General features: G+C 57.7%; 7 protein-coding genes, 2 non-coding genes and 1 pseudogene across 32 annotated transcripts; 3 read left to right on the top strand and 7 right to left on the bottom strand.

The window, feature by feature from the left end:
* Positions 1-2,623: 2,623 nt before the first annotated feature.
* Positions 2,624-8,006, top strand: C6H19orf25 (chromosome 6 C19orf25 homolog). Its single transcript, XM_007994618.3, has 3 exons — positions 2,624-2,717; positions 2,979-3,110; positions 6,951-8,006. The coding sequence occupies exons 2-3, from the start codon at positions 2,981-2,983 to the stop codon at positions 7,175-7,177; spliced, it is 357 nt and encodes a 118-aa protein (XP_007992809.2). The 5' UTR covers positions 2,624-2,717; positions 2,979-2,980; the 3' UTR covers positions 7,178-8,006.
* Positions 8,007-8,810: 804 nt separating this feature from the next.
* Positions 8,811-35,303, bottom strand: APC2 (APC regulator of WNT signaling pathway 2). Of its 4 annotated transcripts, none has more exons than XM_037994524.2 (15): positions 35,183-35,303; positions 28,746-28,904; positions 28,552-28,642; positions 28,279-28,459; positions 26,019-26,127; positions 25,778-25,894; positions 25,052-25,129; positions 24,789-24,887; positions 23,973-24,363; positions 23,165-23,260; positions 21,523-21,662; positions 21,005-21,082; positions 20,710-20,826; positions 19,710-19,924; positions 8,811-16,814 (listed from the first exon to the last, which is right to left on the bottom strand). In XM_037994524.2, the coding sequence occupies exons 1-15, from the start codon at positions 35,234-35,236 to the stop codon at positions 11,762-11,764; spliced, it is 6,978 nt and encodes a 2,325-aa protein (XP_037850452.2). In that variant the 5' UTR covers positions 35,237-35,303; the 3' UTR covers positions 8,811-11,761. The 4 variants fall into 4 exon arrangements, with proteins under 4 accessions (XP_037850452.2, XP_037850456.2, XP_037850455.2 ...); XM_037994528.2 differs by lacking the exon at positions 35,183-35,303 and adding an exon at positions 31,491-34,812 and having other exon boundaries at positions 25,778-25,891; XM_037994527.2 differs by lacking the exon at positions 35,183-35,303 and adding an exon at positions 31,491-34,812.
* Positions 35,304-40,682: 5,379 nt separating this feature from the next.
* RPS15 (ribosomal protein S15) lies at positions 40,683-42,894 on the bottom strand. 2 transcript variants are annotated; one of them, XM_007994617.3, is made up of 4 exons: positions 42,766-42,894; positions 42,299-42,384; positions 40,948-41,182; positions 40,683-40,828 (listed from the first exon to the last, which is right to left on the bottom strand). In XM_007994617.3, exons 1-4 carry the CDS (start codon positions 42,766-42,768, stop codon positions 40,715-40,717), a joined length of 438 nt encoding a protein of 145 aa, XP_007992808.1. In that variant the 5' UTR covers positions 42,769-42,894; the 3' UTR covers positions 40,683-40,714. The 2 variants fall into 2 exon arrangements, with proteins under 2 accessions (XP_007992808.1, XP_007992807.1); XM_007994616.3 differs by having other exon boundaries at positions 42,614-42,799.
* Positions 42,895-45,795: 2,901 nt separating this feature from the next.
* DAZAP1 (DAZ associated protein 1) lies at positions 45,796-73,078 on the bottom strand. Of its 11 annotated transcripts, none has more exons than XM_007994611.3 (13): positions 72,853-73,077; positions 63,222-63,262; positions 62,269-62,435; positions 61,912-61,977; positions 59,855-59,965; positions 58,717-58,765; positions 55,171-55,253; positions 52,149-52,302; positions 51,134-51,163; positions 50,816-50,956; positions 48,791-48,967; positions 47,654-47,742; positions 45,796-46,735 (listed from the first exon to the last, which is right to left on the bottom strand). In XM_007994611.3, exons 1-12 carry the CDS (start codon positions 72,879-72,881, stop codon positions 47,654-47,656), a joined length of 1,137 nt encoding a protein of 378 aa, XP_007992802.1. In that variant the 5' UTR covers positions 72,882-73,077; the 3' UTR covers positions 45,796-46,735. The 11 variants fall into 11 exon arrangements, with proteins under 11 accessions (XP_007992802.1, XP_007992799.1, XP_007992801.1 ...); XM_073017176.1 differs by lacking the exon at positions 45,796-46,735 and adding an exon at positions 46,745-47,208; XM_007994608.3 differs by lacking the exon at positions 47,654-47,742 and having other exon boundaries at positions 59,855-59,962.
* A 7,625-nt stretch (positions 73,079-80,703) lies between these two features.
* GAMT (guanidinoacetate N-methyltransferase) lies at positions 80,704-85,315 on the top strand. 2 transcript variants are annotated; one of them, XM_007994604.3, is made up of 6 exons: positions 80,708-80,981; positions 82,541-82,686; positions 82,889-82,952; positions 83,282-83,349; positions 83,451-83,561; positions 84,975-85,315. In XM_007994604.3, the coding sequence occupies exons 1-6, from the start codon at positions 80,801-80,803 to the stop codon at positions 85,113-85,115; spliced, it is 711 nt and encodes a 236-aa protein (XP_007992795.1). In that variant the 5' UTR covers positions 80,708-80,800; the 3' UTR covers positions 85,116-85,315. The 2 variants fall into 2 exon arrangements, with proteins under 2 accessions (XP_072873279.1, XP_007992795.1); XM_073017178.1 differs by lacking the exon at positions 84,975-85,315 and having other exon boundaries at positions 80,704-80,981; positions 83,451-83,955.
* A 1,520-nt stretch (positions 85,316-86,835) lies between these two features.
* NDUFS7 (NADH:ubiquinone oxidoreductase core subunit S7) lies at positions 86,836-97,782 on the bottom strand. 2 transcript variants are annotated; one of them, XM_007994601.3, is made up of 8 exons: positions 97,694-97,782; positions 94,098-94,134; positions 93,373-93,441; positions 93,030-93,135; positions 91,332-91,511; positions 91,217-91,263; positions 88,984-89,072; positions 86,836-87,019 (listed from the first exon to the last, which is right to left on the bottom strand). In XM_007994601.3, the coding sequence occupies exons 1-8, from the start codon at positions 97,707-97,709 to the stop codon at positions 86,922-86,924; spliced, it is 642 nt and encodes a 213-aa protein (XP_007992792.1). In that variant the 5' UTR covers positions 97,710-97,782; the 3' UTR covers positions 86,836-86,921. The 2 variants fall into 2 exon arrangements, with proteins under 2 accessions (XP_007992792.1, XP_007992791.1); XM_007994600.3 differs by having other exon boundaries at positions 93,373-93,444; positions 97,694-97,781.
* Positions 97,783-97,994: 212 nt separating this feature from the next.
* On the bottom strand, positions 97,995-98,068 carry TRNAN-GUU (transfer RNA asparagine (anticodon GUU)). The gene has a single exon. It is a non-coding gene; the product is annotated as a tRNA-Asn (tRNA).
* Positions 98,069-98,198: 130 nt separating this feature from the next.
* Positions 98,199-98,271, top strand: TRNAF-GAA (transfer RNA phenylalanine (anticodon GAA)). The gene has a single exon. It is a non-coding gene; the product is annotated as a tRNA-Phe (tRNA).
* Positions 98,272-103,123: 4,852 nt separating this feature from the next.
* LOC119622418 (uncharacterized) lies at positions 103,124-104,302 on the bottom strand (annotated as a pseudogene).
* A 255-nt stretch (positions 104,303-104,557) lies between these two features.
* PWWP3A (PWWP domain containing 3A, DNA repair factor) lies at positions 104,558-126,367 on the bottom strand. 8 transcript variants are annotated; one of them, XM_037994332.2, is made up of 15 exons: positions 126,156-126,329; positions 124,777-124,902; positions 124,136-124,221; positions 122,859-122,929; positions 122,623-122,735; positions 120,306-121,196; positions 119,085-119,186; positions 116,873-116,943; positions 115,069-115,145; positions 114,242-114,302; positions 112,325-112,400; positions 112,016-112,066; positions 110,275-110,711; positions 107,961-108,049; positions 104,558-104,985 (listed from the first exon to the last, which is right to left on the bottom strand). In XM_037994332.2, exons 5-15 carry the CDS (start codon positions 122,630-122,632, stop codon positions 104,928-104,930), a joined length of 1,923 nt encoding a protein of 640 aa, XP_037850260.2. In that variant the 5' UTR covers positions 122,633-122,735; positions 122,859-122,929; positions 124,136-124,221; positions 124,777-124,902; positions 126,156-126,329; the 3' UTR covers positions 104,558-104,927. The 8 variants fall into 7 exon arrangements, 6 of the variants coding, with proteins under 6 accessions (XP_037850260.2, XP_007992786.3, XP_007992785.3 ...); XM_007994595.3 differs by lacking the exon at positions 122,623-122,735 and having other exon boundaries at positions 126,280-126,367; XM_007994594.3 differs by lacking the exon at positions 122,623-122,735.
* Positions 126,368-135,090: the final 8,723 nt, after the last annotated feature.

Consider the following 135,090-nt stretch of genomic DNA (forward strand, 5'->3'; position numbering starts at 1 on the left):
CTCTTTCTCGTTCCCTCCCTCCCTTCCTTCCTTTCTTCTCAACAATTTGTTTGACATCAAAGTAGTTAAGCCCTGTCTGTGGGAGCCACTGCTATTCTGAGAACATTTTTATTTTATTTTTTATTTTCAGATGGAGTTTCGCTCTTGTTGCCCAAGCTGGAGTACAATGGCATGATCTCGGCCCACCGCAACCTCTGCCTCCCGGTTCAAGCGGTTCTCCTGCCTCAGCCTCCTGAGTAGCTGGGATTACAGGCATGTGCCACCATGCCGGGCTAATTTTGCATTTTTAGTAGAGACGGCGTTTCTCTATGTTGGTCAGGCTGGTCTCAAACTCCCAAACTTAGGTGATCCGCCTACCTTGGCTTCCCAAAGTACTGAGATTACAGGTGTAAGCCACCGTGCCCAGTCTTTTATTTTAATTTATCTTAAATTATATAGATGAGGTCTCACTTTGTTGCCCAGGCTGGTCTCAAATTTCTGAGCTTAATCAATCCCCCTCCCCCTACCTGCCTCAGTGTGACCCCATTTCTATGAAATGTCCAGGACAGGCCAATCCACAGAGATGGGAATGGGATGCGTGGGTGCTAGGGGCTGGGAAGAGAGGAGATGAGGAGCGATGGCTGATGGAGGCTCAGAAATTAGGGGTGATGGTTACACAACTCTACACAGAAAACCACTAGGTACGGTGGCTCACACCTGTGATCCCAGCACTTTGGGAGGCTGAGGCAGGCGGATCACGAGGTCAAGAGATCGAGACCATCCTAGCCAACACGGTGAAACCCCGTTTCTACTAAAAACACAAAAATTAGCCAGGCGTGGTGATGCACCCCTGTAGTCCCAGCTACACGGGAGGCTGAGGCAGGAGAATCGCTTGAACCTGGGAGGCAGAGGTTGCAGTGAGCTGAGATCACACCACTGCACTCCAGCCTGGCGACAGAGCAAGACTCTGTCAAAAACAACAAAACAAAACAAAACAAACCCCTAAACCATTGAGCTTACACTTTATTTTTTCTTATTTGTTTATTTTTTGAGACGGAGTCTTGCTCTGTCGCCCCTGCTGGAGTGCAGTGGCCTGATCTTGGCTGCAAGGTCCGCTTTCCCAGTTCACGCCAATCTCCCGCCTCAGCCCACCGAGTAGCTGGGACTACAGGTGACCACCACCACACCCGGCTAATTTTTCTTTTTTTTTTTTGTATTATTAGTAGAGACAGAGTTTCACCTTGTTAGCCAGGATGGTTGCGATCTCCTGACCTCGTGATCCTCCTGCCTCAGCCTCCCAAAGTGCTGGGATTACAGATATGAGCCACCGCGCCCAGCCTAATTTTTGTATTTTTAGTAGAGACGGAGTTTCACCATGTTGGCCAGGCTGGTCTCAAACTGGCCTCCAGTGATCTGCCCGCCTCAGCCTCCCAAAGTGCTGGGATTCCAGGCGTGAGCCACCGTGCCCAGGCTGAATTTACAGTTTAAACAGGCGAATTTGGCCGGGTGTGGTGGCTCAAGCCTGGAATCCCAGCACTTTGGGAGACTGAGGCAGGCGGATTGCCTGAGCTCAGGAGTTTGACACCAGCCTGGGCAACACAGTGAAACCCCGTCTCTACTAAAATACAAGAAAAAATATTAGCCGGGCATGGTGGTGGGCGCCTGTAGTCCCAGCTACTCGGGAGGCTGAGGCAGGAGAATTGCTTGAACTCGGGAGGCGGAGGTTGCAGTGAGCTGAGATCGCGCCACTGCGCTCAAGCCTGGGCGACACAGCAAGACTCTATCTTTAAAAAAACAAAACAAGGGCCGGGCGCGGTGGCTCAAGCCTGTAATCCCAGCACTTTGGGAGGCCGAAACGGGTGGATCACGAGGTCAGGAGATCGAGACCATCCTGGCTAACACGGTGAAACCCCGTCTCTACTAAAAAATACAAAAAACTAGCCGGGCGAGGTGGCGGGCGCCTGTAGTCCCAGCTACTCGGGAGGCTGAGGCAGGAGAATGGCGTGAACCCGGGAGGCGGAGCTTGCAGTGAGCCGAGATCCGGTCACTACACTCCAGCCCGGGCAACAGAGCAAGACTCCGTCTCAAAAAACAAACAAACAAACAAACAAACAAACAAAAACAAAAAAACGAAATAAACAGGCGAATTTATGGTATGTAAATTGCATCTCAATAAAGCTCTTGAGACAGGAAAAGGGCGCTCTGCTTTCTGCCTTCCCAGGCATCAGTGGAGGGGAAAAGGTGACCTCCAGCACCGCCCCCGAGGCGGGAGGACCCGCTTTGGCTGGAAGTGGAGGCGCCGTGGCGGCCCCGCTGCGTCCTGGCAACCTAGATGAGATTCCTGCAGCCAACATCACCGAGTGCTGGTGCACCACCAGGCCCCATTAGGTGGCCAGAGACTTTGTGCTCCCGAAAGCCACGTGGGTGGCATGTCCCCTGGGTGGCGTGTCCCGCTTTTCAGAAAGACGAGCCTCGGATGCTTTTCTACCCAGCCAGTGGAGCCTGGACTCGAACTCGCTCTCGTCCTAGTGCGTCCAGGGTCGGGTTCGACTGAGAGGCTGAGATCCGATTCTCAAGGGCACGGTCCCTTTAAGAAGGGGCGGAGCCCCGCGATAAGCGGCGGGCCGGCGCGAGAGGAGGCCGGAAGCGCGTGTGACGTGTCGGGGACGGGGCGGTGCTCCGACCGGAAGCGGAGGTGGCTGCATCGCCGACACTCGGGGCTCGGGTTCCGAGCCAAGGTAGGTGGGGAGAGGCTGGCGATTGGGGTTACCGCGGGGAAACTGAGGCAGAGGTTGAGCCAGACCCTGAAGCCTTGGCCACCGTGTTGTTGGGCGGAGGGAGAGTCAGGGCCTGGGGCGAGCCCAGAGGGGCGGGACAGGGCGGGCTTCCTCAGGAGCGGGGCCGCGACGGGTGCATACGAGTTCGCTGGGCGGGAGGAGCGGCCCGGGCAAAGGCGGAGAGGTGGACACCCGGGTCAGCGCTCCCTTCCCCGCCTGCAGAGATGGGCTCCAAGACCAAGAAGCGCGTGCTGCTGCCCACCCGCCCAGCGCCCCCCACAGTGGAGCAGATCCTGGAGGATGTGCGAGGGGCGCCGGCAGAGGACCCAGTGTTCACCACCCTGGCCCCGGAAGGTAGGGGGAGACCTGTCCCGGGGAAAGGCGGACCTGAGACCCCGACAGCAAGGGGGACGGGCGAGGAGCACATCCCTAACTCCTGATCCCACGCCCTGGGAATCCTAGTAACGTGGGCACGGTCCGTATCCTTTCCGAGCCGCCTTCTCCTCCTCTGTAGAGTGGGACCGATTTTCAGAGGGTTCTTCAGGCAGGGGAGGAGGCCGGGCTCTGTGGTTCAGGCCTGTAAGCCCAGCACTTTCGGAGGATCGCTTGAGCCCAGGAGTTCGAGACCAGCCTGGCCAATATGGTGAAACCCCGTCTCTGCTAAAAATGCAAAAAAAGAAAAAAAATGTTAGCTGGGCATAGTGGCAGGCGCCTGTAATCACAGGTACTCGGGAGGCTGAGGCAGGAGAATCGCTTGAACCCGGGAGGCAGAGTTTGCAGTGAGCTGAGATGGCACCACTGCACTCCAGCCCAGGTGACAGTGGGAGACTCCGTCTCAAAAAAAAAAAAAAAAAAAAAAAAAAATTACAGAGTGTAGTGGTGGATACTTGTAGCCTCAGCTTCTTGGAGGCTAAAGTGGGAGGATCCAGCCTGGGCAACACAGCCAGACTCTGTCTCAAAAATAAATAAGTGGCCGGCACGGTGGCTCACGCCTGTAATCCCAGCACTTTGGGAGGCCGAGGCGGGTGGATCACTTGAGGTCAGAGGTTTGACACCAGCCTGGCCAACATGGTGGAACCTACTCTCTACTAAAAATACAAAAATTAGCCGGGTGTGGTGGTGTGGGCCTGTAATCCCAGCCACTCAGGAGTGTGAGGCAGGAGAATCACTTGAACCTGGGAAGCGGAGGTTGCAGTGAGCTGAGATCATACCACTGCACTTCAGCCTGGACCACAGTGAGACTCCGTCTCAAAACTAATAATAATAAATAAATATAAATAAATAAATAAAGTAAAACAGAGGTGGTAAGCTAGGGCCCGCCAAACCCTGCCCTTGGCTGTTTTTATAAGGCCTGGGAGCTATGAATGGACTTCACATTTTTAAGTGGGGGTGGGTGAAAAAGAACGTATCTGACACCTGAAAGAGGTATGAAATTCAGATTTCAGTGTTGATAAGTAAAGGTTTACGGCACACAGCCAAATGATTCACATATGGTTAGTCGCTGCTCTCACACCAGAAGGGCAGAGTTGAGTAGTGGGAGCTGAGCCTCTAGCTTTTGGCAGGAAAGCTTGTCCACTCCTGATTTACGAGGTGGAAGCTAGTCAGAGACCAAGGGGTTCGACAGTGCAGTTGGGCGAATTTTGTGTTCTCACGATGAGGCTCATTCATTCATTCAACAAGTCTTTTTTTTTTTTTTTTTTTTTTGAGACAGAGTCTCGCTCTGTCGCCCAGGCTGGAGTGCAGTGGCCGGATCTCAGCTCACTGCAAGCCCCGCCTCCCGGGTTTATGCCACTCTCCTGCCTCAGCCTCCCGAGTAGCTGGGACTACAGGCGCCCGCCACCTTGCCCGGCTAGTTTTTTTTGTTTTTAATTTTTTGTAGAGACGGGGTTTCACCATGTTAGCCAGGACAGTCTCGATCTCCTGACCTCGTGATCCGCCCGTCTCAGCCTCCCAAAGTGCTGGGATTACAGACTTGAGCCACTGCACCCAGCCAACAAGTCTTTTCTTGAGCACTTCCTTTGTGCCGAGCTCTGGGCTCAGAGCACTGTTAATGCACAAGTGAACAAAAGAAACAAGAATGCCTGCCCCAGGCTGTTCTAGACAGGCACGTGTAGAGGGGTGGTGCTGGCACTGACATTAAATGAAAATGAATCAGCCAGGTGCGGTGGCTCACACCTATAATCCCAGCACTTTGGGTGGCTGAGGTGGGTGGATCATTTGAGGTCAGGAGTTCAAGGCCACCCTGGCCAACATGATGAAACCCCATCTCTACTAAAAATACAAAAAAATTACCCAGGCGTGATAGCACATGCCTGTAATCCCTGCTACTCGGGAGGCTGAGGTAGGAGAATTCGCTTGAACCCGGGAGGCGGAGGTTGCAGTGAGCTGAGATTGTGCCGCTGTACTCTAGCCTGTGCGGCAGAGCAAGACTCAGTCTCAAAAAAAAAGAAAAGAAAATGAGTCATGTGGAATGACAGAAACTGAATTTCTATGGGAACATTTAGAAAAAGTAATATTAGAAAATTCTGGGGCCAGGTGCAGTGGCACATGCCTGTAATCCCAGCACTTTGGGAGGCTGAGGCAAGAGGATGACGAGGCCAGGAGTTCAAGACCAGCCTGGGCAACATAGTGAAACCCATCTCTACCAAAAATATACAAATTAACTGGGTGTGGTGGCGTGCACCTGTGGTCTTAGCTACTCAGGAGGCTGAGGCAGGAGGATTGCTTCTGTCCAGGAGTTGGAGGCTCCAGCCTGAGTGACAGCGAGACCCTGTCTCTGAAAAAGAAAAAAGGAAAGAAAAATCGAGTGGCTTTTTCCATTTAGGCATATTTTAAGTGCCCAGGAGCCTCTCATGGCTGGTGACTGGTGTGGCCCAGCATCGGTGGAAGGTGTGCGCATCATCTGGAAGGTTCTGTTGGCCGGTACCAGTCAAGGCGCCTGAGTTGTGTTTATTCCCAGCATGCAGTTGGGTCATCTGAGGGCGCTGGGGCTATGGTTTCAGCATCATGGGCTCAGGTCCATGGCCGTTGAGTGTGGGGAAATTCAGGCACGCTGTGCTGGGGCGGGGGGCTCATAGAAGGTAGAGGGGCCTCCTGTGCTGGCCTGCCTTCATCCAGGCACTGCCCGGCCTTTCCCACCCTGTTGCTAAAGCAGGAGGTGACCGGTGATTTGATCAGCCCAGGCTTGTGTGGCACGTGCAGCCTTCGTCATTGCGAGACCACACTGCCGAGGGGCAGGCCAGAGCCGAGGAGACCCTGACGCTTCTCTGAGTGACCTTGAAGTCTGTGCTGCACTGGGCTTGCATACTTTGGGGCCCAGGGAGGCTTACATGGTTTCCGCCGTATGCGGGAGTCACCAGGACGTGAGTGCCCACCTCTCACCTTTGCCACCCCGCCTCACTAAGTGTGGGCTCCATGAGGTTGCACGGCCCCTGGAGAGGTCTTCGGTGGCGGACTTGTTGCGTCTCTGGCTTCCAGTGAGAGCAGGAATGAGAGCCAGGCCGGCTCAGTGGAGCCCATCCAGGTGGGTGCCACAGCTTTTGCAGGAATGGAAGCCCCACCCCCAGGAGGGTCACTGCTGGCCAGGCTCAGCTCTTTCTGTGACCCGATCCCTCTGGTCACACGCTTTGCTAAGGTGGGTAGCCTAGAGCTGGAAGCCCCTCCTGCCAGCCGGTCACTATGCCTCTCCCAGCTGATGGGCCAGGAAGCCTCCATTATTTGATATGTATGTATTTATTTATTTAATGAGACAGGATCTAATGAGATCCTGTCACCCAGGCTGGAGTGCCATGGCACAATCATAGCTTACTGTGGCCTCGGCCTCCCAGGCTCAAGCAATCCTCCCACCTCTGCCTCCAGAGAAGTAGGGACCACAGGTGCATGCTACCATGCCCAGCTAATTTTTGTATTTTTATTTTTTGGGAGAGATGGGGATCTCACTATGTTGTCCAGGCTGGTCTCTAACTCCTAGGCTCAAGTGTTCCTCTCGCCTCGGCCTCCCAAAGTGTTGGGATTACAGGTGTGAGCCACCACACCTGGCTGCTTTCGTCATCTTAAAAAGACCCCGGCCGGCAGCTCACACTGGGACTGCAGGGAACCCTGCCCTTTGGGGGCAGTAGTGAGGTGTGCCCAGGAGGCTGCCCTCCGGGGGGTTCCCTGGTCAACAGGCAGTGATGCTGCTGTATTCTATCCCAGACCCCCCAGTTCCCTTCAGGATGATGGAGGATGCAGAGGCCCCAGGAGAGCAGCTCTACCAGCAGAGCCGGGCCTACGTGGCTGCCAACCAGCGGCTGCAGCAAGCAGGTGACGCGCTGAGGCAGAGGTGTGAGCTCCTGCGGCGAGCTGGCGAGGACCTGGAGCGGGAGGTGGCCCAGATAAAGCAGGCAGCACTACCGGCGGCGGAGGCTGCCTCCTCAAGCTGACCTCTCAGGGTCCGCAGGCCTGGGCAGCGCACGAGGTGGCCTGCGCCCGGGCTTTCCCTAGGGGTCCCTCGGCACCAGACGCATTCACGGGGTCCCAGCCTGCGTGGGTGTCTGACACAGGCACCCCTCCTGGTGCTGGGGCTGCGGTTCATCTGTCGTCCCATTCATGCCACGTTGGTGGGACCCACCCAGCTGGCTCTGTCCTTGGTGACCTGAGGGCCCGCTGGGGTGTGGAAAAGGATAAGGACCTTACGGCTCTGCTGCGATTCTGTCCTCGGCTCACGGTGGCCATGCTCTGTGGTGGGGCCCCTGGAAGCAGGCGCCACCTCCTTCCTCCTGGGGGCAGGCACTCGCCTGCCCACTTCTGAGTCCAGGTGTCGGGATTGAGGTGTTAACTGTGATTCCATCCAGCGAGTGCCCACCCGATGTCAGAGCAGCCTGGGGGCCAGCACGAGCCCCTGACCCCACTTCATTCCGGGCTCTGGGCTCCTCCCACAAGCCACGTTGATCTTCACAACGACCCTGGGCTGCTGGGGTCACTCAAGCAGCCCTGAGACCCTGCCAGGCTGGGCCCAGCTCCACGGCACAGGTGTCTCCCAGCCACTGCCCTTGCTGGAGGACTGCTGTGAGTCACCGGCCTGGATCCCAGGATGTCCTGGGCCTCACAGCCACCCTCTGGCCGGAGCAGGTCCTGGGTCTGGTTCCCTGCGGTTCTGGCCCCGAGGGAAGGGGCATTAGGGTGGCGGAGGGACTTGCGAAGGGCTTTTCATCCTAGATACCAACTCGAGTGGAAACCTGGGCCCCGAACATAAACCCCTTCGTGTGTGTCTGGCGGTCTGATTGGTGCCTCTGTGAGTGGCCCCTTCCCGGGGCTCTGGAAGCTGGGGAGGGATGAGCACTGGCGACCCTGGGAACCCTGCTCAGTCCTGCCCAGCGCCGCGTGCAGGGATCGTCTGCCTGACTCAGAGACCTGGGGCTGCCTCACCCTCTCTCCAGACCCACAGCCAGCTTTGTTTCTGGAATGTGGAAGATGTTTCTTATTCCCTGAAGAAAGGGGGCCTGCCACACACAGCCTGGGAGGCGCCTCATCCGGAAACAGGGACTTGGCTAGCCGGCCTGGGCCCTGGGGGACTTCTCACTGGTCACTCTTCTGAGGCTGCTCACCTGGCCGAGGGGTGTCCTGGCAGGATCTCAGGGTGGAAGGTGGGGAGGGGCAGCTCCTGCCATCCCTTGCCGCCCTGCACTTGTCTGCTGCTTGCAATCAAAGCTTTCCTCTCCCTGCGCTGGGCCAGGGCTGTGCTCCCTGAAGTGACTTTGACGTGGTGCTGTCCCAGCTCCTAGTTGCTCATGGATGCCTCCTGCCCCACACTGGGGCCTGCCATAATAACTGGCCCAGGTACCAACACCCAGGTTGGACCCCCTGGAGCCCGCCCTCCCTCGGGACCAGGGGGAGACTCCTGGCCTCACCCAGTGCCCCCGTGCCCATCTGGGTGGGGTGCCCCCAGTGTCTGCTTTCTGGCTGTGCTTCCAGGGGTCTAACCTGGGCGGTCTCCTCAGCAAATCTGCCGCAGCACATAGACGGCGATTAACCCGCCCCGCCCGCAGCCCATTTGAGGAACGGGTGATGGCGGCAGGCAATTCAACAGCTCAGTTTATTAAATGTGCGCGGGAGTCGGACAGCTGATGGTGTCCTTACGCTGGACAGATGGCTTTACATTTAGGGGAGGACAGGCTGTTACTATTTACACATTCGTTTAACACTCAGAGACCCGGTACAGAAACGTGGGGTGGCAGCTAGGGGAATCCGAGACAGACCAGGCGTGCATCGTCGAGGCTGGACTGGGGCAACAGATGGGGCGGGGTGAGGTAATGCTGTCAGAGCTCGGGACGACCACGCCGGTGGGCACGGCAGCCCGAGTTCAGCACCCACGTGTGGTGGTGTTGGGGGCCAGTGGCGGTCACCGTCCATCAGCCTCAGGACACTGCCACCCTCCCTGCGTCCTCAGACCCTCAGTTCCTTAGGACTCTGGCCCTGGAGTGTCGGGGCAGACGACCCCTTGTCACCCTGGTGCAGAGAGGCCGGTGGCCAGGCAGGGGCCGCGGTGGGCATACCTTGAGTCAATTGTCCAGAGGCCACCAACTGCCTGTCCTCTCCTGGAGACAGCTGGACTGGGCAGTGAGGTGTGGCTGTGGCCCCCGCGGCAGGGGATGGAGAAGGCGAAAGTGAGCTCAGGACTCGGGGTGGCGGGCGGGGCCGGTGGCCAGATTGCACTCGCTGCTGCTGGGCAAGGCGGCACGGGCAGAGGCCGGCCAGACCCAAGTTCTGTGAGCAGCACCAGGTGTCTCCCCATCATCGCTGCCACCGTGCTCCCCCCAGAGGTAGCTCTGGGAGTTCCCCACGGCCCACATGGGGAAACAGAGGCAGGGAGCCGGGAGAGCACCGCCCAGAGCCTTACCGTGTGTGGAAGGCAGTGCTGCACCTCCTTGCACAACCCTGGCCCTGTCACCAGCGACCTAGTGGCTGTCTGCGCCCTACCCCTTGACGATGAGAGGTGCAGCTGGCCAGGGCAAGCATGAGGGTGAGCACGTGTTTGGCATCCCCAAGTCCAGAAGCCCGGAAGAGACCACCAGGCTCCCCCTCAGGCCATGGATGGGGACAGCAAGTGTGAGATCCCCGCTGGGTCCTGAAAGGGGGCTCCTGGCAGGCAGGAGGTCGCCCCACTCAGCCTGCATACTCCCCGCGCTCTGCTCAGCCACCCATGACCCCCACTTCCCCCCAAAACAGCCTGACAGCCTCGCCTGGCTGCGAGGTCCTAGGAGGGAGCATTGGGCACCTCCAGCACGAGACGCCCTCCCCGGAGTTCCTCATCCTGCAGGGCGCGGGCCCAGAGCATGGGGTGCAACATGACATGCATTCAGAGAAGCAGCAGCGTTAACTGGGGGTGGGGGCTGGGGTCAGCTTCTCTCACAGTGACCCTGAGTTGAGGACAGCTCCTTCTGCCAGAAAGGCTGGCCTTGCACATGCTGGGGACAGGACGGGAGGGATGGTGGTATCCGTGATGGGGCTGGGGTTTCCTTCTGAGCTCCACCCACCCAACCCTCAAACCCCGCTTCCCTCCTCCCCGAGAAGGCACCTTGGGCAGTGAGTGTGCCCCCTCGGCCTGGGCAGATTCGTGTGTGAAGGCAGCACCTGCCCGAGCTGGGATTCTGCAGAAAAGAGGTCGTCGGCTCTCTCTGCAGGATGAGGCGTTGCCCCAGTCCCAGAGCCCTGGCCCCTGCGAGTCCCACCCCACGCAGGAGACCCAGCTCCCATCCTCCCCGGCCAGGGGATGAGGCAGCCAAGCCCCCCAGGCCCCTCTGTCAGCTTTCACCTCATCTGGCACTAAGTACTCCCCAGCCCTGTGTTCGCCTCCCGGACCTCCGGCCTTGTCCCAGAGCCCCGAGTGGAAGGCAAGGCTGGGTCCCTGCCGTCCCCGCCCCAGCTGTGCTGTCTCTGGAGTCCTAGGGTCTAGCACTTTATGCATCATGAACCAGAAGGGAATTGAAAAGGGACAAGATCAGCAGCAGTGCAGTCCTGGGCACTGACCACGCCCACATGTGATGGTCTCCCTAACGTGCAGGCTCCGCTGGGGAGAGACCAGCGCGGCCTCCAGGTCCCAGGGCCTCGGGCTCACGGCCGGGACTCCCCTCAGTCTTCTTTCCATTGACCTCGCCTGCCGCGGCTGGGCCGGGCCGATCCTGACTCCACCGACCCTTGGGGTCGCCCCAGCTGGTAGCCAGCATCTCTGGGCTGGGGTCCAAATGTCAGCCGACCCGGCGTCTGCACCAGGGTCCCATCGTGCGCAGCCCGCTGCCTTCCAGTCTTCCGCCAAGGGGTGCAGCAGGCAGGGGGATCCGTTGGCCCCTGCCCCTCCCACCCCCACCCTTTTGGGCTCCGCCGGGCGCTTGGGCTCCGGGTTCCCTGAACACCGTCGGGGCGGGGCTTCCTGCCGGGGATCGGCCACACCCCCACCTCGCACTCCCACAGCTGGGGCTGAGAATGAAAACAAACCCTGCAAAGCCCTCATTAGCGAATTACCCGCGGCTGCCGTGATTACAGGTTTCGCCCCTCCGCGCTGCGGAGGCCCCCAGCTGGCAGGCCCGCCGTGGCGCCGCCCTCCGCGAGCCTCGCCCCACCTGCGGCGGGCGCCGTCACCTCCCCAGCGCTGCCCCTGCGAAGCAGCGGACCCAGACCCGGACCCGAAGGCTGCCGCCTCCCTCGCCCGGGGTCAGGCAACGGCTCCCGACAGGGGAAGGGCCGCGCGCTCAGCGCTGGGCCCGGGCGCCCTTACCAGCGCTCCACGGCCGGGACTTGAGGCCCAGCGGCCGCCCCGTTTCCTCCTGGACCCCCGCGATACAGAGGCAAGGTCTTCCGGTGAGGCGCAAGGCCGCAGTGCACTGAGCGGGGGCTCTGAGGGTGGTGGGGCTCAGGTGGGCAGAGGCCCTGGGGCGACCTACGGGGAACATCTACAGCGCAGGCCCATGGGGCAGCCAGACCCGGCCGCAAGGCCGGGAGAGAAAGTTCCAGAAGGCCGGCCTAGGCCACTATTCCAGGAGGGTGGCGGAGGAGGTGGCCGGGGCTTTCTCCGCGGCCGAGTCGGTGGTGGCTGCGACCACCATGGGGCTGGGCACATAGTTGAAGGGGGGTACTCGGGCTGAGCGGCTGGGGGAGCCGTGCCGGCTGGCGGGGAAGCCCCCTACGGCGATCCCCAGGCCCTCGTGCACGAAGGGTGCGGAGATGGGAGCCTTGGCGAGGCTAGGCCCGTCCACGTCGCTGCCAAGGAGGGAGAGCTGGCCGCCAGCGGGGGCCCCGGGGGGCTCCCTGCTCTCCAGGCTCGGGGACGTGCTGGAGTTGGTCTTGGGGGCGGCGACCTCCTCGGTCTGGACCACGGCGTCGCTGGTCTTGCGCGGCGGGGGCCCGGCCGGGGCGTCCTCGGGCGTGGAGCCCCGCAGTGGCAGGGCCGTGGCGGGCAGCGTGCTGCGCAGGATGTGGGGCACATCCTCGTCCCGGATGCGCCGCCACGTCGTGCCCGGCGCAGCCACCCTGGGGAGGGACCGGGGCTCTCCGTCGCTGCTGCGGCGCGCGGCGTCGGCTGGGGCTGGGGCAGCCGGGACGGCGCCGTCGGGTCTGCGGGCCACGCTGATGTGCGGCAGCGACGCGTAGCGCTTCACGGTCTCGGGCCGGGCGGCAGGCGCGCGCACGGGCAGGCGGGACGGGCTCTCGGAGCTGGTGCGCCGGGCAGGGCGCTCGCCGGGGCCAGGTCGGGCCGCGGGGGGCCGCTGCCGGGCCGGGGCCTGCCGGGGTGCCGCTCGGAGCTCTTCGCAGCGCGAGGAGCAGAGGAAGACGGCGGGCAGCGCGGGCCGGCCGCGGCGGGGCGAGGTGCCCTGGGGGGCAGAGGCCGCAGACTCGGCCGAGGATAGCTCGGAGCGGCGGCGCCGCAAGCCCGGTGACTCCTTGATGAAGGTCAGCTGTCGCCGGAAGCCTGAGCGGTCGGAGGACTCGCTGCCGCTGGAGAGGGCCGAGGCCACGCGCACCAGGCCCAGGCGGCCACCGCGGGCCCCCGGGCCAGCCTCGGTCCCCGCCCGGCCCCTGGGGCCTGGCTCCGGGACTGCCCGAGCCAGCGGGGGCGGCCCCCGCCGGGCCGGCTTCTGCATGAACGGGATACGCACGGGCGACCTCTGCGTCTTGTGCTGCTTCGCCAGAAGGGTGCGCGCCGGCGTCTTGGGCACTGGGGAGGCCCCGGGGCCGGGCAGGGGCCCTGCAGCCTGGGTGACCAGGGGGCGCTTTCTGGGCAGGGGCTGGGAGGCAGGCGAGGTCTGGGAGGAGCTGGAGGAGGGGGTCTTGGCGAGGCGGGCGGGCGGTGTAGCGCTCCTGGGGGGCTGGCTCAGCGTCGCCAGCTCCGAGGTCTTGCCAGGCCGGTGTAGGCTCCGCGACCGCTGCTGTCCGGGGCTGGGGACTTTGGCTGGAGCTGCGGACTGTGCCAGGCAAGGGGGCACCACCTTCCGCGGTGTGACGCGGGGGCCGGGGGTCCCTTTGGGCTGGGCACGAGGTGCCGGACTGGGCACATAGATCACTGTTCGTCCCCGGAGCACAGCTGGCACCCCGGGCGTGGTCTTCTGTGTGCCACGTGGCTTCTCCGGGCCTGCAGGGGAACGGGGGCTCCCGCTGGTCTTGGCTGAGGCTGCGCCCCGTTTCTCTGGCCGCCGGGCACTGCCCATTTCGCCCCCCACCTGTCGTCCCTTCCTGTGTTTGGGGGGCTGTAGGGTAGACCCCACTGACAGCCCGGATACAAAGGACAGGATGGAGTCGGACTCGGATGAGGCCTCGCGCGTGGCAGCTGCTGCCTGGTGCAGCCACGTGACGATGGAGTTGGCGCCCTCCTGGATGGCGCGCCACTCCACGCTGTCCAGGTCAGAGGCCCGGTCCGAGCCCGCTGCCTCCTCGCCGTGCTCCCGGGACCCCTCCGCAGGCCGCTCATCCAGCCGGGTGGCTCGGGGCTTGCGGCGCCGCAAGCCGGACACGGGGGGCCGGCGCCTGGGCAGGGCCGAGCTGATGCACCGCTGCAGAAGCTCCTCCGCGGCCCGCGGGCTGGGCGAGCTGTCGCGTCCGCCTCCCGGGCCCGGGTCCTTGGTGACCGCGGGCTCCCGGCCTCGTGGACTGACGGAGGGCGGCTCCGGGGGCTCGGGCTCGCTGAGGGAGCTGGCGGAGGAGCTCAGGGAGTAGCACGGCGGGGTCTCGTCAGCAATGAGGCTAGGCTGGGCCCGGGCGGGCGGCGGGGCGGATGGTGCGGCCTTGGACGGGGCAGGGGCCTCCTTCCGACCCTGCAGGCGCTCGCGGGTAAGAGCGCGGGGGATGGCCGATGTGCGCCGGTGGGTGGGCGTGGGCGCAGCTGCCGGGGGCTCCTCGTCCGAGTCGTTGCCGTAGAAGCAGTACACGGCCTCCTCGGTGGGTGTTGTGAGGCACAGCGACTGGAGCGCTCCATCCCCACGGGTCCGGCTGGGCTTCGAGTCGTCCTTGTCTGCGGGGGCGCTCGGGGGCCGGCCCAGGGGTAGCTCCAGCCCTGCTCGGTTCTTGCCGGTGCCCCGAGCCTGCTCCACGCTGCGGCCGGCGCCTCCCGCCTTGTGCCGGTGCCCCACAGTCTGCCTGGCAGAGGTGGGGCGGCCGGTGGGTCTTTGCCTGCCCTCTGGTCCCCCGGGCTGGTCCCTGGGGGGTCCCTGCAGTGTGTCGTCGCTGAGGGAGGCGGCGCTGGAGAAGTTGACTGGCGTGCCCTCCGCGGAGTCAGTGCAGGAGTCGTCCTCCTGGGCAGGGGCAGGGGCGGGCACCAACATGTAGACGGGCACGGGGAGCGCGCGGCGACCTGGCACCAGCGCCGAGGCCACCTTGCGCAGCCTGGCAGGCACGGCGGCCCCCAGGCACTCCCGCAGCAGCTCCAACTCCTGGTCCGCGGCACCGCGGGGGCGAGAACCCGTGGGCGCTGGCCCCTCCTCCCGTCGCCGGTGCCCTGCAAAGTGGAGGCCGGCGCCCCCTGTGCCCCCGCCGCGCTCTGGGCAGGCCGAGGGCAGCAGCCGCAGCTCCACGTCCTGCTGCACGTAGTGCTCGTGCAAAGCCAGCGCGCTGAGGCTCGAGGCGCACGAGAAGTTCTCATCCGGCTTCTCCACGGTGAAGCGCACGCTGCCTGCGTCCAGCTCAGACGGCAGCCGGCAGCGCTCTCGGCAGTCGGCGATGTCCAGGAAGCGCTTCACGTAGCTCTCCCACTGCAGGCTGAACTGGCTGGCCTCGGGGGGACCCTGCGGCGCAGGCGCTAGCGGCGGCGTCTTGCTCCGGCTGGGAGGCATGGTCTGCCCGGGGCTGTCGGGCAGTTCGCTAGGGCTGATGGTGCCGCTGCCCTGCCCGCTGCAAGGGTCACTGGGGATGGAGCTGGCAATGGACGGGCTCTCGAAGCTACCCAGCGAGCTCACAGAGCTGCAGCGGCTCAGCACCAGCGGTGTCTCCTGCACGTAGTTCTCTGAAGAGCTGGACGGCGTGGCGTCCTCCACCCCCAGGCCCCGGCCTCGGTTGCGCCGGGGAGCCGGAATGGCTACGGGCAGCGAGGTGGCCCCTGGTGCCCGCCACACGCTGTCCAGCTCAGCCTCGCCGGGGCCCGCCTCCTCCAGCCCCTCCAGAGAGGAGTCAGTGTCATCCAGGTCACCGCCCTCGCTGGGGCCTGGGCGGCCGGCAGAGGACAGTGAGGAAAGGGAGCTGCATCGGGACAACGAGAGCGGTCCCTCCTGCGCCACCAGCTTCTGCAGTGCCTTGCTGGCCACGGACAGTGGGGCGGCTGCTAGCTTCTCAGGAACTTTGCTCAGGTGGTCTGCTGGCAGCCAGGCCTGCTTCCGGGCCCCTGGAGAGGTTCCAGGCCCCGCGAGGGGCTCTGCACCTGCCCTTGAGGCACCCTCGAGCAGTGGCACGTGCTGGTAGGTAGGTGACAGCTTGATGGTACGCACGCGGGCGTCGGCGGATGTGGCTTCACGGGCAGGCGGCTCGGCCTGGCTGCCCGGCAGGTCAAGGTCAAGCCGGCTGGGCCGAGGCTGCCCACACCTGGGGTCCTCGCGGCGCGAAGCCAGTGCGGCCAGCGGGCAGGGCAGCATGTGTTCGCGTGGGCAGTACCCATCGCTGGCACTGCCACTGTTGAGGCTGTCGTTGGAGAGGCTGGCGTGGGCCGCCTTGAGCCGCAGCAGCGGGTGCGCCCGGCTTCCTGCCTCTCGCCGCCCGCCCTCTGGGCCGCGGCATGGGGAGCAGGACTGGGCTCGGCCCTCCCGTGGCGCCTCCTGCCCCGGGTCTCCAGAGCTGAGGCTGAAGCTATCGTCGGACGAGGTATGCAGGGCGGAGATGTCCTCCACCAGCTGGTCGATGCGCGCCACTGCAAGCGCCAGCTTGGCCTTGGCCTTGGCCGCCACGGCCGCCTCCCCACTGGCGTCCTTCTCTGCCTCCTTGCCGCCTCGGCGGGTGGGCGGGGTGCGGGCCAGCGCCTGCCCCTGCAGGAAGGGGCTGCCCAGGAAGAGGGACAACGCGGCAGGGCTGGCTGGCTCCCCGGTGGCCGCGGCCGCGGCTAGGGATGACGGTGCATCGTCGTCGTCAAAGCAGCCAGAATCGGAAGCATAGTCTTGGGCCAGGCCGTCCAGGTGTCGCAGGGGCGGCAGCGGCTTCTTGGTGGTGGCCTCAGCTGCCGGCGGGCGGTGCTTCTCCAGGTGCTCCAGCGCCTGCGCCAGGTGCCGTGCGTCCAGCTCGGCCTCCAGCGCCCGCTGCTTGCGCACATACAGGCTGGGCACGCAGCTACCTGGGGACACGGCGGTGGCGGCCGCCTGGTGCTTGGCAGGTCGGTGGGCCAGCAGGTTGCGCAGGGCGGCGGCGCTGCCCATGGCGATCATCTTGTGTTTGGAGTGCACCAGATTGCGCAGCATGCCCACGGCGCCCAGGTCCCACAGCAGCTCCTGGTCTCGCGCGCTGCGGGCCGATAGGTTCCAGAGTGTGCCGCATGCGTTGCTCACGATCGTCAGGCTGTGCGAGGTCAGATGCTGCAACAGCGTCTGCAGACAGTTGTGATCCCGGAGCACCTGCCTGTGGGCACAGGGCGGGTTAGCCTGGGCCACCCCCCACCCTCCCCTGCTCACCCAAGGGTGGGGAGGCCAGATGTGGCAGGTAAAAGCGAACCCATCTGGTTAGGTTTGGATCTCGGAAAGGCTAATTTTTGGTATATGTCCCAAAGATTGCATGAGACAGACTAAAAGGAAATTTTTTTATTTTTATTTTTTTGAGATGGAGTTAAAAAAAAAAAAAAAAAAAAAAAAAAAAAGTAGGCCGGGGCAGTGGCTCACGCCTGTAATCCCAGCACTTTGGGAGGCCTTGTGGGGTGGATCACCTGAGGTCAGGAGATGGAGACCATCCTGGCCAACATGGTGAAACCCTGTCTCTTTTAAAAATACAAAAATTAGCTGGGTGTGGTGGCAGGCACCTGTAATCCCAGCCATCCAGGAGTCTGAGGCACGAGTACTGCTTGAACCCGGGAGGCAGAGGTTGCGGTGAGCCAAGATCGTGCCACTGCACTCCAGCCTGGCGAGAGAGCAAGACTCCATCTCCAAAAAAAAAAAAAAAAAAAAGTGAAAAACAGCATGAATATATCCTATATGATATCTGGGATATACTTAGATTCTGTCTATATCTTTTTTTTTTTTTTTTTTTGAGAGTCTCGCTCTGTCATCCAGCCTGGAGTGCAGTGGTGCATTCATGGCTCACTGCAGCCTCCAACTCCTGGGCTCAAGCAATCTTCCTGCCTCAGCCTCCCAAAGTGCTGGGATTCCACAGGCATGAGCCACGATGACCAGGTAAAAATAATACTTTGTGTTTTCATAAATAACATGTAAATGTTTTTATTTTAATGTTACTTATTTAACAACATTTTTATTTTAATAATTTTTTTTTTTTTTTCCTGAGATGGAGTTTCACTCTTGTTGCCCAGGCTGGAGTGCAGTGGTGCGATCTCGGCTCACTGGAACCTCCACCTCCAGGGTGCAAGTGATTCTCCTGCCTCAGTCTCCTGAGTAGCTGGGATTATAGGTGCCCACCACCACGTCTGACTAATTTTTGTATTTTGTTTTGTGTTTTTTTGAGACAGGGTCTTGCTCTGTTGTCCAGGCTGGAGTGCAGTGGTATGATCTCAGCTCACTGCAACCTCCACTTCCTGGGTTCAAGTGATTCTCCTGCCTCAGCCTCCCAAGTAGCTGGGATTATAGGCGCCCACCACCCCGCCTGGCTAATTTTTGTGCTTTTAGTAGAGATGGAGTTTCACCATGTTGGCCAGGCTGGTCTTAAACTCCTGACCTCAGGTGATCCGCCTAGCTCGGCTTCCCAAAGTGCTGGGATTACAGGCATGAGCCACCGTGCCCAGCCAGTAAGTTAATTTTTAGTATTAGTATATCCTATGCGTATTTGGGATGTATTTCAATTAAAAATATTATTTATTTTTATGAATAAGTACTCTTTATTGTTTGGCAAATACTTTAATGAAGACAGTTATATTAACATGATTTAAAATAAATCTGAGACAGGGTCTCACTCCCATCACCCAGGCTGGAGTGCAGTAGCGCAATCACAGCTCACTGCGGCCTCCACCTCCTGTGCTCAAGTGATCCTTCCACCTCAGCCCCCTCAGTAGCTGGAACTACAGGTGGATGCCAAGCCCAGCAAAGTTTTTTTCTTTCTTTCCTTTCTTTCTTTTTTGAGACAGAGTTTTGCTCTTGTTGCCCAGGCTGGAGTGCCGTGGCGCGATCTCGGCTCACTGCAAGCTCCGCCTCCCGGGTTCCTGTCATTCTCCTGCCTCAGCCTCCCGAGTAGCTGGGACCACAGGTGCCCGCCACCATGCCCAGCTAATTTTTTTGTATTTGTAGTAGAGACAGGGTTTCACCATGTTAGCCAGGATGGTCTGGATCTCCTGACTTTGTGATCCGCCCATCTCGGCCTCCCAGTGGGATGACAGGCGTGAGCCACCGCGCCCGGCCCACACCTGCCTAATTTTATATTTTTAGTAGAGATGGTTTTCTCCATGATATTCAGGCTGGTCTCGAACTCCTGACCTCAGGTGATCCGCCTGCCTCGGCCTCCCAAAGTGCTGAGATTCCAGGTATGAGGGACTAAGCCCAGCCTGATGTAATTTTTTTTTTTTGAGACAGAATCATGCTCTGTTGCCTGGGCTGGAGTGCAGTGGCGCGATCTCAGCTCACTGCAACCTCCGCCTACTGGGTTCATGCCATTCTCCTGCCTCATCCCGAGTAGCTGGGACTTCAGGCGCCCACCACCACGCCCAGCTAATTTTTTGTGTTTTTAGTAGAGATGGCGTTTCACTGTATTAGCTAGGATGGTCTCGATCTCCTGACCTCGTCGTGATCCGCCTGCCTCGGCCTCCTAAAGTGCTGGGATTACAGGCGTAAGCCACCGTGCCTGGCTGCCTGAATTTTTTTTTTTTTTTTTTTTTTTTTTTTGAGCTGGAGTTTCACTCTTGTTGCCAAGGCTGGAGTGCAGTGGCGCAATCTCAGCTCACCGCAACCTCTGCCTCCTGGGTCCAAACGATTCTCCTGCCTCAGCCTCCCGAGTAGCTGGGATTACAGGTGTGCGCCACCACACCTGGCTAATTTTATATTTTTAGTAGGGACCGGGTTTCTCCATGTTGGTCAGGCTGGTCTTGAACTCCCGGCCTCAGGTGATCCGCCTACCTCGGCCTCCCAAAGTGCTGGGATTACAGGTGTGAGTCACTGCGCCTGGCCTGAAGTAATTTTTAATGTAATAAATCTGCATTTTAGTATATCTCACGCAGTATTTGGGACATATTTATGCTGCAAATAGCAGCCCCGGGGGAAGCCTTGGGAGCATTTGTTCACGGGAGGACAGTGCCCAGCCCAGATCCCCGGCGCCCGCCCCGAGTGCAGCTGCCTGTGTGCGGGTAGGGGGGTGGGGGCTGACCTGTAGTCCTCACGGGTGGCGATGAGGCTGGACACGTTGCGGAGGATGCCGCCGCCGCTCTCGATGATGGCCAGCGAGTTGCTCTGGCACTTGTAGGTCAGGGTGCTCACCAGGAAGCCCAGGGCGCCGTCCACCTGGCAGATGGCCGCTTTGTTCTCCGTGCTGTGTGCAGACAGATTCCACAGGGCACTCAGCACACTCTTGAGGGTGGACTCCTGGATGAGGGGCGGGAGAGGGGCTGGTCAGGGCCTGAGTAGGCCAGGAAGAAAGGCTCCCACACTCACGTTCAGTGAGGTGGTTTGTTTTTTTTTTTTTGAGACGGAGTCTCGCTCTGTCGCCCAGGCTGGAGTGCAGTGGCCGGATCTCAGCTCACTGCAAGCTCCGCCTCCCGGGTTCACGCCATTCTCCTGCCTCAGCCTCCCGAGTAGCTGGGACCACAGGCGGCGCCACCTCGCTCGGCTAGTTTTTTGTATTTTTTAGTGGAGACAGGGTTTCACCGTGTTAGCCAGGATGGTCTCGATCTCCTGGCTAATCCCGAAGTGCTGGGATTACAGGCTTGAGCCACCGCACCCTGAGAGGTGGTTTTTTTTTTGAGATGCAGTATTGCTCTGTGGCACAGGCTGGAGTGCAGTGGCACAACCTCCGCCTCCCACGTTCAAGCGATTCTCCTGCCTCAGCCTCCTGAGTAGCTGGGATTAACAGGCACGTGCCACGACGCCCGGCTATTTTTTTTTTTTTTTTTTTTTTTGGTAGAGATGGGATTTGACCCTGTTGGCCAGACTGGGCTCGAACTCTTGACCTCAAGTGAGCCACTGCGCCTGGCCCACACTTGCTTTCAAAGAGCAGTGACATGAGGAGTGAGCCCCAGCCGGTCTGAGGCTGGACCACCTGCTAAGCACTAACAACTTGATTTCTTCCCAAGTCGGAGAGCTCGCCCGCTGCCGCCAGCGTCTCCTTCCAGTGACTGAAGAACCATCCCTGCTGCCCGCCGGGTGCCCACCTTGGTGGCCCGCAGGACACACTGCACCAGGGCTGTCACGCTGCCTGCCTCCCTCAGCACCTTCTTGCTGTTGATGTCGGCCCTCCAGGACAAGTTCCGAAGGATGCTGGACACCACCTGCGTGGGGTGAGGGGCAGGTGTGGTGGGACTAGGGTCTAGGCCCCCCAAAACCCCTAGCAAGTGTGAGGCTGCAGAGTGGGACGGGACCCCCCCGCCAGCCCACCACACCCCTGGGGAGGGGCCTCTGCCTGTCAGGGACGCCCTGGAAGGCTGTCCCCAGCACCCTGTCCCGTACCTGGTGGAGCTCCTCACTGTCCGAGGCCAGCTGGGCCACGATGGCCTCCATGCAGCCCCGGCGCGCACACAGGGTGGCCTGTTGGGGGTGATGCAGCCACGGTCACGGGGTGGGGCAGGAGGGAGACGGCGCCCCTCACCTCCCAGCCCCGTCTGTGCTGCAGCTGCAAACCCGAAGCCCTGCTGATCCTGACCACCATGGGAGGGTGACCCCATGCTCAGGTCGGGAGACTGAGGCCCAGACAGGGGCAGACACCCAGCCTCGGGGCCCCCTCTACAATGAGGGCCATTTTCTGCAGAGGCAGCATCAGGGCGGGTGTGAGGACACTGCTGGGTGGAGGAGGTCCAGCATGGGCTCCCGTCTCTGGGCCTCAGTCTACCCGTCCACAAGTTGGGGACAAGTGGCCCCAGCTCTCAGGGCTGTTTCAAGGCTGGGATGAGTTGGAAGGAGGCTCAGACAGTCCCTGGAAGACTGGATGAGGGGAGTGCCAGTCCCGCCCGCCTACCGCCCCTGGGCACCTTGTTGGCAACGTCCCCAAAGGTGAGGTTGGTGAGGGTCATGCCCGCGTAGCGGCGCAGCGCCAGGTTCAGTGGGTCCCGGGTCATCTTGTGCATCTCATAGTCAACCTGCAGCAGCTCTGCCACGGCCTGCAGCCCGCCTGTGGGGACCCGACAAGGTTGGTGGATGGCAGGGATGGCCCTGCCCCCTCCCTTGCCCAGATGCCCTCCCTACCCCCCAGACATGTCCTCCTCGAATCCCCCTTCCAGGCTCAAGTCTGAGACCTCCTCCAGGAGCCGGTAGGGCCTCACCCTGCCACCAGACCCACAGGGGTACCCCCAGTGCCCTGTGACTGCCACCCCTGCCTCCTGTCAGCCCTCGGCCCTGGCTCACACTTCCTCCAGCCGCTGGGCCTCTGCACCTGCTGTTCCCTCAGCCTGGAATGCTCTTCCTTGCCCTGTTTGGTAGGTGCCTCGGGGAAGGGCCCCTGAGTCCTCTAATAATCCACTCCAGGACCATCAGATGGAGAACAGCGTCCCCAGCACAGACAGGGCTGTGGTGATGGGTGACGGTCACGCCCACCCTCTTTACTCGCCCAGCTCTCCCATTACAAAAGGGGGAATCAACGGGGAGATGGTGCCTGGGAGTCAGAGGGAAGAGGACTTGTCACCAAAACACTTTTCTCCCCCTTCAAAGACAACAGAGGCAAATCTGACTTCTCAGGGCAGGGGTGAGTCAGTGGAGACGTCCTTTGGGGAAGTGAGTTAGGGACATGTCCCAGAAAACTTCCAGACTGAAACACATACATCCAGGTTCACCACACACAGCGTGGTGCAGAGCCAGGAGTCGGGAGCAGCCAGAGCAGGACAAGTGGGTCCGCCCAGGGTGCCCCAGTCACATGATGGGACGTCACGCAGCCTCAGAAAGGAGCCAGGCTTTGGCCAGGTGTGGTGGCTTGTTCCACCTGCAATGCCAGCACTTTGGGAGGCTGAGTGGGGGCAGATCACTTGAGGTCAGGAGTTTGAGACCAGCCTGACCAACATGGTGAAACCCCATCTCTACTAAAACTACAAAAATTAGCTGTGGTGGCGGGCGCCTGTAATCCCAGCTACTTGGGAGGTGGAGGTTGCAGTGAGCTGAGATTGTACCACTGCACTCCAGCATGGGCAACAGAGTGAGACTGTCTCAAAAAATAAATAAATAAAAAATAAAAATGTTATAGCAAGACTTTTCTTTTTGAGACAGGGTCTGGCTCAGTTGCCCACTCTGGAGTGTGGTGGCATGATCATAGCTCATTGCACCTTTGACCTCCTGGGCTCAAGAGATCCTCCCACCTCAGCCTCCCCAGCAGCTGGGACTAATTTTTTATTTATTTGTAGTGATGGGGGTCTCATGATTGTTGCCCAGCCTGGTCTCAAACTCCTGGGCTCCAGTGATCCTCCCACCTCGGCCTCCCAGGTATGAGCAGCCTCACCCGGCCTCAATTACTTTCATATTGACAAAGAGAAGATGTTGCAATGTCCTCAAACGTAAGTCACCACATAGGGCTCCAATCCCCACCCTGACCACACAAGCTCAGATGACCCAGCCTCTGTCCCTTTAGCAGCTGAGGAGCTGTTCGGGGGCTGGAGGATGGCTCCCCAGAGGAGCTGGGACACTCACCCAGCTCGTTCATGGCACGGCGGTACTCCTCGTCAAAGGACAGCTTCATAACCGCACAGGTGGCCTGGCAGATCTGTGGCTCGATGGGGACCGGGGCTGTGGGCACAGAGACCACATCAGAGCCCCCATTCCCAGGAAATGTCCCAGCTGACTCTGGAAGGTTCCCCCCGCCCCACCCCCTAGGCCTGAAGGATCCCAGGAACTTTACAAATGGCTGCAAAGCTGGGGCGTTTCCCAGCCTCTCTAAGATGGGATGACGGGGTGGCCTCCCTCACTCAGCCTTGGGAAGGGAGGTGAGGTAGTTCCTGGAGCACCACACCTTTTAGCTGTGCTTCTGCCCTTTATAAAAATAAAATTTATGAGACAAGGTCTCGGTCTGTTGCCCAGACTGGAGTGCAGTAGCATGATCTCGGCTCACTGCAGCCCCAAATTCCTGGGCTCAAGCAATTCTCCCGCTTCGGGCTCCCAAAGTGCTGGGATCACAGGTGTGAGTCCCGGCCCCCAGCCCCCATATTAACTTTGCGATCAACTGCAAAAAAAGAATCTCTGAGTCTGCACCCAGCTTTCGAGAGCTACCCCCGATCCATCCATGCGTTCAACGACTTAGGGAGCGTTTACTCTGTGCCAGGTACAATCATGGGCGGGTCTTCTCCCAACGTCAAAGGCCCGCACAGGCCTCGGCCTGGTACTGCAGCCTCCAACTCCAGAAGGCAGGCAGCAAAGGCTGGAGGTCCTAGTCGCCCACGCCCCGGGAAGCCCTAGCTGCACATTAATTGCGCAGAGGAGGCCCACCAGGCCAGGCACTCACCGCCGCTGGCGCCGCCTCCCTCAGGCGCGCCGTCTCGGGCCTGCAGCCAGTCCCAGCAGGTCTCGCAGTAGGCACGGATCTGCTCCAGCACGTGCAGGACGCGCATCTCCTTGCGCGCCAGGCCCTGGTCCGGCTGCGAGAAGACGATGTTGTGCAGCGCCGCATTGGCGCGCATGCGTGCGTCTTTGGCGCCCGGTGCTCCTGGGGCCCCGGCGCGACCCCCGGCCGCCGCCTCAGTGCCGTGGAGGATTTGCAGCAGCAGTGGCAGACAGCCCGAGCGGCGCATGGCCACGCAGCTCTCGGGCGAGCTTGACATGGCCAGTAGCGTGCGCGCCGTATCCTCCTGGTCGCGCGTCGCCAACATGGACAACAGCCAGAAGACCACCTCCACCTAGGGGGAGGGCAGGGTCAGGGTGGGGTCCCTCACCTGCCCCCGCACACCTGGAAACCCGGTCGGACCCCTGTGACCCCACGCACAACTGGGGACGGATGGGGGGGGTGCCAGGAGGCTGCACACGTGCTTCGGGGAGGCTGGCCCCCCTCACCTAGCATTCCTAGGATGGCAGCACACAGCCAAGGGACTCCACAGGGACACCTACGGTGCCCCACTCAGCCCCCCGCTACGGGATGTGTTTCCCCATCCACTTCGCCAGGTCCCCAGCTTCTCTGTAAGCTGCACGCCAGGGGGGGCCTTCCTACACCCAAGGGGGTGCTGGATGGAGGCCTGGGAGGGCACCACATCTGGCAAGGATGCAGACCTGATCCCCCTGCCAGCCCAGACAGCTGTACCTGCCCCCGTTCCGCCCTCCCCCTCACCTTGCTGTTGCCCGGTTGAGGGGTGCCATCCTCAGGGTGTGTGGGGACCTCTGTCTCCGGGTCCTCGTCCACCGGCACAGACTTCACCGCCAGCAAGGCCTGCAGGGAGAGGACCAGGGTCGGGGAAACAGTCCCAGAGCACCCTAAAAAGCACCCAGCCTGCTCGCCCATGATGATATGGGTGGGGGCGAGCAGGACTCTAGGAGCCCCGTTCTGCCAGGGCCGACACCACCCCCGGGCCCTGGCTCTGCCCCATTCGGTACCTGGGGCTCTGTCTGCTGCACTCGGTCCTGCGCCTCCAGCAGCTCCTTGTCAATCTGCTCCAGCCGCGAGGCGCGGATCTGCTCAGGACAACAGGAGGGCGAAAGCTGAGGCTGACCCCGCCCCCGGCTCCGACCCCACCCTGGGAAAACCCCACCCGGGGCTCTGACCCTGACTCTTCCTGAGGTGACCCCGCCCCAGGCCCTGACCCCACCTCTTCCTGGGATGACTTCGCCCCTGGGCTCTGACTCTGCCTTCTCCCTGATCCAGCCCTGCCTGCTCCCTAAGCCCTGCCTCCTAAGCTATGACCCCACCCACTGTCTTAACCCCGCCTTATCCTTCTAGACCCTGCCCTTATCTAGCCCATCCCAGGCTCTGACTCCTCCCACTTCCCATTTGGGCTCCACCCAGAACCTAGACCTTATCCTTCTAGACCCCACCCACCCACTGATCTGGCCTTGCCCACAGGCCACGCCACCTTCCACTGTCCCACCCCACCACCCTTGTGCTCAGGCTCTGCTCTGAGACTCCTCCGACTCCACCCACCAACACCTCCAGCTTCTGGCTCCGCCTGCTGAACCAGACCCCCGCCACCCGCCAACCCAGGAGTCATGAGACTCCTCCCATTACCTCAGACCCCGCCCATAGTAAATCTCTGCACTCTGATTTGCCCACTGGCACAGGGCCCCACCTACCACCACACCGCCCCACCCCGCCCACCATCGCACCTGTGCCCGCTGCACCATCTCGTCCGAGGTGCCGAAGCGCTCCTCCATCAGCGAGCGGATGTGCTGGGCCTCGAACTCAAGTTGCTGCCGGATCAGGTCCATCTGCATTGAGAACTGCTGGGAAAGGCAGGCGGGCGGGCGACGGTGAGGGGCGCCTGGGCCAGGCCCCGTTCCTCCCCACGCTGCTTCCCGAAACCTAGGTGGGCAGGCGTGCTGCCCGCTCCCTCCCCGGCCCGCTCACCGTCTCCACGTGCGGCAGCTCGTCCAGGCGCTTGGACAGGCCCTGCAGCTGCGAGTAGTACCAGAGCTTCTCCTTCTCCTCCTTCTCAATCTCATTCAGCAGGAAACACCTGGGGGAGCAAGTCAGTGGGGGCGGGCTCAGAGGGCGGAGCCATGTATATGTGTTTATTTTCATATTTGTACTCGTTGGCGCTTACTGTATGCCAAGTTTAACAGGCAACATGGCAATGTTTCCCGTGGCGCTCCCCGCGCTAAGGTAAGCGGGGGTGGGTACTGAAATTAATTGGGGGATGCAAAAAATTAAAGGGGAGAAAACAGTCTGGGCAACATAACGAGACTCCCTCTCTAAAAAGGAAAAAATAAAAATAAAAAATAAAAAAAAACAGTTGGTCAGCCGGGCCCGTTGGCTCACGCCTGTAATCGCAACACTTTGGGAGGCTGAGGCGGGAGAATCACCTGAGGTCGGAGTTCGAGACCAGCCTGACCAACATGGAGAAACCCCGTCTCTACTAAAAATACAAAATTAGCTGGGCGTGGTGGCGTATGCCTGTAATCTCAGTTACTTGGGAGGGTGAGGCAGGAGAATCCCTTGAACCTGGGAGGCAGAGGTTTCAGGTGAGCTGCTGAGATCGCACCATTGCACTCCAGCCTGGGCAACAAGGAGGAAACTTTGTCTCAAAAAATAATAAATAGCCGGTCGTGGTGACGCGTGCCTTTAGTCCCAGCTACTCAGGAGGCTGAGGCGGGAGGATCACTTGAGACTGCAGTGAGCCGTGATTGCACCACCACACACCAGCCTGGGTGACAGCGAGACCATATCTCAATAAATAAATAAATAAATAAATAAATAAAGACCAGGAGCGGTGGCTCGCGGGTCAGGCCTGTAATCCCAACACTTTGAGAGGTGGACGCAGGCAAATTGCTTGCTTAAGTCTAGGAGGTCAGGACCAGCCTGGGCAATATAGTAAAACTCCCATCTCTACAAAAAGTACAAAAAATTGGCTGGGTGCGGTGGCTCACGCCTGTAATCCCAGCACTTTGGGAGGCGGGCAGATCACAAGGTGAGGAGATTGAGACCAGCCTGACCAACATGGTGAAACCCGTCTCTACTAAAAATACAAACATTAGCCGGGCATGGTGGCACGTGCCTGTAATCTCAGCTACTTGGGAGGGTGAGGCAGGAGAATCGCTTGAACCTGGAAGGCAGAGGTTTTGACGATCTGAGATCGTGCTACTGCACTCCAGCCTGGGCAACAGAGAGAGACTCCGTCTTGGGGGAAAAAAAAAGTACAAAAACTTAGCCAGGCATGATGGTTGGCACCCGCGGTCCCAGCTTCTCCTGACATGGGAGACTGAGGTGGGAGAATCACCTGAACCCGGGAGGTCCAGGCTGCACTGAGCCATGATCATACCACTCCACTCCAGCCTGGTCGACAGAGTGAGACCCTGTCTCAAACTAGACGTATTAAACAAAAACAAAAAAAGAGAGAAAGCAGTTCCTTTGGAAATTCTCCTCCTTGAAGAAAGACTGAGGGAGGCTGTTCTGCCTCTTATACTTCTCAGATAATTGCTAATCTCCCTCCAGCTTATAAGGTAGCTTCAGGCTCAAAGAGCACCAGGTACAACAGAGTTCCCTTAACCCCACGGGAGACACGGCCATTCCCATTTTACAGGGCAGGAGTCTTGGGCAGGGAGGGTTTAGGGGAGCTGAGTGAGGTCCCGCAGCAGAGTACAGACAACTCCATGCTGCTCTTCAATGGCCCCATCTGACCACACACGACCCCTCCCAGCTGCACACGGTGCCCGGACCCTGCCTCCCTCTGCTGGCCCTGAGCCCACGTTTCTTGGGCCACAATTCTGTCTCTACAAAGACTGCTTTGAGCCGCTCTGGCTCCGGGCCTGGCTGAGCCCTGGCACCGGACACGGCCCAGTCCCTGGCAATGCCTGAGTGTCACAGACCCCTGGGGACGTCTCCAAGGAGACTTTCCCTCAGCCAGGAATGTCCCCCATCCTCTCTGCACTCCCGCTGAGGTCAGCCGGGCAGGAGAAGGTCAGCCGGGCTGGAGAAGGGGAGGGAGGCCACGTGGGGAAGAAGCTTCAAGGTGGGTGGGGTTTGTTCGGTGGGCGGTGCCATATGCAAGTGGGTGGGGCGTGTGAGGTGTGGGCAGAGGCATATGCGGGTGGGTGAATTAGAGGGCAGAGCCCGCTGGGGATGGAGTCAGGCACCAGCTGTCCGAGGCTGGGTTCCCACGCCCGCTCACCGTTCCCGGTCCAGTTCCTCCAGCAGCCGGATGGTGGCCCGGCTCAGCTCCCCAAAGCTGTCCTTGGAAGGCCCGGAGCCGTGTACCGGGCTGCCCTCGGGGGTCCGGGAGGCAGGTTCCGGGCCCAGGGCGGGCGGCTGGAACTTGAGGTTGTACAGGCTGGTGATGTCCATCTGCAGGGCTGGATGGGCGGGGAGAGGGCGGAGGTCAGAGGTCCTGTCTGCCTTTTCCCCAGCCTCTCCCGCTCCCTCTGCGGGTGGCCCCACCGCTCACCCTTCAACTGCTCCAGCACCTCCGTCTGCCCCGAGGACACCAGCACTCGGGCCTCCTGCTCCAGTTTTCCCTGTAGGTGCTTCAGGACCTCCTGCAGGGTCAGGAAAGAGGGCAGGGAGGCATTGGCCACTGCACTGGGCTGCCGAGGGCCACCCCCTGGGACCCTAGCCCACCTCCTCCATGTAGGCCCCCACCTTCATGCCTGACGTCTCTGTCTCCAGCTTGGACAGGTGGCTGGAGTTGTCCCGTAGCTCCTGCCTCAGGTGGCTGTTCTCAGCCTTCAAGGCTTCCACCTGCCGCACCAGCTGCTCGTAGGGTGCCACGGAGCTCGCCATCTTCAGCTCCTGCAGCGTCTGGGGTCACAGGGTCAGAGGGTCCAGCTGAGGGTCTGGGGAGGGCACGGTGATGCCTTCCGGACAGCCCCCGACCTAAGCCCCAGCCCTCCTGCCTGATCCTAGTTTGGGGGTCTCAGGCAGGAGTCACTGGTGTGGACAAGTTCAGGCCCACGTGGTGCTGGCCAGGGAATCCCGGGCGCAGGGGGGCAGGTGGAGTGAGAGGTGACCCCAATGGGAGACAGAGGGGCCAGCAGACACACGTACAGACAGCTGAACCTCCAACTGACCAGTCGACCGACAGACGATGGGACGGCCTCTCCTTCCCAGCCCCCAGGACACATCCTGACAGCCGGACAAACACACAGACAGCTGGGACAGCCTAACCCAGCGAGCCAACTGGCCAGCCCAGCACCCCCAGGCTCTCAGCCAGAGAGGACGACAGACAGACAGACAGGACCCTCCTCCACAAAAGCACAGCCTGCCCAGAGGCTGACAGCCAGACACGCGGGGCGGACAGACCACCAGCTGTCTCTGCTGACGGACAATAAAGACACCATGGTGGCCAGTGGGTGACACCTAAGATGTGCAGAAATGGCAGGACAGATGGACCCAAGCCCACCACCATCACCGCAGCTGCCCCATGCCCCCTCCATCAGTGGCTGGGCTCAGGGTGGCTACCTGTGTGGCCCGCACCCCCTGCGCAGCCTTCAGCTGCTCCCTGCTGGCCCCGGCAGTCCCTGCCCTGTCCCGTGGCTCTGCCAGTGCCACTAGCTTCTTTGTGCCTCTGGCCGTCTTCTGGCTCCAGCCTGGCCTCCTCCCTCTGTCCAGCTGGCTGGTGCCTCCTCCCTCGGCTCGGCCCTCCTGCCGGAGCCCCTCCTCACGCCCCCCTTCCCTCTTTGTTCCTTTCCCGTCAGCGCTCGCCTCCTCCCTCCGCCTTTGTCTCAGACGTACCAATGGCAGCCCATCCCTCTGCCACCTCCCCCTGCCAGCCTGAGCCCCCTCCTCACAGCGGCCCTGTCCGGCCTGCCTGTTCCTCCCCTCCCTCCTCCACCTGGCAACACACATATATTCACCTGTCATTCATTCTCTGACCCCCAGGTGCCCCCTCATCCTCTCCCCTCCCACCCAGATGTCACTAGGGGCACGGCTGGGACAGGAGTAGAGGTGGGGCCTCAGTCCCAGGTGGGAGAATAGGGTCAGGCTGTCCCGGCCTGCTCAGGGGAGCCAGTGTGTGGCTTTCCATGTCATCTGGCTCCTTCCTGGTCTGAGTCTCAGGGACCACCATTTGGCTGTTCCCAGAGGCAGAAATGAGGCCCTAGGAACCGAGGTTTGGCACTGCCAGACGCTGCCCCAGAGGGGCTGGGAAGTCCAGGTTGGAGGCCCGACAAGACCCGCCCCTCTGAGGAACCTGCAGGGCAGGAGTGCCCAAGGGCAGGGTGGGAGGGGCACAGAGACTGGAAGTCAGATGGCAGAGGCTGGCAGCCGTCACCTCCCACCCTGATCTGACGGTGTCCAGAGCTGTTCAGGCCTCCACTGGGGATCCGGTCTGGGCTTGGGGGCTACATACATGCAGGGGGACCCTGGAGTCTGGCTCAAGCCCCATGTTCCAGGTGAGGTCACCATCCCATACCCAGCCAGGTGGAAGGACCAGATGAAGTGCAAAGTAACACACATCTGCCTCCTGCTCCCCAAACCCAGGCCTCCCCCACCTGGCTCTTCTCAGCTGACCCAAGCCAAGTCTCAGACACTTTCCTTCTCCCCACATTTGGTGGTCACTTCTGCGTCCTCATCAGACTGAGCTAGTTCCTCCAAGCTCTGCCCAGAGGGATCATGCCTACCCCAGCTCCTGACACCCCTCTATCAGGACATTCTGATCAGCCTCTTCCTGGCCTCCCACAGTCCCCTGTGCACAGCCAGAGGGAGTTTTAAATGTCACAAGCTAGATCCCATTTCTCCCATGCTCAAACACCTTCCATGGCTCCCCAGTGCCCTCAGGATAAGCTCTGACTCCTCCATGTACACCGCGACTCACTCAGAAGCTGGAGGCTCTCTTCTCTCAGGCCTTTGCACGTGCAGTTGCCCTGCCTACAGCACCTTTTCTAAGTCCTGCAATCCCACACAGTGCAGCTTCTTCCACAAAGCTCTTCTGCCTACCTTTCACCCCCAGGTTGCATCGTGTAGCCTCCTGGGGGCTGGTCTTATTGAGTGGGCTGCATTTCAGGGGAGGGAGGCACGGGGTGGGGGATGTCAGGCCCAAAGGGGCCTTTCTCCTTTAATCCAAACCCCCTCTTTCCAGAGAGGGAAACTGATGCCCAGAGAGGTACAGCAACACCCCCCAAGACACACAGCAGGCCTGCCCATCCCTCCCTCCGATCACCTCAAGGGGGTCCGGATGGTGAAGCCCGTGAGTGGGTGTGTGCGCGGGACCGGCTGCAGAGACGCTGACGCCCAGCTCACCAGGGACACAGTTTCCCCTGCAGCCCCCAGCCTAGGGAAACGGAGGGTCCAGAGTCTGCGCTGACGGGCAATGCAGAGAGACGGGGATGGAAACCTCCACGCGAGGCGGGGATCGCGCCCCCTGCCCTCCTCCCCGAGGACACACACCTGCTTACTTGCAGCTGGGCTGGCGGGGCGCCCGGGCCCGGGGCCTCCTCCCTCTGCGCAGCTCCGCGGGCCCCACGGGAAATCCCGGCCCGGGGTGGCCTCGGAGCGCCGGCTCCAGGGTCTCCGCAGAGCAGGCAGGGGCTCCAGGGCGGACAAAGCCCGGTCCGGGCCTGGGCAGGCGGCGCCGCCGCTCCTAGCGCTGGGAGAGACCACCGCGAGCGGGGGAGGATGCGGGATGCGGGATGCGGACGAGACAGCCAATGAAGGCGCGGGAAGACGGGCTGGTGCCATGGCAACAGCCAATGGCGGCCCGGGGCGGAGACCGGTGGCAGCCGCGGGGCGTCGGGCCTCCGCGCGGGCTCAGGGGCTGTGTGTGCGGGGGGCGAAACCCCCGAGGGAAGGGGGTACCCCGAGGACCAAGAGTCCTGTGTCCCCCACTTTATTGCAGGGTGCAACGGCCTCTTAAAACCTCCTGCGTCTGGATTTGCACAATTGGAGAGTAAAACGTCAAATCCTGGATGTTACATCAGCATCTTAGCGGAGGAGGGGTTTCCAGGGCAGTGGCCGGGCTGGGGCCAGGCCTGCCCCCACCCCACAGGTCCAGCCTGGCCTGGTGCAGATGCACCAGGATGGGACAGGGTTCGGGTCCGGGCTGGAGCTCCCTGAGGGTCCTGCCTGGTGGGGAGGGGAGAGGGGAGGAGGGGCAGGGCTACTGGGGAGCACTTGGGACCCTGCATCTCCCCACATTTCTCCCTGTCTCCCCAGCAGAGCGTCAGGTCCTCCTGTAACTCTGGTGCTCCCCATGTCCCTCTCTCTTTCTGTCTCCCCCTCTGTTCTCTGTCTCTCAATCTCTGTCACCATATGTCTCTGCCCTGGTCGGTCGCACTCCTTAATTCACCCTCATGGACCGAAGGCCAGAGGAGGGAAGGGCCAGGGGTCGCAGGAGTCCCCATCTCCAGGTGTCCTGGATCCTCCATGGGTCCCTGGAGGCCATTTGAAGGTTTAACACACAGAGCCCGCACCTGCAGCTGGGAGCAGCCATTCCTGCTCTGGACACAGGCTCACAGCACAGAAAGGGAGGCGGCCGGGGCCAGAAGTGGTTTTTTTCCGGGCTGAGCAGCCAGGGCAAATCATTCGCCGCTCAACCCTCAGTTTCCTCCTCTGTAAAATGGGGAGGAGGCGGAAGATTCTGCAAGGGCTGGTGCAGGGAATGACAGGAGAGGGTGGGAAGGTCTGAGCGTTCAATGCCCCGCAGAACAAAGGCACGGGAGGACCCGTGCTGTTTCCTGTTGGGCCTTGAGCTGGAGACCCGAGGGCCCTGTCCTGGGCCAGCACTGCCAGGGGCTGAGAGCACTTAGGCCTGGCTGTCTAGGAGCCCCCAGACCTGGACGCAGCTGTCCCTACTGGTTGGGTCTGGGGAGGGAATGCAGTGGGCAGACACAGGGGATCTTTTCTTTTTTCTTTCTTTTTTTTTTTTTTTTTTCTTTAGATGGAGTCTAGCTCTGTCCCCCAGGCTGCAGTGCAGTGGTGCGATCTCAGCTCACTGCAACCTCTGCCTCCTGGGATCAAGTGATTCTCCTGCCTCAGCCTCCTCAGTAGCTGGCATTACAGGCACGCGCCACCATGCCAGCTAATTTTTGTATTTTTAATAGAGATGGGGTTTCACCATGTTGGTCAGGCTGGTCTCAAACTCCTGACCTCATGATCTGCCTGCCTCAGAGGGGATTTTTTTTTTCTGGAGGCTGGAAGGCTGCCCTGAGAAGTGAACAGCAGTGATCAGGAGGAGAGGTGTTCCAGGCTGAGGGAAGATCAACGACTGCTTGGGACACAGCGGGTGTCTGGTGGAGCCATGGGGTAGGGTACGTGGTGGGGCTTGACCAGGTCAAGCCAGGGCAGAGCTGGGCGAGGCTGGAATGCGGTGGGAGATGCAGAGCCCAGGGCCCTGGCTTCAGCTCAGCCTTGAGGTCCCTGTGTCACCCTGGGCATGTCTCATTCTGGCCTCAGTTTCCAGTCTCATTTACTGGAGGGTGGGTTGGATCATCCCTGCCTCTCCCCAAAGAGGAACTAAGTCCCACCTCCTGTTTAGTTTCAGATATATCAGCTCCCCAGACCCCTGTCAGGCAGGGGTTTGGGGGATCCAAGGTCAGTCCTGTTCTTGTATACATGGGGAAACTGAGGCCTAGGCCAGGGAACACGTTGCCTGAGTTCACCTGTGCCAGCCAAGCCTCCAGAGTGACATTGAGCCTCCCTCCTTATCCCTCTGGGGGTGGCCAGGGCCTGGAGGGTTAAGGGTACATGCGAGCTGAGACCCCAAGACAAGATGCCGTTGGCCCCAAATCTCCAAAAGGTTGTCCCCGAATCCCCCCCCCACACTAAAATCCTTGACCCTGTAAATCCTTGAACCACAGTCACACTCAGACATCACTAGACATTTTAGAGCCACAAGAACCCCCCACAGTCCCCTAGGACCTCAGGAGGCTGAGAGAGGCCTCCCCCTTCTCCCATTGCAGAAAGCAGGGCCTAGCCCAAGACCCCGACGCAGGCTCCTCCCTGGGATCCTCCACGCCCCCTACTGCTGCTGGGCCAAAGTGGAAGTTCCATCAAATGCTCACTCCCCCACCCCTGTCCTGTGACACCCCCCGCAAGTCCGCAGCCTGGCACAGGGCTCACTCTTGGAGTGTCTTTGAGCCTTCTGAGTCTGACCTCGAGCTGTCCTCGCCCCCTTGATGCCTCCTCTGTGCCAGGGGCTACAGGCAGAAACAGGGGCAGCCCCCATTGGGAGCTGGGTGGGGACGGAGAAGGCACCAAGTCATCGTTGGAGGATAGAGACGGGCCCGCCGCGGGCTGGGTGGCCGGGCAGGGCCCTGACCGGTGAGGAGGCCACTGGAGGTGGGGGAGGGGTCGGGTAGGCCAGTCCAGGCCGCGCGCTGAAGCGTGACCGCCGCTACGGGCCTCAGTTTCCCCGGCGGCGAGTCGGCAAACGTGCGTCTCCGTCAGCACCGCGGACAGCTCCCCGGCCCCCGCCCCGCGTTCTGTTGCGGGCGCCTACGCTCCGCAACGAGGCTCCGGCCCTGCTCCAGGCGTGACCTTGGGCTCCCCGCTGCACCCCCCAGACTCAGTTTCCCCTTCAATGAGGGATGTCACAGCCGCGAGATTCAGACGATTGCGGAGGCTAGAGGAGCGCTGGGGTCGTGAGCGGACGGATACGAACAGCAGCGGCGGCGAACGTCAAAGCAGGCCATACGCTCGCGCCCAGAAGGGGAAACTGAGACCCAAAGAGGTGCAGGGCGTGGTCCAGGCCCCCACCCTGCGCAGGGCCGAGCTTCCGCAGGATGCCCCCGCAGCCGCCCCCGCCGCCCCAGCAGGCGCAGCCTCGGCGTCAGCGCAGTGAGGAGGGGTCCGAGGGTCTCCCGCAGAGGCCGAGGGCTGGGCCGGGCGAGTCCTGCGCTTGCGCAGACCCGGCGGTGGGGGTCGCAGCGGCGCGAGAGAGGGGCTTCCAGCGCCACCAGCCTCCCGAGGCGGTTTCTTCGGCAACCGTCTCTACGGCGACGGCACTAGACCCCCGACTCTGCAGCCTCCGCGCCCTCGCCCCATGCGCCCCCCGCCGCCGCGCCCGCTGTTCTCGCAATGTGGACCCCGCCCCGTTCCCGCGCAGCCCGGAGCCCTCCCCAGCGGCCCGACCCCTGCCCTACCTGGTCCCCGAAGAAGGCCGAGTGCAGCAGGCTCAGGAGCCCCAGGAGCCCCATGGAGCCGCGGCCGCCCCGGACCCGCCGCGCCCCGCCCCTCGACCGCCCGGGTTGGGGTGCGGGCCGCGGCCGGGACCGCCCTGCGCCTGCGCGGAGACGGGCGGGAGGGGTCAGTCCGCGGGCCCGGGGCGGGGCTCCTCCCGAAAGGGGCGAGGGAGTCCCGTGCGGTCCGGAGGTGCTCGCGGGGGCTGGGGAGGCTCGCGGGACCGAGGCCGCGGAGGGGCGGCGGGAAATCCAGGGATAGGAGAGAGGGGAGCGGACTCGCTTGGGCCAAGTGGCGCTAGGGTCCGGGTCCGACCGCGCTGGGGAGTTCGAACGCGGCGGAGGCTGGGGGCCCGGGGCGGCGGGGAGGAGGCCCGCTGGGGGTGGGGCACGAGACATGCCACGGGGAACGGGGGTCGCGGAGAGCCAGAGGCGGCGTCGCCCTGCGGTTGTGGTCCGCTGCCCGCGGACGGTCACCCTGCGGAAGCTGGGAACCACCCCCGAATCAGCCCGGCCTGGCGCGCCTGAGGTTCATTAGTCATTCAGCAAACATCACATCACCTGCGCACACAAGGCTTGCTGGGCGCCGAGCCGGCGCGCGGGGGGCCGCCTTAAGGGGGCGACACGGCACGCGGACATTCATGCAACAAGCATGTATTAAGCACCTGCTGTGTGCTGGGCCCCCTGCAATGAACAAAACCCAACCCCTGCCCTTGGGAGGCTGACGAGGGGACTGCAGCGGGCTGGGGAGAGACGCCAGCGGGGCGGGCAGGGCGCGGGGAGCTGCTGGGGAGGTCGAACAGCCCTGGGGAGTGTTGGGGGAGAGTGCAGCCCGCTAGGGCAGTGAGGGCGGGGAGGCCCCGGGGCAGGTCGCGCAGGCCCTGCGGGAGGTGGGAGCCACCGCGGGCTGTGGGCAGAGCAGGGCCGCGCCCGACTCCAGGCCCACGGGCGCCGGCTGGCGGCTGCGCGGAGAACAGGCCGTGGGCGGCGCCGGGAGAGGAGGGCTGAGGCGGCTGCGCGGGTCAAGGGCTGGATGATGTGGGGGAAGATGGGTCCGGGCAGGATCCGGGCTGAGAGGGGTGCCATGAATTGTGCTAAGTCCCTGGAAACCAAAGAACGAGCGGCCGGAGAAAGGAAGGGGCGCCGCTTTAGCCGGACGGCGAGGACAGGCCGCCTCCAGCAGGTGGCTCAGCTGAACCCCGGAGCGGGGACGGAGCCGTGCGGCCGCCGGGGAGGCTTCGGGGCCACGCAGGACTCCTGCTTCAGAAGTCAGGGGACGGGGCCGGGTTCACTGTAAACTGCCGTCCAGGCGGGAGGCCGCGGGGATGTGAGAAGCGGCGGGAGCCAGGTCAGGGCCTGAAGGCAGCTGACCTGCAGCGCCGGGGCCAGACCGGAGCCTGATGAGGACGGAGCGGCCTGCCTGAGACGGCACGGACGGGGCCAGGCAGGTCTCGGAGAGTCCACGCAGGTTCTGGAGCGGGGTGTGGGACCAGAGGGTAGAAACAGAAGCGTGGGGCCGGGCACGGTGGCTGACGCCTGTAATCCCAGCACTTTGGGAGGCCGAGGCGGGTGGATCACTTGAGGTCAGTAGTTCGAGACCAGCCTGGCCAATATGGCAAAACCCCATCTCTACTAAAAATATAAAAAATTAACCGGCGTCGTGGCGTACGCCTGTGGTCTCAGCTACTTGGGAGACTGAGGCAGAATCGCTTGAACCCAGGAGGCGGAGGTTGCAATGAGCTGAGATTGTGCCACTGCTCTCCAGCCTGGGCGACAGAGCCAGACTTTGTCTCAAAAAAAAAAAAAAAAAAAAAAAAAAGAAGGAAACAGAAGTGTGGATGTGGCCAGAGAGGCCTAAAGACAAAGCCTGGGCCTTGAGTTGGGAGTGGGGCCCAGCAGTGGCACCCTAGTGCTAGTTAAGGGCTCCCACCCCTTCTCCCGAACACCCCGCAAATGCTTGTGGACCTAGGGCACAACCTGGCCACCAAGACATGTGTCTCTCTGAACTGGGGTGGGGGAGGGCAGTATCTTTTTGCTTTAAATACTAATATATATTTTCCCTGATCACACATGATGGATTCCAACTGCAGAAAACCAAGGGAAGTACCCATTAGCAGCCAAGCGCTGGCCACACAGGGGCGTGTGCAGGGAGGGCTTTTATGGACAGAAAACTTCCCGTAAAGGTCCAAACAGTAAATTCTCGGCGTCTGCCCGACAGAAGTAATACAGGTATGAATGGGCACAGCTGGGTGCCACAAGAGCTCTGCAAAAGCAAAGTGAGGCCCAGCACCCATTCCCATTGCACTTTCCTTGGGGAGGGGCCCTGCAGCTTGTTGGCAGCTAGCTGCCTCACCGTGGGTGCAGCCCCACACATCTCTGTCATTTACTCTGCAGATGGACCTGGTAGCTCAAAAGCTCTGTCATTTCCATTGGTTTATTTTTAAAAAGGGCCTCGGCAAGACTTCAAGTGTGCACCATGGTGTACCACTTTTGATTTCTAATGGTCAGGGTTGAAAAACTATGCTGCAGATAAAGCTGTTTCAGCGGGGCATTCACTCATTTCCCACTTTGCTTATCTGAGGCAAAAAGCACCTAAAATGCCTCAACAATTTCATTTTTAAAAAGAATTCCAGGCCAGGCGCGGTGGCTCAAGCCTATAATCCCAGCACTTTGGGAGACGGATCACGAGGTCAGATCGAGACCATCCTGGCTAACACGGTGAAACCCATCTCTACAAAAAATTAGCCGGGCGTGGTCCCAGCTACTCAGGAGGCTGAGGCAGAATTGCCTGAACCCGAGAGGCACAGGCTGCAATGAGCTGAGATTGCACCACTGCACTCCAGCCTGGGCAACAGCAAGACTGTCTCAAAAAAAAAAAAAACCAAATAAAAATAAATAATTCCGGGAAGGGTGCAGTGGCTCGTACCTGTAATCCCTGCACTTTCGGAGGCCGAGGGTGGATCACCTGAAGTTGGGAATTCGAAACCAGCCTGGCCAACATGGTGAAATCCTGTCTCTACTAAAAATACAAAATTAACCAGGCATGGTCGGTGCTTCTGTAATCCCAGCTACTTGGGAGACTGAGGCAGGAGAATTGCTTTAACCTGGGTGGCGTCTGGGCGCGGTGGCTCACACCTGTAATGCCAGCACTTTGGGAGGCCAAGGTGGGCAGATCACGGTCAGGAGTTCAAGACCAGCCTGGCCAATATGCTGAAACCCGGTCTCTACTAAAAAAACACTAAAGTTAGCTGGGTGTGGTGGCATGCACCTATAGTCCCAGCTACTCGGGAGGCTGAGGCATGAGAAATCGCTTGAACCCTGGAAGCAGAGGTTGCAGTGAGCCGAGATCATGCCACTGAACTCCAGCCTGGGCAACAGAGTGAGACTTCGAGAAGGAAAAAAACAAACCTGGGAGTGGAGGCTGTAGTGGGCTGAGGTCACGCCACTGCACTCCAGCCTGGGCAACGGAGCCTGTCTCAAAAAATACAAAGAAACAAAAAGAATTCCAAATGCTAACAACTGAGACTACAACGAGCGCTGCATGCACACGCCTTCCCTCCCTCTCCTGGAGCTGGACCTGGGGTGGGCCTTTGAAGTTGGGTCCCGCACAGGCTTCCGCTGAAGTGAACCTGGCCAGTGCTGCCCAGAGACCTCCGGCGGAGATTCAGCAGCCAGACCACACTGCAAACTTTTGACCGTTGGTTTCAAGCCCAGGTTGGTTCAGGTCAGGCCACAGGCGCATTTTCAAATATTCTACATATTTCAGGTGCTGCCAGCCAAGACTCGCCCCCAATTCTGACTATGCAGCCAGTTCCAGGCCCTCAGGGGCCTCCCTGGTCTCCTTATTTACTGGCAGGGTTGGCCAGGACGCCCGGTCCAGTGGAGGGCTTGAGAGGCATGTCCAAGTGCAGCACACTGTCCCACCGACTGTGGGTCCCTCTGTGCACCAGCCAGCCAGGTCCAGTCTCATGCTGCCTGGGGGGGTCCCGGCTGTACTGGACCCAAGCTTATAATGCTGGGCCGTCCTTCCTTTGTCCAACCCACCTTTTCCCAATCAGAGAGAAAAACATGGACCCACACTTTCTCTGTATTGTAACTTGATTCCAAATCGAGAGGTAATAACATGAGCAAATCTTGTTTTCTTATTTTTGTTTCTTTGAGGCAGAGTCTAGCTCTGGTCGCCCAGGATAGAGTGCCATCTCCGCCTCCTGGGTTCAAGTGACTCTCCTGCTTCACCCTCTCAAGTAACTGGGATTATAGCCAGAAGACACCATGCCCAGTTTTGTATTTTCAGTAGAGACAAGGTTTCACCATGTTGGCCAGGCTGGTCTCCAACTCCTGACCTCAGGTGATCCACCCCCTCGGCCTTCCAAAGTGCTGGGATCACAGGAATGAGCCACAGCGCCTGGCCGCAAATCATGTTTCAATGTGAAGATAGAGCTAGGTGCAGTGAATTAAGATCATACTACTACACTCCGGCTGGGCAACAAATTAAAAAAAAAAAAAAAAAAAAAAAGGAGTGACATCACAGAAGATGGCCCACAGGAGGCTGTTGTGGGCATTTGAGGGTGAAATGAGGTGGGGCTCCTCACATCTCCCCTGCCCCCACTTGCCTTGCTGAGCTCTCACCCTCCCGTCCACTGCCCAAGGGGAGCCCTCCTTCCCGCCGCCATCCCTGGGCCGCTCTGCTGGGTGCTTACTGAGCAGTTACCACCTCCCGCCTGGGTTGAGGGCGACTTCAGCATTGAACGGGGTTAGTTCTCACAACGTTCTCCAACCCACGTATGCCATTAGGGAGCCCATGGAGGGCTGGACGGTACCCCCCGCCCAGAGGCATGGCCACCTTGTCCTGTTCTTTCAAGCATCCTGCACAAAGGAGACAGAGCTGGCCAGGCCATCGATGGTGCACCCTCGCCACGGAACACGGGGCCCCAGGCTAGGGAGACGGGGCTGGCTCAGCCATAGAGCCTGCCGGGAGGGCAGACTCCAGCAGCCTGGTGTCAGGAGCTTGAGGAGCCAGGCAGGGGTGAGGATGGGAGAGGCTCAGGTCGCCGAAAGTTTCCTGCTGCTTCTTCACTTCCTGTGGGAACCCTCCCAACAGAAGACGAGGGAAGCCAGAAAGGAGAGCCCAGGCCAGGTGGGGGGCTTGAGGAGGGGCCCCCTCTAGCTGGGGCACCCAGAAGACAGCATGAGGCCAGGGAGCTGCCCCGAGGTCAAGAACGCTGAGGGGATCAAAGGGATGGGGCTACACCTGGGCTTGGGCGCCCAGCTCCACAGCTGTCCCTGCAGACAGGAGCAGGGGCGGGGACTGCACAGCTATCAGTCTTGGACACTGAGGCCATCCACGCAACACTCCCACCGCCCTGAACGTCCAGCTTGAACCTCCTCATACCAAGAACCTGAACCAGGCCCAGGCCCCCTCCCAAAGCCCCGGACACCGGGAAGAACAAGCTGCGCGAAGGACTGGAGCCAGGGGCGCCTTTATTAGCTGAGCCACTACTTGAGAGGGATGAAGCGGGAGGAGTGGGTGGCTCCAATGCCGGGCCGGCCGTGCTTCACGGGCTTGTAGGTGATGGAGAACTCGCCCAGGTAGTGGCCAATCATCTCGGGCTGCAGGAGACCAACAGCAGAGCTGGGTGTCAGGTGATCCTGCCCGCGTCAAGCGAACCCAGCCCACCCCGGGCCCAGGCCGGTTGGCAGGGACGGCCGGCAGGGACAGCTGCACGCACCTTGATCTCCACCTGGTTGAAGGTCTTGCCGTTGTAGACGCCCACCATGCTGCCTACCATCTCTGGCAGGATGATCATGTCCCGCAAGTGCGTCTTCACCACTTCTGGCTTCTCCATGGGCGGCGCCTCCTTCTTGGCTTTGCGCAGGCGCTTCAGCAGTGAGTGCTGCTTCCGCCGCAGGCCCCGGTTCAGCCGCCGCCGCTGGCGCGCACTGTACAGTTGCATCAGCTGCTCGCTGGAGAGGATGCACCAGGCACAGTTTTGTGAGCGGCCCGGCCTGGGGAGACCCTACCCACTACGGGGGACAGAGAACTAAAGCTTGGTTCTCCCCAGGGACACAGCCGCACTGGACTTGTCACTGTCCATTGTAGTGACCGCAATGAACATGCCAAGTCCCTCTGGCACCCCCGCCAGATATGCGCGACTCATCCCTCAGATGCAAGAGCCACCGTGTGACTGCAGAGACTCAGAGGACAAGCGGCCCGGAGACCAGAGTCTCAGACGAGATGCTGTAGCGCACAGCTCGGGCCCAAGGCCTCTAAAAACGCAGCGGAAGGCAGGAAGGGCGCGGTGGCTCCCGCCTGTGATTCCCAGCACTTTGGGAGGCTGAGGCGGGAGGGTCGCTTCAGCCCAGGAGTTCAAGACCAACCTGGACGACATAGAGAAACCCTGTTTCTACAAATAATTAAAAATTAAGGCCGGGCGTGGTGGTTCACGCCTGTAATCCCAGCACTTCGGGAGGCAGGTGGATCACCTAAGGTCAGGAGTTTGAGACCAGCCTGGCCAACATTGAAACCCGTCTCTACTAAAAATACAAAAATTAGCGGGACGTGTTGGTGAGCCCCTGTAATCCCAGCTACTCGAGAGGCTGAGGGAAGAGAATCGCTTGAACCCGGGAGTCGGAGGCTGCAGTGAGCTGAGATCGAGCCATTGCACTCCAGGATGGGAGACAGGATGAGGCTCCGTCTCAAAATAGTAAAAAAAAAAAAATTAAAAAAATAAAAAGGAAAGCCAGATGCCCACCACCACCCTGCCTGGACAGGACCCAGCTACTGCCACTGCCCTTAGAATCTAAGGCTGCCCGTTATTTTAAGTCACGTGGGCTACACCCTCCAACTAATCCGCGGAAAAAGTAACAACGGGGAGCAGGTTGAAAATAAGTAAAAACCTCAACGTCTCTGGACAGTTTTCTGGGCACAAGACCGCGCTCAGTCCCAAACCGGGGCGGAGACTGTGCTCGCCCACCGCTGCAGAGGCGCTCGGACCCCCGGACCCCCGCCCCACCGCCCGCACCCGGACAAGCCCCACCGCTGGCCCAGCCCCGCCCGCAACCCCTGCCAGCCGCCCTTACTAGGACATGTCCAGCAGCTGGTCCAGGTCCACGCCGCGGTAGGTGAACTTGCGGAAGGTCCGCTTCTTCTTCTGCTCTACCTCTGCCTGCGCGGGCGCGGGTCGGACGTCAGCGGGATCCCGACACCCACCTCCCACGACCACCGGGCCCGAGGACACCACGGAAGACGCGCGGCGGCGCCGCCGGGGACAGAAGCCCGACAGGGACACACCGCCTTGACCCGTCCCCGGGGGTCACGCGCGGCTCCGGGTTACGGGGACCCAGACATGAAGGCCCGGACAGGCCTTCCCGACCCCGCGTCGTCCCGACACCCACCGGGTCCACCCCGCGCCCCAACATCCAGCCGCCTCCAGGGTCAGGAGCAAGCTGCCGTAGTCGGGAGGCCGAACTGCGGCCCCCGCGGGACGGTCAGAGGGTGGATGGCGCCGGATAGGCCGGGCAGAGACGACCCAACTCGCAGCACTCACCATCTCGCCGGATGCTCAGAAAAGAGCGCTCTGGTCCACGCCTGCGCAGTTATCGCGAGACTGCCAGCGTGTCCCGCCCCCTCAGCTGTGCGCGCACACGCGCTTCCGCTTTCCCGGCGGCGAACACGCGCCCTCTGCCGTCTGGAGGGCAAAACACAGGCTGCGGGGATTAGAGCAGCCGCCGCCTGAGGTCTGCAGAGCCGCTCCCTCCACGGAGCGGCTTTGGACACGCCGCCTCCCCTGTCTGAGCCTCGGGTTCGTGGTCCGTCATCTACACGATGGCACCCACCTCAACAAGTATCTATGGAGCGCCTACTGTTTGCTCATAGGTGCGGTTTGGGGGTTCAGGTCCCCGTGTGGGAAGAAGACAGGTCATTACAGATACCAGGGCAAGGACAGGGCTTCCCTGAAAAGCACAATTCAGGCTTTAACAGCTATAAAATTTTGTATATAAAGTTAGTAGGGGCAACATAGCGAGACTGCCTCTCTACAAAAAAATACAAAAATGTGTGTTTACAAAAATTTGTGTACACATGGACATATTTAAAAATACAATAATTCCCAGTTACTTGGGAGGCTGAGCCTTGAGCCCAGGAGGTCGAGGCTGCAGTGAGCCGTGATCACGCCAACGGCACTCCAGCCTGGGCAACAGAGCAAGACCCTGTCTCAAAAATAAAGTTAGGAATATCACTGGGTTTGTTATGTAAATGTAGTATGAATAATAAGGATAGCTCAAAAAGGAAGAGGAGTAACTAGAACTATGTAGGAGTGACTTTTTTTTATTTTTTTGAGACGGAGTTTCACTCCTGTTGCCCTGGCTGGAGTGCAGTGGCGTGATCTTGGCTCACTGCAACCTCTGCCTCCCGGGTTCAAGTGATTCTCCTGCCTCAGCCTCCCAAGTAGCTGCGATTACAGGCACCTGTCACCATGCCCGGCTAATTTTGTATTTTTAGTAGAGACAGGGTTTCTCCGTGTTGGCCAGGCCATGTTGGTCTCGATCTCATGACCTCAGGTGATCCACCAGCTCTCGCCTCCCAAAGTGCTGGGATTACAGGCCTGAGCCACCATGCCCGGCCTAGGAGTGATGTTTCTATAACTTACTGGAATTAAGTATAAAGTTGAAAGTGACTATTAACTATGATGTAGCACCCGGCTGGGCGCGGTGGCTTATGCTTGTAATCCCAGCACTTTGGGAGGCCGAAGCAGGCGGATCATCTGAGGTCAAGAGTTCAAGACCAATCTGGCCAACCCCATCTCTATTAAAAATACAAAAAATGGCCGGGCGCGGTGGCTCAAGCCTGTAATCCCAGCACTTTGGGAGGCCGAGACGGGCGGATCACGAGGTCAGGAGATCGAGACCATCCTGGCTAACACGGTGAAACCCCGTCTCTACTAAAAAATACAAAAAAAAACTAGCCAGGCGAAGTGGCGGGTGCCTGTAGTCCCAGCTACTCGGGAGGCTGAGGCAGGAGAATGGCGTGAACCCGAGAGGAGCTTGCAGTGAGCTGAGATCCGGCCACTGCACTCCAGCCTGGGTGACAGAGCAAGACTCCGTCTCAAAAAAAAAAAAAAAAAAAAAAAAAAATTAGCCAGGCATGGTGGTGGCGCGCCTGTAATCCCAGCTACTTGGGAGGCTGAGGCATGAGAATCGCTTGAACCCGGGAAGCAGAGGTGGCAGTGAGCCGAAATTGCACCACTGCACTCCAGCCTGGGTGACATTGAGACTCCTTCTCAAAAAAAAAAAAAAGCACAAAACCTCTGGGAACCAGACTTCAGCTGTGGCACTGTCCAGGGAGCTGAGCTCTCCCCAGCCATCCATCCCCACAGTCCCAAGGGAAGCAGTTATTACACTGTACCCAGGGAGGGCTGAGTCTCCATCCTGAGGAGCACAGGACCTGTGTGTGGGGCCCACCCACGTTGCCCATTTTCCTGCAGCAGATACCGTCCTGGCTGGAAAGCTGGTTTTGTGAGTGCTGCCCCTTGGCTGGGGGAGCTAATGTAATGGGAGGGGTTGACACTCAACACCATGATGACCTGTGGTGTGGAGGGAGAGCCGCCCCTGCCTGGCCCTCCTGGAAACTGGGGCAGCAGCTCCTGAGGACATGGGAGAAGGCTCTGACAGCAGGGAATGGAGCTGGCTTCCTGGGCTGAGCGTTGAGGGGTCCTGTCTCAGTGAGGAAGCTGCGCTGCACAGGGATGTGGGAGGTACCCCTTTTCTTGGCTCTCTCCAAACTAAGCCAAACCTTCCCTGTCCCCAGAATATGAACTTGGGCAGGGGTTCTGGCTTTGCCTGCAGTCTCATGCCTGGCACGCTGTAGGCTTCCAATTTGGGACTTCGCGGTCCTTTTGTTTTTGGTTTTTTTTGAGACGGAGTCTCGCTCTTGTCGCCCAGGCTGGAGTGCAATGGTGCGATCTCGGCTCACTGCAACCTCCACCTACCGGGTTCGAGCGATTCTTCTGCCTCAGCCTCCCAAGTAGCTAGGATTACAGGCGTGCGCCACGACACCCAGCTAATTTTGTATTTTCAGTAGAGACGGGGTTTCTCCATGTTGGTCAGGCTGGTCTCAAACTCCTGACCTCAGGTGATCCACCCGCCTCAGCCTCCCAAAATGCTGGGATTACAAGCGTGAGCCACAGCGCCCGGCCCTTTTTATAAGTCTCGCCTTCCCTGACAGAGTGACAGAGTATTGCTTCCCAAAGATGCCCCTGTCCTAATCCCCAGAACCTGGGGATGTATCACCTTCCATGGCAAAAGATGTGACTAAAGGTCTTGAGATGAGAAAAGCCTGGAGCCCACATTCCCCCAGAAAACCGGTGGCGGCCATGTCCTAAAAGTCACAGCATCACAAGACCCCTGAGGGATGGGCCCAGCTCCCCACTCAGCCTCTGCCCTGAAGCCCTCGGCACTGCTGAGACCACCAAGAGCCAAGGGCAGGCTGAGGGCGCCTCCGTCACGCTTCAGACCTTTCCAGGCACTGGAAGGGTAGGCACAGGCCAAGACCAAGGAGGGAAAAAACGGACACAAAGTGGTTTCTAATCCAAACGCACTTCTCTTTATTCAAACCAGGGTCAAACTGGTCAATGGGAAATGCCCTGAAGCCACGTGCCTGGGGAGAACGGCTTCCTACTCGTTCCGGTTCGGCGCTGCCGTGGGATCCACGTGGCTGGCTGTGCGCAACCCCCACAGTTCACCTCAGACACTACCAAGCAGGTCAGTCGACAAAAGCAAGGAATTAAACAAAAAACAGAAACACACTCAGTAGATTTCTTCTTGAAGCTCCCAGAGTTTCTGGACCACCAAGTCCCAACCCCCAAAGCCAGGAGCGAGGAGACTAACAGCGCACCCCCCTCCACCAGTGCCGACGGAAACCCTGTTTTAAATTAAAAAATAAGCCAGTATACATTGTAGAAAATTTCTCTTAAAAATCTCACAATTTGTAAATGTATATTTTTTCTTTAACATAAAAGTTTACAATATACCGTAAAACAAAAGGCTCAGGAAAATAATTTCCAAAAAAAAGGAAGAAAAAGAAACCTGAAGTTTGAATTAAAGCTGAAGACATTTTTTTTTAAACCCTGTTGTTGAACCAGTGACTTTTTTTTATTGTGCTGATGGGTTAGAGAAAGAAATATTTAAAAACCTCAGTCCAGACGACACCCACAGCCGCTCCAAAAGCCTCGCGCCCCCCCCCCGCCCCCCAAGGTTGAGTCGCTACTTTGCCGCCACGTTTGTGATTGTCACGAGTTCCCAAGTTTGGAATCCTGGGTCGGCCGTGCAGGCGTTGCGGCGCCGCGGGCTAGCGTCGGTAGGGGTGGAACCCTTGCACGTTGTGGTTCTGCCCTCGTCCAAAGCCGCTGCCACCGGCGGGGGGGCCCCCGGACCCTGGCACGGAGGGGCCCCCGTAGGAGGGAGGCTGCTGGCTGGGGTCCGAGAAGCCCTGTCCAAAGCCACTCAAGTCCTGCCCGTAACCTGCTGGGGGAGAGAGTCCTGTGAGCTTGGGGCAGTCCCCGGGCAGCTGGCACTGCCATCGAGCGTGGCCACCTGGACACAGTTCCGCCGAGCCCGCCTTGAGTCCACAGGCCCCACAGGGTGGGGTGGGGCCCTTCTGAGGTCAGCACCTGGGCCAGAGAGAGGAGCCCCAGGCGTGTTCTCTCCCTCAAAATCACGTGAGCAGGGCGCACAGAGAAAAGTGGCTTCCAGAGCCCTCGTGGCCCACATAACCTCGCTGCTTCCCTGTTCAATCCCGAGGACGTGGTTGGGCGAGGGGGGGCGAGGGGAGGCTGGAGAAGCCTCGAGGGTTGGAGACACACATGCCCCGAGGTACCACGGCGGACAGGGCTTCTACAAAGCTGGCTCTTGAAGTTTCAGAAAACCCCTGATGGGCCCTTGCAGCGATACAGGGCCTGCCCCTCCATCGCAGACCAGACCCCACGTTGTCCTTCCTGTCAGGGCACATCCATTGGTGGCACGTGTCAGGGAAGGGTCTCTGGGCCCAACCTGACTGCCCCAGTGACACCACTGGCTGAGGGGCCAGCACACCCTGCAGCCCGTCCGGCCCACACAGCCGACCCCAGGAGCGTGGACAGCGGTGTCTTCACAAGGACAGAGCTGCTCAGGCTGCTCCCCACCCCACTGCACACCTGGCAGGAAGCCCCTCCCATGACCTCTGGATTCCCAGTCGGGTGCACATGGGCACGGGTGGGCGTGGGCTCTCTCTGGGGGATCCTGGGCCCGCTGAAGGCTTGTGGCCAACATCTTGGCACCGGCAAGGGCCCCTTCCCAGAGGGCACCGCCAGCATCCACCCCCGCCCGGGATGGCAGAGGAAGCCACGTCCACCTCCCGGTGCAGGCGGGTGGGAGGACCCTGGAGAAGGAGGCGGCACCTACCTAGGCCACATCACTGCTCAGCCTGACCATAAGACTGTAAACAAAGTGTGGGCCGCAGCCCGGCGGGGCTGGAGAATAGGAACCCAGGCCTGGCAAGAGACGAGACCGGGGTGACCAACCCAAGCAGCCGCCACCAAGAGCAGCGGCTGACACACACGCCACGCCCCAACCGGGCGCCTCACGCCCCCCTGCCAGTCTCAGACACGCCAGGGTTTGGTGGTGGGTCAAGAACCCACACATGCGGCAACCTCGGCCCAAGGCCTGGGCGTGGGGGCAGGGGAACCAGAGCCATGCGAAGTGGGTGGGCGGGCACCTCGGCCAAACACAACTCCCACGCCCCGGCCTCCACCAGGCCTAAAGGAAGCGTGTTCACAGGCACCCCAGAAGCCCGTGGCCACCTGGAGACAGGTGCCCCATGTTCTCAAACCCTGCTTGTGAATGACCCCTGGTGCTGGAGGGGCCGACTGTGGTTGGAACCCTGCCCACTGAGGCCACCGCACTGATCCTGAGCAAGGCTGCTGTGACTCCTGGCTCGGTGCAGGGCGAGAACTACAAACATGCAGACCTTGACCCGTGCTGACCCTGCCCCCCCCAAGCTCCTGCCCCAGAAGCACATGCGCTGCCTACAGATCACGTCCAGGCAGATCCAAGCCACGACAGCCATCCAGCCCAGGGCGAAGCCCACATCCAGGCCACGCCTGCTACAGACCCGGCTTCTGCCCCAAGTGGGGTCTGGACCCAGCAGAATGCTGATGACGTCAGCAACTGGAACCCAACAAGGGGCCAGTGCCCGCGGGACCCACACCAAGGGCCTCAACCTTGAGACAGTGATCACAGCCTCGTGGGACCCACTTCCCTTGACCCAGTCACCACTCAGGTTCCCACACATGCAGGCCCTGCGACGCCCGCTCTGCAACGAATGCTCTGCTGCGACCAAGACTCCCGCGCTCCCTTCTGCTGGGGTCGGAGTTGCCACGAGGTCTCTCCAACAACCCCTGCACCTCCCTCTCCTCCCTCTCCCCTTTCCCAGCAGGTAAAGGCTGGGGGGCGTCCAGCAGGGGAAGGAAGCAGGAGAAGGCAGGCCGTGCCCAGGGTCCTGGGGCCAGCAGGGATGCGGCATGGCAGGAGACCACTTACCATACTGACCATAGGGGAAGTCTGGCTGAGCTGTCGGGGGCTTGCTCATGTCTGGGGCGGCCTGAGATGGAGGCGGTGGGAAAGCCAGAGGTGCTGCCCCGGGAGTGGCCGGTGGAGGAGGAACCCCCGGAGGGGCAAACTGATCTGGCGGTGGAGGTGGAGGCCCGTAGCCAAAACCTGCAGAGGCATAAGACAGCAAGGCCCGAGACGTGTTGTGCAGCTGGGGCAGACCAGCAGGAGCTGCCCGGACGGGACTGCCACCCGAACCCACAGAATGCCCAGACCTTGTGGACATCCACAGAACGGACCACAGAGCCACGGTCCTGGGCCGCTCCCCCCAGAAAACACAGGCTCCTGGGAGCGTGGCGGGACGCTGAGCTGCAGCAGGGCTGACTCATTCCTCGCGGAGCAGCTGCCAGGTGGGCCTCAGACAAGAACTCAAGGAGCAAGTAACCCCACAGCAAAATCGCTTCTTCAGACAAAAACCTGCCCCCATGCCCAGCCCCCATGTTTAGGAAGCTGCCAGCATAGGCAAGGGCGCATCCTGACGTGCTTGGAAGGGACTGCCGGGCCGGAGGTGCTGCCGCCCTGCCCTCTGTTGCTGGACATCAGGTGGGCCGAGGTTCTACCCAGCTTGCCTCCTATCAGTCATCTGGCCCACGGGCCTCCAAGTGCAGAGCCTGATCCAGGCCAGAGGGCAGAACTGCCTGCTCCTGTGCCATGGCCATGTGGAGCCTCCAAGCCCCCCAGACAGGACTGGCTCACACTGTGATATGCCCCAACTGTAAAACACCCCCAGGGCCCAGGGACTGCAGGTGAAATCAGATCATGATACCATTCCTGCTGGTTGCATGCTGTGAGGCGCAATCCCTGGCTAGGCAGGTAAGGGACGGAAGACTCCTAGAAAGGACACCCTACATATGGCCCATGTCCCTTCTTCTCTACTGGAGGGTGCCAAGGCCCCACCCTGGGGGCCCATCTAAAATTCTGGGTGTGCTGAGGTCAGGAGTTCGAGACCAACCTGACCAACATAGTGAAACCTGTTCTCTACTAAAAATACACAATTAGCCGGGCGTGGTGGCGGGCACCTGTAATCCCAGCTACTCAGGACCCTGAGGCAGGATGATTGCTTGAACCCAGGAGGCGGAGGTTGTAGTGAGCCAAGACTAGGCCACTGCACTCAAGTCTGGGCAACAAGAGTGAAACTCCATCTCAAAACAAAAAACAAAACAATAAAATAAAATAAAATAAAACCCTGGGTGTGTCGGCTGATCTTACACTCAGCTCTGTAATTACAACTGACGCGTACAGGAAAATTAGTAAAAACCGAGAGCTCGTGAGGCCAGGTGTGGTGGCTCACACCTGTAATCCCAGCACTTTGGGAGGCTGAGACAGGCGGATCACGAGGTCAGGAGATCGAGACCATCCTGGCTAACACGGTGAAACCCCGTCTCTACTGAAAATACAAAAAATTAGCCGGGCGAGGTGGCGGGCACCTGTAGTCCCAGCTGCTCAGGAGGCTGAGGCAGGAGAATGGCATAAACCTGGGAGGCGGAGCTTGCAGTGAGCCGAGATGGCGCCACTGCACTCCTGCCCGGGTGACAGAGCGAGACTCTTGTCTCAAAAAAAAAAAAAAAAAAAAAAAATTAGAGCTTGTGCACCCTCAAACAAATGCCAGACAATCCTGAAGTACCAGGCTAAGAGACGAAGTCCAGGCAGGCTCCTGAGGCAGTCTCCTGAGGAGCTTGTGAGAACTGGTCGGGCGCAGACATTCCTGCAGTGAGTTCTCCAACCCGCAGGAGCCTGGGTCACCCTTTAGCATAACCAGCAAGGCCACGCGCAACAGAGCCCATCTGCAGGTGAAGGGCCTGGTGGCAGCTGACCTGCTGACCAGCCGGCACCCCACCTATGGCCTTCCCTGTGGCTGAGGCCGGGCGTGTAACATAAGACTCCCCATCACCCCCGCCCACCACGTGGTGTCTCTGGAGCAGGCGGGAGGCCCTCCCACGGGCCCCCTAGACTTACTGAACTGTGGCGGGGCACCATAGCCCTGAGGGAAGCCCTGGGGAGGGGGAAAGCCTCCAGGAGGGGTGGATACGATGTAGGAGGTGAACGGTGGGGGTGGCGGGGGGGCTCCTCTTCCTGCAGGGGGCGGTCCATAGCCACCTGAAACACACAGTACAGGGGTGATGGGCAGAGCGCTGGACAACACAGCCTGGCCACAACCAGACCCAGGCCCCAGCAGGACCCTCACCCTCTTCCTCTCTAGCACTCAGGACACAGGAACCAGAAGCCTGCCATGTGGCTTCTGTCCCCGCCTTTGCTCTATAAACAAGGACTTACCAATCGCCTGTCCTGCCGGAACCCACATTCCTAGATAAGAGAACAGAAGGAGGTTGGTGCCGTGTCCACCCAGGTGCCCGACGCAGAGAAGGAGCCGCAGAGCATGGACGTCAGGGGCTGGGACTGAGCCTGGAGCCTCCTGTGCTCAGAGCCCGTTTGTCTTGAGGGCAAAGGCCCTGAACGCTGAGCAGAGAGGCGCTCCCCACCCCCGTAGAACAGCCTTGAAGCCATTTTCCTCTGCGCCCTGACAGGTGGCAGGCACTGTGTCTGCTGAGTGGGGCACGGGTGACCTCCCGGCCCCACCTGAGGAACCCAGAGAAACCTGACTTCTAACCCTTGAGAGAGCAGGGACCGTCCCACAGCACCTCTGAGTTTCCAACAGGGGAGGCTCCAGAGAGAAAGATTTTAGACGAGGTGCAGGGAAGCCAGTCTCGGCACCCGGATGAGGCTCACCTGGAACCCTGACCTGCAACTTGGGTCAGGCTGCGGCCAAGCCCAGGGGTTCTGTGGCTGCTGGAAGCTCTGAGGGTGGCAGGTCGGCCACACATGGGCCTGGCCACAGAGGACCCATGGCACTGCAGAGGGAACGGCAGGTGGCAAAGATCCAAAGCCTGCCGGGTCCTCATGGCCCCCTGGGGGCAGCACCCTGATTCTGAGCTCAGCTTGGCAACGCCAGCCCTTTCAGGGTTTCATGCTCAGACCCGCTGTGGCACATGATCGCGAGGCACAGACGCTCACTGCAGCTCTTCCCCGTGACAGCGAGTCCCAGGCCCCGGATGGGCACCTAAGCCGTGGCCACCCCGCTACTAAGGAGGCTGTGGGTACTGCCCAGGAGCTGGCTCTCAGTTGGCACCTCGTGGGGGCTCAAGGACACTGTGCTGTGCCAGCTCTGCCAGCAGCGGCTCTGCGCATGCACAGCAGAGGTGTGGAGGCCATGGTGATCGCAGAGCCCAGGATGCCCAGGTCGAGTCTGAGAAGGGGAATTTTCCCACAGGCACTTCTGCCTCGGCCTTACCTTGCGGGCCGTATCCTTGCTGCCACGTGGGCGGGGGCTGGCCTGCCCAGCCATTGGCAGCGTTGGGCACAACCCTGCTCCCCCACTGGCTGGCACCTGGCTGTCCCGGTGCTTGGCTCTTGCTGTCGCGAGGCTCAGCTCGTTTAACTTCCACCTAAACAAACCGAGCTCTGGTTTAGGGCGAGGCTGCCGGTCCCAGCACCCCCTTCCCTTTAGACACACCCTCGGGTAACTTACGACTACACTTAGCATCTTACAACTTAAGACTAAATACTTAACTATAAACCTTATTTAGGCCAGTAGCATTTTTTTCTTAAAAATTTTTTTTGTGTTGAATTTTTTTGTTTAAAAAATGTTTCTCAGGTACAGCAGATACAACTGTAAGACAGAGCCCGCCCGCTTCGGGGCAGCAGGACCGAGCCCAGAGCCCTCGGGGTTTCCTGCGTGATGAAGGGTCTTTCACTCAAGTAAAATGGCAGTGTCCTCCTTCCTCTTGAAAACACGGGGACAAAAAGGGACCAGGATCTTCCCAGCAATCGGCATCCTCATCGCCCTTTGGACCGCTCGGAACCCGCCCACCTGTGCTTTTAACTCATACCTGAGAAACACGCTTGGTGTTTTACTTAGATTTTTAAATTTAAAATGTCTAATGGAAGATAAAGACTTACCTTCCCCAGGCTAACGCTTAAAGAATCTCAATTAACTCAAAAATAATGTCAGAGGGAATGGATGTGATAAGAGAATCTTACATTACATCTAACAAAAAAAAGTAACAAACATGCAATAAAATGGACATTTGGATCAGTAAGCAATCTTCATACTGTGTTCACTCAGCAGCCCGGGGCCCTTGCTCTCTAGACGTGTCAGGAGCCACAGCCTTCTCAGGAGGAGGGTGCAGGGCCGGGGACAATGGATGGAGCAGGCCTGACCTACTTATTCTAGGCGCAGTGGCTGACCTTCCTTTAATGCCTGCTTGAAAATATGGGCGGACTGACAACACAAAGCTCCCCCAATTCCAGGGCTGCCTCAGCATTTGAGAATCCTGAATTTGTCTTATTTTTATGATAAACTGTAATGAGAATAAAGAGACAATGGATCCGCCTGGAGCCGGCCTTGGGGTCTCAGTCTGGAGAGCTGCACATCCGGCGTTCAGAATCCCTCAGTTCTGCCTGTTAGAGAACAGACAGCAGCAGCCGCGGAGGCACAAAGCCCCCACCTGCTCAATGCCCCAAGGACCCGCCTATGATGGGAACAGGATCCCGTTAGCTCACGGCAATGCGACAGCAGGACCAAGAGACCCGTTTCAAAGAACTCCAATTAACGAGTCTCACACACACTCCTTAGGGGACTGTGGTTCCTGCTTACAAAGCAGAGCAGTCCTTGTACTTAAAAAAAAAAAAAAAAAAAAAAAAATGCTTTTACCCTTTCCTATCTGAATGCACCAATGCAGAATCGCCGAGCATGGAGGGTTAATTACCGCCCGGGACCAAACACTGTACAAACAGAAAATCCCCATGAGGGGCCAGTGTCGCTCCAGCCAACCAGTGAAGGTCAGCGCCGGGCAAGCTGGACTCCAACGACTGCCTTGCTTGGAAGGCGAGACCCACACTGAGGTCGCCCAGCTTGGGAGCTCGCGCAGACCAGTCACGGCTGGGGGCACCTGCGGGCGGCCCAGGGATGGCAGGTGTGTGCGCTGTACAGAGCACTTTCTGTCCCACAGACCAAGACCATGCTTTCCCCAAAGTGTGCTGTAGTCCCTTAAAACGCTGAGCACAGACTCCTTGAACCTCTGCTTGTGCTGTCGCGCACCCATGCAGCCTGCATGCTAATTTTAAACTACAAGCTGCACTGAATGTCGGAACAAGGATTGTGTCTCCTATTTTAGTTGGGTTCAAATGGAATTAATGAAGTCTGCAACCAAATCTAAGCCACCTGTATATAAAAATAACTACACATGCTACACATGTTTTTAAAAAAGTTCTGCTGTGGAGACCCTGGGCTGGGGCAGAGGGCGGGGGCAGGAGACAATGAGCGCGATGCTCCCTCCAGGACATTTTAATTGAAAAAACCACCACGGCCTTGTCCCAAGGGCTGAGTGTCGTCTTCTGTTAGCGGGAGACACTGCCACACCAGGGAGGCTGGGTCAGAATCCCACTCGGTGTGTGAGGCGGCCTGGCACAGCCAGCGAAGCTCCTTGGTTTGAAAGGACCAAGACAGGAATCCTGCAAAAACTTGGACCCCTAAGCTTTTGCTAACTGCAAGAAATTCCACACTGTAGAATTTCTACCAGTTACTTATTTCAGAGTCCACTTCTCAAGAACCTCCAAGGGTCCAGGTAAAACAAGGATTTAAGGACCCCTTTCTGACACACACCTTCCAAGGGCTGGCCTGGGGGTGGGGGTGGGGTGGCCTCCTGTCCCTCTCACCTCCGGGGGTAACACAGTATGAAGATGACACAACCAGAGGTCACTTGACTGCATGGTGGCTGAGTACTACCGAGAGCATGTGGCTGGTGCCGGAGTTCCACAGTAAGTGACCCAATTCAAACAACCAGTCCTTCATGATGTTTCCACTGTGCTTTCGATTTTAAGCGGAACCTGGGCTCTCAAAGGTCCCTTGCTGATCACATTACGGGTGAGTGTCGGACAATGGGGATTTGCAGACATCTGAAGGAGTGGTCGTGGAAACCAAGCCTGAGGCAACACTGCGGTTTCACTGGAGCCAGCCCCAACACCGCCACAGCCGCCCGGCCCCAGCCCACGCGCCCCCCCGCCCAGTCCCAGGTCACCCAGAGGGAGGGCTCCAGGAGCAAAGCTGAGAGACGCCCACCCCGCAGGAAGGGTGCTCAGGAAGGACGGGACCCTCCTCACGTCTAAAGACCCAGGTCCACCTTAGGCAGCGAAGGTTCACAGGACGAACTCGCCCGACCCTTTCTGTGAAGGAATGTTCCTTTCCAGTGAAACCCCTAAGTTGCCTAAGACTTGGTTTGGTCTTAAGGTAAAATAAAACTACAACTACACACTTTTTTGCCCATGATGTCGTGAAAATGCATGTTGACAGCCTGGTCCACTGATTGTTCGTCCTCGAAAGTAATAAATCCAAAACCTAGCCAACGACGAAGAGTGAATCAAGGTAGCAGGGTGTTGTGACACAAAACAGGATGATGAACAGTATTAGGGACGGGCCGAGGGATCGACCTTGGGTTTCAGCTAAGCTGTGTGTGAGGCGCTGTGGGCCCCTGGGGCGGCTGCCTCCCTCCCCAGGAGCCGCCACTCGAATGGACACGGAGTGGACAGACGGTGATGTCCGCACTCCCAGTGACGGCTCTGCTGACTGACGCCTAAGTCAAGTCTCCGCCCCAGACACCCGGGGCTGGGGCTCCGTGTCACGAACAGATTTGGAACAAGGAGCTCATCTTAGAAAGCAGCAGTGGAGACAGTGGGACGGTGAGGGCCTCCATCACTACTGGCAGACAAAGCGCCCCCCAGGGGAAGGTCAGAGGCCTGTGCTGGAATATTCTGGCTCTCGCCTGTGGAGAGATTGCCAGTGAACCCTGCAGGCCGGGGGCCCACGTGGAACGCTCCACCTCAGTCAGGGGTGTGCATCGTGGATGTGTGTCTGCTTCTCTGAAACCCAGGATTCTCCCCCTTGGCTTGCAATTTGCTTTGCAGCTAGTGCTGACAGCAGCCATATATCGTTCTAAAGCGTTAACAGGTACAGTATCTATCATAGCTGGTGCCTCACTAGGCTTACCCAACACTGTTGGGTAAGCCCAAGGAGTCCTAGGAGAGGTCATATCATACGCATATATGCATATTATATACAGGTAGATAAACAATGCACAAAGATACAGGCCACAACGGGTTCCAGCAGGTCAGACTCTGCTGTCAGCAGCAAGAGCGAGATGCACCATGGGATCAAAACAGAAAATTTTAAAGGCAAAAAAAATTTAGCATTTCCCAAACACGAGAGTGGCAGTATAAACGAAGTTTAGTGGGTCTGGGGTGAGCGCGGCCCCCAGCTAACGGGGCGGGTCTCCTCCTCTAGGCGCAGGAGTGCGCTGGACTCTCCAGGCCTCCCCGGCTGGGTGGAGCGCGGCCGAGAAGCACAGTCCTCCCGAGGCGGGGCCCAGGCAGCACTAGCCCCTCCCCAGATGGAAGTGCACGGCAGACAGCTGCCCAAGACCTCACAGAACAAAGACGGACATGGGAAGAGCTGAGACCGGGCTGAAGATGGGCTGCCCACGCCAGAGGCACAGGGTGCGTGACAAAGCACCACACAGCAGGGGACAGTGCGACACGGGCGTGAGGCGTGAATGAGCGCGGCAGAGAAGGGCCGTGGGGGTGGGAGCAGGCAAGGGCCCCCGGAAGGAGCGGCCCACCGTGGGGCCTCTCAAGCTGAAGAGACAGGGACCGGGGCTGCTGTAGCCGGGACCAGGCAGAAACAGGACAAGCAAAACTGGGGGCAGGGAAAGATGGAAACGGGGTAGAAAGGGCAGCTCAGACTGTGAGGGGACAAAGGTCACTGTGGTTCAGGAGCCTCCCACCGTCCTGAGCACACGCGTGCACCTGAGCGTGGCTGAGCATGTCTGCAACCTGACAGGAGGAGGAGGAGGAGGAGGAGGAGGAGGCGGAGGGACCAGGAGGGCAAAGGCACACAGCGAGAGGAGCGTAGGATGGAGAAGACCTGAGGGGGTGAGAGGTGAACGAGGCAGCGGCTGGAGCAGGCGGGCCGAGGGCAGACGTGGGAGGTCCAAGCAGGGACCCGCACAGACACTGTGTGCCTGAGACACAGGCGGGGTCCCCGACAGGGACATGGCCATGACCTTCAGTCAATGGAGAGGAAGAGGGAGCAGGTGGTGGGGAGGGGGACACAGACGCATCTCAGAAGATGCAGAAAGGCCAAGGGAAGAGGACACACTCTCTGGGAGGACCCGCCAAGCCGTACTGCGGCGTCTCTCTGGCCCTCCACTCGCCTGACACCCAAGGGACACTTTCAAAGCCCAACAGCTAAGGACATGTGGCCACGCGCTGGCCCTGAAGTGCTCCGTACACGAGTGTGGACTCAGCAACACTCGCCATGTCCCGTCCACATGGGACAGGACAGGATGCAAGGAGAAGGGGCGCCAGCTCTGGGCAGCCGGAGGGGGACCAGGAGGATCTAGAAGCAACCCTCGGATTCCCGCGCACTCAAGTTTCCCGAGATCAGAGGCAGTATTTGGAACACGGCATCGGTGATGAAAATGAAACAACGTATTTAGAAGTAGACATTTTCGCAAACTGCAGGAGTGTCTGAAACCACAGGGCTCGCCTGGTCCGGGCACAGTGCAAGAGGCGCTGGGTCCTGGGGGAGGCGCCCTGAGCGCTGTCTAGGAATGCGGCTGTCAAGAGGCGACATCACCACTGAGGAAGCGGGACAGAAACACCTGAAACTTCGTTTACACCCCACTGGAGCAAAGCCGCTCCCTCCTCTGACTGCGGGACTGGCCTGTACCTGTGTGATATAATTTAGCACCTGGAGAAAAGAAATCTAAAGAGATATCGTTAATCACACACAATTCACAGAGAGAAAAGGAAAAACAGCTTACTTAACATCACTGTACTTTACTATGAAACACTTAAGTACGTCACTAAGCATGTATGTCTAAATTAAGTTACGACTAAGACTTAACAGCGTAACCGACATGGAGGAGGAGCGCTCCTAACCGTGGGGAGGGAGGTTCAAATGGCAAACTATGCTCCAGCATGGCGGGCATGCTGCGGCGCCACCTGGCGCTCGGGGCTGCCCGGACTGACCTGGGCCGGTGGTGCGGGGGCGGCACGGACGCAGTGGGCAGACCCAGGCTGCAGATCTGCTCCCGCGGCCGCCAAAAGCAGCTGATGAACCAAAACCATGAGGGCAGGCGGGCGGGACAGACAGCAGCAGCCACGGAAAAGGGGCACAGAAACTGGGCGCCCATCGTCCCAGCTCCACAAACCAGCATGGATGGGCGGGCAGGAAGCTGAGGGAAAACGAGGGGAGGCCCTGAGGTGACTCCTCACCCCTCCTCCCACCTGCCCTGCTGACTTCAGAGAGGGGACAAAACCGAAAAAAAAAAAAAAAAAAAAAAAAAAAAAAGAAAGGAAAAGAAAAGAAAAGAAAAAAAAAAAAGCATGGGATGGATCACGGAAAGTCCAAGCTCCACACCGAGCCAGCTGACTCAGCTGACGACACGAAATGAGAGCGGCCACACTGGGAGGACTGGACGAGGGTGAAGGAAGGTCAGATGCAGGAGGACCACACTCTTCCGGACAGTGAAAAACAGAATCCAGGCCGAGACTCATGTCAAGTCATAAAAACTTGAAAAGAACAAGCCAAAAAACAATGTGTGACGTCTGACCTCGGGAAGCACAGACAGGCTGAATGGGGTGCACATGAGGAGCCCACGTTTTAGTCATTTGTCTCCAAATCGTCCTTTCCTGAGGCTGTTTGCTACAGCCGCCACCTGTGTGTGCCTGGCGGGTGAGATAGTTTGCCATCTGAGGGAGGAGCAGGGAGAAGGCTGAGGACAAACTAGATCTGCCCTTACCTCGGGGCCTCTGCTTCTCGGCATCATAGATCATGACTACCTCTGTGACCTGGAAGGAGAGAGTGGCGTCAGTTCGGGCACCACGGCCAGCACCGTGGGTGTTCTTCCGAGGGCACAGCCTGTTCCCACAAACCCAAACTCTCAGCACAGGGCGCACCCTCCTTGAGCAGGGGAGGTGCGTGGGCAACAGCTGCTCCACGGGGCTGCTGTCTGAGAAAGGAGGGAGCCCCAACACTCCCAGGGCCAGAAGCAGGCAGTGAGAAGCAGCTTCAGGGCAGGCGTCTGGATATCCACCTCCGGGTTGCCCATGGCCCCGCTCACATGTGTGCTGAGGAACAGGAAGGGCCAACAATGCTGGCCACGTGTGAACCAGGCCACGTGTGAATGCAGGGTACGTGGGAACCAGGAGACCCCACAGAAGCCCTTCCCACCCAAACGCGGGAAGCAAAGGGCACACTCGGCCCTCACTCGAAGTGGTGGGGCAGCCACACACAGCTCCTCGGCAGAGGCTGTGCTCCCAGGCCCCGCTCGGGGCCTCTCACTCCTGGCCCAGGCCTCAGGCACCAGCTGATGAACATGCGCAGTACCCGGGCACGCAGGGCTGTCCTGCTGGCGGGGCTCGCGTGTGACCTGCGGGGCATGGCATGAGTCCCAGCAGGACCTTGGGGTGACTGCATGCCCCTGCCTCGGGTGACTGGGAGGGCTCCCCACTGGCCTGCTCCTGGCTGTCCCAGCTCCCTCTGGCACCAGGCTCAACTGAGCTCGGGCATTTTCCCACCTGCCCACTGGAAAGTCAGCTCTGGCTGGCTCGCCCAGGCCACGCTGAACCCCGTTTCTGTGTAACTGCCCCTCTCTGACACTTGACCCCATGGTGTTCACAATGGAATTGGGCGGCTGCCCTGAAGGCTGCCAGGCTGGTTCACTGCAGAACTACCCTACTGGGACGCGAAATGGCCACGAAGGCAAAGGCTGGGCTTTCTTTTTGGAGAGCGCAGGCATCAGGGAAATGAGAGAGAGACAGCTCCCAGTCAGAAAGGCCTGCGCACCTGCAGCTCCGCCACTTCAGCCCCGAGAAGGCCGAGGACTGAGCAGAAGCGGCTCTGTCCCAACAGTGCTGCTGGGGTGGGGAGAAACTCACCACTCCAAACTTCTTGAAGTATTCCCTGAGCTCTGTCTCACCACAATTGTGAGGAATTCCACCGACAAATATCTTATTTGATTTACTGTTATCGCTCCTGGGTCCTTTCTGCTGTTGAAGAAGGGAAGGACAGTTAGTTCACGCGGGAACCCTCCAAACCCTCCCGCGAGTTGCGCAGGACGTAAAGCTCAATCCGCACTGGTTCTGAGAGTCAGCTGAAAGCCAGAGCAGAACATTCCACAAGCCTGCTAAGTCCAAAGGGCAACCAACAACACTGGGCTCTGCTGAGACGCTTTCTCATTTTTCTAGAGACCCAAGGAGACAGGGATTTAGCATTTTTGCAAGGCTGAATTTCAGCTAAACTGACACACAGCACAGTGCGTGCCGTGGCCGTGCTGTGCCTTCAGTTATTCTGAATCACAACCACTACAAGGTGGAAAACCACTCCAGTGTGAGGCAGGGACTTTAGGACGGCAGGAGAACGGCAGCAGCAGCGATGAACTGAGCAGAGATGAAGCTGGATTTCAGGCTGTAGTTCTCTAGCAGGTGACAAAGATGACTACGGAAACCTCCAGCAGCTCAAGAGCCGCATGAAACAGTGGCCCAAACCACACGGCCCCTTCTGCCAGCCTCCCACTGTCAAGGGCGCCTGCTCTGGGACACCACTTCCCGGGCCCTCGTCGCTCACTGGGCGGCCAGAGCCAGGAGCCTCGGGTCCAGCTCCTAGGCCGCCCTTGGGGCTGGGGCTGTTCTTCTCCTGATCCCACCCACCAACCATCCTTTTTTTTCCCCCTATCCAAGGTTATCCTATTTTAAGTTGTCCCAACTGCTTTGGATTAAGAGACTATAAACTTTGGGGATAAGTGCACACTGCCATGAATGTCGGGATGGTTTCATGAGTGTGTGCGTGGGCCAGAATCCATCAAGTGGTGTCGTTTACTACGTGTCCTTTATATCTTAATAAAAACTAGAGAGATTAATAACCAGATGGAATAAGAACCTTGGATTCCAGTCTGAAAAAACCAGCTATGAGAAACACTTGTGAAACAATTCTCGAGCTGGGAACAGGGCCGAGACACAGATAACACGGGATTCCCGGCAGCCGTTTTCCGGCATGCTGCCGGTGGGCGCGTGCGGTGGGGGTTGTCATTTTAGGAGACGCGCCCTCCGGTCCTTAGGAATGGTGTATGTGGACACAGATGGATGTAAATACATATAGATACATTTGATAAAATATTAATAATGGATAAATCTAGATGGTATATTCAGGTATTCTTTGTGCTATTCTTCTAATTTTTCTGTAGTTAAAAAGTTTCCCAATAAAAGGTTAAAAAAAAAAAAAAATTGTTCCAAAAGTTCTGAAGCCTGCAGTAGATGGGATTCTGCTAGAAATGCAGACTCTCGGGCCCTGCCCTGCTGCCCACACTGTGGAGAGGCTGGCACCTGGTGCCTCAGCAGGCCTCCAGGTCTGCACTGTCCAGCACGTTCTGCAGGGAGGGTAAGAGCTTTTCCATCTGCACCACCCCAGTGGAGGGGGTGCAGGAAGGTGAAGTGTGGGTGGCGGTGAGCCCAAATGCCAAGGAGACGCCCTGCCAGGACAGTGCCCTGTCGGCCGGGCAAGCACCAAGGCCGCAGGTCAGAGAACCCAAGTTGCCACATCAGGGGATCTCAAGTGGAGCCGTAGAGTGGCCACAGCACGAGCTGTGAGGCGGCCCGGCCCAGCCCCGGCATGGAAGGATGGCCCACCTCTGAGGAGGACCAGGCCCAGCACAGAGGGCACACAGGGCACAGAAGAAAAATGACTGGCTTCTGACAATCAATGGCATTAGCTGTCATTTTTTTTTTCTTAAGATAGACTGGTAACAATTGTCTTGGCTGTGAGATAACACACTCACAGCACTGATAAATCTGGGTAATCCTCAGCCGCTTGAGTGCCAACCTAGAAGACCTGTGTCGCTCTCAATCTTAATGAGCAACAACAGCAGATCAAAGGCACGTATTTCCTTTCCATGTGGAGTGGAGAACACACGAGGAGGCCGCCCCGCCCAGCCCCTTACCCATCCTTCCTTCGGCCGTGTTCTCTCTGGCTGCATCCCCCGGGGTGTGCATGGCTTGGGGTCGATCTGTAGGAAATTTCAAATCAGCCAGTTGTGAATAAGAGGCTGTTTCTCTAGGAAAGAAGGTGTCAGCACAACAGCAGCCACAGCACAGCAGTCCGCCCCACCCCGCCCCGCCGGCTCCATTCACCCTGTATCCTCCTGCAATATCCAGCCTCAGCTCCACGGCTTAATCCTTCCCAATCAAGCCCACGTTCAAACACGCTCTAACGCGAACATCAGTCAGAGTCCAGGACAAAATGAAGCAGAGGAAGGACAGGTGAGACAGCGGGTGAGAGCTCCCGGAAGGGCACTTACGTTTCGGCCGTCTAGCGTGTGTGGTCTGCTGGCCAGCACCGTCCCCACACAGTTTGGGTCCTTAAATTTGACAAACCCAAAGCCTCGAGACTGGTTGGTGGTTTTATCTTTCATGATAACACAGTCTACGACTTCTCCATATTGGGAAAAGTAGCTGCGCAGAGTCTCTGCTCAGAAATCGGGAAGAAAACACAAACACACAGGGCCAGAGCATTAGGCACGTGCCTGGCGGTGCTGCTGGCATGAAGGCTCCTCCAGTCCACTGGCCGCGCGCCAAGCAACGCTGAACTGGGGCTGGAGGGTGGGGGGGTGCGGTGTACAGGAAGCATTGGGGGATTCTGCCCAATATACACTTGAGGTCCTCATGTAAATCAGAGGGGCTGCCAGTGAGCACAGCAGTGGCCAGCGGTTACAACCTGACTTTGTGGGCATCCAGGAAGGCAGCGTTTAAGGCCAAGGCAAACACAATTCTGAATGCTGGCAGTGGCCAAGGAGCGCCGACTTTGCTGCACTCTTTCCTCCTAATCTGGCCTCAGTGACAGCCCGGCCAGCCCCTCGCCCTCTGCACTCTTTCCTCCTATTCTGGCCTCAGTGACGGCCCGGCCAGCCCCTCGCCCTCTGCACTCTTTCCTCCTATTCTGGCCTCAGTGACAGCCCGGCCAGCCCCTCGCCCTCTGCACCTCCAGACAACAGCTGTCTGCCTCCACAAGCCACCTCAGCCCGAAGTCTTCCCTGTAACTTGGGATGGAAATACCAAGTTAACAGTCTCAGAGCAAATACACACTTACTCTCTGCCCCAGCCAACTCCAATGTGCCCTGCCCAGAAACCAAAACAATGTCAAAAGGCCTTTAAAACATCCGAGACAGTAGCAAGAAGCGGGCAGACACAACTTGAAGGCCAAGGTCCTAGAGCCCTGTCTGCAGTGGCCACCTGACACCCCTTCCCCACCTACCTTGGGTCGTGCTCCAGTCAAGACCGCCCACAAAGAGCTTCCTGCAATTCAATGAGAAGATATTCAGGATCAAGACAGCGCTCACCTTAGAAATGCCCCCCATCTGAGTCAAGCTGAGGTCTTAATTCAAACCACAGCAGCAGTTTCTGCGAACGTGCTTGTGCACGTGATGGCACACAGAGCTCACAGCAATGGCGAGTCAGCCTTGCCCATGCTGTCTGCAGACATGAAAGATGATCCCAAGCCTTGCCATGGGAAGAAGACTGTGCCAGAGTCACACGCTGGCCTCAAGCGCAGCAGGCGACGAGCCCCTGCGCCAGGCCAGTGGTGCCGGCACCAGGCTCACCTGCGCTGCTGCCGAGCGGGACACAAGCTTGCTTTCCTACAGCTTTTGCAAATATTTTATAATCACGAAAAAGAATGTAGAAGTCTAGATTTGAAATGATGCACGGTAAACTAGATGCCTGTGCCACACGGCCTCTGAATTACAGGCTGGGGAGGGGGTGGCGGGACACAGAAGCCTCCCGCTGAGCCTGCACTCATGAACGAATGAGGGGCCCACAGATGAAGGTGAAGGCCCTGAAGCTCCAGTCTCAGCACTGGCCCCCCTTACCTGCCCCCGACAAACCCACGCCATCCCCATTCTGGGGCTGTCTCTTCGGGGCAGATGAGAAGGACCTAAAACTCAGTCTCAGCACTGGCACCTCCTGCCCGCCCCCACCCCCCCACTAAAGGCCCGCGCCACCCCGTCCTGGGGCTGTCTCTTCCAGGCAGATGAGCTGGAGCTCTCCCAAGGTGTCCACCATCGACCCGGCAGCGACGCCCAAGGGCCCACCCACCTTTCCACCTCACTGCCGCTCCAGGTGGCCCCAGGGCCCTTGGCTGTTCCATTTCCCAAAGGGGACTGTGCCACCTTGCGTCAGCCACGGCACCCACTGAGCATGTCTGAGACACATGGGCCATAAGGTTTACCCAGGCATGGGGCCTTAGATGTCATTCAAGCTTCCCCCAAACCCAGGAGGCAGGGAAGAGGTGGTTCTATCGGCAACTATCCCATGCTGCCTGCTTTCCCGGGGAAAGCGGACTCGCATTCAGAGATGAAGTCCCTGAGCTGAATCTCAGTTGTGACTGACTGCCAGCACCATCATCACCCTTGGTCTTCAGAGAGCAAAACACCGTGCAGGCCAAAGCTCCCACCCGAGGCCCAAGAATCCTGCCACCCTCACTGAAAACACCGGTCCCATGCGGGGCCCTGTATCCCTGACGGCCAACCACGCCACACTTGGCTTGGCTTTCAGCAAAAAGGTCCCTGGCAGGTTGAACACATTACTGCCCCACCAGCGGTCAGGAGCAACGTGCTCCTCACTGCTTCTACCAGCTTGCCAGGAAACGCCCCTGCAAGATGGCTGGCACGTTCACCACCCCTTATCAACTACCACCTGGGGCCTGTGCACTCGGCCCCCGAGAGTCAGCCCCTGGTGAAGTGTCTGCCACAGCCAACTGCCAGGAGCTTGTCCCTGTTCCTTCTTTTTCCATAAAAAAGGTTAATTTAAATTTAGTGTGTGAAAAACAAAGCATGTTCCCACCACAGGGAAGGTACCCACTGCCATCTTCAAAGTGTCAACAAGCAACCCCCCGACTCCATTCTTTGGTGGGGAGGGCTGAAACAGGAAGAATTAGAGGCAGGAAGTATTAGAGGCAGACTGTGTCAGCTGCCCTGTGCTTCCTGACCCTTAGAGAAGAGATCTGAAAAGACAAATTTCAGGGAAAAACATGCTGATCATGCAACAGCAATAGGCTTAGGTTTAGGCCTCATTAACTTAATATCCTGCGTCCCACGCACCCTTCGCAATCAGGCCAGGGAGCGTTGAGGTCAGGCCTAGAGACCGTGGGAGGAGCGAGGCCTCCGCGTGCCTCACTCGCCATAGGCTGTGCCCGTGCTGAGTCAGGGCCAGCCCCGCCCACATCCCTGCCAGCAGGGCCCGGCACCCAGCAGAAGCAGGCAGCAGCCCCCACCGTGTGAAGGAAGGGCCCTCAAGGCTGGAACTGCCCAGAAAAATACTCACTTACACAATTCTTTGGAATTAAAGTTCAAGCATTCTCAAAAAAACAAACAAAACACACACACACACACACAAAACCTGAAAACAAAACGAAACCCAAGTCACTTGAAGAAATACCAGCCTCTAGTTAGCACTGCACAGATCAAACAGCCAGGCAACAGGCAGGTGTCTTCCAAGCAGCCCAGGCCCCCCGCCACCCCGCCCACCTCGCTGGCAGAAGGAACTCGTCAGACCAGTCCAGTTTCAGTCCTCATTTAAATTTCAAGAATTGGGTATTAAGGGGGAAGGGCTGGAAACCTGAGAACAGGGTCGATGGGTTAGATAACCTGGTATCAGTACTGTCTTTCTCAGCTGGTTGCATAGCATAACATGCCTGTAATCACAGCATTATGGGAGGCCAGGAGTTCAAGACCAGCCTGGGCAACATAACGACACTCCAGGTGGTGGTGGGGCCTGTAGTCCCAGCTACGTGGGAGGCTAGGGCGGGAGGATCGTTTGAGTCAAGGTTGAGGCTGCAGTGAGCCATGATCGTGTCACTGCACTCCAGCCGGGGTGACACAGACCTCATCTCTTCAATAAAAATTTAAAAAATAAAAAATAGTTTCTCAATTTTTTTTTTTTTTTTTGAGACGGAGTCTTGCTGTGTTGCTAGGTTGGAGTGGTGCAGTGGTACGATTTCGGCTCACTGCAACCTCCGCCTCCCAGGTTCAAGTGATTCTCCTGCCTCAGCCTCCCGAGTAGCTGGGACTACAGGCGCCCACCACTATGCCAGCTAATTTTTGTGTTTTTAGTAGAGATGGGGTTTCACCATATTGGCCAGGATGGTCTCGATCTCTCAACCTTATGATCCGCCCGTCTCAGCCTCTCCAAGTGTTGGGATTACAGGCGTGAGTCACTGCGCCCGGCCGCTTTCTCAATTTTGATCACTGTGCTGTGTTCATGTGAGAGAATGTCGTCGTTCTTGGGAAACAATAGGTATCTCAGTGTCCACATAAAGGGGACTGTGTCGGTCTCCAGCTACTCTCAGATATTTCAATAGAAACACACACCACACAGTGGGGATGGGTGCGGTGACTCACACCTGTGATCCCAGCACTTGGAGAGGCTGAGGCAGGCGGATCACCTGAGGTCAGGAGTTCGAGACCAGCCTGGCAAACATGGTAAAACCCCATCTCTACTGAAAATACAAAAATTAGCTGGGCTTGGTGGTGGGTGTCTGTAATCCCAGCTACTCGGGAGTCTGAGGCAGAAGCATTGCTTGAACCTGGGAGGTGGAGGTTGCACTGAGCCAAGATCACGCCACTGCACTCCAGCCTGAGCGACAGAGTAAGGATCCATCTAAAACATACACACATACACACACACACACACAGCTCACTGGGGGTGGGGCAAGAGGCACCACATGCCAAAGGGTAAAATGTCAGCCAATGGTGAGTCTGGCAGAGCCAAGAAGATATGGGAATTTTTGTAATTTTCCTGTAAGTCAGAAGTTATATATACAACTATGGTATAAAAAACTAAGATTTTTTTGAAAAAAGTCTCATTACTTATGAAATCTGAGACAGCAACAGATAGCTTTCCCTTCACATAGCTGTGTCGCGATCTCCTGACCTCAGGTGATCGGCCCGCCTCAGCCTCCCAAAGGACTGGGATTACAGGCGTGAGCCACCACGCCCGGCCACACTGTGTGTGTTTCCACTGAAATATTTGAGAGTGGCTTCTAACGCTAAAGCTTCCTGTGTCCATGTTTCTTTTACTACTGCTCAGGAGCCACCGGCTAACACCTTCTTCCTGGTCTATAGACAGAAGCCTCCAGGAAGTCCCAGGGGGAGAGTCACCTCCTCAGTGGCAGGGACTGCCTCCAGAGCCCCGGCACAAAGTCCCTACTTCTGAGTCTCAGAATGTTTCAGTCAATAAAATAAGAAAGCTCCTGGCTTTCTCACTCACTCCTCACCAGGTAGTGAGTGAGAAGCCGGCACCCTAGAAACATGCGGGGCCCTGGGCAGGCAACTCCTAGATGCTATCCATCAACTGCCCAGGCAGCAAAACTAACTCTCACACAAGTAAACGTCGGGGTCCAGGGAGCCAGGGCGAGCACAGGCCAACAGGAGGTGCCGCTGGCTCTCAAGGGCTTGCTACGGGGCTGACGGTCTGCTTGTCCTCAGCTCCAGGCTTTCTCAGCCTGTACCTGGGCTGGCAGCGTGTGGACCAAGGGCATTAACAGGGCAATGCAACACTGGTCTATGCAGATGAAGGGGTTAGCAAGCAATGGCCCTGCCTCTGAGGGGCCCACTGGGTGGGAGAGTCATCACCCAGCTGATGGCATCTCCCAACTGGACATCGCGGCTCCTACAGACCTCACATCCCACAAACCCAAAAGGGGTGTTCTCGTCAGTGGGAGAGGTGTGGGGTGAGCTCCACTTCTTCCCTTGCAACCTGCAGTCCGGTGTGCAGTCTGCCTACCGAAGGTCATGATGAATATCTCCCAGGACCTGCAAGCCAGGCACCTAGGGCCTGCAGCTCCACACCTGGCAGGTGCTCCTCAGTCCACGGGGGCCGGCGCAGCCACCCTCTTCCGCCTGTTAAAAGCAAAAGCCGTTTTGGAAGGCACCTCGCTTGCTGCGTGCCATTAGGGTAGCTGTGCAGTATTTATGCAGAAAGTCCATCTGCAGAGCTTCCTCTGGCCTAGGCTGACCACAAAGAGCCCTGGCCTCCTGGCAGCACCAGAGCAGGCTTCAAAAAGCGGTGGCCAGCCTGGCCACTGGGGGCCAGCAGCCTCACTGGGGGCAGTTGGCAGGCGAGCTTTCCCTTCCTGCTGGGCCGGGGGATGAAGCCAGGAGGAGCCTATCTCCCCACAGACCCCACTTGGCTCCAGGTTCTGCCAGTCACACTCAGCTCAGTGCACAATCTCAAGAGGCAGAAGCCCAGGCCCAGGGGCGGTTGATATGTAGGGAGTCCTTCTCTTCCTCCAGAGAATCAGGAAGAGCCTCTAGGGACTTTCCTGCCTCTAAGACCAGGTGGGGACTGGGACCACTTCACCCACTGTCTGCCTCAGGCCAGTGAGCCCAGCCCCACCCTCCACAAGCCTGGCCTCCCTCTCACCAGCAGGGTAAGATGCCCTGCCCCAGCCAATGCCTGCAGGGTGTGCGATCCACAGAACACAGGAGCAGTCCGTGAACCGGAACACGCTGCTGTGTGCTGAAGGAGTCCCTGAATGCCCACATCCCGGGTGCTTACTGTGGCCACCCTCATCCTCTCCCTGACAGCCCTGCCCTTCCAGGCGGACCAGTGTCCTCCTTGGCAATGCCTGGAGCCAAGCTGGAACCTCAGCCCATAAGCATCTGTCGAATGAGTGGCCTCTGCCAAAAGCCCTGTCACAGCTCTCAGAGAATCAGACATCATGACGTGGTGTCACGGCCACCAGGCCTGGATCGGAAAAGGCCTCAGTCCACAGAAGACAGCACAATCTCAGGTTGACAGATCGCACCCTGCACACAGCCGCCCACCAGGAGCGCCCTCTGTGCGGGGCGGCCAGTGGAGGAGTGTGGACTCCCAGCTCCAGCTCTTCCACTCTCTGGGGTGACCCCAGGCGCATCTCTCAACTCCTCTGTGCCTCAGTCTCTCTGGCAAAGTCAAGGGTTAGAACCAAGGCTGCAAGCACCAGCTGGGCACACTACCTGCTGCTGCTAGCTCTGGGCTACGGGGGAGCCGCTGTGTAAAGGGTAAGCGCCAGGGCCCATGCTGCTGCCTTTCTAGACACGGGCCTGCTCCAGACCATCGGAGCCAAGGCGAGCCAGACAGGAGCACATCTAACCTCACAGCCCATTCACAGGAATCAAAGGAGCCAACACAGGACAAGCCGTAAACCACAAGGAGCAGCTGCCCCCAGCGCAGTGGGAACCCGGCCAAAAGCACGGATGCTCCCAGACAGTGGTTCTCCCCAGAGCAGGACACTGGGTGATGTCTGGGGACATTTGTGGTTGTCACGACTGGGGGTACTCCTGGCCCGGAGTGAGTGAAGGCCGAAGATGCTGCCCGGCACCCTGCAGTGCCCATGGTGCCCCAGAGTGATCCAGGCCAGAGTGCTGACAAAGCCCAGGAGACCTGCCTCAGAATAACCCCAAACGCACCAAGAGAGCCCCAGAAAGGCTGGCACGGCCCCATGAGGTTCCCCGTCACTCCCTACACTGCAACAGCCTTCCCCCAGATCACGGCCCTCTCTGGCCTGACCAACAATCCCTCCCAGGTGCCTCATGCTCACTCCACACAGACACAAGTGGTCACAGCCTCTAGCTGCCCAGCCAGGAGCCACACTCAGGATGTCTCCTTCCACAGCCACCCAATAAACCCAGGGACCTGCCACGGGCCTGGCTCTGAGCGGCACGGGCCCCACCACAGGCTTGGGTCCCCTTGAAGCTGCCCAGAGGCGGCTTTCTCCTCTCTCCACTGAGTCCTTCCTCGCTCTGTGACTTCCCTACAATACTTCCAGGTGTCCCCATCTTACCATTCCCCAGCCTACCAGATAAAATCTTCCATAAACCTCCCTCTCCAGTTCCGTGATCGCGTGCCGCCTTGGAGGCCAGCAGAACACAACAGCCTGGGCGCTCGAGGTGACCCCTCTGAGCCTCTGCCCCCTCCCCAGTAAGCTGGGCATGGGTCCTATCCCTGACACCCGGCCTATCACCCAGGCGCCCGGCACCCAGCAGCTACTCGACAGGATGCAGCAACCCCAGCCACACTCTGTCAGCTTCCCAGAATCCAAGTCAGAGGTGCTCAACCCAGACTTTAAGATGACTTCACAAGGCCAGGGAGGGCAGACTGGAGACTCAGGCCTTCCTGACCGCCTGTGCCCTGAGTGCTCCAGACCACCAGCTTGTGCCAACTCCCTAACCTCCCAGACAAGTCAGTGCCTATCTCCCACCCTTCACAAGAAGACCACAGGACAGAGCCTGCTCCCAAATGAGGACACTGTCCATCACATCCATCATGTGGGGTCCGCGTGTGAAACCCACCATGGTCCGGACAGGGACTCCCCACACCCCACCACCCCATGCGCTTCCTTCTGCATGCAGCCCCCTCCTTAGGCTGACTAGAAGTCGGGGTGTGTAAGGCATCCATTATCACCAGCAGGCCTCAGTTGACTTTCATCCCCCATTGGGCTTCACGTGGACTTCTAAGCCAGCACAGGTAGCCTCAGAACTTGGGAAGACTTCTCAGACTCAAAACCAGAGCTTCCCCCAAGGGTGGCTCCCTAACCCACCTTCCCAGGGCAGCAGCTGGACAGCCACAAGTGTCTCAGAACAGGGGGTTGCTGAGCTCCAAGTCTCCTGAAGTGTTGACCCCGCACCCATCGTGCTCCAGGCCCAGCCTGGAACTCCAGGCAGGGTCCCGCAGGATCTCCTTTCCCCTCCAAGGCAGTGAGCAGTGAGGGCTCTGCGTCAGGAAGAGAGGCCGCTCCTCAGGCTGCCGAGCCCTCCGGTGGGTAAGCGACACCGCAGACCCATGGCATCCTGAGAGCTGCCATCTGCAGCAGAGAGGTCCTGCTTTCATCCACGCTCAGCACCCTCCCGGGTGGCACCTGCCGCAGGGCTGGTCCTGTGGCCTCACAGGAAACTGCAGGGAACCTGCCAGGAGGGCGCTTCACAGGGTCACAAGCACTTCACCCACACGACAACTCCACACAGCAAGGAGGTCAGGGTAGACCCTGGACTACACACAGAATGGAAGCCGGTCTCCCATGGGAGGTGTAGCTGTGTCAACACTTCTTGGCCAATGAGTCTGACTTAGAAAGCAGTGGACGCTCCTGGCAACCGGGGAGAGCAGGGTCCATGAACTCCAGTCCTCCTCCACGCAGCCCATGGCGTCCAGGTAGCCTGCGAGCCTATCTGTGCTGTGGGTGGGACCCCTCCAGACCCAGGCTGGGACCCCAGCTGCTCCATTTCCCAAGGGTGTCCATGCAGGGAGGGAAGGGACAGGAGCCCTCACCTCTCTCCAGCCTCCTCACAGCCACGGCTGGGGTGGAGCAGACTCACGTTCACCCACGGCTTGAATGGACCTAACCCAGGTACCCCATCTGGGAGTCCCTTCCTCGCCTCACCCCAAAGTCGGCGGCTCCATTCCCCGTGGCTGGTGGACTCCCTGCTCAGGCCCATCCGGGCAATGTCTCCCACATAGGCACTCCGACTCTGCCAAATCAAAGCGCCTGGAGAGGACTCACAGCACGGGCGAGGCAGGGGCTAAGTGCTTTCATCCCGGTTCTCCAACGGAAAGTGCTCTTTGTTTTGTCTGGGGACGGGGAGAACCCACAAAAGGCCATTTCCCGTCCACAACTGTGACCTGTGGCTGGTGCAAGACGGGCCTGCCAAGGCAACCCTCTAGCAGCAACCGCTCCTGCACTGGCCAAGCCCAGTGCTGAGAACACGGGGCGCAGCTCAAAGCTAAGGGCACCGAGAAAATTTACACCAGACCACGAGGAAACCCAACCCAGACTGTTTTGCCGGAAGAATGCAACTCTAAACAACGTTGCTGCTGCAGGAGCCGCTCCTGCCAAAGAACGGAGCCGAGCCCCGGGGCACCGCGGAATGAGGTTTCTCGGCCCCGCGGGGTCCGGAGCAGGTCTGGCTCCTATAGGAGGGGACGCCTCGGCTCCGCGAAGATCCGCGGGCCCATCGCCGCTTCAGAAGCGCTGACTCTCCCTTCCGCAGCTCAAGCCCACCCCCGGCGGGGAGGCGCCGAGACAACGTAAACACAGCAGGCCCCGGCTGACCCGAGCACCCCGGGCTCTGGGTTTGCGAACCCCTCCCCTCCTTACCACTCTGGGGGGGCGGGATGGGAGCGGGGCGCCTGGAGCCCAGAGTGGGGTAAGTTGGGCGGTGGCAGAACCGGAACCCTAGGCTCGACTCGCCACGTGCGCTGCCCGCCAAGTTTGGGCGCGCGCTGGGGGCGCCCCGGACCACCCACCCCCCAGGCCACGATTCGGGGTCCCCCGGGCCAGGAAGCCGGGAAGCGGCGGCGAGGGCGCCCTGAACTTCCCGCAGGCTCCCTCAGGTTCTCATTCGAGGTCCCCCAGGCCAGGAAGTCTACAGGCAGCAGCGGGGACGCCCCAGACCCCCCCAGGTTCCCGTTCGGGGCCGCCACAGCCAGGAAGCCGGGAAGCGGCGGCCGGGGCCCCCGACCCCCTCAGGCTCCCATTCGGGGTCCCTCAAGACGCGCAGTCGGGAAGCGGCGGCAGGGGCGCCCCAGGACCCCCCCCAGGATGGCGTTCGGGGTTCCCCCAACCAGGAAGTCTGGAGGCGGCGGCGGGGTCCTCCGGACCCCTCAGACTCCCCTTCAGGGTCCCCCAGGACGGGAAGCCGGGAAGCGGCGGCAGAGGCGCCAGCACCCCCCAGACCCCGGGCACCCGTCCAGGGCCCCCGGCGAGAAGCCGCGGCGAGTCCGGGTCCCAAGTCCGCCCCCGGCCGGCGTGACCTTGACGGGGCGGCCCCGGGGGGCGGCGTCTGAGGCCGGGTGGCGGGGAGCGGCGGGCCGGGCCCGGGGCGGAGACGCAGGCCCGCGCCGCTCGTCCTCACCCGATCTCGTCGGCGCCCGAGTTGTTCATGGCGGCGGCGGCGGCGCTCGGCGCTCCCGGGTCTCCTCGCTCGCTCCCGCCTCCGGAAGGTCACCCGCTCTGTCGCCCTCCCCACAGCCGCGGCCCGGATCTGCGCAACGGCGGCGGCGGCGGCGGCGGCGGCTGCCTCCTCCCCTCGGCGCCAACGGTCACCGCGCGTCCCCGCGCCGCCGCGCCGCCGCCCCTGCGCACGCCCGGGCGCGCTCCCGCACGGGGCCTCCGGGGGCGGGGCCAGGGGTACTCCGTCTGTGCGTGCGTCCTGGCGGCCGATTTCGCGCCGCCGCAGTCGGCGCCGTCGCGCGTTTCCCTTCCTCCTCGGAGGCTCCCGGCGTTGCCGCGGGGCACTCTGGTAAATGGAGTCCCTGCGCTGGCCCCGCCCCTGAGAGGGAAGGATGCGCGCGGGCCGAGCCACGTGCGTGCGTGCGCGCGCGGGAGCGCCTGGCGATCCGGGCTAAGCGCAGGCGCGGCTGCCGCTTCCTCTTTAACTCTCCACTGGGAAGCTGTGGAGCCGTGTGGGGCGCTGGGGGGAGTGGGAGTGTCCCCGCCCGCACCCCAGTCGGGCGGACGGAGCGGGAGCGGCACGTGGCCGTCCCGTGCGAGGCTCCTTCCCATGTCCCCATTTCACAGAAGAGGATCCCGAGGGTCCGAGAGGCTGAGTCACTTGGTCAAGGTCACTCAGTTCGGGACTGGACTGGAATCAAATCAAAACAATTAACTAAATTCCATTACTATGAAAGGGTATTACTGACCCCCCCAAGTACTATTCCTATTAATAGCCAAATACTGTTTTAGTTGCATCTGTTAATTGCATACATCAGTGGTTCTTCTCCTGGGTGACTTTGCTGCCTAGGGGATAACTTGGCAATGTCTGAAAACACGGTTTTGGTTGTCACATCTTGAGTAGGGGGTGCTGCTGGCATGTAGGGGGTCCAGACCAGAGATGCCGCTCAGCACCCTGCAGTGCACAGGATGGCCCCCCAAAAAGAATGATGCCCGTCCTCCAATGTCAGCAGTAGGAGGTGGAGAAATCCGTCTAGGCTGACCTTGGTAAACAGGTGACACGCAGGGTTTTGTCAAACCGGGTACGTGATGCCTACTGCTTTTCTCCTTCATCTCACAGCACATTGATAACCGGATCGTTTGATTTATTCATCATCACAAAATTAAATAAATACAAGAAACAAGGCTGGGTGAGGTGGCTCACACCGATATTCCCAACATTTTGGGAGGCCAAGGTAGGTGGATCAATTGAGGTCAGTAGTTCGAGACCAGCCTGGCCAACATATATAGTGAAACCCCGTCTGTACTAAAAATACACAAGAGGCCGGGCGCGGTGGCTCAAGCCTGTAATCCCAGCACTTTGGGAGGCCGAGGTGGGTGGATCACGAGGTCAGGAGATCCAGACCATCCTGGCTAACACGGTGAAACCCCGTCTCTACTAAAAAATACAAAAAACTAGCCGGGCGAGGTGGCGGGCGCCTGTAGTCCCAGCTACTCGGGAGGCTGAGGCAGGAGAATGGCGTGAACCCGGGAGGCGGAGCTTGCAGTGAGCTGAGATCCTGCCGCTGCACTCCAGCCTGGGTGACAGAGTGACACTCCGTCTCAAAAAAAAAAAAAAAAAATACAAAAGAAAATTAGCCAGGCGTGGTGGTGGGCGCCTGTAATCCCAGCTACTCGGGAAGCTAAGGCAGGAGAAATGCTTGAACATAGGAAGTAGAGGTTGCAGTAAGCCGAGATCATGCCGCTGCACTCCAGCCTGGGCAACAGAGCGAGACTCCCTCTTAAAAAAGAAAAAAAGGGCCGGGTGCGGTGGCTCAAACACCTGGAATCCCAGCACTTTGGGAGGCCAAGGCGGGTGGATCACGAGGTCAGGAGATGTAGACCATCCTGGCTAACACCGTGAAACCCCGTCTACTAAAAATACAAAAAATTAGCTGGGCGTGGTGGCGGGTCCCTGTAGTCCCAACTACTTGGGAGGCTGAGGCAGTAGAATTGCTTGAACCCGGGAGGCAGAGCTTGCAGTGAGCTGAGATCACACCACTGCACTCTAGCCTGGGCAACAGAGCAAGACTCTGTCTCAAAGAAAAACACACATACACACACACACACACAGAGAACAAGATCACAGGCAAACAGAACAAAAACACTTTTTTTTCTTTTATTTTGGGATGGCGTCTCACTCTGTTGCCCAAGCTGGAGTGCAGTGATGCAATCATAGCTCACTGCAGCCTTGAACTCCTGAGCTCCAGCTATCCTCCCTCCTCAGCCTCCCGAGTAGTTGAGACTAAAACCCTATTTAAAATAAAACTGGCCAGATGCAGGTGCTCATGCCTGTAATCTCAGCACTTTGGAAGGCCGAGATGAGAGGATCGCTTGAGCCCAGGAGTTCAAGACCAGCCTGGGCAGCATGACAAAACCCCATCTCTACAAAAAAAAAAATAATAATAATGCAAAAATCAGCCAGGTTTGGTGGCACGCGCCTGTAGTCCTAGCTACTTGGAGGCTGAGGTGGGAGGATGGCCTTTGCCCAGGAGTTGGAGGTTTCAGTGAGCCAACATCCCACCACTGCACTCCAGCCTGGGCCACAGAGCCAAACCCTGCCAAAAAAAAAAAAAATGTGGGCTCAGAGGCTCACATCTGTGATCCCAGCAGTCTGGGAGGGTGAGGCAGGAGGATCACTTGAGCCCAGGAGCTCGAGACCAACCTGGGCAACACAGCAAGACCCTGTCTCTACCAAAAAAAAAAAAAAAACAAAACTGAAACAAAACAAGACTAGACTAGAACATTTGAAACCACCACACATGCATCTATTGGTGACTGGATAAATGAACAGTGCAGCAGTGGGTGGGTGAAATGCACAGAATGTGGCCCAAAGAAGGAAGTCAGGTACAAGCTACTTACAAATAATGTATTTTTAAAAATATAGGCCAGGCACGGTGGCTCATGCCTGTAATCCCAGCACTTTGGGAGCCCAAGGTCAGAGGGTCACCTGAGGTCAGGAGTTTGAGACCAGCCTGGCCAACATGGCGAAACCCCATCACTACTAAAAATACAAAAATTAAGCAGGTGTGATGGCAGGTGTCTAAAATCCCAGCTACTCAGGGGGCTGAGGTAGGAGAATTGCTTGAACCCGAGAGGCAGAGGTTGCAGTGAGCCGAGATTGCGCCATTGCACTCCAGCCCAGACGACAGTGCAAAACTCCATCTCAAAAAAAAAAAAAATTAGCCGGGTGTGGTGGCAGATGCCTGTAATCCTGTAATCCCAGTTATTCAGGAGGCTGGGGCAGGAGAATTGCTTGATCGTGAGAGATGGAGGTTGCAGTGAGCCAAAATCACGCCACTACACTCCAGCCTGGCCTACAGTGTGAGACTCCACCTTAAAAAATAAAAAAAAAAAAGAACGAACGAACGAGAAGAGCCTGCTTCTCCCTCTTCCCCATTCATTTCCTTCCTTCCACCCCAGGGCAAAGGCAGCGAGAAAAAGGCTGTGCAGACACTGATCTGAATTTACTCCCAGTGTGACTATAAACAGATCCAACACACATTATATAGTTTTGCTCCCCTTTTTTTCTTGTGGTAAAATATACGTGACATAAAATTTTCCATTTTAATTATTTTTATTTTTATTTTATTTATTTATTTATGTTTTTGAGAAGGAGCTTCGCTCAGTCGCCCAGGCTGGAGTGCAGTGGCCAGATCTCAGCTCACTGCAAGCTCCACCTCCCGAGTCCATGCCATTCTCCTGCCTTAGTCTCCCGAGTAGCTGGGACTACAGGCGCCCGCTGCCACGTCCAGCTAATAGCTTGTATTTTTAGTAGAGACGGGGTTTCACCGTGTTAGCCAGGATGGTCTCGATCTCCTGACCTCGTGATCCGCCCGTCTCGGCCTCCCAAAGTGCTGGGATTACAGGCTTGAGCCACCGCGCCCGGCCTTATTTTATTTTTTGAGGCAGCGACTCACTCTGTCACCCAGGCTGGAGTGCAGTGGCGCGATCGCGGTTCACTGTCAGCTCCGCCTGCCGGGTTCACGCCATTCTCCTGCCTCAGCCTCCCGAGTAGCTGGGACTACAGGCGCCTGACACCATGCCCAGCTAATTTTTTGTATTTTTAGTAGAGACAGGGTTTCCCCGTGTTAGCCAGGTCAGTCTTGATCTCCTGACCTCGTGATCTGCCCACCTCGGCCTCCCAAAGTGCTGGGACAACAGACGTGAGCCACCGCACCCGGCCCGAGACCCTGACTTAATAAATAAGTCCAGGCCAGGTGGCTCACACCTATAATCACAGCGTTTTGGAAGGCCAAGGCAAGTGGATCGTTTGAGCTCAGGAGTTGGAGACCAGTCTGGGAAACATGGTGAGACCTCGTCTCTATTAAAAACACAAAAAATTAGCCAGGTGCGGTGGCACATGCCTGTAATCCCAGCTACTCAATCTCCTGAATTTGTGATTCGCCCACCTTGGCCTCCCAAAGTGCTGAGATTACAGGCATGAGCCACCGCGCCCAGCCCCATTTTAATTATTTTTAGGTGCAGAGCTCAGTGGCATTAAGCGCATTGCCACTGCTGTGCAACCGTCACCATTGTCCTCTCCAGAACCTTCTCATCTTCCCAAACTGAAACTCTGCCCTGTGAAATACTCACTCCTTGTCTCCTCCCCAGCTCCTGGCACCCCCGGCCCATCCTACTTTCTGTCTCTGTGAATCTGAGGACTCCAGGGACCTCCTAGGAGTGGATCCACACAGGATTTGTCCTATTGTGACTGGATTATTTCACTGAGCGTGATGTTCACTGCAGCCTCCGCCTCCCAGGTTCAGGGAATTCTCCTGCCTCAGCCTGCTGAGTAGCTCAGATTACAGGCGCCACCACCACACCCAGCTAATTTCTGTAGTTTGGGTAGACATGGGGTTTCACCATGTTGCCAAGCTGGTCTCAGGTGATCTGCCCGCCTCGGCCTCCCAAAGTGCTGGGATTACAGGCACGAGCTACCGCGACTGGCCCTGGCTAATTTTTAAAACATTTTTTTTTTTTGCCGGGCGCGGTGGCTCACGCCTGTAATCCCAGCACTTTGGGAGGCCGAGGCGGGCGGATCACAACGTCAGGAGATCGAGACCATGGTGAAACCCCGTCTCTACTAAAAATACAAAAAAGTAGCCGGGCGCGGTGGTGGGCGCCTGTAGTCCCAGCTACTCAGGAGGCTGAGGCAGGAGAATGGCGCGAACCCGGGAGGCGAAGCTCGCAGTGAGCCGAGATCGCGCCACTGCACTCCAGCCTGGGGGACACAGCCAGACTCCGTCTCAAAAAAAAAAAAAAAAACATTTTTTTTGGAAAAAAGAGGTCTCTGTGTGTGGTCTAAGCTGGTCTTAAACTCTTGCACTGAAGCAATCCTCCTACCTCAGCCTCCCAAAGTGGTGGGATCACAGGCCTGAGCCCCTGCGCCTCCCCAGGCATTGGGATCCCAGGCGGAGGCAGCTGTACCCGGCCTATCAAGCATGTTCTGTGTGCCAGGATCACTGACAGCCCTGTGAGAAGGAGGCGGGAACTATGAAGAAATACCTTCCATTAGTGAACTACCAAAGAGAGAGAAAACAGCTTCTGGCCAGGTGCAGTGGCTCACGGCTGTAATCCCAACACTTTGGGAGGCTGAGGCGGGCTGATCACGAGGCCAGGAGATCGAGACCATCCTGGCTAACACGCTGAAACCACGTCTCTACTAAAACTACAAAAAAATAAAAAATTAGCTCGGTGTGTTGGCGGGCTCCTGTAGTCCCAGCTACTCGGGAGGCTGAGGCAGGAGATCATGCCACTGCATTCCAGGCTGGGCAACAGAGTAAGACTCTGTCTCAATAAAAATAAATAAATAAATGATACAGCTTCTGGCCAGGTGTGGTGGCTCACTCCTGTCATCCCAGCACTTTGAGAGGCCGAGGTGGGTGGATCACTTGAGGTCCGAAGTTCGAGACCAGCCTGGCCAACGTGGTGAAATCCTGTCCCCATCAACAATTAGCCAGGTGTGGTGGTGCACACCTGTCATCCCAGCTACCCAGGAGGCTGAGGCAGGAGAATCGCTTGCACCCGGGAGGCGGAGGTTGCAGTGAGCTGAAATCACGCCACTGCATTCCAGCCTGAGCAACAGGGTGAGACTCTGTCTCAGAAAAACAAAAACAAACAAACAAAATAGCTTCTGATCAGGACATGCCTGTCCTGGGGCAGAATGGGGGTGTCTCCTAGAGGACACGTGGGCTCAGCTTGAGACAGAAAGAGAAAGCGGCTGGGCCAGGAGAGAGGCTGTCCAGGCAGGGGGAAGAGCGTGTGCCAAGGCCTGGGGCTGAGGGACACAGGAGCTGTGCAAGAGGTGGCAGGGGTGTGTGGAGTGACAGGGCAGGCAGCTACCCACACAAGGTGGCGCAGGGAAGGCTGCGTGTGAGAGCTGCTTTGGAGGCTGCCTGCGTTCACACCCTGGCTCGGCTGCAACCTGCGACCTCAACCTCTCTGGGCCTCAGGTTCCTCATGTGTTAAATGGGTGTAAAAACTGCCCCACCTGTTAACCTGTGCAGAATGCACGGCAGGCAGGCAGTGCTCAGGGCTCAGGACCGTGGCCCCACATTCAGAGGGGGAAGGAAACCGGGTATCAGAGCCAGGACGCCACCGCAGCGGGCTTGGGGGCCCCCAGGAAACAGACGGGGGTATGGTTGACACTAAGGGGCTACCCTGGGCTGCAGAGGCCTAATTCCACCCCTGCACCCCCCAGCTGCAGGGCTGCCCGAGGAAAGGGCACTGCTGGGATTGAGTCCTGGTCTCCAGACCTGGAGGTGTCTTTGGGCAGAGGCCCCCATCAGGGTCCCGGGGTCTCAGGTAACACCCAGCCTATGGGAGTGTGACATGGGCTCATGAAAGGGGGGCGTCGGCGGGGCGCGTTGGCTCACGCCTGTAATCCCAGCACTTTGGGAGGTCGAGATGGGTGGATTATGAGGTCAGGAGATCGAGACCATCCTGGCTAACATGGTGAAACCCCATCTCCACTAAAAATACAAAAAATTAGCCGGGTGAGGTGGCAGGCGCCTGTAGTCCCAGATACTTAGGAGGCTGAGGCAGGAGAACGGTGTGAACCCGGGAGGTGGAGGTTGCAGTGAGCCGAGATTGCGCCATTGCACTCCAGCCTGGGCGATAGCGCGAGACTCCGTCTTACAAAAAAAAAAAAAAAAAGAAAGGGGGGCATCAGAGCTCTAATCCTGGGTCCCCTCGTGGCCACCAGACCCCCGGCTTTGCTTCTCAAAGCCTCAGTTTCCTCATCTGTATAACGACAGTCAGCTGCTCTATGGAGTAGCCGTTTTTTATTCCTTAATAAACTTGCTTTCACTGAAAAAAAAAAAAAAAAAAAACCAGAAAAGAAAAAGAAAAGAAAAAATGACAGTACAGAGCCTGGCCGGCACAGTGGCTCACGCCTGTAATCCCAGCACTTTGGAAGGCTGAAGCGGGAGGATCGCTTGAGCCCAGGAGTTTGAGACCAGCCTGGGCAACATAGCAAGACCCCATCTCTATTTAAAAAAGATAGAGCTCACTGTAGCATCTTCTGAAGATTAAATGATTTTAAACACTTAAAGCACTTTCAACAGCGCCTGAAAGATCCTCAGATTCTGACACCCCAGTGAGGATTCTGCGTGCTGACAGATGAGGAAACCGAGGCACGTAAGCGGCAAGGCAGGGATTCCGGTCCTCGGCCTGCAGGTTCGCTTCCCCCAGCCCCACTCCCGCCACCTCTCGCGTGGCCGCCGCTAGAGGCCGCTCCCGGAGTCGCGCGCGTCCTCTCGCGGGTCCGCCCCCCGGGCCTGTTGGACCCGCCCCCGGCCCACAAGGCCCTGCAGGGAGCGGGCCCCCGCGCTGCGCGATCCAAGTCGGGTCGCCGTCCAGCCTGCAGCATGAGCGCCCCCAACGCGACCCCCATCTTCGCGTCCGGCGAGAACTGCAGCCCCGCGTGGGGGGCGGCGCCCGCGGCCTACGACGCGGCGGACACGCACCTGCGCATCCTGGGCAAGCCGGTGATGGAGCGCTGGGAGACCCCCTATATGCACTCGCTGGCCGCCGCCGCCGCCTCCAAAGGTAGCCCCCACCCGGCCTGCACCGTCCCCGGGGCCGCAGGGGAAACTGAGGCCGGGGCTGCCCCGACCTGGGGACTCTGCAGTCCACCCTCCCGCTGGGGCGCCTCTGTCTCCTGGCCTGGGAAGTGGGGCTGCAGATGGGGGCACACGGAGGCATTCACGGGGAGTGCCGCAGGAGTGGGGCCCCGCACACATTAGGCGCCGCCTAAGTACCAGGAACTTCCCCTCCAGGGGGAGTGAGACCCCCGCTCTCCGGATGGGGACCTCAAACGCGAGACCTGGGTGGAACCGCGTCCCCAGCTCCCTGTCTGAGATCGGGACGAAGGGGTCGTGCCAGGGAGAGGTTGCCGTTCTGTCTGCCGGGGAGAGCAGCCCCAACTCCCCTGGCTAAGAATAGCACCCAGAAAGCTGAGCTCAGGGAGACAGCTGTCCCTGGGGTGGCCCTGGCTTGCCTGGCGTCAGAGGCTGAGGGCTGCTGAGAAAGGACTGCCTGACACCGCACAGGTGCCATCCCAGGGCCGGGCCCCAGTGTTCGCACCCTGAAAATGGGCACGTCCAGTGTCCAGTGCCAATTAGGATTGGGGGGACATGTGTGGCCCACTGGGGACCAGCCCTTCCCCTCCCAGATAGTCTCAAGTCCAGGTCTTGCCTGGCCACTCTTGCAAATCCAACTTTCGGATGGAGGGAGGGGGAGAGAAAAGTAACCAACCTGAGAGATAAGGGACTGGGGACAAACAGCGTGGGCTGGGCTCAAAGTCCAAGGCTCTTGCCTCCCCACAGGCCTGGCCCCAAAAGCGGCCATCTTCGGCCTCCCTGGCTGGTCATCCTCTCTCTGGCCACTGGCCAGGGCCCACGCTGTTCCCGCTTAGGACTACTGTGTTCCGCCTGCCTCTGTCCATGCTGGCCCAGGGCGCCCTCCCGTCCTGTGGCAAATGTGACTCACAGCCCAGTCCAGCCTTGCATCCCCTCCTCCAAGCAGACCCCCAGCTCAGCCCTGCGCTCCTTCCTTCAGGCAGCCTCCCCAGCCCAGCCTTGCCCTACCCTAGGCCCCCTACTCCAGGAAGCCTCTTCAGCCCTGCCCTAAACCCCCTCCTCCAGGCAGACTCCCCCAGCCCAGCCCTGTGCCCCCTCCTCCAGGCAGACCCCCAGCCCAGCCTTGCACCCCCTCCTCCAGGCAGACCCCCAGCCCAGCCCTGCCCTGCGCCCCCTCCTCCAGGCAGACCCCCAGCCCAGCCCTGCCCTGCGCCCCCTCCTCCAGGCAGACCCCCAGCCCAGCCTTGCGCCCCCTCCTCCAGGCAGACCCCCAGCCCAGCCCTGCCCTACGCCCCCTCCTCCAGGCAGACCCCCAGCCCAGCCCTGCCCTGCGCCCCCTCCTCCAGGCAGACCCCCAGCCCAGCCCTGCCCTGCGCCCCCTCCTCCAGACAGACCCCTAGCCCAGCCCTGCCCTGCGCCCCCTCCTCCAGGCAGACCCCCAGCCCAGCCCTGCCCTGCGCCCCCTCCTCCAGGCAGCCTCCTAAGCCCGGCCCACCTAGTGATGTCGGGCGCCCTGTGTCTGCCCAGGGGGCCGGGTCCTGGAGGTGGGCTTTGGCATGGCCATCGCAGCGTCGAAGGTGCAGGAGGCGCCCATTGATGAGCACTGGATCATCGAGTGTAATGACGGCGTCTTCCAGCGGCTCCAGGACTGGGCCCCGCGGCAGACACACAAGGTGCCCCTCTGCCCGCAGGCCCTCCAGGACCCCCACTCCTTGGGGTGAGGGCACTGCTTCCTGGGGGTTGGGGGCCTGGGGCTGCCAGAGGTGGAGGAGATGGTCTTCTCTCTCGGGAGTCCCCCGGCCGCTCCCTTTCTGCAGGTGGGGAGATCCTGGGGACCTCTCTACCCTGTCCACTTTTTCTTTTCCCCTCTTCAAGGTCGTCCCCTTGAAAGGCCTGTGGGAGGATGTGGCGCCCACCCTGCCTGACGGTCACTTTGATGGTGAGGGGTGAGGGGACGTATCATAGGGTGGGCCTCCCAGCTCCACTGCAGCCCGCCCTTTGCTTGTGGGGGGCCCTCTGATGTGCACTGCGGGGACAGAGCCCAGGTGGGTGTGGGCCTGGCTGTGAGGGCTGGCAGGGCACCGGGGATGGGCACGCTCACGGAGGAGCCCTGGAGGCGATCTTGGGGTTCTCAAGCCCGCGTGGGAGCCCCACCTCTGCCCACGGCCCCGTCTCACTGCACCTCTACCTGCTCGGGGATGAGCTGGGTGAGGCTGGGTGAGGTAATGAACCCGGCCATGACTTCGTGGGCTTCTGTCCTCCATGCAGGGATCCTGTATGACACGTACCCACTCTCGGAGGAAACCTGGCACACACACCAGTTCAACTTCATCAAGGTGGTTCTCTCTGACTTGCTGGGATGCTGGAGGCCCTCGGGGAAGCCCCTCTGCCCACACCCCCACCTCCGTTCTGACCACTGGCCACTCCCCTTCCATAGAACCACGCCTTTCGCCTGCTAAAGCCAGGGGGTGTCCTCACCTACTGCAACCTCACCTCCTGGGGGGAGCTGATGAAGTCCAAGTACTCAGACATCACCACCATGTTTGAGGTGCGCCCACCTGGAGTTCCCTGTGGGTCTTCAGGCAGTGACCTTGGGTGGGGGTGGGAAGGGACTGCTGGAGCCACCTTGCTACCTGGGGAGGGTCCCTTCCTGACCCCCTGGGTGGGCTGGACTGTGCTGGTTCATTTAGAAACCAAAGTCCTTTGCCTGGTGCGGCGGCTGCTAGGAGCGGTGGCTCAGGTCTGTAATCTCAGCACTGTGGGAGGCTGAGGTGGGCAGACTGCTTGAGCCTAGGAGTTCAAGACCAGCCTGGGCAACAGAGCAAGACCTCATCTTTACTAAAAAAATACAAAAAACTAGCTGGGTGTGCTGGTGTGCGCCTGTACTCCCAGCTACCTGGGAGGCTGAGGTAGGAGGGTTGCTTGAGCCCAGGAGGCAGAGGTTGCAGTGAGCCAAGATCAAACCACTGCACACCAGCCTGGGCAACAGAGCCAGACCCTGTCTCAAGAAAAAAAAAAAAAAAAAAGAAAGAACATTAAAAAAAAAAAAAAAAAAGGAAATCAGGTTGGGCATGGTGGCTCACACCTGTGATCCCGGCATTTCAGGAGGCCAAAGCGGGTGGATCACTTGAGCTCAGGAGTTTGAGCCTAGCCTAGCCAACATGGCAGAATCCCGTCTCTACCAAAAATACAAGTTAGCCAGGTGTGGTGGTGGCGCGCCTGTAATCCCAGCTACTCGGGAGGCTGAGGCATGAGAATCACTTGAACCTAGGGGGCAGAGGCTGCTGTGAGCTGAGATCGCACCATTGCACTCCAGCCTGGGCGACAGACCCAGACTTCATCTCAAAAAAACAAAAACAAAATGGAAATCAGAGTCCCTCGCCAGCTCAACAACCTCCCGTGGCTCCCCAGTGCCCTGTGTTCGGCCCAAGCCCCTCGTGTTCCCCTTTCTCTGGCCGCCTCCACCTGGCTGTCTTCGCTGGTTCAGCAGTGTGTGTCTGGCTGTTCCCTCTGCCTGGCGGAGGCGGCTTGTCTGAGAAGGGCTCTATCTGGTTGCCCTGGGCCGCTGTTGTGAGAGCCGGCTGGGTGCCTGTGGCCCTTGGGGCAGTTTTTCTTCGAAAATGGGAACTAATGGCCTGTCTTCTTTTTCTGTTGTGATTCTTTGGCTCCACCCGCCACACTGGCAAGGTCTGGAGAACTGCGGAGTAGGTGCCCTGGGGATGGCTTGAGCCTGGTGATGCTGGTGTGGGGCTGGGATTCCAGGACAGCCCGGCAGCTGCTGCCGGCACTGGGGAGCTGGAGATTCCCATTCGCACCTGGGCTTCCAGGGCTGCCCTACCACATGCCCCACGGCAGCTGCAGCTGCCCAGCCAGGCCTTGCCATTTGTAAACACTTCAATGAGGGGAGGGTGCACGTGACCCCCATGGCCCTCAGAGGTGACCTGGCACCATCCCCGACCAGGAGACACAGGTGCCTGCGCTGCTGGAGGCCGGCTTCCGGAGGGAGAACATCCGTACCGAGGTGATGGCGCTGGTCCCACCAGCCGACTGCCGCTACTACGCCTTCCCGCAGATGATCACGCCCCTGGTCACCAAGGGATGAGCCCCGACCCCGGCCCGGCCACACCCGTGCCCTCCTCCGTGCCTTCCTGGCCGGGAGTCTAGGCTCTCCCGCCAGCCCCGGGCTGATCCCGGCTGTGTCACCAGCAGCTTTCCCAGCTTCTCTGTGAGGGGTCACACTGCCCGCTGCCGGGTCTCCGAGGTGAAGTAAACACCGGTGCTGGCTTGGCTGGTTTGTCCACAGTGAGTGTTGTGACTGATACTTCCAGCGGCTGCTCCCTCACCTCCCGCCTATCCCACGGACACAGGAAAAGCAGGTGACTCCCCTCCAGGTTTCTGAGCAGCCCCAGGACCGCCCCCCCCCCCCCCCCCCCCCCCCCGTCTTGCCCATGGCAGACATCTCCAGCCGATGCCAGATGTCCCTTCCTCAGACGAAAGCCACCCCATGGCAGACATCTCCAGCCGATGCCCGACGTCCCTTCCTCAGACGAAAGCCACTTGACCCTTTACAGCGGGGTCAGGGTCTCAGAGGGTGGCAGCATCATGGCCAGGGTGTGGGTGAGACAAGGACCCTTGCCCACCCCAGGCAGGAGCCCACTTCTCTGCCCGCGCTGGCACACCCTGAGCTCCCTCCTCCTGCCTCAGGAGCGGCGTGGCTGCTGACAGCCCCGTGCCCCGAGCCTCCCATTTCCAGATGTTGTTTCCTCTCGGGAGGCATCAACCCCGCTGGGCCCAGTGCAAGGGGTAGCCCAACCTGCCCGACCCCAGGAACATCCCGGGTCCTGCCTGTCCGTGCCCTTGTGCCCAGCTGGTCACCCCATGCCTCCCGCTTTGCCCCCTGCGTCCACGCGCGTCCTGCCCGCCCTCTCCACTGACCTCCGTGCCCTGAGAGAAGGCCGGCCCCTGTGCTCTGCACTCCGGCCCGGGACTGCCGTTCCGCTGGCCGATGCCCCGTCCCCACCCCCGCATGTCCTGCCTCCAGGCTGGGCGCCTGCTCCCCACCCCCACCCCAGTCTCCTGGGACCCATCCCAGCCTGGCCTGTCACAACTGCCGGTCCCCAGCCCTGTCCTGGTGTGCAGCAGGCATGCAGGCTGGGCCTGCAGAGCGGGGTCTCCAGCACCGGTGGCGTCTGGCGCTGAACACAGGAAGACGGGACGTTTGCTGAATGAATGCACGTCCCTGGTGAGGACTGGACTTCGACGGATGAAGGGGCTGGTGGGGTGAAGCCAGGGTCCCCCGAAAGCCCTGGGTGGAGAGGGTCCCCAAAGTGGGGTCAGACAGCCTGTGAGGCTCACAGCCCTGCCCTGCAGCTCTTTGGTGTGGACCAAGTGCCATGTCCCCATCTCCCTGGCCCCAGCCCGCAGCTAACCAGCCCATCCCACTGCCTGGAAATGGGCCAGAAGGCAGTGGCAACCTGCCCAAGTTCACACACAGGCCACAGGCCACAGGCCACACTCTGAACTCCGGGGCAGGCTCAGACGGGCTCTGCTCAGCCTGCCTTAAGGCACAGTGGGAGACTGAGTCAGGGCCCTCCCAGGAGGGAAGGGCGTGGGGCCTTCCATGCTCGGGACTTTGGGCCGTGACATCCACACCAGGGTCTTCACAGAGCAGCAGGAAAGGACCTGCTGGCAGGCACAGTGCCCGTCCCTGCCCCTGGCTCTGCTCCAACCACCCCCAACCCAAGGGCGGCACGCTGCTGGGGGTCTGTGGTCCCCCCAGGTTCCTAGCTCCTTTCACCCACACACCACACTGGGAGGCAGCGGCCTGAGGGCAAATTTATTGACAACCTCACGGGACAAAAGCAGGCTGGGGACAGGACGGCGACAGGCTCCGGTGGCAGTGGCGGCACTACCTGCGGTACCAGATCTGCACCCTCCGCTCCCGCTTGATCTTCCTCTGCAGCTGCAGGATGCCGTAGAGCAGGGCCTCGGCCGTGGGTGGGCAGCCTGCAGGGACCTTGCCTCAGTCTCCCTTCCCGCAGCCAGAGCCTGCGTGACCACGTGCACAGCGCAGCCGGCTCGGCTTTTGAGGGGCCTCCCGTGCCGACCTGAAGGTGGAGGCTGGCAGCCCAGGGCGGGCGCAGGGGCCAGGGGCTGGCAGCCGGCGTGGGGGACATCCCTGCAGGAAGACTGGGGTCCTCCCCTGGGCAAGGCCCCACTGCCTTCCTCCCGTGACTCATCCTGGGCTGCCACAGGAACCTCCCAGACAAGATGCTGACCTCACTAACCTGGCCCCCGGCTCCAGCCCTCAGGACTCTGTGGGGGCCAGCGCTCACCAGACACACTTAGCAATGGGGACCAGAGCCTGGGGCTGCTCTGGACGGAGATGGAGGCAGGGGGGCTGGGCGGAGGAAGGGGAGGCGGCCCAGAGCCCGGGCATCCCACAAGGACCTGATGACCCGTTTTCTGAGCCCCAAGCCAGAGCTCTTTGCTGGGGATCCTCCAGCCCAGCTGCCGGGCAGGCTCAGAGCAAAGGGCTTGAGCGAGAGGATGCAGCCCAGGGCCCAACAGGGACAGCAGGAATGGAAACAGGTGGGAAAGGACAAGGCCACCACAGGGCCTGGGAAAGGGTGGCCGGGCTCCACCTGGCAGAGTTCTGGCAAGTCCAGATTGCTCCAAGGAAGGGAGGAGCACAGTCCGCAGGGAGGGAGGGAGGAGCACTGTCCACAGGGAGGGAGGGAGGAGCACAGTCCACAGGGAGGGAGGAACACAGTCTGCAGGGAGGGAGGGAGGAGCACAGTCCACAGGGAGGGAGGAGCACAGTCCGCAGGGAGGGAGGGAGGAGCACAGTCCTCCGCAGGGAGGGAGGGAGGAGCACAGTCCGCAGGGGGAGAGGGAGGAGCACAGTCCCCAAGGAGGGAGGAGTCCACGCTTGCACCCTGCCCCTTTGGTCTGCACTGCAGAGGAAGATGCCAGGGGCATGGGCTGAGCTCCTGACCCCAGGATGGACCTCTCTGTGCTGACGAGGGTCACGGGGAGGCCCAAGCTGCCCTGTCCACTGCCCCTAGGTGACCTGAACAGTGCAGAATGCTAAGCAAATCAACGCTCTTTCCAGGGAAGCGGAATCCAGAGTCAGAGCCTGTTCCTCCACTTTTAAGAGGCGCCGGGACGTGCCTCCTGCTTGCCCAACCCTCCAAACTCGGGACTCAGGGCTGGGCTCTCTGCACGTGCGCTAATGCCGCAGCACAGGATGGCCAAGAACAGGACCTCTATCCCCTGTCCCACATGAGCGCCACCTCTAAGCCTGCCTACCATGGACCATTGTCCATGGTGTCCAGGTGAACACCCCGGGTGGCCCTCGTGGGACCACGTGAGGCGCAAGACTTCCACAGGATCACCACATATAAAGAACGTTCCCCGTGCGATGTGAATTTCACGTATGCAGCCAATGTTCCTTTTTAGTGTCAGTATAGCCCAAATACTGTTGGGATATACTGGTACTAAACAATTACTCCTAATTGCTTTCCTGATGGTCAAACTCACCCTAACCTCACAACCGAACTGAGTCTCCCACATTTTCATTTGCCAAAGGAAGTCCTGCATGCCCTTCTATAAGGGTGAGGGCGTGGGACGGTGTCCTTGGCCTCCAGGAACCTTCTCTCTTGGTATTTCTAACTGCAGGTGTTTGGTTTCTGTCAGGCAGAACCGTATGAAACTGCTTTAAAGCAGGCGAGTGTCAGGGATTCCACTCAGCCTCCCCTGCTCCCTCTGATCCCTCTGATGCCTGAATACATTGCCGACTTCTCACAGGGCACACGCTCCACTAAGACGGAGAGCCGGAGCCGGCTCATCCATAGGATGGGGGAGCCCGTCTGTTGGGGGTGTGGGACTCCCTCACATGGGCCGCCGGGCTCCATGTGGCGCTGGCCCTGTCCTCAGCTCTCTCGTGGGCGGTGTGGTCCCAGCCCTACCTGGGACGTAGATGTCCACGGGCACGATGCGGTCACAGCCCCTCACCACTGAGTAGGAGTAGTGGTAGTAGCCTCCTCCGTTGGCGCAGCTGTGGGGGAGGGGACGTGAGGGAAGCGTGCTGAGGACCCGCCTGCCCACCCTCCCTCCTCACAGCTGTGGGGGAGGTACCGTGAGGAGCACCTGCCAGGGACCTGCCCTGTCCACCCTCCCTCCATGAGGCCTTGCCCCATCCCCACCCGCCTTCAACTGCAGGCCAGGCACCAATGAGGCTGGAACTTGTCACGGAGAAGCAATGAGCAAACACGTACAGGCTCCCTGAGCCTCCGTGGGACCAGTGGGGCACAAGCACGCGTGTGGCTGCCAACTCGGGGAAAAGTGCTCCCCTCCCGAGGGGGCTCCTGACCATCGATTCCTGGGGCTGGGAAGTGTCGGATCACATGTGTCAACGAAAAGCCACTTCAAGCAGCCACAGTGCCAACACCCAGCCCCTGTCTATGGGGCGGCAGAGCCTCACGCCAGGCCCTCGCCCGATTCCGGCTCTGTCAGTGAGGTGCTGGGGTCCACCCGGGGCAGGGAGCTGGAAACCCCAGGCGACCACACAGACTCCACTGCTTCCCACAGCCGTAAAAATGGACATAACCTGAATGCCCAGCAGTGGGAGACGGTTATGAAAACTCTGGAATATTCTAATTCTCTGTTTAGAATTAGATCAGTAATAGGTCCACACAGTGGGATATTATTCAGCCAAGAAAAGGAGCAAGGCTCGGACACAGGCCACCGCATGGATGCACCTTGAGGGCGTCATGTTCAGCGAGAGATGCCAGACACGGAAGGCCATGCAGCGTGTGATCCTGTTTCTGTGAAATGTCCAGGAAGGGCCCATCCACAGAGACAGGAAGGGGAGGTGTGGGCACTGGGGCTTGGAAGGGGATGCAGAATGACTGCTGATGGGGACAGCGTTTCATTTGAGGGTGATGAGAATGTTCGGGAATTAGAGGTGGTGGCTTAAAAACCACTGAACTGCTCGCTTTAAAAGGGTAAACTTAGCAAAACCCAATCTCTACCAAAATTTAAAAAATTAGGCACAGTGGAGCACATCTGTAATCCCAGCACTTTGGGAGGCTAAGGTTGGGGGATCGCTAGAGCCCAGGAGTTCAAGGCTGCAGTGAGCTACGACTGTACCACTGCACTCCAGCCTGGGCAACTCAGTGAGACTCTGTCTCTCAAAAATAAAAATAATAAATACTGACTGGGCACGGTGGCTCATGACTGTAATCCTAGCACTTTGGGAGGTTGAGGTGGGTGGATCATGAGGTCAGGAGATCGAGACCATCCTGGCCAACATGGTGAAACCTCATCTTTACTAAAAATATAAAAATTAGCCAGGCATGGTAGCGGGCGCCTGTAATCCTAGCTACTCCGGAGGCTGAGGCAGGAGAATCGCTTGAACCTGGGAGGTGGAGACTGTACTTAGCCGAGATTGTGCCACTGTACTCCAGCCTGGGCGACAGAACTAGACTCCGTCTTCAAATACATAAATAAATAAATATTTTAAAATGTTAAAAGACTAAGTATCTTTCAATGTTATGGGGAAATGACTAAAAATGATGGCAAGGCCAGGTGCGGTGGCTCACACCTGTCATCCCAGGACTGTGGGAGGCCAAGGTGGGCAGATCACCTGAGGTCAGGAGTACAAGACCAGCCTGGCCAACATGGTGAAACCCCGTTTCTACTAAAAACACAAAAATTAGCCGGGTGTGGTAGTGTGTGCCTGTAATCCCAGCTACTTGGGAGGCTGAGGCAGGAGAATTGCTTGAACCTGGGAGGCGGAGGTTGCAGTGAGCCAAGATCGTTTCACCGGACTCCAGCCTGGGCGACAGAGCAAGACTCTGTCTCAAAAAAAAAAAAAAAAGAAAAAAACTTATGGCAAGTTAGAAGGCTGAGATTGTAAAACCATCTACAGCACTCGTCATCACTTGTGTGTGGGTAAAGCAGAGAACTGGGCGGAATGTGGGGTCTGCTGCGTGGGGGTGGACGGGAGGAATCGTTCTGGGGAGAGGACCCCCAGCGCATCTGCGTGGAGTGGAGGCACCACAACGGCTGAAGGGCAGAGCTGGGACCACGTGGGATTTCACTGAATGTAAATGACACTTTTGATAAACGCCATTAGGACACAGCCAGGCCAGCACTCGCGCCACTTCTGTCCCTGGAGACGCCCCACCCTGCACTCACCTCCCCATGGAGACCACGTAGCGCGGCTCCGGCATCTGGTCGTAGACCTGGAAGAGAGGCGGGGTCCATGCGCAGCTCACTCTGGGGGCGGCTGGGCGGCGGGGAAGAGGCCTACCTTGCGGAGCGCTGGGGCCATCTTGTTAGTAAGTGTGCCGGCCACGATCATGACGTCGGACTGGCGCGGGCTGGCGCGGAAGACCACGCCAAAACGGTCCATGTCATAGCGGGGTGCGGCCATGTGCATCATCTCCACGGCGCAGCAGGCCAGACCGAAGGTCATGGGCCACAGAGAACTCTGCAGAAGCCAGGCTCGGGTCAGACGCCACCCCTGGAACCCCTCGTGGCCCGGCGTGAGATTCCACGTGGAGCACCTAGAACCCCCGGCTCATGTCCCGGGGCGGCAGCCGGCAGAGGTGAGAGGCACAGCGGCTCCTGCAGGTGGCCTCCCGGCCCCAAGAGGGTTGTAAAGCGCGCCCCACCAGCCACGTTCAAAATAAAATAGAAACGGGTGAGATCTGTCCTCATCCCACAGTTCCCCGAACCCGGTGGATCCTAAGTCCCACCATTTGAACAGGGGGCTCCAGCCACTCTCTGAGCGTGTGGGCTACAGGCCGGTAGCAGCGCAGGTTTAACCGGGAACTCTCTGCCTTAACTAGATCTGGGTCCGCAGACCAGGTGCGATGCCTCCGGGAAGCCCTCTCAGATCTCCTTGGCCACTCCCTCCCCTCTCCTCCATTCATGTGGCTTCTCATTTCCCCCACGGTTCCTGCTGTCCCTGCACGCAGCTCTGAGACCTGGCAGGGGCCTCTGCTGCATGTGTTGGCGGGAGACAGGGCCAAGCTACAGAGCGAGGCAGGGCTGCCCGGGCAGAAATGGCCAGGCTCACTTGCCTGCCAGGAGCCTGTGTTGGGATGGCCCGTGGCCATTCTCGGGTTCCCTCCATTAGAAACTATCCTGCAGTGGGCATCCCTGTCTCGACCACTGCGGCCCTGGCAGGACGTTCACCGTGGCATTGTTTAGGAAACAGAAAACAAAAGGAAACAGTGAACGTCCATCAGTGGGGCATTGTTGAACCCGGGCTGTCGCGGCGAGGGCCGCAGGCGCTGCAGGGGGATGGCAGGGGCTGTGTGGGGGCTGCTCCCACAGGCAGGGGAGGCTTTAGATGGGTACTGAGAAGGACCTATTGCCTTCACACGCGCTCCTTTTAACTTAAAACACCACTTTCACCTTAAAAGAGAAACGAGGAACGCGCAGAAGCCAGAAAGAGAATGATGGAAAGGGAGGGGGTCATTTCAAGCAGGGTCTGAATACTCAGATGGAACCACAGGCCACCAGGCCAGCACAGGGGCCTCCGGGAGGGTCCAGCCTGCTCCAGGCCGCAGGGGTGTGTGTGCATCACTGTGTGTGCCTGTGTGCATGCATGCAAATATGCGCACATGCATGTGTCCACATAAGTACGTGTGCGCGTGTGCATGTGTGCACGTGTGCATGTTTTTGTGTGCGTGTGTGCGAGTGTGTGGATGTGTGTGCATGTGTGTGTGCGAGTGTGTGCACATGTGTGTGCATATATGTGCATGTGTGCATACGTGTGTGCATGTGTGTGCGTGCATATGTGTATGTGTGCATGACTGTGCGTGTGTGGTGCATGTACACACGTCTGTCCATACATGTGAGCTTGCATGCACATGTACTCATGTGTGCATGCATGTTGTATGTGTACGTGTCTGTACATTTGTGTGTGTATGTGTGTGCCTGTGAGTGTGCAGAGAGGCCCTGGCGCTCCAGGAGGGCCTGCAGCTCATAGTAGACTCACCCGGCGGGCCCAGTTGACAAGGTCATCCAGCTTGGCCACCACATACTCGCCCCGGCTGCTGGGTTTGGGAACCATGGCTCCAGCCTTCGGCAGGGCAGGCTGGGCGCTGTCACAGAGACACATGGGCACAGGAGGCGTCAGCCACGCAGGTACTTCCCAGAGGCGGATGCCGGCCCCCACGGCCGCTGCCAGAGGCCTGGACCCACATGAGGTCAGGGACAATGCTGTGCGACCCCTTCCCCGCCCCATCCAGGCACCCCTGTGGCTGCGGCGCTGATGCAGAAAATGAAGGAGGGGCGGGGGGGGGCAGGGGGTACGGCCTCCCCTAGAAGGCCAGCTTCACCTGCTTGGGCCATCGGTGGCCACGCTCTGATGGACACCTCGTGCCTGCACAGCGGCGCCCACGCTGGAGCTGCTGGGAGATGGAGCGCGGGTCAGTGGCCGTCCCAGGCCCCTCCGACTCCCCTAGCCACACTCACTGTTGTCCTGCCTCTCCCCTCCCTGATGCGGGACTGCTCTCGCCTCTGCCCATCAGCACTTGGACCACTGGCCAGAGCCCCTGGGGCCATTTGGCCACTGCCCCGACCCCGAATGATGGCCCAGACTTGAATGGAGTTTCTTTTGTGATGTACCCAGCAGGTCAACAGTGTCCAAGCAATGACGGTCCCAGGATCATCCACAGAAGGAAACTGGGACCAGGCCTTCCACATGTGACCAAGGTCAGATCCCTGGGCATGCGCCCTCACAGCCCTGTCAGTCGCCTGGGTCTCCAGGAGGCCTGCCCGTGGCTGCCATCTGCACAGAGCTCACAGAATGCCTTCCCATCACAAGTGGCGGTGAGCTCTGACGGTGCTGAGCCAGGCCCACAGGGTTTTCCTCCTGACTGTCCAGCCTTTGCCACTGCATGGACTGTTCCAGGGAGGGTCCCAGCACATCACGTGCAGTGTGCAGACTGTCACCTGCATCCTTTCCTTAACGCACCACGTGACCTTCACAAGGGCCCGCCCCCTTTCGTCTGGCGCTGCTGAAGGCCCCTCCCAGCTCAGGGCTGGAGACTCAGGCACTCACCGCAGACCAAGGATCCGGAAGCCGCGCAGGCCAGGAGCTGCAGAGAGGACCACAGGGGTGGGGACAGTGAGTCGTGGGCAGCACCAGGGGCCACCGATTCAGGACCCCTGGATGGGCCACAGGGCCAGCCTCCAGGCACTTCCCCGTCAGGCTCCTGCCTGCACGGCCTAGCTCTGACCCCACCTCAAGTGCCACTTAACAAATGTTAGGTAACAAGGGGGTGTTCAGAATATGAGCGACTCTTAGTCCCCTGCTTGAGACCCTATGGCCCCAGAAGAAACCCAAACGCTGCCCTGTCTCCCCACCCTGGCGATTTTCACCGGTACCTGCTGCTTTCCTGCCCCAGGGCCTCCGCGCCGGCTGCTCCCCTGCGGGGGACACCCCGCCTCACAATTGCACACCACTGGCCCCTTCTCATGAGGCAGGTTTCAGCTCAGATGCCCGGGGCTTCCCACCTACACCAGCACCCCAGGTCCTCCTGTTGCCGGCACCCGGTTCTATCTCCATCTATGCGTGCTTGTGGGGTGCCTGCCACCCTGGCAATGCCAGGGCCTCCCTGGGTGCCCAGTGCTCGTCCTGGCCTCAGCTGTGCCTGACAAGCGTGTGCTGGGTGCTCCAGGCCCTGGCTGGTGCTCGGGGGTTTCCCACGCAGCTGAGCACAGGCCCCATCCTCCAGGAATCTAGTCGGCTGAGCAGGCAGGGCGCTGCCCACGTCAACCTACACAGCAACACGCCCCTAGAGGAGCCAGCCTCAAAGGAAGCACAGAGGAGGGAACGCGCCTGCACGAAGGCTCCTGGGAGAGCCTTCCCGAGGCGAAGGCTGAGGCCAGAGCAGGGCCTTGCCACACCCAGGGGCACTCTGCGGGGGGGAAACGCCTGGAGGTGCCAGGAATCCTGGCTCACAAGGAAGAAGCCAGAAATGCAGGCTTGGAGCTGGTGACGGCTAAACTGTGTCCCTCCACTTGACCTGTATCTGAAGCCCTAACCCTAGGACCTCAGAATGTGACTGCTTTTGGAGAAGGGGTCTTTAAAGGGATCATTAATGGCGGGGCGCAGTGGCTCACGCCTGTATTTCCAGCACTTTGGGAGGCCGAGGCAGGTGGATCACTTGAGGTCAGGAGTTTGAGACCAGCCTGGGCAACATGGTGAAACCCCGTCTCCACTAAAAATACAAAAATTAGCTGGGTGTAGTGGCGGGCACCTGTAATCCCAGCTACTTGAGAGACTGAGGCAGGGAGGTGGAGGTTGCAGTGAGCTGAGATCGTTTCACCACACTCCAGCCTGGGTGACAGAGGGAGACTCCATCTCAAAAAATAAAATAAGGGTCATTATAATGTGCAGTGAGGTCATGAGGGTGGGCCCTCATCTGATATGACTTATGTCCTTGTAAGAAAAGGCCTTCAGGATACAAACACGTACAGAGGGAAGACGCAGGGAGCAGATGGCCATGGGCAAGCCAAGGACAGAGGTCTCAGCAGGAACAAACCCTGTTGACCCCCAGTCTTGGCCTTCCAGCTGCCAGAACTGTGCAAACATCGGCTTCTGTTGTTTAAGCTGCCCAGGTGATGGTACTTTGTTGCTGTGGCCCCAGCAGATGCGGGGTGAGGCCTGATGGAGAGGCTGCAGGCAGCTTCCAGGGGCCAGGGCCAGGGTTTGATGCCCCCGAATGCAGCAGTTCATGGGGCCTTCTCCTGCCTCTGAGCCCCTCCCCCACCCCAGCCTTAGCCTCATCCCGGGTTGCTGTTTCCCATGGCCCTGTCCAGGCCACAACTCTCTGAAGGACACAGGCCTGTGACCTACTTCTTGGCATGCCTGAGGCTGGGCACAGCAGACAGGCTAACTGCCCAGCTCTAGGCTCTGGTGGGAGCTGCCCCACCTCGGGCGTCAGTTTCCTAAGCTGAAAATTCTGGACTTTGGATAAGCTCCTAGCAGAGGAAATGCTCTTCTGAGAATTTCTGAGGTGATGGGATTCTGTGCTTCTGGGTCCGGCTTTTTTTTTTTTTTTTTTGAGAACGGAGTTTCACTCTCGTTGCCCAGGCTGGAGTGCAATGGCGCGATCTCGACTCACTGCAACCTCTGTCTCCCAGGTTCAAGCGACTGTCCTACCTCAGCCCCCCCAGTAGCTGGGATTACAGGCATGCACCACCACACTCAGCGAATTTTGTATTTTTAGTAAAGACGGGGTTTCTCCATGTTGGTCAGGCTGGTCTTGAACTCCAGACCTCAGGTGATCTGCCCACCTTGGCCTTCCAAAGTGCTGGGATTACAGACGTGAGCCACTGCGCTGTGGGCCAGGTATTCTTAACAAGGGGCCTGGTGAGGAACTGTGAACTTGCTTGGAATAAAAAAACAAAATGTCTTTGTTGTCACCAGCATCTTATGGAAAACTAGCCCTTTGTTCAATTCTTAGTGTAGGCTGGGTGCCGTGGCTCAGGCTCAGGCCTGTAATCCCAGCACTTTGGGAGGCTGAGGTGGGAGGATTGCTTGAGCTCAGAAGTTTGAGACCAGCCTGGACAACATGGCAAGACCCCCATCTATACTAAAAATACAAAAATTAGCCAGGCATGGTGGCGCACACAGCTACACAGGACACTGAAGTGCCAGAAGTCGGGGAGGCAGAGGTTGCAGTGATGAGCCAAGAAGGTACCACTGCACTCCAGTCTGAGTGACAGAAGCAGACTGTGTCTCAATAAATAAAAAAAAAATAAAAAATTCTTAGCAAAGACAACAAAATACGGCAGTATTAGCAGGACAACTTTTCACCAAGAGGAATCACAGAGGTTTCCTAGACATGGTACAGGGGTTGCAGACCGTTCCCTATCCTCAAAGCCTCATTTGCAATTCTCACTACTTCCAAACCACAGTGGTAGTTAGACCTGCCGCTAGATCGCGTTCATAAGGAAAGAGCTTAGATTACTAAGTAGCCAATCAGGTTTCAAGACAATCTTTTAATAACTGCCTCTCCGTGTAACTGATTTCCTTGCAATTCTATGGATTTTATTCCATGCATTATAATAACTTTATCTGAGCAGGGGTCCGCAGGCTTCAGCTGATCCCAAAAAAGTCCCTGGGGCGGGACAGGCTGAGATCCGCTCTGCGAGAGGCCCTTACCCCACAGGGTTGGGGAGGGAGGTGGAGGGTCCAGCAGGGTGGTGTGGATGCCCTGGGTCCTGCTTCTTTCCAGGCCCGGCCCTGTAACTTCGAGGAGTCTCGGACCCTCAATGGGCCTCAGTTTCCCAGCATGTCAGGCAGGCCACGCTCTCTCCGGGGCATCTCAAGGGCAGCCTCGCGGGCCGTGCCCTGGTCTCGGGGACTTGAGCGGGACCCCTCCAGCCTCCGCCCCGAGCGCCCTCCTGAGGCTGGGGGCTTGCGTCATGACCTGCTGGGTCTCGGTTTCCCCGACTGTACCCTGGACGCAATAACGGAGACCGTTCATCGAAAGCCGGGCGGGAGCCCGAGGAGCGGCCGACTCGGAGAAGCCCGGAGAGGACAGCGGCTACGATGCCGGCACCGACCCACGACGCCACCACGGCACCCTAGGCTCCCACGGCCCCAGACCCGCGCGGCCCCCCACCCGCCGCCGGCACCGGGCTCACCTGACAGCGCCGCCATCTTGGCCTCGGCCTTCAGACAACCTCTGAGGTCCTTCTTCCTTAGCGCTCCGGGTCCCTGGGGCCGTCGCCCAAAGAGGCTCGGAGCGCGTGCGGAAACCGGAACCCAGAGCCAGGAGGTTCCGCTGCGCTTTTGGCCTCCGTGGTCGTGCCTGCGCCGTGCAGCTCCGGATCACCCGAGACGGAAAGGTCATCGGAGTGCGCGCCTGGGGGCCGCGGGTCTGCGGCAGCCCGATAAAAACAGAGGCGACACTCTAGTTATTACAGTAGGGCAAAAGTCTCCGCGCGTCCCTGGGTGGGCTCGAACCACCAACCTTTCGGTTAACAGCCGAACGCGCTAACCGATTGCGCCACAGAGACAGCGATGCGGCCCAGCGCCCGGGGAGAGCTTATAAAGTATGTGCGGCCTGCTAATGCGAAACGAGCTACGCCTGCGCGGGGAACGCGCTGCGCGGGCCGGAGTGGCGGCGAGAGCGACCCCTGCCGCCCAGCCGAAATAGCTCAGTTGGGAGAGCGTTAGACTGAAGATCTAAAGGTCCCTGGTTCGATCCCGGGTTTCGGCAAAGGTTTTAGCGCCCCTGAGGATCATCGGCGTCTTTTGCTCAGGATTGGTCCCGCTGCCTCGCAGCTATCCCGGGCCCCTCCTCGGAACATCATCCTATTCTGCAGAGGAGGAGTCAGGACGTGGACTCATCCCAAGGTAGAAGGGCGCAGACCTAACAACCCCAAAGCCACCTCTTCCCACCCCCAAGAGGTCATGATTTCAGCCCAAACTTCCCCCTTCCCTGACAAACCCTCGATTTTTCCATCTTGCTTAAATTGCTAAGTTTACAGCCCGTACTAATTACATAAAAACTAACACTAAACGCCCAAACTAGCAAAACAGAGTTTGCAGAACGCTTTCTGCATGCATATCATCAAATTTTCATAATTCCACTGGAGATTTTTTTCTGCCGGTTTTATGATTACGAAAACAGAGGCGAAGGCCAGCACGGTGGTTCACCCCTGTAATCCCAGCACTTTAGAAGGCCGAGGCAGGCAAATCACCTGAGGTCTGGTCTCTGTTATTGGGTAGCTCAAAAGGATTGGAGGGGCCCAGCATGGTGTCTCACACCTGTAATCCCAGCGCTTTAGGAGGCCAAGGCAGGAGGATCACTTGAAGCCGGAGCTTAAGACCAGACTGGGCAACATAGCAAGACCCCATCTCTACCAAAAATAATAATAAAGACTTGGAAGAAAAGCTGACAGGAACCTAAGAGGTTGGCAGTTGCACAAAACCGTCTTCCTTCTATAGTTCTCACAGCTGCCCATGCTGTAGGGTTTTGGTTTTATTTTTATTTACTTTTTTGAGATGGAGTCTTGCTCTGTCACCCAGGCTGGAGTGCAGTGGCAAGATCTCAGCTCACTGCAGCCTCCGCCTCCCTGGTTCAAGTGATTCTCCTGCCTCAGCCTCCTGAGTAGCTGGGATTACACACACACACACCACCACGCCCGGCTAATTTCTGTTTTGTTTTGTTTTGTTTTTTGAGACAGAGTCTTGCTCTGTCGCCCAGGCTGGAGTGCAGTGGCGCGATCTCCACTCACTGCAAGCTCTGCCTTCTGAGTTCACACCATTCTCCTGCCTCAGCCTCCCGTGTAGCTGGGACTACAGGCGCCCGCCACCTCGCCCGGCTAATTTTTGGGTTTTTTTGTATTTTTAGTAGAGACGGGGTTTCACCGGGTTAGCCAGGATGGTCTTGATCTCCTGACCTTATGATCCGCCCGTCTCGGCCTCCCAAAGTGCTGGGATTACAGGCTTGAGCCACCGCGCCCGGCCAATTTCTGTATTTTTAACAGAGATAGGGTTTCACCATGTTGGCCAGGCTGGTCTGGATCTCCTGACCCCAGGTGATCCGCCCACCTCGACCTCCCAGAGTGCTGGGATTACAGGAGTGAGGCACCATGCCCAGCCATGGTTTTGGTTTTAAATTTATATACATATTTTTAGAATAATTTAGAGTTCTGAGTACCCCATGCCCAGTTCATGTGTGACCAATTTGTCACGATACATTATTACTGACCAAAATCTACACCCTATCCAAGTTTCCTGGGTTTCCTCTAATGCCTTTTACTGGCCCAGGGCTCCCTCCAGGACCCCACGTGGCATCAGGCGTGGTGTTTCCTCAGCTCCTGGGACCGTGGCCGTTTCTCAGGCGTTCCGTTTCTGGCGCCCTGCAGGTCTGAGGCAGGACTTAATACTCCGGAACATCGCTCATGAGAGATTTGGCTTGTGGGCCTTTTTTACAGGGTCAGGGACAGCAGAGTGCCTCCCCTGTCCCCGGCGTGCCACGTCGGGGCCATGTGTCTGCTGCCCTGGACTCCTCGCGGGAGGAACAGTGAAGCCAGCCCAAGGGTTTCCGGTGGCTCTTAGTCCTGTGCCGGTGGTGGGGGATGGGGTAGAGACTGCACCTGAGCCTGGTGGGGGCCCGGGGGATGGTCCTCGGGCCGCTGGGATGACAGGGCCCCTGGGCTTGTGTCTGCTGTTCAGACTCTGGCCTTCCTATGGGGTCTTTTTTTTTTTTGAGACTGCGTCTCGCTCTGTCCCCCAGGCTGGAGTGCAATGGCACAATCTCGGCTCACTGCAACCTCTGCCTCCTGGATTCAAGCGATTTTCCTGCTTCAGCCTCCTGAGTAGCTGAGATTACAGGCATCCACCACCACACCCGGCTAATTTTTGTATTTTTAGTAGAGATGGGTTTTCACCATGTTGGCCAGGCTGGTCTCAAACTCCTGACCTCAGGTGATCCGCCCACCTCAGCCTCCCAGAGTGCTGGGATTACAGGCGTGAGCCACTAAGCCCAGCCCCTACAGGGTCTTCATGTTCAGCCGGGGCTGCTCCATGTGACCGTCAGAATGGCAACGATACTCGTGTGCAGCTGCTGGGGACCCTGGGCCGCTGACTCAGAGGCGAGCTGGCCATTACAGAGGGCGGGCGCTCAGGAAGCTTGACCCACGTGGAGGAGAACCGCGGCCTCCTTCCCATGCCGTGCCCCGCGCGACGCTCCTTGGACCCCCAGCCCCATTGGAGCCTTCAGTTGATGTGACCCCAGCCAGCATCTAGACTGCAGCCCCACAAGCCACCCCAACCACCCCTGGCCGGGCTGCTCTTAGATGCCTGTCCCACAGAAACCGTGTGGAGAACGTTCCAGCCGCTGGGTTTTGGGGGGGCATTCTGCTGCAAAGCGGGCTGATTGATAGGCTGACTGGAAGGAAGGGTGAGGTAGGTGGGGAAGAGAGGAATCTGGTTCAGGAACTCTGGGCCCTGGAGGACACCCCTGAGACAGGGAACATGGAGGAGCTGGCTTCATGGGGCGGAGGCAGGATGTGAGCAGAGGGCAGGCAGCGGTTCCAGAAGAACCGCTTGGTTCTTGGGCCAGCGAGATGGGAAGGACCCAGGGCGGGGTCAGAGTGGGAATTGGGGAAGGTGAGAAGGGGGCATGAGGCTGGCACAGGGAGGGAGGCAGAGACGCACAAGAACCCAGGCAGGCCAGCTGCGGTGGCTCTCGTCTATAATCCCGGCACCTTGGAGGCTGATGAGGGAGGATTACTTAGCCTGGGAAACACAGCAAGCCCCATTTCTACAAAAAGCACAAAAATTAGCCGGGCATGGTGGTACACACCTGTGGTCCCAGCTTCTTGGGAGTCTGAAGTGGGAAGATCGCTTGAGCCGGGGAGGTCAAGGCTGCAGTGAGCCACGTTCACACCACTGCACTCCAGCCTGGGCAACAGAGCCAGACCGTCTCAAACAAACAAAAAGCAAAACAGAAAATGCCTCAGGCAGTGGGGTCCATGAGAGTGAGGTTTCTGTGGTTTGGAAGTCTCGATGCGTGCCTGTGTTGCCCCTTTTAAGATGGACGAAGTGCGCTGTGCAGCCACCAAGGTCTCCTTGTTGGAAGTGATCAGACAGGTGCGGCTGCCCCAGTGAGGGGGACCCCAATTCCCCTTGCACTGCTGGGAACCACTGAGACCAGCTTTGGAAAAAGCATTGGCAGGGACAAGGGGGTCTCTGCGGCTCAGTGAAGGGGGTTGGGGAGTGTGGGCCAGGCGGCTGGAGGCTGGCAGAAGCACGCACCCAGGCTCTGAGACACCAGCTGGGCCAAGCCAGAGAGGGAAGGGGCAGGGGTCAGGGGTCAGGGGAAGGACGCCGTGGTTTGTGGCCGTTTTCCATGGGGCACCAGGCCATGTCTGGGGACATCTGTGGTCAGCACGATGGTAGAGGCAGGAGCCCCTGGCATGGAACCACTAAGCCCCTAGCAGGACCCAGGACGCCCCACCCCAGGGACCCAGGTCCAATGTCCTCAGTGCCAGGGACAGGCCCAGGTGGGGTCGCAGTGTCGGCTAGCTGCCAGGAGAGGGGCAGAGCATGCTCCTCAGGGCAGGGCTCCTGCAGTCTCCCTGCGTGTGTGCATGTGGTCAAACCTGTCTTCCTGGGGCTCTGGAGGAAGTCGAGGCGCGCCAGCCATGCTGCGGGGAGGGCAAGCCCAGGACCACCCACGCTGGCATCCTCGGAGCCCTAGAATGCTCCTCCTTGGCCGTGCTTGTCAGGTCAGCACCCCCGACTCCCACCCAACTGCCCAGCTGACAACCCAGAGCACCCACGACCCCCCCATTACTGAGGGAAGCACCCAGGCAGAGCCTGCCCCAGGGGCCTTGACAGCCTCAGAGCCCACAGGACAGTAAGGGCAGAGGGTGCGGGCGGGGTGGGGTGCACTTGGGGACCTCTGGCATGTTCTGCTTCCACCTGCTGGGCAGGGCTTCACTGAAAGACAGGTGCTCACTGTCATTCGGGCTGGAGTGCGGTGGTGTCATCTCGGCTCAATGAAGCCTTGACCTCCAAACAAGTCATCTTCCCAGCTAAGCCTCCCCAGCAGCTGGGGCCACAGGCACGAACCTCAGGGAGGCCCTGGCTGCTGCTGCTGTGGCTGATTGTTTTGAGATGGAGTCTCACTCTGTCGCCAGGCTGGAGTGCAGTGGCACAATCTTGGATCACTACAACCTCCGCCTCCCGGGTTCAAACAATTCTCCTGCCTCAACCTCCCGAGTAACTAGGACTATAGGCACCCACCACCATGCCCGACTAATTTTTGTATTTTTAGTAGAGATGAGGTTTTACCATGTTAGCTAGGCTGGTCTCGAACTTCTGACCTCAGGCAATCCGCCCGCCTCGGCATCCCAAAGTGCTGGGATTGCAGGCATGAGCCACCGCGCCTGGCCTCTGGCTGCTGTTTAAACAGCACCCTAGGCCCGCCAGTGAGGTAGGAATCCACCCTGGGGCCAGGCCGTGTCCCTGAGGATGGCAGAGTCACTCCCCCATTTCCAAGCTTGGACAACCCACACAGCGAGACGTGTTTGTGGGTTCAGAAAAGACAAGCCAGAGGTCTGGGAGGTGTTTAATTCCACCTCAAACAACTTGGCAAGGTCAGCAGAGAAGCAAATGGATAAAACTACTTCACAACAGCAGAAAAATTCCAGCAGGGGAGGCGTGGTTCCCACAAAACCGTGGTGACATGTCCTACCCTCAGGAACCCACCATGGAGGGCGGCTGGGGGGATTTTCCACGAGGCAGCATGAGGCCCATACACGCAATGCTGCTGAGCCCCTCCTCAGGCGGTGGTACTAGCTGCTTCTTGTCCCTGAAAGAGTGACCAGCAGGGGGCCAGGGCCGATGCCCCTGACCCCCACCTCATCAGGGGTCTGCCCCACTGCTCCCGACAAGACAGACTCCAGCGTGCGGGCATAGGAGGCAGAGCTGCCAGGCCAGGGCCGGATTTCCTACTCTCGGATTTGAGCAGAATCAGGTGAAACAAAGGCCAGTGAACACGGAGTCACAGAGCAGCCGCGCCCTCTGGCACTTCCCGAGTCCCAAGGACCCAATACGAGAGTCCTTGAGGCTTCGTCCTGCTCAGCGCCCTGCACCCCGAGACAATCGTGTTCCATCTCCTCTCCGGTGGCTGTGATCAGCTGGGGAGGGCCTGGGGGAAGAGGGTCATTGCCCCTCAAAGTAAGGTCTCCAGCCAGGGCCAGATGCAGCCCACCTAGTGGGGAGAAAGCAGCCCCCAGGCCACCGGGCCCTGGAACCCTGGGAAGTTCACCAGCACTGCTATCCAGGCGCAGCCTGGAGAGCATCGGCTGAGAATGGACACTTCATCGTCTGTGGCTTTGCTCTTAACAGCACATGTGACCCTGCTGGAGCCTGGCTGAGCCCCACCGAGTCACAGCCTTCAACAACCTGCAGACCCGGCACCGTGCTGTGGACCAGAGCCGACCTGGCAGCCACAGCCTGGAAGCCGTTTCTCCAGACGGGAGCGCAGTTGGGCTTCCATACAAAGGCTGCACTTCTGCGATGATGGGGCACAGGACAAGGCCTTCTTCTCACTCGACCCCGGGGCTCCCACAGTGACCCTGACTGCTGCGGCCAGCACGGCCATCCAGGCCGATGACCACGGTGACTGGCCACGCAGTGACGACACAACGCAGGAAAACTCACTCAGCCCAGGCGGACGGGCAGGGGAGGTGGAGGTGGTCCAGGCCACAGCAGCCAGGGCATGCGGCTGTGGTCCACTCACCCACAGTGCGGAGCACAGAGGCCCCTGGAAAGGTGCGTGTCCCGCTCCTCTCCCTGCAGCCACAGCAAACACAACACAGAGCAGCGGCTCGTCTCTGCTCCCGCCTCTAACGAAGGCTGTTTCCTCTGAGTGGCAGAGCAAATTCTGGAACCGTCGCAGGCGGAAACCACACGAGGGGGAAACAGACCAAACGGCAAACCCGGAAGAACTATTCCCGCTTCTGAAGCTCCATCATCACGGCAGATGCTTAAAACCTCCCGTTTAATATCAGATGCCACAGACAAGATCAACGTGTACGTCGCGAGAAACCATAGCACAGTCACGAGTACTGACGCACAGCGAACACGCTTCTGTCCTTTCAAAAGCCTTTCCGGAACGGTGTCTTGAAAACAATGTCAAAAATAAAATGAAAAAAAATTGCCAGGGAAAGAGAACTGGCTTTCAATGTTAACAAAATGGGTTCTCCAGAAGTATGGAAATCAGGACAGCCATGCAGAATGCACAGACAGGCCCAAACGCAAATGTGCCCCTGAGCCCCCCATCTTCAGACACGCTCATGCATACTGGAGGCGCTCCCACCGCCAGGCCCGCTGACAGCACAGCCGGCTGCTCCATCACCAACGGCGCCGTTTCCGCTCTTCAAGGAGCTGGTTGTCAAATATTTCTTTTTCCCTTCAGAAAACAAGAGTCTTCATTTTAGTAATTCATCATTGTGTGTTAAAGAATATGAGAGGGCTGGGTGTGGTCACTCTCCTGTTATCTCAGCACTTTGGGAGGTCGAGGCGGGTGGATCACAAGGTCAGGAGTTCGAGACCATTCTGGCTAACACTGTGAAACCCCGTCTCTACTAAAAATACGAAAAACAAAACAAAACAAAAAACCGGGCGTGGTGGCACATGTCTGTAATCCCAGCTACTTAGGAGGCTGAGGCAGGAGAGTCGCTTGAACCCGGGAGGCGGAGGTTGCAGTGAGCCAAGATCACACCATTGTACTCCAGCCTGGGTGACAGAGCAAGACTCTGTCTCAAAAAAAGAGAAAAAAAAAAAGAACATGACAGAGAGGCCGGGCGCAGTGGCTCATACCTGTAATCCCAGCACTTTGGGAGGCCAAGGCGGGTGGATCACAAGGTCAGGAGTTCAAGACCAGCCTGGCCTAGATGGTGAAATGCTGCCTCTACTAAAAATACGAAAATTAGCAGGTCGTGGTGGCAGGCACCTGTAATCCCAGCCACTCCGGAGGCTGCATCAGGACAACCACTTGAACCCAGGGGTTGGGGGTTGCAGAGGTTGCAGTGAGCTGAGATCACGCCACTGCACTCCAGCCTGGGTGACAGAGCAAGACTTCGTCTCAAAAAAAAAAAAAAAAGAAATATATATGTGTGTGTGTGGGGGTGTCTGTATGTATATATACACGAGACGGCAGTTGTTTGATGGGGACAGAGCTGCAGTTTGGAAAGATGAAGTTCTGAGATGAGCAGTGCTGCCGGCTACACAGCAGTATAAATGTGCTCACCGCCATCGAACCGTACACTGAAAAAGGGTAGGACGGTAACTTTTATGCTATGTGTAATTTTTTTTTTTTTTTTTTTTGAGACGGAGTCTCGCTCTATTGCCAGGCTGGAATGTGGCAGCACAATCTTGGCTCACTGCAACCTCCACCTCCCTGGTTCAAGCGATTCCCCTGCCTCAGCAACCCGAGTAGCTGGGACTGACTACATGTGCGCACCACCATGCCTGGCTTTTTTTCTTTTTTTCAGTAGAGACAGGGTTTCACCATGTTCGCCAGGCTGGTCTCGAACTCCTGACCTCATGATCCACCCACCTCAGCCTCCCAGAGTGCTGGGATTATGGGCATGAGCCACCACACCCGGCCTGAACAATGTTTTAAAATGATATTTATTTTTAGAGACAGGGTGTCGCTCTGTCACCCCGGCTAGGATGCAGTGGCATGGTGGCTCGCTGCAGCCTCAAACTCCTGGGCTCAAGCGATCCTCCCACCTTAGCCTCTCAAAGTGCTGGGATTACAGACATGAGCCACTGTGACTGGCTAAAAATAATTTTTTGCGAAAGAGTATGAGATGCCAAATTGTCCTTACTAAATGACCTCCCTGTAAAGGAAAATTATAACAATTGCTTAGCTAGCAACCCCTCTCAGGAACAGGGCTGCCCCAGATCAAAAGACATCAACAAGAGCTGCTGGCTCTGATGTGCGCCCCAGCAGACCTGGAAATAGGGGAGAGCACGCCAGCGCCAGCGCCAGAGAAAGGCAGGCGTGAGAAGGACAGCCTTGGGAAGAGTGCAGAGCGGCTCATGGTGCAACTCTAAAAGGACAAGAGGGCCTGGGAAACGCCGTGCAGGGGGCGGAGACTGGGTCCCAGGACACCCAGTGTGTGACCCAAGCCTCCACTGAGGCCAAAGGTCAAATGCGATGCTGCTCACTGGCCTTACTTTGACCATGTCCCCGGCACGATAAAATCATGGCCTGTGTATTCAACCCAACCAACTTCGCCATCACAGCACCAGCACCGTTTCTCACAGTTGGCTGGAGGTTTTGATGGTAACTAGAAGCCGTGATGAACTCCTAACGGGTATTGATGTCGGCAACCCAGACTCGGAAAAAAAAAATCAGGAGGATGGAAGATTTCCACAGATGGGAGTGGAGCGGTGAAGAGGCTTCTGAGACGGAGGGAGAGGACAAACCAGGAGGCTGAGTCCAGGTGTGCTGGCTCTGACCTTACTTCCCCGGACCTCACTTATTCTTACGGCAAGCACGACGAGGGGACCATGAAGATCCAGCAGGAAAACACCCAGTGTCTGCATCCAAAGACCTTTCCTGTTTTGGTAAGCCAGCCGGACCAACACTCCCTAAACAAGGCCAAATTCCACCTTTGGGCAGCTCTGCGGGGCTGGCCTGCCAAAGCCACCGAGGCCCCACACCTCCTCCTCCCTGGCCACTCCAGCAGCTCCTCCTGCCCTGCCCAGGGAGGACACGGGGCTGGGGAGGGAGTTCAGTGTCTTCACCACGAGTCTCCTGTGACTGCGGGACCAGGAGACGTCGGTGGCTGCGCAAGTTGCCCTGGCCAGAGACCCTGTCCTTGACTCTAGTTGAGTCTTCAGCCTGTCACTGCCCCGTGGGCCCCGCCTGGCTCCCAGCAAGGCCTGGCCGCATGCCCAGAGACAGGATTAGGCGCTCTGGGGGCCAAACATCCAAGGGCGGCTAAGCACACGGATGTGAGAGAAACATCTTGATCACAGCATTCTTCTGGCTGCTGGAAAGCACCGGGCCCTGCTGCTGCTTAATCTCGCTGTACTTCTCACACAGCCATGGGGCTGCAGAAAGAGGGGAGGAAAGTTCAAAAAGCAAACATCAACCCTTGCAAAAAGAGATTAAGAACAGACATGGCCCAGGCACGCGCCCGTGGCACCGTGCTGCCCACAGCGACCAGCTGGGAGACCCGGGCCCAGCCTTCCTGGAGGGCAGGAGTGATCCGCAGGGCGGGTTCAGCATGTGTAATCAGCTCACCGCCCAGCACCTGGACCGCCTCATGAGGGGGAGGGGCTGCGGCACCTGGAGTCAAACTGCTCGTAGAAACACAACCTGCAAGGCAGAGATGCTAGTGGCTGGAGAGAGCGCCGGGAGCAGCCTACCGGTAGCTCAGCGAAGGCCCCTTGATGTACTTCTCCTCGGCCGTCTTGTAGTCCACCTCGTCCACTGCAGAGATTGCACAGATGATAGCCTGTGAGAGGGCACGAGGCTCAGCAGCAGCCGGCACTGCCCAACCAGCCCCATGTGGCCCGCGGCTGAGAGGGCCTCAGGAAGCCCGAGTCACCAGGTCCCGCCCTCCAGACAAGGTCTAGCTCATGGTTCAGAAGGTATGAACCTAGTCCATGAACCCCTGGCTTGTAATGATGTTTCCTAATTAGTGTTATCTTTTGGACTAGAAACAATAGCTCAGATCACTAAAAGCACAGAATAAAAGGCAAGACCCAAACTCACAAGTGCATTTCTGAAAAATTTTAAGTTTTTTTTGTTGTTGTTGTTTTTTCTGGGACAGTCTTGCCCCGTCACCCAGGTTGGAGTGCAGTGGCACAATCTCAACTCACTGCAACCTCCGCCTCCCAGGTTCAAGTGATTCTCCTGCCTCAGCCTCCCGAGTAGCTGGGATTATAGGCATTCGCCACCACGCCCAGCTAATTTTTGTACTTTTAGCAGAAATGGGGTTTCACCATATTGGCCAGGCTGGTCTCAGCTCCTGGCCTCATGATCCGCCTGCCTCAGCCTCCCAAAGTGCTAGAATTACAGACACGAGCCACCACGCCCAGCCTTAAGTTTATTGTCAAAAAAAAAAAAGGAATATCCTGAATATACAATACATACCTGACACTAAGGAATCATCCCTATGTTTTAGTATTATGATTATGGTAAACACATTTTTAACAGAGTCCATTTGGTTCAGAGCAGAGTCTCTCCCACTCGGCCCTCTGGACATTGGGGCCAGACTGTTCTCTGGGGTGGGGTCGTCCTGGGCACTGCAGGGTGCTGAGCAGCAGCCCTGCCCCAACCCACTCCATGCCAGAAGCACTCCTAGCTGTGACAAGCACAAATGTCCCCAGACACTGCCAATGTCCCCCAGGGGGCAGAATCACCCTCCTTTTAGAGATACACACTAAAGTATTTATGGGTTTAAAAAAAAAAAAAAATGTGGCCAGGCACGGTGGCTCACGCCTGTAATCCCAGCACTTTGGGAGGCCAAGGCGGGTGAATCACGAGGTCAGGAGATCAAGACCATCCCGGCTGACACAGTGAAACCCCGTCTCTACTGAAAATACAAAAATTAGCCAGGCATGGTGGTAGGCGCCTGTACTGTAGTCTCAGCTACTCAGGAGGCTGAGGCAGGAGAATGGCGTGAACCCAGGAGGTGGAGCTTGCAATGAGCCAAGATCACCCCACTGCACTCCAGCCTGGGCGACAGAGCAAGACTCCTTCTCCAAAAAAAAAAAGGCTTGAGGGTTTTTATGCTCCAAAAAATAATTCTAGGCAGGTTATGGGCACATTAAGCGTTCATTATGTTATTTTCTTTTGGGGTCTATTTGAAAATTCCCATAGTTATGAATAGTTTTGAGTATGTTTTTTTCCCACAGATGTACATATATGCCCAGCAATGTCCTCTCTGAAATTTCAGATACAAACTTCAAAACAATCTGTATGGCCGGGCGCGGTGGCTCATGCCTGTAATCCCAGCACTTTGGGAGGCCGAGGCGGGCGGATCACAAGGTCAGGAGATCGAGACCATGGTGAAACCCCGTCTCTACTAAAAAATAGAAAAAAATTAGCCGGGCGCAGTGGCGGGCGCCTGTAGTCCCAGCTACCCGGGAGGCTGAGGCAGGAGAATGGCGTGAACCCGGGAGGCGGAGCTTGCAGTGAGCCGAGATTGCGCCACTGCACTCTCCAGCCTGGGCGATAGAGCAAGACTCCGTCTCAAAAAAAAAAAAAAAAAAACAACAATCTGTATTTGCTCCTCACCAAGCACCAAATCCGCAGCTGAAGTTCAAAATCACAGTCTAATTTCTGTTTTATTTAACTTACCATGGGTTTATCAGAGTATCAGATGCATAACCGACTCACAATTTTTCAACTTACAATGGGTTTACCTGGGTACTAAATGTGATTCTGACTTGGGAATTTCCAACTCACTGTGGGTTTCCCAGGACTGACCCACCCAGGCCGGGGAGCATCTGTGCGCCCACGGTGGGGAGGGAGTTCGCACCCCCTGGTGCTGACAGCTTAGGACAGCTTCCAAGCGGCTCTGTCTCTGCACAGGGGTCAAGTGCACGCGCTCACATTTCCCAGCACTGATGGGATGTAAACACACGAGGCCTCCACGGCCTCCTCGTGCAGAGTGTTGGAAAATCCCAGCATAGGCTCCTCCCTGCCCACACGACACACCAGTCTGCGGCTCACCTCGGGCAGAAGCACGTCCAGAATGAAGCGGATCCGGTCACCGTTGGTGCGCCGGAGCACCTTGGCGCCCACCTCCTGGTAGACGCCCTGCAGGTACTTCACCACCAGGTCCAGCTGCCCCTCGTCCTCCAGGTAGGTCTCCACGCAGGTCACATACTGGCTGGAGCTCAGGAAGGTCTGCAGCCAGCGAGACGGCTTCCTGCTCTTCAGGATGGCCCGCAGGTGGCTCTCCGCGCCCTTGGCCTTCACGATGTACTCCACCAGCTTCTGGTTGGCCCGGTCCCGGGCGGCCCGCGAGCGGTCGGGGAGCACTTTCCGGCAGGGCTGCCTCTGCCCCAGGGGGCGTCCCACCACCGGCTCCTCAGGGCTCCCCTTGCTCAGTTGAGGAAACCTGGTCCCCAGGCGATCCTGCTGGATGGATTTTCGGACAGGATAGCCTGCAAAGGAAGCACCTGTCACGGGACCAGTGCGTGGGCTGCCTTCCTCGGGCGGAAGTGGGTCAGGGCCGATGGAAGGTTGCGACACGGCAGGGGTGAGGGCAGACCCTAGTGCTCGAGCTCCGTGTCAGCATAGGAGTGGAGTGTTCATGCTCCTAAAGACACTTCCTCTGCTGGGACCCCTGGCCCTTCTCCCCTCACTGGGCCCTGCAACCAGGTTGAACCCTTAGAGCAGAGCAAAGTGCCTACCTGTATAGCACTGCCCAAGAAGAATCAATTCAGCCACGTCCACTCCTCTACCAACTGGGAGGCATGGAAAACCCCACTACTGTCGATAACGGAAAATGCTGGATCGACAATGAAGTGGTGGCCAAACATCCTGGTGTCCATGACACGTTTTTTTTTTTTTTTTGAGACGGAGTCTCGCTCTGTCGCCCAGACTGGAGCGCAGTGGCCGGATCTCAGCTCACTGCAAGCTCTGCCTCCCGGGTTCACGCCATTCTCCTGCCTCAGCCTCCCGAGTAGCTGGGGACTACAGGCGCCGCCACCGCGCCCGGCTAAGTTTTTCTGTATTTTTTTTTAGTAGAGACGGGGTTTCACCAGGTTAGCCAGGATGGTCTCGATCTCTTGACCTTGTGATCCGCCCGTCTCGGCCTCCCAAAGTGCTGGGATTACAGGCGTGAGCCACCGCACCTGGCCGACGACACATTCTTTTTTGAGACAAGGTCTTGCTCTGTCACTCAGGCAGGAGTGCAGCAGGGCAGAGACACAGGTCACCACCGCCTTGAACTCTCGGGCTGAAGCCATTCTCTCGCCTCTGCCTCCAAAGTAGCTGGGGCTGCAGGCGCGCATGCCACATGCCTAGCTCATTTTTTTCTATTTTTTTTGTGGAGACAGGGTCTTGCTCTGTTGCCCAGGCTAGTCTTGAATTCCTGGCCTCAAGCAATCCTCTTGCTTCAGCCTCCCAAAGTGCTGAGGTTACAGGTGTGAGCCTCCATACCTGGCCTACATTCCTAACAATAGCTGATGTGTGCAGCCACCAGCCACAGCGGGGACAGGGTGGGTGTGGCCCATGGGACGAGGACCCCAGGGCAGGCTGGGGAAGCTGCGCCAGTGGACACCAGCAGCCTGAGGTCCCAGGGAGCCTCAGGGGTCAAAACCTCATAGGGGTTGCACAATGCTGTGTGGCTATGGACAGTACCTTGACCCCAACGTCCCCTTCCACAGCTCTAGACATAGAAGACTGCTTTTTCTAAAGGACTAAAAGGCGGACTACACTTTCCAAGATGTGCCTGTAGACTTACTTATATCAGCCGCGTAATATTCCAGGAAAGAGCCAGCAAAAGACCCGCAGCCTGCAGGGGGTGGAGGGGAGAGAGCACTCTGTAGCCCTACGAGGAGTCCCGGGAAGTGTGTGCCAGGAGCCGGCCCAGTATCTCTGTTTAGGAAATAATCAGGCGAGGCCAGAACCCCAGCCCACCCCCAGGGAATGTCCCAGGGCCGGGAACATATGCTCCGCCTTCAGGCAGCTCCAGCCCAACCCCCCCAAGGGGTCCTCAGAGGAGGCCGGATGCCTGCTGCCCGGCTCCACCCCCCCCCAGCAGCCTGCATACCTAACCGGACCCTGTAGTCAGTGATGAGGGAGACGCACCAACCAATGGCCTGGTCAAAGTCCTCCCTGGCTTGGTTCTACAACGAGACCCGGGCGACAGGCGTCAGTGGGAGGCAGTGCCAAGCACCCCGGGTTCAGAAGCCACGCAGAGCCCAGGGACCAGCCAGGTGTCCAGGCTCCCCACCCTCCAGCCCACACCTCTGATCCTCCCTGACAAAGGGGCAGACACCTCAGGCAGGGATCCCCTGGGAAACGGGAAATCCACCAGGCACAGGTCTGGGCCGAGCTGCTCAAATGATGGGCACAGGGGACCCGACGGCTTGGGCCAATCTGAACGCATCAATGGTGGAAACACCTCCCACGTGGCCACTGTGCCACATGACGGGACGTGATGTCCTGGAAATAAGCTGCTCTAACAGCCGTTTTTGTTGGGAGCTGTTGACTGCAGCCAGGCTAGGCCACCACCTGGGCTGCGCTAACAGCGCAGGCCACCACCTGGGCTGGCAGCAGGGTGGGTCCTCAGAAAAGGACACAGCAGCCCCAAAGATGCCACAAAGCCACGACCATCACACAACGACCCAGGGAAGGCTCTGGAGCCGAGGGCCACCGGGGGCACCCCATCAGAACACCCCAGGGCCAGGTGGACGCCGCTCTCTGCCGGCCCAGCAGCCCCTGCACTTTCCTAAAGCACGGCCTCCCCAACATCATCCCTCGGATGCCACAGTGACTGCCACTGAATCGAGTGGGCTTCGGGAGCCCCACACACCTGACTCACGAGCAGACGCAAGTGCACTCTCAGGACCCAGGGTGTTTTATATAAACAGCAGCCCTTCTACATTTAAGGCATGCTTCCTGCTGTCCTCCTCACCCCACACCTTCATCCATTTTGAGAAAGGAACTCAGATCCGGCCGGGCACGGTGGCTCACGCCTGTAATCCCAGCACTTTGAGAGGCCGAGGCAGGCGGATCATGAGGTCAGGAGTTCAAGACCAGCCTGGCCAATATGATGAAACCCCGTCTCTACTAAAAATACAAAAATTAGGGGGTGTGGTGGTGAATGCCTGTAGTCCCAGCTACTCGTAAGGCTGAGGCAGCAGAATCGCTTGAACCCAGGAGGCAGAGGTTGCAGTGAGCCAAGATCACACCACTGCACTCCAGCCTAGGCGACAGAATGAGACTCTGTCTCAAAAAAAAAAAAAGAAAGAAGGAAAAGAAAGTAACTCAGATCCCTGAGAGTGGAAAAGACCCACCACATTTTCTTTTTTTCCAGAGGAGTAAAAATAACTGCACTGAGTTGACGTGTTGGTGCTGAAAGTCGCTACAACAAAATGAGTATTTCTAGAGGGAAAACAGACATTTCTGAGTTAGACAAACCCCTTGCAGTTCATCGACAGCACGTGATGAAAGCTGGCTGCAGATCCAGGGAGCGGGAAGCCGCTCCGCAGCAAGCTGTCTGCCGTGGTATCAGCCAGGCTCACAGGTGGCACTCGAGGCCCACAGGGCTCCCGATGCTGAGCTAGGGATGCCCCCGGCCGCAAGGAGCTGGCTACCGAGGCCCCCCGTGCCGTCGGGTGGACTGAGACAGTCGGCCGGGGAAGGCGGTGGCCTTGCGCAGGGGCTCTCTGCTGCAGCCTTGCCTGGTGGCCCTGGGCAAACTGTCCTCGCCAGAGTCCCAGCTTCCTTACCTGTAAAGCGGGGAAATGGGGCCACAACTTCCCAGGACAGTCGTGAGAATTCAGTGCAGTGACTGAGCCCGTGATCTAACTCTAACGGCCAGAGTGCAGCCCGGCTCTGTTACTTCCCACAATCATTCACACGCATGCACCGCAGCCAGGATTTCAAGAGCTACACACAGAGGACACATTTACTAATCACAAAGTAAACCATTTAAAACAAGCACACAACATAATCCACCTACCAGAAGTGTCTGTTTCTCTTTACAATCAAAGTGCTTTAAACTTTTAAGAGACACTGTGAAACTTGAAGCAGAGAGAGGGAAAAGTTAACAAAAATGAACTTCCTCTAATAAGCTAAAAACCTTTCCCTGCCTGATTAAGATCAGTGGAGGCCACTGGAGGCCCCACCAGCCCCAGCTTATTTACGGAAGGTGACCGTTTCCCCAGCTGCCAAGAAGCCCCCAACGCACCATGGTGGGCCCAGTGACTTCAGCAACACTGACTGGGCCCTGCCAGGCCAGGCTGACTCTGGGGTCTGGGTCTCCACTCCACACCTCCCACCTCTCGGGGGCAGCACAGAAGCACCAGATGACACCGGTTCTGCGCGTCTGACTTGGGGATGTGCAGTGCGACGGTTTTAAAGGCTGCTTTCGGCCGGCTGATCCATCCACGTGTGTTTCCGTCCCATGACTAAGGAACCACCACGTAACCCAGGGGCAAACTCAGGTGGATGCAGGACGCTGTCTGCACACCTGCGTGGACATTCTGCTAGTTCGTGGGAAACAGGGCCACAGGGAGTGTCTGGTTGGGCTGCCTTTCAAAGCCAGCAAATCAGGTTGTGAAAACTGCAGTGTTTGACCAGATCCTTCACACACAGCCTTTGTGGGACTCACCCTTCCCAGCGAGGGAGAGGTCACGAGAAGGACATGCCTCCAGTGAGATCCCGTCAGCCCTGCCCAGGCCTGGACTCGTGCCGGCGTCTCCCCTCTGCCCCTGTCCCCACGCCTGCAATGAGAGCGGCCAGCCTGCCACCCGGGCCCACTCACGGAAACCAAGAACAGTGGGTTACCCTTTTCTTTTCGGGTTCATGTGTCCTTCGATGTAGAGCACACTTGCTTTCTTATCTCTCTGCCTGACGCTTTTGACCTGTTTGCAAATCCAAGAAAATAAAACGTCAAAAGAGAGATCGTGGCTGACATCACATGATACATCTAACAGGCGTTGCCCCAGCTCTGGGGCACCCCAGCAAAGTCCCCCATCAGGGGCGTTAAGAAACGGCCCCACGCTCTGCCACACACATCACTTCAACGCTTTCCCAGCAGAGCAGAATCAGCCAGTTTTGTTTGGGTTTTTGAATAAAAAGAGCCACAGCTACCGCTGCCAGCTGCCTCTTTAAATAAGCGTCCTGAGATTCTCCAGCGGCTTGGGGGGCAGGTTTGTCCTCCTCACGCTCTGGGGGAGTGGAGGAAATGCAGAAGGGCTCGGGAACAAGCCCCGGCCACATGGGGAGGGGCAGGGACGGCGCTGCGCTGCCACCTCCCCCCAACCTCCCCAGTCCTGGCCTCCCGGGGCCACCGTGAGAAGGCAGCAAGGAGCGCCAGCGACCAGCGCCTCCGGTGGCCCTTCCACCCTGCACTCTCAGGGATGCTGCCTGTTCTTATGCCCCAGGAACCTGTCACATCAGTGACCTGTTAACCCAGCAGGGACCCCAGAAACTGATAAAAACAAGAGAAGACTAGCAAGGTGCGGGAGGGGAAGCCAGTGCCAAGGGAAGGCAGAGGGCCCAGAAGCCCTGCCTCCATCACTGCAGGCCAGCAGGCGATAAGAGGAGCCCAACTAGGCCATAAATGTGTTGAACCTCCCCAGCAAACAGCACACAGAGACAATCCCAGGTTTCCCGGAACCATAATGAGTCACATGCAAGGAGCCTGGGTGACTCGGATGAGGTCAGTCATTACAGAAACAAAAGTGTCTCCGGATTACTGCAAAGCAAGCGCCTTTTGGATTTAAATATCATTGTCTCTTAGGAGGATAAAGGGAAAAAAGGGATAAAATATGAAGAAGAGGTGAAGGCCAGGACAGCACCTGTGCCCAGGACAACAATCAACTAATGACCTGCAACTTCCAGGCCTGCAGAGACGGAAGCAGAGAATCTGCCCCGGCTTGAACGCATCACCCACACCGGGAACTTGGACAGGATTTCAAACTCCTGTTTGTATGCATGCAACCAACCCCACCACAAAATCCAAATTAATGAGCTCTAATGGGGGAAAACGGGGTAAAATGCACAATTAAAACGAGCAAATCACAATTTTTTTTTTTCTTTTTCTTCCCCCGAGATGGAGTCTCGCTCTGTCGCCCAGGCTGGAGTGCAGTGGCACGATCTTGGCTCACTGCAACCTCCAATTCCCAGGTTCAAGCGATTTTCCTGCCTCAGCCTCCCAAGTAGCTGGGATTACAGGCGCACACCACCACGCCAGGCTAATTTTTTTGTATTTTTAGCAGAGACAGGGTTTCACTGTGTTGGCCAGGCTGGTCTCAAACTCCTGACCTCAGGTGATCCACCCACCTCGGCCTCTCAAAGTGCTGGGATTACAGGCGTGAACCACTGCACCCGGCCACAAATATTTTTTTTGAGCAGGTCTTTCTAAGCCTGCTTGGTGAAAATCTGCCCTATAAACTTAACACCATTTCTTAATTTAGGTACAGGCATCTCCTGAAGTCTTTTGTATAAACCACCAACTTTTCCCAGGAAAAACAAAATAATGAAAACATTTATCCAGGTCAAATTATCAAGAACTGAAGATGGGTGGCATAAAAATTCATGAAATTTAAATAACTACATCTTAGAAGACGGAGGAAGCTGTTCTTACCACTGCTGGCCAGACGGGGTATTTTTTATATTTAAGCCAGACTAGCATTCCTACTTCAAACGAACGTGGTTCTAGAATTAAAGAAAAAAGAAAAACAAAAAAAGGAATAGACAAGTCAAATCCATATTAAGCACGGGATGTAACAGCCTGAGAAAACACAGTTAGCGCAATATTGTTGAAACCTGACTTTATGTCATTCGCTTAAAAGATGAGGAGACTCTGAAAGGCAGATTCACATTCCCCACACTACTGGAGTCTAACCAGCGTCGATGAGACAGTAAAACCACAGCAGCTGAGTGTGGGGCTGCACCAGGTTCTCAGCTGTGACAAACGCACCCTCGGGACGGGAGCGGCGCATGACGGGCGGCAGGGGCTCTGTCCTACGTGTGCACAACTTCCATAACTCTAAAATAACTCCACAGGGAGGCACTTTTAAAGAGAGTGTGGCACAAAACAGACGTGAGATAATGGTCTGCGAAGAAGACCCAAACACAAGGACTGAGATTCTAGAGAGGATTCTGAGAAACTACGATCAAAAATGGGAAAATTATTTAAGTCATAACCAGAAAACTACGTACAAATGAATTATTTTCAATGTCAAAAAAGAGTGAATTATTTAAAATTTTAAAACTAAAGTATCAGAAAAACTACTGGAAACAGTCTGTCGTTAGACGCACAGCCTGTGTCTGGCCACACTGTGGAAGGTGGAAGGAAGTGCCGTGGTACACAAACACAGACCAAAATCCAAAGGCCTGTAAAGTAGCCGTTATATGACCAGAGGAGAAGGGAGGCCGACGGGGGTGAGTGCCTGCTGTGAACGTGCACAGCTCGTTTCCCCGGTGAGGGGCATTTCGTCTTTAAGAGAAACTTCCAGGCCCACGTGGACAAGCAACCAATTCAAAGGCCGGTCAGGGAACCCTCAGAAAGATGCCCAGCCTGACAGGTAGGAAACAAAACCAAACGGGAGCAACACCCAGTTCCCACTGCAGGCAGAAGGCAGGCAGCACCAGGCTCGACGACGTCCTGGTGAGCCGACCCCAGTGGGGCAGCGTGGTCGGAAGGGGCCCTTCCCAAGGGCACTGTGTTCTTTCTGTGTGCGAACTGATCCTGCAGAAATGATTTCCTGGAAGTCCCGACGCGTGCCCCACGGCACCTGCGGTCCTGGGACCACCCAGACGGGCACCCAATGGATGGCCAGGGTTTGGTGAGTGGTGACTGCTCATTCCAGAGGAAAAGGGTCAGAAGAGCATGTGGAAAACTGTTAAAAGGTCTGACTATTAGCATTAGACAAAAAAAAGGGAAAATGTGAAACTGCAATGAAGCCCTTTCAATGAAGGAAAAGCACTCAAACAGTGTGGACAAACAACATAACAAGGCCACAGGCACACCAGTGTGCACAGGATGGCGCTCCCAGGGCTGCACAGGCACCAGCTTTCTGGCCAGGCGGCATCCTGCATCTTACGGATGCTGCCAGTGGGGAAGCCCGGGTAAGAAGCCCCCTCACCTCCCTGTACTATTTTTGCAACATCCTGTGAATCTATAATTATTTTGAAACTGTAAGGTTAAAGAAAAGAAAAACAAGACTCGGCTCAGAGGAACATTCATGGCGAGTCTAAAGGGGGGCTGGTTCTCATGACTCGGTTCTCAAAGCTGACTTTCTGTCCATGGCTGGCTCAGACCTTCGGGTCTCTCGTTTCTAGTCCCTTCCACACAGATGCTCAGCAGCACCTAAGGCAGGTTTTCCTCTCGTGCAGCAGCTACTTACAGGAGGGGTGCGGGAGCAGTTCCCCCTTGGGCTGAAGACCCTGCCTCCCAGGACGGCCCCCAAAACGCCATCATGGAAGCCGCCAGACAGTACGTGGCCACACCCAAGCGATGGCAACACAGCCCCTCAGCTCACTGGGCCGTCCCTCATTGTCAGCGAGGGGACAGGAGGACAAGGGCTTGAGGTGACAAGAGTAACGCTCTAACAGGGAGGGCTGGGCCGTCTCTTCCCAGGAGTCCCTCTTCCCTTTGTGTAGGTTATTCTTCAGATAGAGGACTGAAAATGTGGCACTTCTGAAGGTCCCTTCCAGGTCTCGGTTCAGTGGGAGAGAAATGAACTCGCAGGAGACCTTTCGTGGAGGATGTGGGGTCCGATCTCAGAGCCCCGCCGCCGCTGCTTTTGAGTGCACCGTTAGGACTGTAGGCACACCCCGTGGTCATTTCTTACCATGGTATAAAAGGACTCTTGGTGGCTCCTCGTCTTCCTCGTCTTCCTCCAGGACAGAACGCACGGAATTAGACCCCATGGACGCTTCGGAAGACTGGCAGTCTGCCAATAACGTGATATTAGACTTTCATTGTCATTGTATTATCTTGATGACTCATCCCAAGAAAACATTTCATGACACATGACCACCGATGCATAAAGAAAAGGTTCTGTGCTACACACAACTCCACACTGCCAAATTCAAATAGAGTGTGCTTCTATTCAACTACATTTTAAAGAAAAACGCAAGAGGGAGGGAGGGAGAGAGGCCTGTGGTGAAGGGAAGGCGGGCCATAAGCAGCAGCCTCCTCGGCCACAGAAGCTGTGAGCACTCTGGGTGGGAATCCCTTTTGTCCCGGCCCCACTGCCCCTTCACATCTGAAGCGCTCAGTGGATACGCAGGGAGGGGGCCAGGACAGGAGCTGACTATGGTACAGGGTAGGGCTGCGGAGATGCAGGAAGGGGCCAGGACAGGAGCTGACTATGGAGCAGGGCAGGGGTGCGGTCACTTTGTCTTCAGAGCGTGGCAACCTCAACATGCTAAGGAGATGATGGCCTCAGGAAAGAAGTTCAGAGTAAAGACTGAAATATCTACACAGTAAGTTTGTAGCGAGTAGATTTCCAGACATTTGATCATGCCCTAATTAAGATTTCTGAACTAGCATTTCAAAAATAAGGGATGCTACAATGTTAAAGGGGAAAAAGTCACAGTGCTTGCCTGCAACCACACAAAAATATATCTGCACAAGAATTCTTAAAAAGTCAGGAGTCTTTTGAGTGAGTGAATCACTTTTGAGATTCCTGCCCAATTTAATGGGAACACATTATTGCTTCTGTAAAAGAGTTAATCCTCGAGGGTGCAGCCGGAGCTGCAGCCTCAGCACAGCCACAATGCTCCCAGCCCTGTCGCAGACAATCGTGGCCTGCCGCCCCTCCATGGGCTCCCCACTCACTCAACTCGCTTCCCTTCTAAACAAAAATAAGAAGACAAATATTTAGAAGTTGAAGCAATTATAGCCCAGTGGGGAGACAAAAAGGAATGAGGAAGTCTCTGCTCTAAGTCTATTTTGGAAACGATCTCATTAAGATCTGGTCAAAAACACCCACGTGCCTGGCTCTGTCTAGCTACAGAGGGGCAGGACTCCACACTCCACGCTCTCCTCCTCCAAGAGAAACTTTTACCTTCCTCCAGCTTCTGGGAATCCGGGCAAGGAGGACGTCTGGTTTCATCCACAGAGGCGTGGGAGGGAGGCGGGCCGAGCCTGGCGGTGCTGCGCAGGGTCATAGACTCTCTGGGCTCCGGCCCGGGGGATGGTGCGTCTCCTGCTGCCCTGGGCTCCAGCTGCGCGGCAGGCGGCCTCTGGCTGCCATCCAGGCGCAGCCTCTTCTTCGCAGGGCGTTCTCTGGGCTCTGAGGAGGCCGAGGTCTCAGGGGCTGGGGGCACAGTGAGGCTGCCCAACGGCAGACCGGGGTCGCGTCCCTCAGCGTTGGCACAGGGATCGTCCTCCCTGACCCCGGAGGGCGAGGACGGGGCTGCCCAGCTGCCTCCCTTGCTCCCCATGTCTCTCTCTGCATCGCCCTCTGAAAGGGAAGATCCATTCCGGCACAAGCTAGACTTCTGCACTGAGTTTCTTCCCCTCTTACTTGCAAGAGTCCAATTTTTGCAGTGGATTCTGGACCCGCTCTCATCCTGAGCACCACCTCCAGCTGAGAGGACCGACAGGCCTCTTGGGTTTTCACTTTTCCTGAGCCCCTTCTTGTGGTCCGCTTTGCACTCAGGGTCCTTTTCACAAGTGAACGAACTTGACAGGCTTTGTTGCACGCATTGCCTCCTCCTGTGAGGTCCGGAACTGCCCAACACATCTCCACGGGGAAGAGATGAGAAGCTGGAATCACAGGGCGAGGAAACGTGTTCCGTGGGCTTCTCTCGCAGAGACTGGTCGGCTCTGCCTGTCCCTGCGGAGCTTTCTTGACTCCATATGGGCCCCTCGCTCAGAACATCCAGAGCCACGCGAAGTGACCGTCTGTAGGCCAGTTCTTCCAGGGGTGCCACAGGAACCTCACTCTGCGAGGCTGCAAGGACCGAACATACACAATGCTGGTTACGTTCACTGGGCAGGCACTGTGGTCACGCCATCGCTTTAAAAGCCCGCTTGTCTCATTCTGACGGCTGGTTTCATACCTAAATCACTGAAGGGGAGGACTAACATGTCTCACCTACATTTTCCCAAAAAGGGGATGAGGCTACAGAACAACAGCTATTCATTCCAGGATTCGAGGCTTCATTTTTTTAAAAACCAAATTTACTGACCTTAACCTGATTGGCTAAAAAGATAAATTCCTCCAAGTTACAAAACAATACTGTGAGCAAACTGGATTCAAATGTTTTGCAAATCCTCTCTCAGCCTTACAATTTCAAATTCAATCAGGGTCAATAAAAACCAATGCCAACTAAATAAAGAACTCTGCTGGCAACATATTCTTGGTTGGTGCGAGGGTTGGTGGTAGCAAGGAACAGGAGATTTAAAAGGCTCATTGTGGGCTGGTAAATTTTCAATACTTCTTTGCAAGGGCATTTCAAAGCCAGCAAAGAGCATCGTGGGCCTCTGGTTTCCAACCCAACCTCCCTGCTGCAGTACTTTTATTTATTCATTCCGACATACAGATACAGCGCTATTTATTTGAACAAGATGATAGATGTAATATCACAACTCAGCGGGCATAATGCCTCAATCAAAACAGTATTTTCCCTGTTGAATATTAAAGGCACCCACAGACAACCAGCCCCCCAACACAATCTGCACCAACAAGGACGCCGCCATCCGAGATGACGGTCAGCCCTGCCTAAGTGATGCAGAGATGGAGCCTGCTTTAAACAAGAGCTGTTTTTCAGAAGACACAGGAAAACAGACTTGATTTTATAAACATCATTGAAGGAATTCCGGTCCATCTTTTCACAAGAGAAACAATTATTTGCGAATGGGATAAACAGTCCCACTTTGAGAAGAGAAGGCAGGCTGGCACGTTGGGTTTGCGGAACTGTGGCTGGGGGGCAGGCAGTCACCAATGCTCCTCACTTGTCGTGTGTGCATGAGTCCCTGGCTGGGCTCAGGCAAACCCTTTCTCACCCACAGCGTGCAAAGGAGGTGGGTGCTGAACTGGAAAAAAGCACACCCGGATGGACAAGAAGCCGAGAGCTCCACTTCCGACCTGCCTCGTGCCCACCAAGACAGTGCCTCAAACAATGGGTGCCACCAACCTCAGTGCCAGGCCACCCGTTCTCTCCCCTGGGCTCCGCTCTGGAATTTTAAACACACAACCCACTGCTTCTCAAACCTTGGGCTGAGACCAGACTGGCCAGGCAGCGACAGAACCACGGGAAGTCTTACTATAGGAAGAGGAAAGGAAAAAGGAGAACCTCCCCCCTCCAGGCAGCAAAGTCCTTCCTCGTCTTGTATACTGGAGGCCATGGAGGTAATGAGATGACCTTGATGCTCACCACTGACCATTCTGGGCGTCAAGAATAGGAGTGGTTCTAGGGGCAAATTCTGGAAAGGTTTAAGAAAGCAGATCCATTTTTCCTTCTCCTTCAGCTCAGGGGATTCGCGTTCCCTTGTATGAAGAAAAACATGGTGAACAGGGTGAATTTTTACCCAGAAACCTGAGCCTTCACATTCTCCCAAACGACCTCTTATTTGATGAAAACCTAATGGCCGCCTAGAAATCCGCTCTTACCTAACGAGGAGGCAATGGCTTCAATTTGAGACTTCTCTAGGATCTCAACTTCGGTGCTTTTCACCTTAATTCTGCAGAGACAGAACTGGCGTTACACACCACCAGCCAACGCCGCCAAGACATTTTCAAACATGTTTTCCTTTAGATAACAAAAGAATTAATTTCATTTTCCTCCTCAACCTTCTACTTAAACCAAAAGTCACAGCCAACTAGGAATTCATCTGCCTGAGGTTAGAGGCAGCAAGAACCCTCACAAATGTTTTGGTGGTTTTTTTTTTTTTTTTTTGATCCCCCTTTTAAGACAGAAAAGGTTGGCTGGATTTAAAAGTAAAAATGAACTCAAATTGTGACTTTTATGAGGCAAATCCTACTTTCAACTGCACAAATAACTCCTTTGTTAGATTTTCAGAGTAGATGGTAATGTCACTAAAAGCTGTTTACAGCCCAGCAGGTGCGTTTTAGTTTAAAAGGATGTGCTTTCCTTTTAAACTCGAGTATTCAATTACCTTCCCAGCCGCAGGGAAAGTGTGAGCTGGGGACCAAGCTTGCGTCCGAGGCAGCTCTGAAGACACAGGCAGGAAGGAGCGGGGCAGGGGGAGCTCCACAAGACCAACAGGGGAGCCAGTGGCTCGGACTACGCAGGGTCAGTCTCCTTGCTCTCTTCAGAACGTGGAATTTTCACGGCAAACGTGCCCTTGCCACAATCACACAGGACTGGGGCGTCGGAATCCCCGTCATTTTAGACAATCTACACCTTCCCAGTGCCTGACACTCACGGAGCAGAACAATGTGCCGCCTGGTAATCAGTTATTTGCCTTTTGAATGTTAAAGACTAATTTAGAGTGACAGGCTCCAAAACCAAATATTTCCAAATTGATGGGCCTGTCACAGAGGTTTCTGAAAAAAGACACACAGATCTCTGGGAAGGAAATATCCCTATTTTTCTGGCATGGTAGTCAAAAAAAAAAAAAAAAAAAGGAAATATCCCTATTTTAATGACAAATAGGGTCTACCCTGAGTATAATTTACATGTATTCGATGTTTGTACCAATCTCTCCATAGATCTCACAGAATGCCTCATTTAGATCTTCAGCTTCCAAACTGACATTAAATCAAACTAGTTGCTTTCTCGTGAAGTTTTTATGAGCATTAATGAATTACATAAATGATGAATAAGCCCATTAAGAATGGGCTTCAACTGTTTTAGGGTGGTAAGGGATTGAAGTATCAGAAATCTACACAGGAAAAAACAGTATTTAAAAAACACGACACTTAACTTTTCCTCTAGGGAGAGGATTTGAACATCTAGAAAATATTCCTTTTTTCTCTTATTTTTTGTTGAAGTCTCAGTTCGGGCCAAAACCTATTTAAAAAAAAAAGAAGATCCTTGTTATTAAAACAGATGACATAGTGAGAAACAGTGGCAACATTTAGTACAAATGTAACAGGAAATCCTGAAGGCCTATAACCACGGGATTTCAGATATTTGGTCCAATCCCCATTGTTTCACAGATGGGGAAACTGAGGCATGAGAAGCCAGTGGCAGACAAAGACAAGGACCCGGGCTTTTGCACTGCAGCTAAGCATTGTCTATTGAATTGCTGGAAAGCATCCCTGAGCACGACGATAATTTACTATCACAGGGCTGCTTGCCAGATCTTTCCTTGAGTTACAGCCTCACATGCCTTTTTATAGCTGATTCTTTTTTTCTTTTTAGTGTGAAAAAAAAGACATTTCTGGAAGAGTAACCTTGGAAGCACTAGACCAAAACCCCATTAAATGGGGAACGAGAATCAGTGCCAACCGTTCTGGCTCAATTATTTCACTGAAGCAAATCCTAGGTATCTCCTGATAAAGATTTTACTTGTCACCCGAAAGTCATTTCTAATTCCTGAAATTACAGAATAATGGCTGTCACCTTTGCAGGCCATAACCGCTTTTCCCATCGGCAGAGGACATACTTGGCATCCGCCATCATTTACACTCATGTAGCAAGTGGCAATGATTTGGCACAAAGTACTCCCAGGTCTGACGCCGATGTGCCCTGCAACAAAATTTGCACGGTGGTTTATACAACTGTTTGCTGGCGATGTTAACGCAGATACAGCCCTCGGGGGCAAAGGTTAGCTCTGCTTAGCCTCAAGTAGATGGTTCAATTCCACAATCTTGCACTGAGATGCTCAATGCCAAAAAGCAGACTGAAAAACAGAAACGACGGGGCTCGGTACCCAGGGAGGCGCCTGCCTTTTTTTCACAAATAAAATACAGCACAGCCCCTCCCAAAGGTTCTGTCTAGATTATTTTTAAGAGGCTCCTGAATAAATCACCTCCGTGCAGAAGACCTGCCTCCGACCTCGGCAGGAAAGGCATTTTACACAATCAAAGCTCACAACCCTCCCCAATTTGGGGAGTTAAGAGTTGACCACAGCACAAAAAAAATTAAGAGCGGAAAAACGACTGCTCTTTTGGCTGCCATGTCCCTGAAAGGACAGGGACAGCTGCAGACCGTTCACAGCATCAATGGGAAGGGCTGGCTCGGTTGTTGACAGAAATGAAAAGGAGGCTTGGGGTGGGGGTGGAATTTAGCAGCAACGGAGGGGGGCGTCCCCGCAGCAGGGAAGAGGGGGTTCCCTGCAGAGGTGGGGGTGGCGTTTCCAGCAACAGAGGAGGGGATCACAGCAGCAGCAGAAGTTGGGGTCCAGGCAGCAGAGAGAGGGATTTCACGGCGGAGGGAGGGTTGTGGCTTGCAGGAACGGGGGATTCGGACAACAGAAGAGGGGGTCACGGCAGAAGTGGGAAGGCTCAGGGAGCAAGGATGAGGGCTCACGGAGGAGGTGGAGCGGAGGGTCCAGGTGGCAAGGATGGGGGATTTCACGGTTGGGGGGGAATCCAGGGAAGGAAATAGGGGTCCAAGCAAGAGATGGGGTTCACGGCAGACGTGAGGGGGATCCAAGTAAGGAGATGGGGATCCAGGCAGCAAGGATGGGGGAGGAGATCCACGCAAGAGACGGGGTCCAGGCGGGAGTGGAGGGGCCCACGGAGGCAGGGACAGGAAAGGGGGTCCAGGCAAAGTGAGGGGCCCACGGAGGCAGGGACGGGAAAGGGGCTCCGGGCAGAGTGGTGGGTCCGTGGCGCCAGGGGCGGGAAAGAAGGTCCGGGCAGAGTGGGGGGCCCATGGCGGCGGGGACCGAGCGTCCCAGAGGAGTCTCTAGGCCGGGGCCGCCCCTCCCCCCAGGCCTGGCCTCCTCGCCTCAGCCCCCGCCCGGTGGAAGCGAGGAACGCATCCCGCGGGCTCACCGGGCCCCCGGCGTTCCCCAGCGCGGAGCCCCGAGCCCGGGCAAGGAGGCCGCAGCGGCCCCAACGGCGGAGGACCCGCCCGCCAACCGCTGCCGTCCGCGCCGTCCGCGCCGCCCGCGCTCACCGCCTCCGCCGCCGCCGCCGCCGCTCCCCGCGGGGCCGGGGGCGGGGTTTGCCTCGCGGCGGCGCCAAGCTCCGCCCTCTTCTGCCCGCCGCCCAATGGGACGCGCGCACTACCAAGCAGCGCCGGCCCCGCCCTCTCCGGCGCCCACGGCCGCGCGCTGACCCCGCCCCTTCCGCCGCGCGTCGGCTCCGTTTTCCCTCGAGTAGTGCCTGAGGAAAGCGGTTGGCGGGGCACGTGTGGCCGCTCCCGGGCGCCGCCCTCCCGCGCTCCCGGCCCTTTGTCCTCCAGTCAGACCCTGGACGCCGCCCTCACGGGTCCCGGTGGGAAAAGAAGCTACCCCGCCCGCGACGACCCCTGAGAGAACCTTCCAGAACTTTCGAGAATCTTCCAGGTCCTGAGGCACCTCCCAGCCCGGGAGCTGAGCGTTACGGACCCGATTCCTACCGATGTCCACCGATGCCAAAGCCGGGGCGGCCCGGCGTCCCAACAAAGGCGTCATAAGCTTCTGAACTGGAGCAGGCCCCGCCTCGGGAGGGTCCCAAGACCCCGGGGGGGCGCCAGAAACAAACGCGGGTGGCGGGAGCCCCGGAGCAGTCGCTGCGTCAGTGTCAGGCCTCTCTCTGAGCTGTGTTTTTTTTTTTTTTTTTTTTTTTGAGGAGTCTCGCTCTGTCACCCAGGCTAGATTGCAATGGCGCGATCTCAGCTCACTGCAGCCTCCTCCTGCTGGGATTACAGGTGTGCGCCACCCCTCCCGGCTAATTTTTGTATTTTTAGTAGAGAATACTAAATGTTGATCAGGCTGGTCTGGAGCTCCTGATCTCAGGTGATCCGCCTGCCTCGGCCTCCCAAAGTGCTGGGGTTACAGGCCTGAGCCACCTCGCCGGCTCCCACAGGTCTCTAAAAGCAAAAGGAGGCCGAGTTGGCGGATCCCTTAAGCCCAAAGATTCGAGACCAGCCTGGACAACATAGCGAGACTCCATCTCTATAAAAAAGATACAGGCTCACACCTGTAATCCCAGGAGGAGGCCGAGGCGGGCAGATCACATGAGGTCAGGAGATCGAGACCAGCCTCGCCAACATGGTGAACCCTCATCTCTGCAACAAATACACAAATTAGCCGGGCGTGGTGGCGGGATCCTGTAATCCCAGCTACTCAGGAGGCTGAGGCAGGAGAATGGCTTGAACCCGGGAGGCGGAGGTTGTGGTGACCCGAGATCGCGCCATTGCACTCCAGCCTGGGTAACAGAGTGGGACTTCGTCTCAAAAAAGGAAAAAAATAAAAGACTGGTAGCAGCATTCGCCACGCACTGGCCCCGACTTTTCAAGGGGAAGGGGCAACAGCAAAGCCGCTCTAACTTCTTTTTCCTTCACACACTTGCAGGAATAGAAGGTTCGTGTCTTCCGTCAATCCCAGCAACCTCAGCAACTGATTTTTTTTTCCTTTATTGAGAATTTTCACCTTTAACTTGTTTTTTATTTACATTTTTGTGTCGAAGTCTGGCTCTGTGGCCCAGGCTAGAGTGCAGTGGCGCAATCATAGCTCACTGCAGCCTCAACCTCACAGGCTCAAATGATCTTTCCACCTTAGCCCCCAGAGTAGCTGGGACCACAGGTGTGTACCACCATGCCTGGTTAAGATTTTTATTTTTTGTAGAGACAGGGTCTTGCCATGCTGGCCAGGCGGGTCTCGACCTTTTGGGCTCAAGTGATCCTCCCTCCTCGGCCCCCCAAAGTGTTGGAATCACAGACAGGATCCACCTTGCCCAGCCGAGTCTCAGTTTGTCTATAACCTGGGGGTGGTGGTCTGTGGGTAGCTGGCAAAAACCATGTATCCGATACCATCCTCTTACCTTAAATCTGAGCTGGTGTTTTCTGACGCCCATAATCCCAGCATTTTGGGATGTCGAGGCAGACATACTGCCTGAGGTCAGCTGTTCGAGACCAACCTGGCCAACGTGGAGAAACCCCATCTCTACTAAAAATACAAAACTTAGCTGGGCGTGGTGGTGTGCACTTGTAATCCCAGCTATTTGGGAGGCTGAGGCAGGAAGATCACTTGAACCCTGGAGGTGGAGGTGGCAGTGAGCCGAGATTGTGCCAGTGCACTCCAGTGTGGGTGACAGAGCAAGACTGACTCTGTCTCAAAAAGGAGAAAAAAAAAATTCTGAGCTGGCCTGTGACCTGCTTCAGCCCGGGGAATACAGCAGAAGGGACAATGTGCCAGATCCAAGCCTCTGCCTCAGGAGGAGTGGGGCCCAGTGTGGTGGCTCCCACCTGTCACCCCAGTGCTTTGGGAGGCTGAGGCGGGAGGATCACATGAGCCCAGGAGTTCGAGACCAGCCGGGGCAACATGATGAGACCCCGCCTGTACAAAAACAAAAAAGAATTAGCCAGGCATGGTGAGGCACACCTGTAGTCCCAGCTACCCAGGAGGCTGAGGCAGGAGGATTGCTTGAGTCTGGGAGGTCGAGGCCGCAGTGAACCGTGATTGCACCACTGCACTCCAGTCCAGGCGAGAAAGCAAGACCCTATCTCAAAAACAAAACAAAACACTGAGCGTGGCAACAGCTCACGCCTGGAATCCAAGCACTTTGGGAGGCCAAGGTGGGAGGATCGCTTGAGCCCAGGAGTTCAAAGCTGCTATGAGCTCAAATGGGCTGTTTTGTTTGTTTTAGAGACAGTCTTTCTCAGTAGCCCAGGCTGGAGTGCAGTGGCGCAATCTCCGCTCACTGCAACCTCTACCTCCCAGGTTAAGTGATTCTCTTGCCTCAGCCTCCCGAGTAGCTGGGATTATAGGCACACACCACCATTCCCACCTGGGTGGTCTCGAACTCCTGACCTTGTGATCCACCCACCTCGACCTCCCAAAGTGCTGGGACTACAGGCGTGAGCCACCGTGCCCAGCCTCTGGCTCTGGTATTAAGTAAATTAATGCTTTTAAAGTACTTGTGCCAGCGGTGAAATGTTAGGTCTTATTTTATTGAATGTCTTCGCCATTCGTCTGTGAGTTCCCTGAGTCCTATTTTCTTCACCATTGTATGCCCAGTCCCTGTCACCGAGCACTCACTCAAATTTTGTTTAAAGAATGAATTTCTATCCTAAACCACAGAGATTCACAGTTGCAACAAAGGGTCTGCTTCTAAGGCAGCACAAAGGCCTGGCAGGTCGCTGCAAGAACGTCCTTTCATAGGCTCCTTCCGGCTGGCACCTCAGTTACGGCTTTAATTAAAACGTTTCCCCTTCTGCTGGAAATGTATCATACACAATTCCCTCTCGTTACTCAAGACGTTGTAAAAAAACGGTGGCTATCATATTTGTGTTAACCAGACCGCTATTGTGGGACATCTCAGCGATTCTTGATTTTTCCGTGATTTAAATAAGGCCACAGAAAGCAACTCTCGTATGTAAATCTTGGTGCACATCTGATTATATCCTTATGATAAATCCCTGGAGGCAGAAGTTGCTGGGTCCGAGGGTCTGGACATCCTCAAGGCATTTGACAGATAACATCAAGTTGCTTTTCAGAAAGGTACCAATTCACGTCAGCAGCCGCCCCGTGTTACCACGGCCCATCTAACACCCTGCACAAGGGCCGGGTGCGATGATTTCTCTCATCTTTGTTAATTTGATGATGGGTGAAAAATGTATTAAGTTTGTTACTGAACCATGAACTAAATCAAAGATTAAAACACACAGACACACACCTAGTGTGCCAGCCTGAACCAGAACTGAATCTATATTTTCTAAAGTGATTGAACTGTAACATCAAAATAGCCTCTGAACTGAAACTCAACCAGTGTTCCAACCCATTCAAGTCCCTAATTAGACCATAAGGGGACCACACTGGAAACCTTGACCAGACCTTGACCTTGTTAACACGGAGCTACGACCGCCAGCTTCGACGGGGCCCCACCGCCAAGGAGCTTTACAGATGTCCAATTACCAGCCCCCTTCACACAAGCGAGGTTTACACAGGAAATTCAGAACACAAGACAGAGGGCTGCGACTGGTGTTTCTGGAGACCCAGGGGCTCCACGGAAGTCAGGAATATCTTGGGGAGACCAGGATGGCTTGAGCCCAGAAGGTCAAGGCTGCAGTGAGCCGACATCGCTCCACTGCACTCAGGCATGGGCGACCAGGAACAGCGGGAGACCCTGTTCCTACCAAAAAAAAACAAGGCCGGCCAGGTGCAGTGGCTCACGCCTGTAATCCCAGCACTGTGGGAGGCCAAGGCGGGCGGATCACGAGGTCAGGAGTTCAAGACCAGCCTGGCCAACATGGTGAAACCTATCTCTGCTAAAAATACAAAAATTAGCCGGGCGTGGTGGCAGATGCCTATAATCCTAGGAACTTGGGAGGCTGAGGCAGGAGAATTGCTTGAATCCAGGAGGTGGAGATTGCAGTGAACTGAGATGGTGCCACTGCACTCCAGCCTGGGAAATGGAGCGAGACTGTGTCTCAAAATACATGCATACATAACATACCTATATACATACATAAAAATAAAAACAAAACAACAGACTTCTTCACAGGTTCTCGGAATTTGGATAAGACTAAAACGAAAACAGACTCCTTGTCCAAACGGCAAGCAGACGCTTTCCACAGCATGAGACCTGTGTGAAGGCCCAGGTCGTGCAGCCCCAAAGCCCGCCATGTCTCAGGCACTCACACAGGTACCCTCTCTCTGGGCCATAGGACAAATGGGTTACCGTAGTCCTCCCTTATGCGAGGGTTCGCTTTATACGGTTCCAGTTAGCTGCAGTCAGGAATTTTTTTTTTTTTTTTTGAGACGGAGTCTCACTCTTGCCCAGGCTGGAGTGCATTGGCGTGATCTTGGCTCACTGCAAGCTCTGCCTCCCAGGTTCCAGCGATTCTCCTGCCTCAGCCTCCCGAGTAGCTGGGACTACAGGCGCCCGCCACCATGCCCAGCTAATTTTTTGTATTTTTAGTAGAGACAGGGTTACACCATGTTAGCCAGGATGGTCTCGATCTCCTGACCTCGTGATGCACCTGCCTCAGCCTCCCAAAGTGCTGGGATTACAGGCGTGAGCCACTGCGCCTGGCCTACAGTCAGGAAATCTTAGCTGGAAAATTCCAGCCCGGGAACAGTGGCTCATAACTAATCCCAACACTTTGGGAGGCTGAGGCAGGAGATCGCTTTAGTGAACCAGGAGTTCGAGGCCAGCCTGGGCAATGTAGTAAGACCCCTGTCTCTACCAAAAAAAAAAAAAAGGTTGGGGTGTGGTAGCACTCACCAGCAGTCCCAGCTGCTTGGGAGACTGAGGCAGAAGGATCACTCGAGCCCAGGAGATCAGGCTACAGTGACCTAGGATTGCACCACTGTACTCCAGCCTGGGCAGCAGAGTGAGACCTCAACTCAAAAAAGAAAGAAAGAAGGAAAGAAAAGTGGCCAGGTGCAGTGGCTCACATCTATAATCCCAGCACTTTGGGAGGCTGAGGTGGTGGATCACCTGAGGTCAGGAGTTTGAGACCAGCCTAACATGGTAAAACCCCTGTTTCTACTAAAAATACAAAAAAAATAGCCAGGCGTGGTGCTGTGTGCCTGTAATCCCAGCTACTTGGGAGGCTGAGGGAGGAGAATCGCTTGCATCCGGGAGGCAGAGGTGGTGGTGAGTCGAGATCGCACCACTGCACTCCAACCTGAGTGACAAGAGCGAGACTCCGTCTCAGAAAAAAAAAAGGAAAAGAAGGCCGGGCGCCGTGGTTCAAGCCTGTAATCCCAGCACTTTGGGAGGCCGAGACGGGCGGATCACAAGGTCAGGAGATCGAGACCATCCTGGCTAACACGGTGAAACCCCGTCTCTACTAAAAAATACAAAAAACTAGCCAGGCGAGGTGGCGGGCGTCTGTGGTCCCAGCTACTCAAGAGGCTGAGGCAGGAGAATGGCGTGAACCCGGGAGGCGGAGCTTGCAGTGAGCTGAGATCTGGCCACTGCACTCCAGCCTGGGCGACAGAGTGAGACTCCGTCTCAAAAAAAAAAAAAAAAAAGGGAAAAGAAAAGAAAAAGAAATTTTCTGTAGACACAGTCTTGCTATGTTGCCCAGGCTGGTCTGCAACTTCTGACCTCAAGCGATCCCCGACGTTCGACCTCCCAAAGTGCATGGTCCATGCCTCTTCCTCTTATAAGGACACCTCATTAGATTAGAGCATACCCTTCTCCAATACAACCTCATCTTTTATTTTTATTTATTTATTTATTTATTTATTTATTTATTTATTTATTTTTTGAGACAGTCTCTCTCTTTTGCCCAGGCCGGAGTCAAGTGGCGAGAGGTTCAAGAGATTCTCCTGCCTCAGCCTCCTGAGTAGCTGGAACTACAGGCATCTGCCATCACGCCTGGCTAATTTTTTTGTATTTTTAGTAGAGACAGGGTTTCCCCATGTTGGCCAGGCTGGTCTCGAACTCCTGATCTCGGGCGATCCACCTGCCTCAGCCTCCCAAAGTACTGGGATTACAGGCGTGAGCCACTGCACCCGGCCACAGCCTCGTCTTAACTAATTATATCTGTGGAGACCCTACTTCCAAGGAAGGTCACATTCTGAGGTTCTGGGGAGATGAATATTTTGGGCTGACACTATCCAACATGGTCCAGCGAGGGTGAGTGTGAAATCAACCTTAGCTGTGTCCAGTAGCTGCGCCGTGGGGATGCCCCTCGTTTCAGTGCTACCTCGCTCCGCTGCACTCATGTGGGACACTTTCCACACTGGAACATAATTACTGGTCTACACGCTTGTCCTTCTGCAGGACGCCGGCCTCCTGCGGACGAGCAACCGTGTGTCATTCATTCGTGCATTGTAGAGGATGAGAAAAAAATTAATTTTACCAGCTGGCACCAGAATTCATTTGAGAGACGCATCTGGGCTTGTTTAGGAAAATACCTTAATTAGGGCCAGGGGCGCGTGAGGGAGGCCTGAGGGCATGAGATAGAAAAAGGACCCACAAAGAGACCGCCGACTTCCTCTGCAGGAGAATGCAGCTGCAATCTGGGGTTGCCAGAGAGGGACTGTGGAAGGTGGGGACCCAGAGAGGTGAAGACAGAGACAGCCAGAGAGACACAGGAAGGAGAAATGGGGGATCCAGACGTCCTCTAGCATTTCAGGAAGAGCAAAGTCTTTCGGGAGCTGGCCTCCCCTAGCTAACACAGAGCAAGATGGAAATGCATGTCCAGCTACTCATGAGGCTGAGGCAGGCAGATCCCTTGAGCTCAGGAGTTCAAGACCAGCCTGGGCAACATAGTGAGACCCCCACCTCTACAAAAAAATCACAAAATTAGCCAGATGTGGTGGTGCACGCGCCTGTGGTCCCAGCTACTTGGGAGGCTGAGACGTAAGGATCATTTGAATATAGGAGTTCGAGGCTGCAGTGAGCTGTGCTTGCAGCACCGCACACCAGCCTGGGTAATAGAGCGAGACATTGACTCAAAGAAAACTGAGGCAGAGGCCACGCACAGTGGCTCATGTCTGTAATCCCAGCACTTTGGGAGGCCAGGGCGGGTGGATCGCCTGAGGTCAAGAGTTCAAGACCAGCCTGGCCAACATGGTGAAACTCCATCTCTACTAAAAATACAAAAATCAGCTGGGCGTGGTGGCGGGTGCCTATAATCCCAGCTACTCAGGAGGCTGAGGCGGGAGAATCGTCACTTGAACCTGGGAGGTAGAGGTAGCAGTGAGCCGAGACTGTGCCATTGCATGCCAGCCTGGGCAATAAGAGCAAACCTCCATCTCAAAGAAAAAAAGAAAAAAGAAAATTGAGGCAGAAACAGGCAGGCCTTGCTGGAGTCTGGGTAGCCCCAGTGATCCTGGCTGGCACCCAGCAGATTTGCGGTGTGTGTGTGTGTCCTCGTAAGGGATGAATATATATATATATATTTTTAGATGGAGTCTCGCTCTGTCACCCGGGCTGGAGTGCAGTGGCCGGATCTCAGCTCACTGCAAGCTCCACCTCCCTGGTTTACGCCATTCTCCCGCCTCAGCCTCCCGAGTAGCTGGGACTACAGGCGCCCCCCACCTCGCCCGGCTAGTTTTTTGTATTTTTTAGTAGAGACTGGGTTTCACCACGTTAGCCAGGATGGTCTCGATCTCCTGACCTCATGATCCGCCCGTCTCGGCCTCCCAAAGTGTTGGGATGACAGGCTTGAGCCACTGCGCCCGGCCGTAAGGGATGGATATTAAGGTGACTTTGGGACCAAGCGCGGTGGCTCACACCTGTCATCCCAGCACTTTGGGAGGCTGAGGCAGGTGGATCACTTGAAGCCAGGAGTTTGAGACCAGCCTGGCCAACATGGTGAAACCTCATCTCTACTAAAAATACAAAAATAGCTGGGCATGGTGGCGGGTGCCTGTAATCCCAGCCACTTGGGAGACTGAGGCAGAAGCATGGCTTGAACCTGGGAGGCGGAGTTTGCAATGAGCCAAGATCACACCACTGCACTCCAGCCTGGGCGACAGAGCAAGGCTCCGTCTCAAAAAAAAAAAAAAAAAAAAAAAAAAGATGATTCTGGGAAAACCCTTGGAAGTCACCAGAAACTGAGGAGAACCAAGCTACAAATTAAAACCACAAACCCGGGCCGGGCGCGGTGGCTCAAGCCTGTAATCCCAGCACTTTGGGAGGCCGAGACGGGCGGATCACGAGGTCAGAACATTGAGACCATCCTGGCTAACACGGTGAAACCCCGTCTCTACTAAAACTACAAAAAAAAACTAGCCGGGCGAGGTGGCGGGCGCCTGTAGTCCCAGCTACTCGGGAGGCTGAGGCAGGAGAATGGCATGAACCCGGGAGGCGGAGCTTG

This window comes from Chlorocebus sabaeus, chromosome 6 (assembly GCF_047675955.1).
Source record: "Chlorocebus sabaeus isolate Y175 chromosome 6, mChlSab1.0.hap1, whole genome shotgun sequence".
Taxonomy (NCBI): domain Eukaryota; kingdom Metazoa; phylum Chordata; class Mammalia; order Primates; family Cercopithecidae; genus Chlorocebus; species Chlorocebus sabaeus.

What these genes read in the sequence shown, in the direction of transcription:
- GAMT (XM_073017178.1), top strand. Translation starts at nt 80,801, where the DNA reads ATGAGCGCCCCCAACGCGACCCCCATCTTCGCGTCCGGCGAGAACTGC. An exon ending in CGCCGCCGCCGCCTCCAAAG is followed by an intron (nt 80,982 to 82,540) that starts GTAGCCCCCACC and finishes GTGTCTGCCCAG; the next exon opens with GGGGCCGGGTCCTGGAGGTG. An exon ending in CCCCGCGGCAGACACACAAG is followed by an intron (nt 82,687 to 82,888) that starts GTGCCCCTCTGC and finishes CCCCTCTTCAAG; the next exon opens with GTCGTCCCCTTGAAAGGCCT.
- APC2 (XM_037994527.2), bottom strand. Translation starts at nt 31,781, where the DNA reads ATGGCACCAGCCCGTCTTCCCGCGCCTTCATTGGCTGTCTCGTCCGCA. An exon ending in GAGGAACTGGACCGGGAACG is followed by an intron (nt 26,128 to 28,278) that starts GTGAGCGGGCGT and finishes TTGCTCCCCCAG; the next exon opens with GTGTTTCCTGCTGAATGAGA. An exon ending in TGCAGCAGACAGAGCCCCAG is followed by an intron (nt 24,888 to 25,051) that starts GTACCGAATGGG and finishes CTCTCCCTGCAG; the next exon opens with GCCTTGCTGGCGGTGAAGTC.
- PWWP3A (XM_007994595.3), bottom strand. Translation starts at nt 124,836, where the DNA reads ATGATGGCGGATGCCAAGTATGTCCTCTGCCGATGGGAAAAGCGGTTA. An exon ending in AGCCATTGCCTCCTCGTTAG is followed by an intron (nt 121,197 to 122,858) that starts GTAAGAGCGGAT and finishes CGGTCCTTGCAG; the next exon opens with CCTCGCAGAGTGAGGTTCCT. An exon ending in TTCCCAGAAGCTGGAGGAAG is followed by an intron (nt 119,187 to 120,305) that starts GTAAAAGTTTCT and finishes CGTTATTGGCAG; the next exon opens with ACTGCCAGTCTTCCGAAGCG.
- C6H19orf25 (XM_007994618.3), top strand. Translation starts at nt 2,981, where the DNA reads ATGGGCTCCAAGACCAAGAAGCGCGTGCTGCTGCCCACCCGCCCAGCG. An exon ending in CACCACCCTGGCCCCGGAAG is followed by an intron (nt 3,111 to 6,950) that starts GTAGGGGGAGAC and finishes ATTCTATCCCAG; the next exon opens with ACCCCCCAGTTCCCTTCAGG.
- DAZAP1 (XM_007994605.3), bottom strand. Translation starts at nt 72,881, where the DNA reads ATGAACAACTCGGGCGCCGACGAGATCGG. An exon ending in ACGACATCATGGGCAAAAAA is followed by an intron (nt 52,303 to 55,170) that starts GTGTGTAGTTGT and finishes CGGTTTGTTTAG; the next exon opens with GTGGAAGTTAAACGAGCTGA. An exon ending in TGGTGCCCCGCCACAGTTCA is followed by an intron (nt 48,968 to 50,815) that starts GTAAGTCTAGGG and finishes ATGCCTCTGCAG; the next exon opens with GTTTTGGCTACGGGCCTCCA.
- NDUFS7 (XM_007994600.3), bottom strand. An exon ending in TTGTCAACTGGGCCCGCCGG is followed by an intron (nt 91,512 to 93,029) that starts GTGAGTCTACTA and finishes TGGCTTCTGCAG; the next exon opens with AGTTCTCTGTGGCCCATGAC. An exon ending in TACGTGGTCTCCATGGGGAG is followed by an intron (nt 89,073 to 91,216) that starts GTGAGTGCAGGG and finishes CCTCCCCCACAG; the next exon opens with CTGCGCCAACGGAGGAGGCT.
- RPS15 (XM_007994616.3), bottom strand. Translation starts at nt 42,637, where the DNA reads ATGTTGGGGCGCGGGGTGGACCCG. An exon ending in TGGGGCGCGGGGTGGACCCG is followed by an intron (nt 42,385 to 42,613) that starts GTGGGTGTCGGG and finishes GCGCCCGCGCAG; the next exon opens with GCAGAGGTAGAGCAGAAGAA. An exon ending in CAGCTGCTGGACATGTCCTA is followed by an intron (nt 41,183 to 42,298) that starts GTAAGGGCGGCT and finishes CATCCTCTCCAG; the next exon opens with CGAGCAGCTGATGCAACTGT.